Below are 108,269 nucleotides of genomic sequence, written 5' to 3'. Positions count from 1 at the left end.
AGTCTTGCGTAGCCACGTTTTAGTGTGAGCAAGCACTGGGGAAAGTGAAAGGCCTCCAGCTGCTTGTAATAAATTTTCAACATGTCCTTTGCCAACAAGCATGTAGAGTACAAAACAAGTGTGCGCACGTCCTGCCTCCACATGGAGCTTCGGCTCATTGTGTTTGATGCTATGGCACTCGAGTCGACAAGTGGCAAAGAAGCACTGTGATAAACAGTGATGAATAAGTTTTGAGGGGGAACAGTGGTGTGTGTGTGTGTGTGTGTGTGTGTGTGTGTGTGTGTGTGTGGTGTACTAGGTTCTCATTCCACTGTTAGACTGTGTCGCAGCTGCCTCTGAGGGAGCTTGAGGGGTGTCTCTGACAAGACGAGTCATGGCGCATTGCACATGTTCAACTGTTTCCTACAGCAGCTTTAAACTCGTCTTTCAGACAGCGTGCTTTAAAACAATTATTTACTCACCTAAAGTAATGCTGATGGCGATGACGTCAAGTTCTCATTGTCCAGCCGAAAGTGTGTCAGTCTGTACAAGACATAGTTATTGAATTCGAGTGAGATTCAATGAGATTTAATTTGAAGATTATCTAAGCTATTTTCTTCATCTGAGCGTACAGTAAAAGTTAAAAAACAAACAAAAAAAACCTCGATTTTGCATCTTTAATATTTCATATGTGTATAGATGACACACCTGTGTATGGCAACAGAAGGTCAGGGAGTGTAGCCCTGGCCAAGACATCAAGTAAGCACAGATCTGTGCCAAGCTGCAGCTCCTAGGCAGCTAATCTTATTAAAAGGGGGTCAGGGCCAGAGCAGACCACCCTTAAATAGAAACAGGTTAAATGCAGTACCAATATGAACACCCTATAGCACCGACGACGTGCACGCACACTTAAAGCAGTGAGTTTATAGAACAAATGAAACTACTTCTTTCCTGGCCAGGCGGGTAAATCTAGATTGAGGTGAGTCACGGTGTATTTTCTGTTTCATTTCAGTTACTGTACATTCCCAAGGAGTTTATTTATGTATCTTTTGAATGAAAACAAATGTCTAGTATTGATCCATAAACTTAAACTTAACTTAAACAAAATGATTAACCCAAACTCAAACCAGATTAACCTTAAAGCTGCAGTAAGTAACTTGTATAAAAGTATTTTTTTGTCATATTTGCTAAAACTGTCCCTATGGCTAGACAGCAGTACATGAAACATGTAATCTGTGAAAAAAACCCACAAAGGAGAAACAGCCCATACCGCCGCTGCCAACAACAGCATAAACAGCTAAGACAACAAATAACCATAAAGCTAATATGGTGATTGTTACAGTAATACTCCGCAGCGCGTACAGTATGTTAGTGACTGTGATGTATTGGCTGGGCAGAATTAGCTTGTTTCCGATGTTAAGGCTAACGTTACTGGTTGTCAGGGCAGCCGCGTAGACACCGCAGGGAGGAGGGGCTTGGAGGCGGGGCATGAGTGCAGCGGAGAGGGAGGGGGAGTGACCTGAACTTGTGTTTTTTTCAGGCTGTCTGCTCTCAAAGTAATTTAACACAACCTTAACACATGGAACACTGACCTGAGCCACGACCAAAGACAGGTGCCAAGCCAAAGTCACGCTATGAATGCTACAATTTGTGGTTGTTACAAAAACAAGCAATGCTGGATTTTGTGAGGTACATTTAAACCAGTAAAGCTTTTAAAGGGGGAACATGAAAACAACTCCCCTTGTGCCTGCATCAACTCTCCATGCTTTTATAGCAAATGAGGATTTTCCCTTGATTCACTCCTCCTCACAAATGAGACAATTTGTTTTGATTTTACAACATTTCCAAGTTTGAAATTTAGATTTTCAACACATCCATGTTGTGTTTTCAGGTCAGCGGTGCAGACCCTCAACTGAAGCACCTCCGTTCAGTCAAGAGGTGCACTGGGGTTTTGTAGTCTTTCATATGTCATTCGGTGAATCTGTTCTCAGCTGTAACATGACAAAACACAAGCCCAAATGTCATCACTAATATCTTCGTGAATAAAGATGAGGATGAAGTACATACATCTACGTCTAGGCTACATTCACAGATCCACATGAGGTCATGAGAATACAGCTCTCATAACCAAATCACAGCAGCACAGTGTGAGTGGTGCTTAATTAGAAATAAGATAACATTTCATGGAATGATCTGTTTTCCCTTGCTAAAAACATTACTGCACTGTAACGTGGTAATGCTGCTGACAAGACACTGATCTATCTTAAAGGGAAGCTTTGCTGAGAGCCACCTGCTTCTTGTCTACCTTTACTTAACCTTTTAATGCACTGCGCTTATGCTGGGACACATTGTTTGGGTTTAGGCCTCTTGGATACAGAGATAAGGGACATATTCCAACCTGCAACAACATTCATGCAATTGATACAATAAATTGATTGTGAATTGAAGATAAAAACAACTATTAAGTTGAAGAGTAATATCACATTTGATTCCCACTCCAAATATTATCGTTGTGTCTACAAGCTGCATTTGGTAATGGAGGGCAGATCTTAAGTTACTTTCTTATATCAATTTGCCAGTTCATGTTAGAACTAAATGGCTTGGTTTACAGTATGATGATTTCTGTGCCTTTCTAACTGAAACTGCTAAAAAATTAAATACCCCATCTTTGAAGTTATTCTTTTTGTGACGTTCAGACAACAGCTATGCTGGTCAAAGGTTAATGAGGACTAATCTGTGTGAGTGGACGAAAGATTAACTCATTTCCCCGTAATGACAGGTTAAAAGTTTAAAAGGTAAACTACCTGAATGTTCCGATTATTGTGCCTAACGACTTTGTGTGCATCAGTGAAATTATCCTTTAAAGTAGCATAGCAGTAGAACAAAAGCATTGGGTTGAAAATAAGCAAATTTAGAAAACTTACTGAACATCCATCAAGGTTGCACTTCAGCTATAGTGTAGCCTGATCTCTCTGGATGTGGCTTATATGTGCATCTGGATTTGGCAGGGAGTTGCTTGTACCTATAGAAAACATTATAGTTTATCCAGTGTAAACCCGTTTACCCTTATATCTGCTTGTCCTCTCTGCTACTTGACAATAAAATTAGATTATTTGTTTTGGGTGATAAAAACACATATACCTATATGTGATTAATATCCTTAACCGACATTTTAAAATTGTTCAACATAAACATGAAAGCGGATAAAAGTTTCAAGTCTTTTAAAAGTAAATAAAGCTCCTGTTACTAACTGGCTCATACAAAATCGTGATGAACCAGACTGTATAAGATGTGACAGAGTCGTCATTTCAGCTCAAGCTGGTCACATGGCCAGCCTCCCAGCATTTTACCCTCCCTTTCCATCATCTCCCTGTCATCCCCCTGCTGCTCACCATCCCCCTTTCCCCCTGTAAGCTGACACAGCGCCTTTAAACATTAGCCGCTTTCTTGCTAATAGGATCTCAGGGGCTTAAATTGTCATCTGATAAAACTAAGGAGCTTGATAGCTATGCTGCACCCTCTTAACCAATTTGTACTCAATTAGGATAATGGGGAAACAAGCAAAGAGGGACAGCTTTAATATATTAATGTGATAAAATGATTATCAATTTCCCTCGCCTACAACTAGGGTGGTATTAGAAGCATCTTGCAAGTGTCATAGTAAATATTAGCAATTGATGAAGGGGGCCAAACAGTAAAGGTCATCAGAAGTATTTAAGTTAGATTTAAGAATGTGGTAAATATTATCTGTCGACAGTGCCACATAGTCCAAATACAAACCTAACAGAATGCCTTTTGCCTTATCAAGTATCGGTAATAAATAAAATAAATGATGCATGTGTATCATTTCAGGGCACCTGTACACATTATACATGCTGGCACCCTAAAATGCGTCATTGGAACTAATCTAGTCCCTGATTTAGTCCCTAGTATGGATTCATCTGCAAAAACCCTTGATCCTGCATTTCCCACAATGCAACTAGATGACATCTTATTCTTACACCCCACCTGCCCACATTTATACTCAGTGCATACTGTTGTATATTTTTAGGGGATCTAAATTTCTTGGCAACATCTTAACGTACTGAATGACTCTTCTTCTCACTTGCATCACTAATTATGAGACTAATTATCATCCGGTAAGTCCATTGACTGTCTTATGGTATCAGCTTACTAAGGCAATTAATGCTCCTTTCAATGCTTGGTAGAATATTTTGAAATCCTGATGCAATATATTTGATATGAGAGAAACCAACAGAACACCAAACCCACCAGTCATTTAAAAACTGCAAACATATGATAATGCCATATTAATAAATGAATGAATGAATTAATGAAGATAATAAGCTGTTTTTGCATGCTCTTTTGCTCTCCTCCATATATTGAAAGGAAATGGCCTACAAAACACCTCACAAGCCTGACTCTTTATTATCGCCATATGGCAGCAACCTCATGGCAAATCCCTGCCACAGGGGCATCTTTAAGTTCTTTATTTCATTATTCCAGTGACAAAGCTTGTCACTCACAAGCAAAAGTAATGGGCTTTGTAGTCTCTGCTTTCCTGGAAAACAACCCTGACAACCAAGAAAAAGTGTTCAGCCAAAGTCACTTAACTCAAATCCATTCTGTTCATCGAAAGCAATGCAGCCCAGTGTTGACAGATGGCTTTAAACATGTTGGCATCTAAAGTTCCTCAGCAGCTTAGGCATGTGCCAGTCGTTTAGACCAGTGTCAAGTTATCACTGACTCCTAAGTGATGGACTCCTAAGTCCATGGATGGAAGCCCCTCGCTATGGTCTTTCATATGTGTCAAAAGGTAAAGCACTGACCACCCTATCGTGAGGAATTCTTGTACTATACAGAACTTTCGCCAACTACTAGTACATGCAGTACCGTTAGGTATTGGTAGATTGCACTTTCATAGATTTTTTTTCATTGTGGTCATTTCCAAGAACAATGCATTGTTGTAAAAGCAAAGCTACAATGTGCAGCAGAGTATACAAGGGAATACTTGTGAAAATATGGTGCCCTCTTCCTTCAAAGCAGGCTGGGACAACAATGTAATAATTCTTAAACCTTTGACTTGCAAACCGACGACCGAAAACATATTTGTCTGAATACAGGCAGACCACCCCAAAAAGGGTGGGGTGTTTAACAGATATGAACAAATTTAATAAAAAAAAGTACATATGCTCTTGAAGTGAACTGGTTAATGCTGGGGATTCAACTCAGTGTGAAAATCTGCCTAATATTTGATTGTGTCAACAACATACTGTGATAAAGAGTACTTCCCACACCCCTTTTGTTGGCTTCTTTGTTCGGTGCGCAAAGAACTCCTAAATATAGCTTCAGATAGGAGGAGTGAGGTCAGAGGAAATCTCTAGTGAAGTCTTTAGGCTCATTAAGGATGGGATTGATCTCTGCAACACCTACTGTAGCTGCCACAGCTTTGGTTGAGCCAGCTGGCAAAGGAGAAACATGCAGGCTGCAGGATAAAACACTCCCAATGCCCCCAACCCAATTCTACTGTGAACTATCAGAGGGTGAGCAACGACAACTATTTGTGCAACAGGCTTTATTTGCCATGTATTTATTTGAGACGTGGAAACAACACGATTGTATGTCAGTATCAACAGAAACCAAAGGGGTGATAAGGACCAGGTTGAGTCTTGTCATGTTTTAATTAATTGGGTTAAATAGAGGACAGTCCCTTTGCTTCTCTGGACATGTACTTTACTTTTGCTTTATTGGCTTCTTGGTCATTCTGGCATAAATATGAAAAATGTAGCATAAGACATTGTATTATTATTATTATTATTATTATTATTATTATTATTATTATTAAGTGTAAGTACTTGTGCACTATTTCCAGTACAGTCTAATATAATTAAACAAAATGTCTTAAAAATGGGTAATAATAGGGTTGGAAACTAATACAACATTGCTTTTTTCCACCCACAAAAGAATGTAATGTAATAAAATCTACTTTTTACAAGTGATTTACTCTTGTTCTTATTAATTATCAATTAATTCATCATTAATGCCAGCTCTTCCAAAAGCAATGCTGTGCATTAAGATTTAAGTGCCTACTCAAATGATTGTTTTTTGAATGCACGTCTTTACAGTGTGCAGCCATTCAAGTTAGAAGCCCATCTCTGTGTCGTTTCTCCCTTACATTGTCTATAATGAAGGGATTAGTGAAAACTCTCGGTACGAGCCATTATCTTTCAGACAATAGATTTTTTGAAAGAAAGTTTTGTCGAGGCTTCATTAGCAATGGCCTCCCTCTGTGGTCTGAATGCAGGACACATTTGGAGCAATTACTTGACCAGAAAACAACTGTCAGTCATTCTTAAAGGGGAAGCATTCCAATTAATAAACCTCCTAAACCCTTTGGTTTTACTACCATTCCCCCACAAGCTTTGTTGTCTCGTGTGGTTAAGGAGAGTTTTGTCAGGAGAGAAAGACATTACATTTGCTTGCTGCACAGGACTCCGACAGCTCCTTTGCTCACTTGTGTGCAGGGGATTTCAAGGACTTAACTGGGAGTAACAAGTGCCTACAGCAAATATTGTTAGTGTCATTCGCCTACTTATGGACTACAGAGACAACATGTGCTTAGCATAGCCTTCGGTAGGAACCTGAAGGAAGGTAAGATTACTTTATGTAGTTCCTTACTGTGCATTCAGTCAACTATGGCATTTACTTATGTACGATATGGGTTTCAATAATGCTCTTTTGTATTCAAGTAAGAGATGAAAATATTGTCCTAGAGCAGTTTGCTGTTTGGTGCCTCTCAAGAAGTTTAGACGTTTGCAGATTTTAAACCAAATAAAATAGCATGCCTGTGTAAAATGGTTTGGTTTAAATGGTAAAAGTTTAAAATTAAAAGTAAAACACTTTTTAATACTACTAACTAAACATATTTGCTGATCCAAAATGAGCAACGATTCTTCACTGATATACTTCTGAATTCTTCATACTTTTATTTTTTCTCTTTATCTGGGTTTTTCTGCAGAAAAATGGCACATGTGTATTAAACAACACACAGCTTTTTTTTCATTATTATCCATCAGAATGGAAATCACAGCATAACTTGAAGTGAAGGTTAACTTTCTGTTGTAAAAAAAGGGGTTTTCACACTCACAATTAAAAGTAACTTATCTTAATAATCAAAACAAGGGAAGCTGCTTTCTAATGGATATCATATTGACATGTCTAATTTCCACTACAACTCTTGCTTCTAAAAACAGTCTATAAAGAACATTTGCAAAGCCATTAAATTACTTATTAAATGTAAGAGCACTGCTTACTGTATTTGTTATGTCTATTTCTTCACTCTCATTCCTTTGCAGACAAAGATGTGAGTTTGCTCTACTTTTCTGTAAACAATACGTTCAGCCTCACTGAAGCGGTCCTTGAAGGATACGGCCCTCACGCATCTCAAGCCATTGCATGTGAAGCAGAACAACACATCTGCCTTATCTGACTGGGTAGCATTTTCCTTCATTTTGCAAACAAGAGATAAAGTGTCTCCAAAGGCTCGGATGCATTTGTCAATGGATACTCTGGGAATAGTGGACGATAGTTGCCTGGATAACTATGACATGGCAAAAGGTGCTGGGTCAAGCGGCGGAGGCAGGGTCCATAGTATTGATGTCATACTGGGATTCACTAAAGACCAGGACCCTTTACTCCATTCCGTAGATGATGACAGCCAAAAAACAAACGTAGAACACCCACAGCACCCTGAGAAGCAGGTCCCCTCGGACCCCTATGGGCACCTTCCAGACTTGGGTGACAGCTCGCAACAATCTTCCTACCATGGTGAGTCTTTCAAGAAAAGGCACGATTTTCAGTCACAAAACCTCTGATACATGTCTTCAGGATGATAATGAGTTCATGGGATTTTGTCTTTAACTATGCAACAAGTGGAATTAGAGCTGTACTAAGTCTGTCAGTCTTGTATGTCCGGTTTAAAACGCAATACTCCCACACAGTTTTCCCCAGTGCATTTGACCAATGCCTTGCCATAAATAAGTTCAAGGTCAACTTTTAGCAACCCTTCCCATGTTGAGGAGCACAGTACTACATTTAAGTGCATTTATATTGTGCACTTCTTTCTAAACACAAAACTCATCCCTGTCTTTTCTCAAAAATGCAATTTTATGCATCTGAAATCTCACATTTGTAGAACAACAACAGAGAGACAAAGGCCAACCAAAGAAAGATGGAATAATAACCGACAGCAAATCGTTCATAATGTTAGCTTTGTTCATGAGTGACTACTTAAATTACCATGCAGACTCTGGGTATTATGATTAAATCTATATGAAGCTTTAAGTAAAATAATTAAAGCATTTTTTTATTCAGGCTGCACCTTTACTGTGTATCAAATAAATGTCTTTGTCTTACACTGAATAACGGTTACATTCCATTCAGGTGTTTCGGTGCCAGGTCCCTGGTATTGTGCATGCAGGCTTAATGGCACATCTAAATGGAGGAGAGCCAAAATTAATGTAATTAGTTACTGTAACCTGTGCTCTTCTCGCTATGTCTATTGTGAAAAAGGTCCATTCAGCTTGGCTTGTTTGATGTTGAGAAAATTCAAAATAGTGTTTGGTGAATTAGAACATTCACACAGCAGTGCTTTGTAAGTATGGACTTAGTGATGGGTCTGGGGTTGGAAATAAGAGGTTAAGAAGGCAGTAAAATTAGCCTGTTGCCAGCCATTACTATGTACTGCAAATCAGGTGAACTTAATACAGAATGCAGCTCGATAGAAAGTTCAGCTTTTGTTCACTTTGTTTAAAAACTACTTCTATGCTAAAAATCCTATTAAATCCTGTAACAGACATGACATGAAATGTTAGGAACCTACCCACCTGCTGTATACTTCAGTTAACTAATCCAATGCTATTAGTTATGGACATAATCAAGATGTTTTGGTATTCTAAAAATGAACTAAAAATGTGGCCTGCTGTTACTTGGTCAACATAAAAGATTTCATATGTGTCCTGTGGACACCTGCAAATTGCAGATTTTTAATAACCAAGAGACACAACAATTCTCTGTATATGTAGAGTGTAAGAAAGCTTGAGTGAACATAGCCTGCCACCGTTTAGTTGTTTCAAGATTTTGCAAGACATTTATGTGAGCCCTGAGGGATTTCTTTTTAAAGATCTGCTACATTTGGACTTCAGTTAAGATATTAAGCTAACTTTTACCACTTTACCTATCACTGCATGACATGACTGATATGGCAGACTACACACCTCTATGAGGGTGCTTTATGCCAGTAACTTGTACAGATATAATTGTATGCCAAAGCCACAGAGTGACTCCTATGCCAAAACAGTGAATTCTGGTCAATCATTAAGCTTTCCTTGTGAAACAAAAAGGTATCAAGAGGTTCATGTTTAATCTAGACTTCACCATATTATGAACAATGATAGCACAGTTTAGATGGGATGGTTGCACAGTATTGTGCAAGTTCACACTAGTTCACATTGGTAGTTCACCATTTTGAATTCATTTCGCAGTCCCAAAAATGAACTGGTTCACATTAATTTCTTGTTTTTAATGTGCTGCAAAGGCTGCAGATCTCCTATAATGCAGTGTAGTACAAGCCTGTCCACTTGTTGCTGGGAAATGAAGGTAACCATTCCTTTATAAAATGCAAAGTTTATATATTGCAGCTGTTGGCTCATGGTCTTACCCTTTATTAATGATTTCTTGTTATTATCGTACACTCACAGATATTTCCAAAGACAATGAGACATTCATTCTGCAAATTTTTTTGCTTTGGAATCTGTACTGATTTGTTCATAAAATTCCTTCAAATCTTCATAGCTGAGTCTAGTTGTATTAGCCATGCTGGGTGCCATAAAACAAAGTGCGTGAGTGTTGCTAACTCTCGCGGGAGTTAACAGGGCTCATGTTCACGTTTGCTAATTGCAAACATATACATTCAGTTCACCGTTTCTTTTTGCATGTTCATGCACGACATTGAACACTGTGTTCAAAGTGTTCCCTCCTTCAGCAAAAATAAAGGACTGGTAGGAACCTTTTATGTATGCTTTAAATCAACCATGCTTTAATTTCATATTCTACCTTAAACACAAAGCTTTTCCTGCTTGGCATCATTACATCATTAAACCAATGATCTCTTGACCATATTGCCTTAAACGATTTAGTATGATTAACAAGCTTTGGTGCATCATACACATGGCTCACTTGCTCTACTGTACATCCATGTAATCTGGACTATGACTGTTAACTCGTCTTGAGCAGAGGCCAACTAAAGACCCTTGTTATTACAGGAGGTGGGGACTTGCAGGTTTAAATGGTAGCATCTGTTACTATGGGATTACTGCAAGGGAAGAATTCAGTGAAAGACGTGATGTCATTCGGACTTGCCAAACCCCTGGTGTTTAAATGCCCTCAACTCTGTGTAGGGCAGCAGTCATTAAGCTGTTTTATCATGAGGAGAAAAATTAAGATTTCACTTTTTGATCAAATGTTCAATCAATCAGTAACATCCTTTTGTCTTAAAGGTGGACAAAAAACAACAAATACTTATTAGGTCAAATATAATGATTTGTTATTTATTTCAAATAAATAAATAAAAAGGTAGTAAGGAAAGTTTAATTACAAGATAGAGACAGAAGAAAAATAAGGTATTTTTCTAGGTTCTATTGTTGTGAGGGGCTCCAGAGTGAAATAAATAAGAGACCCAATTTTTCGTGAATCGCTGCTCTGAGACATACTATACCTACTATCTTAAACCTTTGAGATGAAAAAGATTCACTGATATGTCATGTTCATGCTCTTGATTTTGAAGCTGTAGGTGGGACAAAACTGTGCACAAAAATGTGCTTTGCTTTTGCAGTTTTAAATGTACTGTGGTCCAACCTCTCCAAGATCCTCAATTGCTCTAAGCTCCACCTTCCTCTGTCCTTATGTCCTAGCCTTTACTCAGCTAAGTAAGATTTGTCAAGATGGTCACATTGCCAAAATTTAATAACTGCTTACCGCCTTGATACCAGTTGCACACCAGTTGGCTGTTAGATTCATTCTGATAGATGTTAATGGATATACGTTTTCTTCAATCTTACACATCTTATTATGTATCCTGTCCTTCATTTTAGAATCTGACCTTTCCTCAGGTGACAAGTGTGATGAAGAAATGAGCAACCTACACAAGGAACTGGATGTTGCTGAGGGATCTCCAGAGACCATGAAAGAGGAAGAGCACTCTAAAAAGAAACACAGAAGAAACCGGACTACCTTCACTACCTATCAGCTTCATGAGCTAGAGCGAGCCTTTGAGAAGTCTCACTACCCGGATGTCTACAGCCGTGAGGAGTTGGCAATGAAGGTTAACTTGCCTGAGGTTCGCGTTCAGGTAAGGAGTATGTCATATCCTTATGGCGTAACATTGGTAACACAGCCTGTGTACTGAAAAGAGAACTGCAGCTTCAATTTATTACTAATCATTTTATACTTTTGCCATAGGCCAAATTCGGTGTGAAAAGCTGAGCAATTTTTACTTTAAGATGCACAACTAATTCATTTTTTCATCATCAAATGTTCTCATTCCCTTTGTACCCACCAGCAAATACAATTAAAGTTAAACTGAGAACAACTCTCATAAAATCACTGTTCCAATCTACAAATGTCTTTTTATTTCAGCAATGTATTAAGGCTGAAATTTTATTTAAATGAAAACGCCAAAATAAATGTAAAAGTTTACGACTTCTGCACCACCCACTGGTATCATCAATGCTATTGTCTCTCAGTGCCTTGCTGTACCATCTCATCTTCATATCTCATTGTTCAGGTGTGGTTCCAGAACAGAAGAGCCAAGTGGAGACGTCAAGAAAAGATGGACACTAGCACGATGAAGCTCCATGATTCTCCCATGCTATCCTTCAATCGTCCCCCGATGACTCCTAGCGTGGGGCCAGTGGCCAACCCAATGCCCCTTGATCCCTGGCTGACCTCGCCCATCTCCAGTGCCACGCCCATGCATACCATCCCAGGGTTCATGGGTTCACCGCAGGGCCTGCAGCCTACCTATCCAAGCCACAGCTTCCTCAACACCCCACCTGGCATGGTACAAGGCATGCAGCCGATGGGTCCTCCTCCCTACCAGTGCCCACCGAGCTTTAACGATAAATACCCAATGGAGGACGACAGGAGTTCCAGCATCGCAGCACTCAGGATGAAGGCCAAAGAGCACATTCAGTCAATGGATAAAACCTGGCAGCACATGTGATCTGATGAGGCACTGTGGACAGATTTCTGAACTGCTCCCGTGAATGTTTACAAACTGCTTTTCCACTGTCTGTTTCATGTACCATTGGAGAAGGTACATGACACCAAAGGAGTCATAAGCAACTCTGACAATGAACTTCTTGTGATTTTTTAAAAAATTCATTTTAAAAATGTAATTAATTTTCAACTAACCTTTTGTAGCCTCACATATCTGGGGGTGGGGGGGTGGGGGGGGCATTTACATTGGTTTAGCTCAAAGGGGTTGGGAATAGAAAATCTTCAACATGAATGTTTCACAACTAATTTTGAGTATTTTTGACAGACCTGACAAACTGCAGTAGTATATGCAAAGCTAAGTAGAGCCATGTGGTCAGTAGCAGCAATGTTTTTGTATTTGAACATCTTACTTGATGAGAAATTTCAACAATTTGTACAAGTTTGCTGTCTTAATTAAGGGCTCTCTGTTTTTGTGCAAATGCGATATTTTCATTTAAAAAAAGAAAAAAGTAATACTGACCCTAACTCTGTCCACATGTACCTGTGTGTAAGATTTTCCTGTTCCCTTTAAGTGAAAATATCTTCATGACAATTAATGAACACTGTGTTGTGCTTTGAGGGCATTTGCTGGTATCCAGATCCTCAGAACTAGACAGTTTTAGCATAAATTTGGTTTGTTCACTGAGTTTTTCTCCTTGTATGTCTGTTTGTTTGGGTTGTCTCTTTCTATTGTAAATCTATGATTTTTTCTGACAAATGCCATCCAGCATTTTCTTGAATATTTGCAGTTGCTTTAAAAGTGGCTACAAATGAGCATTTTAAAACTTCTCACACTTAGATTCAAGCTTGATTAGGTTTATAGGCGATATGTGTGTTTTCATTTAAAACATTCAGCTGGCCTTTTGGAGAGCAATGAGTCATGATGGGGGATGTTATCGGAAGTCACAGAGCGTAATCTGGCTCAGAGGCTAATTTAAACAGACAAGCATACCTCTTAACACCTAATTACTGCTTTTAAAGCGATTAACCCCGGATTCTCAGCCATAGACAGAATGCCCTCAGATGCCACAGAAAAACCCTTTTCAAGACCTGATTAACTTCTCCCTCCCCTTAAACTTAACCATTTATATCATTTCTGATTTATAGTTTTGGCACAACATTCCAATGTTGTTTTTTTTATTCTGCATCTTAATTTTCATCCTTATTGTTAAAGGATGCACCTCATTCCATTGGTGACAAAATATTCACTTAAGTCAGGTAGATTTAGAGTGAGAAAGTTAATGGATGCTGGCAGCCTCTCTTACCTCTTGGATGTAGCACAGGTTGACGTGGCTGTGGAGTCACAACTAGAAGGAAATGACGTTGCACTGACGTTCGTAAGAGATATAAGGTCATGGTGACATTGTTTGTGTGTTTTATACAGTGTGTATTTGGTGCGTGTGCTGGGCTAGCAAAGTAAACTGTCTTTCTAGATCTTGAAAGGAAAAAAAAACATTTAATTTATTGGAATCAAGGGAACAGGAACAATGTATTTTACCTATGATTTCACTATCTTTCAAAAATAAAGTTATCAATGTGTTATAAATATCTGCCTAAAGATGACAGTACTGAGGCAGTGCTTTGAGGAAACTTTTGTGGCAGTGGAAGGCCTCTGTGGACACCATAATGAAGTGTAAGATAAACATTATCTGTATATCATGGCCTTTAGAAATGGCAGCATTAATACTGTCAGTTTTAAAAGTTTTTCTGTTTATTTTGTTACAAGTCCTGATGACAACAGTGGACTAAAAAGCCAAAGAAATAAAAAAGAACACGTCTTATTGCTAGAAGACACATTTATAAATGTGTGAGGATACATTAATTTCTAGTCCTGTCAAGTTTTTAGAATGTGACTTTGATTTTCCATGTGCAAAACACACAATAAAGTTACAGTAGCAGCACTGTAGAGGCACAGTGATTGTGGATCTTGTTTTTCTCTCTACACATGCATTAGTGAGCTACCAACATGACTTAGTGCCGTTAATGAGCGCTGGTGTACAATAGGCCATGTAAGCTGTGACAGACGAGCTGGCCTGATGGAGGCCTGTTGTGTTCTTCCAGGCCTGTGGACCTTTGCCAGGCCGTTAGGCAGATGAAGCTCCACTCCATCAGACCCAACCAGGGGTGTCAGGCGGCCCCGCCTGCTAGGCTGCAGAGGGCTCAAAGGGCTCAAGCTCTAATTGCCCTCCAGTAGCCTGTGTGACTTAGCTGCTCCAATTTATTTTTGGATGGAGGTTTGTACAGACGTCTATTTTGCATCTGAGTACTTTGTAACAATGTATTAATAGGCAGACAACCTAAACTCAATACCCACCATCTTTTGTGACACAGTGAACTGCTTTTTTATGTTGACATCAATCAGATGCTTCTGTCAAGTGTTTCACAGCTTCTATCTACAGTAAACTAGATTTGGAGGTTGGGGTTGGAAACTGCAAGACACTGAAACAGCAGTTTTATGAAAGGTGTTGAAGCTTCAGTATATTACAAAATGCACAACGCAATGCTGTGTAAAGATTCTCTAAGGAGAAGAGGTGAAAATGAAAAACTCTCCCTGTGTGCGGGGTTACATTTATTATATGTGATTTGATAACACTGCATCAGGGAGAAAAACTGCTGGGAAAATAGTACTATTATAATGCACATGCTGTCACAAAGTCTTAAATGAGGTAGTGCTTTACAGGGTCTCTGATGAAGACTCTGGGCAGCATTGCATCAGCAAAAGACTGATGATGAGTTGAGTTACATTTAAAATAGGATTAAAAAACTGCCTCAGCTTTGATCATGTTTAATGGACTGCTACTGCTCAAACCTTTATGGAAGTGATTAGCCAGTGGATAGGGAAATTTACTCCCTACCTATACATATAAAATCTTTAAGACTCATCAATAAGATTACTAGTCTTTTAGCCTCAAATATTGCAGAAAAGAGCATAAGACTCCTGGTTTGGTTGACTCTTAGGAACATAACAAAAATGATGTGTATTATTTTTTAACAAATACTACGTAGGGTTCTTCTACCTCTGCACTATAAAAATAACTGCCCATAATAGGAAATAACACCTAGTAAAGTTTTTTCTTCAACTACCCTGCTATAACCCCTACCCTTAAGTTTTACAGGGAGAGCAATTGCTAAATATTCATACCATTTATATGCCTCACAAGTTCAACATAATAAATCAGTGGAAAGGATGTAAATGAAAAGGTTTTGACTGTCCTGTATTTAGTGATAAGCCCCATTCACACACCTATGTCAAAAATACTTAATGCAGCAACACCCAGAATTTGCTAGACGCACTCAGAACTAGTAATTAATTACACACATTATTATGTTATTTTGCTTGGCCATGCGTGACCCTCAGTGAGGCCCAGGCTCTAGTTAACAGGCTGACTAGCGGGACGCGGTCCATGATGGAAATAATAAGGGAAAGGAGCGGAATTAATTGGGTTTGATTAAGAACACTTTTCAAAGGGACACCATTTTCCCCTCTTGACATAATTGGGGATCACTCAGAGGGTGGGGGGGATTTGATGGCTGGCGCCAGTTGCACGTCTTCGACCCAGCATTCACTTTGAGAAAAAGGACATGTCACTCACACAGCACTCGCTCCCTTGCATTACACACATGTGCATAGTATGCACCGGCACACATGTTAATGGCTTAATTTTGCATTCATTGCATTGACCAACTCTCAAAGTGGACTAATGTGCTCTCTCCTCTTGGTTCTGGTCACCAGCCAAGCTGCAGAGTTCTGAATGAGTTGAAGTCAGTCTCAGTTCATTTGCTCAGATTATCAAACAACATATCTCTTTTTGTTTTAGGGCCAGAGAGTAGAACTTCAGATTTGTCCTCATTTAACTTCAAGAAATTACTGCTCATCCATTGATTCATTGCCAAAGACAAGTTAGTAATGGAGTCTATCTGCATAACTATGGAAATTATAGTTGGCTAGTTGATTGCTATCTAGTTTGAGTTTCTTTAAAAAGGGGTTTACAACTTAATTTAACTCACTTGTTGAATTTATATTAAGGCTTAAATTTTTGTATCAAAAAGTCTGATTTGTTCTGTGATGTAATTTTGGTGCAGTACAGCTCAAAGGTTGTCTTAGAAGACTTACCTGCATTTGAGTGTGGGTCCGAGTGGTCTGGTGGATGTCCTTGTCTTGCAAGGTGTTGGGCCTTGAGGCTTTATCTCTAGTCTCCCCCTGTATACAAAATTTAAGCGTCAGCATCAACATCTAATTCATTTTACCGAAAGCATGAAGATCAACCAGGAGACTTCTCTCTGACATTAAACCCAGTGTGACTCACAGGACTGGATAGCAACAGAGACATCTTGTTGAGCAAATTGACAGCTCTGTCCTCAGTAGATGCGATCTGACCCACTGTTTGAAGCTGTCCAGCTGCGTCAGGTCCTGTGAATACAGGACATAAAACATTAATTGTTTGCTGTGGGGTGATGTATGGATAGTTTATCTGATAATAGTGTATCTTAACTTGTGCAGTGGTCCTGGGTCCCTCCCCATTTAAATGTAGAAGCTTCTCTGTGGAGAGTGTGAGCATGAATCACTCTGCCAGTTGCCCTCTTTGATTCATGTCAGTAGCTTTGACTGTCATTCTTTGAGACTTTAGGTTTCTATCACGTGCTTTTTGACAGCCATTTCTGATTCACATTGGCGAGGAAATGTAAACTATGAAAATACAGACTTGAAGTAACGGTATAGTGTTTATTAACTATTATATATAATCTTAACAAAAAAACAAAAAAAAAACAAAACTCAAGACAGAATAACAAGATTTAACAAGAGTATTCAGACATTTCTCCTTAAAGCATTGCAGCTGTGTGATAGCAATCAGACATTTGACATTAAAAGCAATATTACAACTTAATAAGGACATGCAGCTATTTTTTATTTGATGTCGCAGAGCAGGGCAACCCCACGCAAGATCCAGTGGTCTGGCGACTGGATGGTAGGCAACACCACCGCTGTTATGTAATTTAGGTCTGTGCGCCTTGGTTTCTTGTAGATGGGGCAGACATAAAGCTTTGGATCCACGGGGCGAGCGGAGTTGACGGCAAACATGTGGATGACAGGCAAGGGTATGAACAGCACTTTGGGTGAGGATTCGATGAGATGGGTGTTTTTCCTGTCCCAGCCGGCGCCATCCAGGTACAGACCATAAACATAAACTCCCTCCTGTGGAGGAATGGCAACCAGTGACAGACTAAACTTCAATTGTTCACTTGACAATCAAAATGAGAACACAACACTGTTGTACATAGTGAAATGTCAGACCAAGTTTATCATGAATGTGAGTGTAAGCTGAATTCCAGACTGATGTATTGTTATTATTAGTTGGTGTATTGTGTAGTTGGTGTGTTATTTTTAACTCACTGCAGGCGAGGCTGTGATCTCCTCCTTTGCCTGCTTCAGCACTTTGTTGTGCAGGGTGACTGTGTCCAGAGCCCAGCCTTTGTTTGCCCTTGTTACTTCTTGCCTCATAGCTGTTAGGAACCCTGCAAACATTCCCCAGGAGAGATGTTACTGGCATAAATCTGATATCAAACTGATGGTGACTGGAGGTCTTCATTGTAACATATTCCACCGCAACAAACTCAACATTTCTAAATCAATCGGAAATTTTCTTTTGGGATTCATTAATTTTCCTTTAAGCTCAAAATTAGGCTCAAAAGCCTTGGCTGTATTCTATTTAGTGGTGTAAGTATAATTTTGCCATACTCTACAAAATCTCTTACTCACCCTGTGGGTTGAAGAAGCCTGTCATCCAAAAGGTTTTGGGTCTTCCTTCAAACACCCAACTGTGGAACTGTTTGTTTCTCTCAAGAAGCTCTGTGAACCAAAAGCCCAGAGTCGATGACTCCCAGGAGATTTTCCTCCACAGGTTTGGCACACGGGCATCAAAAATATTGTCCAGGGCATCACGGAGGTTCTAGGAGTCAAGAATGTACAAATGAGCACTTTAAACCCGAAAGAAAATCTTATTTTTGCTAGATAAAAATAATCATTTTATTTTCAGGAATAAAAAGATTTTTCAACTTAAAATTCAAAATGAAACATCTCAGTTTACATTCAGTTGTAAAGAAATGTTGGAATTGAGCTAAAAACATTCACTGAAGTTAGTATTTTAAGAAACAAAGAGTAAAGCACTGGTGTTTTGGAGTGAGTAAATGGGATGAATCAGTAATCTGACCTCGCTCATTATGATAGTACCATCAATGGCCAGCTTCAGGTCAGTCAGACTGGTGCGCACCACACTGATGATCCTTTGCATTCGATCCACCTCCTGACGTAGGAAGATGTTCATTGGGTTCAGAGCTCCAATCTTCGACAGCCTGGCTTTGACCTTAACCCGTTAACATTGCAGAGTTTAGATTTCAGCTGATGCAAGAATTGGTGACTAAGAGCCAAATGATCAAGCAAACTGACCTCATGTGGCACATAACCAGGGGGCAGTTTCTCCAACATATCCTCTGCCATGTTGTAAACAATGGACTCACGAGTAACTCCTGACCCCCCTCCACTTTCTTTGGGCTGGATATTTGTGATTGTTTCCAGCACTTCAGCAGATGTGTTGGTCTGATACCTGGTCAATATTGAATCAAAGCATGAATGCTATGACAGCACTAATCTCACACATTATAAGCACAGTATCATTAACAGTTTTGGGATGATGTTTCCTTACGTGATATCAGCATTAGGATGAAGCCCCAGCACTTGGGGTGAATCCACAGTGGGCAAGCTCTGTATGCTTTGCATGTACTCCTCTACTGTCTTGCACACGGGAATTTTGTAATCCGTGTAGAAGCAAAATGATGGGTCAAACATCTTCTTACTGAACCACACCTGCCATGAAAAACACAAATTCTGTATTCTAACAAACAAAATAAAGTTGCTGAGGCGATGTAGAGTATGAACGATCGCAAAAATGGGATTATTACTCGAGCAAAACACTTAAGTAGCCTTTTGTCATAGTCATCTGTAACCCTTCCTCCATATTGCACCTCAGCTAGCATGTATCGCACAGTTACCCATGACACATCCTGTGGGGTAAAAGACAAAATGATAAGTGAGAGAAGACGACAAAGAAATCTTTAAAGTTATACCACTGTTGCTGAATCATCACCTTTCTGGGGCCGCAATCATCCAAGTGTTTCTCAACAAATTCAACACTTGCAGTGAAATCGGCAGAGTTGAACTCATACGGTATATTCCAACCCAATGGTCCAAATTTGCGTCGTTCCTAAAAAAGGAAGCAATTAAACACACGATTACAAATAAAATCAAGCCAATAAAGACCAATTAATACTTTAGAAAAATGCAATCAGTGATTTACTGCTGTGAACAATTGAGCATTCTTTAAAAACACTGATGACTCAATCACAATAGGCTCTCAGTCGGATTTCAGTGACTCTGGAATGGACAGTACCTGCACAGCAGTGTGGAGAAAGGCCACACTGTACAGCATGGGCTTCCACACGGTCAAGTTGCTGACGTCCAACTGGTTCTGTGAAATTCCTGCAAATGTTCGTTTCAAACCAGCACGCACTCCCTGGGGTGGATCATTGGTAAACTTGATAGATGACTGCAGATAAAGAGGTGACAAACAACTGCTCTCATTTTGTACATGTTCTGTATAAACAATAAGTTCACCACAGTATTTGTAGAGGCTCAGTCAGGAAATAAAGACTGTAATACATGATGCCATAAATTCACAACACCTTACATAACAGCTACATGAAGTGTCACCTGTAGGAGTGTGATGGAGAATTGATTGTGTGGTTCTGTGGTGATCCACACCCTGAAAGTATCATGCATGGTGTCTGCAGCTGAGATCATTTCTAGCAACTCATCCATAAACTCCAGGCCTAGGTGGCAATTTTGCAGAAGAACCCAGCCTCCCTATACATACAGGTCACAGATAAGGTGACACGGTCAGTCATCACTTTAAAAAGTGCCCATCCATACATTAAACTACTTTATTAACTTAGAATACACACCTGTGCCATTGATGTCTGAACAAGCTTCCTCGCATGCACCTCTTGCCCTTGTCCCATGGATATAGCTCTGCATTCTGCAAGACACAACAATGAGATCATAACATATGGCATCTGTACGAATCTTCAAGGTTAAGATGAGAAGCTTAAGTTTTAATAGCGCCGTCAAACTCACCAAGTTGAAGTTTCTTAGCAAGTGCTTCAATTTGGTCGGTGGGATCTGAGCCCATTGAAAGGAAGCAAATTAGAGGGGTGCGAGGGTCACTCTCCTCCCATGTGCTGTGAAGGTTCAAGATGACCGGCTCAGCAAATCTCATGCCCATGGATTCTCCAACATACTTTCTGGCCTGAGACAGGGTACGGTCAGGGCACCAAGACCTGTGAAAGAATTAGCTTGTAAGAATACTGTTTTCATAAACATAGTGTGTATTTGAAAACATACTGCTAGCAGCATATACTGTAAGCAACATGACTGGCAGCGGGATCCAACCTTATTAGCAAAAGTTTATGGAAGACATCGAGAGAGTCGTATCCATCTGGGATGACAGCATCCTCTGGGGCATCGAGATTGAGCCACGCTTTCCAGGGTTTCCCATTTTGAGCCACCTTCAACATATATTATACATATATTGTACTTACAGGGTTCACTGTACCTATTAATTGGAATTACAAGTCTTACTATTTTATGTATTTTGTTTGTTTTTTGGTTCAACCTTTTGTAGACATGACCTGTCATTCATATCTGAAGAAAGGCCTGTACCCAAAACAGCACATGGTGGTATACTAATAAAGTTTCTTGGCAGCATTATTCAGTGCGCAGACTCTATGTTTTCATTGTACACGTTCAAAATGCGTCAATAGCGACAATTAAGGTCACATATGGCATGGAACTTAAGCTCACCTGTGTTATGATGTTAGTGAACTGTAGCAATTTGCTGAGTTCCACCAGGTTTAGCCACACCATATCCAGGATCCAACTGAATGGTTTTGAGGGGCAGGTTTTCAGGTCAAGAGCTGCACCACCTGTTTGTATATTCAAAGATGTTATCATTTTATATGATACCATAAAGAGGTGCATTAAAATTTTACAGCACTGAAGATGATCTTACCTTTAATAAGAATCTGAAATTTGTTATGCTCTATTTTCTTTTTCTGTAAATCAATCTTGAGGGCCAGCAAGAGTGTGAAGATGAACTTGTGGTTTTCATACAGGCCCCTCACTGTGTATCTGAACACCTCATACGTCAAATATTCAATGATGTTTGAAATTCGCTTCTGAGTTTTAGAGGACTTCTCAGACCTGCAAAAGCATATTCATGATAAGAACAGAGACAGAAACAGAATGCAAAAGGTGTCTCAATATGATAAAATGACAAAGTAAAGGTGAAGATTGCTATGACACAAAGTTGTTGGTTGTTAGACTAAGCCATGGCTGGCTTAATTTATTTAAATTTCTAACACAGTGTGGAATATAAGGCCCATAGTACAACAGCTGTTACAGTCACGTTTCATTCCTCAAAACAAACGTCAAGATTGCTCAAACACACGTCTTAAACCAGATTTGATGAAACCATACCTTGCCAGTGACTGGTCAAAGACTTTGAGGAACTGACCCAGCGAGGTTTGGTACATGACATTGACCATGCTCATCTCTGTGATGAGGAAGTAAAGGGTGCTGCCTCGGGAGGCAACAGGACGATATTCTGCTTGAGCTTCATTGATCATCAACTCTGCGTCTGCGGCAATAGTAAGCTTTGCACTAACTTCAGCAGCAGTTTGCTTAGTTGTACTAAGAATGCCGATCATGGAGTCATCATCCACCAAGGAGCCTTTAATCACACAAACAGAGACAGGTTTTGATTTTTAGAAACATACAAATACATTACAGGCATGGCATTAACCTACTCCAGTTACTGCTGTACCTTTTGTGCTGCTGAGTTTGTACAGTAAGTTGTCTTCCAACTCCTGCATCTTTCTCTTATTGGCAGTTACATCCTCAATTAGCCTCAATCTTTCTGCCTCGAGTTCCTATTAAAATAATGGAAATAATTCTCACAGTTTATCATTGCAGGTAAAATTCACATGGTCCAAGTCAAGATCAATATTGCATGCTCAATACTGTAATAACAAGGTGATATAAGAGAAAATATTGATTCAGCCTGTATAACACAACAGACTTGTTTGGAGGCTGCCTTGTGATGCCTCTAAAACACTCAGTTTTCTCCAATTAGTATTGTATTATTTACAGCTAAAAATATATCCATGTGAGGAAAACTTCTTTTGTTCAACCTGGAAAAAAATAGACACTTACATGTTTCTCTTTAAGGATGACGCGACCGAGGAGCTGGTTCTCCAAGCCCTTCATGTTTACAGTGAAATCGATGATGGATGTCTTGGCACTGACTTCGGGGGTGTATGCTGGATTAGGCAGTTTGGTGGTTATATAGAGCTGGAAGCCATCCATCACATTTACCTCTTTGTCTCCCACTTTAACCTACACAAGACAAATCCAAGAATTCAAGAGAGGACACATTTTACAGTTGCATTGTTGATTTGAAGTGGCTATTACGTCTGATTACCTTGAAACTGGTCCCAGATTTAATGAAGTTTTTCTCAAGAACATTGTCAAGGGCAGGGTCCAGCTCCTCACATACATCTTCAATGAGCAGTGGACGTCCCAAGGACAGACAGTCTTCCAAATGAGTGCGAAAGAACTTGTGGTTGAGCGATGTCACCTGAAAGAGGGACTGAAGATTATTCCATACCAAACAATGAAATGGAATGAAAATTGCACAACTCCATTGCATTTTATTGAGTACTTGAAGTCCGTTGGTCTGTTCTTTTTCTTTAATCCAAGCCTTTCCCTGAGTCTGGGGATCAATGAGGAGGGGGTATCTTGTTGCTTTTGTGACGATGATTCCATTTTGCACGGACAAGTCATCTCCTGGGAGTCCTTGAAGGTTCCACTCACTTATCTTAAACATAAACGCGAGTGTGAATGCGTTTCATCACATGAACGGATTTTTGTGTGGCTAATAGTGAGGTACAATTAAAATCATTTTTTTCTTACAGTGGGAGGGTCCACCAGAGCAGAAATGAGGTTGAGGTTTTCTGTAAAAGGGATTTTATGTCTCCTGAGCTCTGCCTCCCAGATGTCCTTCAACAACATATCGCGGAAATTCTGATTGAATGGCCCACAGTAAGACAAGAAGCCAGTCAGCTGGAGCACGTCACCCACAAGTCTGCCAAGAACAGAAGCAGATGACCTCATTTAAACACTTCCAATACAATAAATTGCAAATCTCCCCTGAAAAAGCCAATCCCAATTATAACAATAATAAACATCCCCTAAATTTTGTTTGTCCCTTGCAAATGTTATTTTTCAACGGTAAATTCAGTTCTCTTTGTAACGTACCTGTTGATCTGCGATTTGAATTCTTTGCTTTGCTCTGTCCAGCGAACTTTCTCTCCACTAAGTCCATCAATAAGTGCAGATGCAGCCTGCATTTTATTCTTACACATCTCAGCATCATTGAACAAATCCTGAAAAATATGATATTTGAAGTTCCACAATTTCAATTTCCATCTTAAAGTAAATGACATTATGAATGTTGAACCACACCTGTTTCTCTTTCTTAGCAGCATTCGCTTTGGCCTCGACTTTGTCATACTCTGCTTGCTTGCTGGCCAGTTGAGCCTCAGCCTTTTCTAGCTCATTATTAGCCACACTGAGTCGTCTTTCCTGAACGGCCAGGTTAGCCTAGACACAGACAAATGACACTGAAGTTCACAAAACTACAGGGGACACAGTAGACAGTGAAATGGATATGAACACCCTAAAATAGCCTTAAAATACAACATTTTGAACCCAGTATTAAAGTACAACTGTCAACTATGCCAGATGCACGTTGCAAAATACAATAGCTGCCATGATGAAGGCAAACTTTACCTTGAGCGGCAGCACTTCCTTGTTGATGCTATAGAATGTGGCCATTGCCCGGGTCCATGCAAGCAGACCAGCTACATTGCCACACACTTTCTTGGCATTTGCCATTGTGTAATCCTCCATGTCAAAGTATGGCTGCAGCAGTTCTACTGCTTCCTCATTTATTTTGTCATTTGGGAACTGCTGGAGGGAGGTCAAAAAACCCGTGCCACTAATAAGCTAAAGGGTAGACAGAACATTTGACAAAAGGGAGCCATTAGCAACTTCACAATGTTGATTAACACTACTGACACTGGAACTTACAAACAGACAACAGCCATACCTCTCCATATGGGCTCTTAGAAAGTGCTCATAATATGCTGGCTGTGAGTACTTGGAACAATAATTCCAACAACTGAAATTGAAGAAAAATGATTTCAGTTACCTTCAGTGCTTCTCCCCATGATGGCTTAAGACAATGCCGTTCTGGATCAATAGAGACACGGTCCACCTTCTTTTGGAATAAAAGCAGACAGCAGTCCATAATCCTCATTATCAAATGTGGAGGCTTGGCCAATTTTCTGACAGTGGCAATGTCTGCAGGCTTGATAGTCTGTAAAACATTTAAGAATATCATGTAATGCACTTTAAACAGCATGGTGTAACTATACAAGTGAGTTCAAATCATACAAAGCTCACATCTAGTGCAGCTTCAGCCTCTTCTAAAGCTGGCCTGGCTGCCTCCAGCTTCTTCTCTGCGATAGCCTTCTCTGTCTCAATTCCCTCCACAATTTTCGCAGCTTTATCTTTCACAACCTGGACCTCATTCTTTATGATGTTAGCAGCTTCAGCGCTGACTGTCACCTCCGCCACCACCTATATGAATGGAATAAGGGCTTCTGATCTGAGAAAAGTTACACTAACTCTCCATCCATCATCTATACATACTTGTGCACGCCTGGGAAGGACTGGGGCCTGTATTATTCACCTTTTCAGCTTTGAGAGACGCGATTTCCAGCTCTTTTTCTTTGACCTCAAGATCTTTGGATAATTGAGCAACAGATGTACTAGCCTCCTTCAGTTTGGCCAACCCTGAAAATGAGTAACACCTTTTAAAATCCTTTCCCTTGCTAAGGTGTCCACACATATCATCTTTGGTAGCACATCAAAGCCGTGCTGCTGAACTTCCTTACCAACATTCATGCGCTCTGCTAGTGTGTTGATATAGTTGTACTTTTCGGTGTAGAGTGTTTTGTAGCCATTGATAAATGAGAGGTAGGATTTAGGGGTGACATGAGTCCTTCTACGGAACCTGAAAGTTCATGTAAAATATGTTTCTGGTCAACAGTTTGAGAATATCAGGATATAAAGAACTGTAATTTAAGAGTGTGAACACAGATGACTTTTTGTTATACCTTTCGAAGTAGCTTTCACAGATAGTGGATACTTTGTCGTGATATATACCCATGGTGGTCACAACAGAGGCCTTCACATCAGCAGAGCAAACCACAGGAAACTCTGACAAGAAATAGTTGGACACAGCCACCAGAGCCTCGCTGGGCCAAGGTGTGAACCAGTCCATTGTGCAGCCAGAAATTAACCCTGGAAATTTCAGAGATCTGGAACGAAACTTCTGCCCCACCTGTCAAGGAGACACACAATGTAATTCTAATGAGAATATTCATTGATGCAGGGGTGCATGGACAATATAATAGTGTATTTAGACCAAATGCGAAACAATTTTTTTTGTGCAGTGCAATTACAGACAAAAGTCAATGCAAAGGTGATGTGAAAGAGGCAAATAATGCGACACAAATATGCAAAATTTGCATAATTCCCATATTTGTGCAAGTTGAATATATTAAACTGAGTAAAATTTGCACATTGTGGGCCTTTGTCAAGTGTTCTTTGGGGAGGACAGGGCGAAGTGGAGGGACAGAGGTGCGGTACACAGACAGACAGCTGCTGCAATGTGGAGCTCTGGAGGAGGATGCTGAAGGCAGAACTGCAGCTTCTGGAGGAATAAATGCTCGAAGTCAGACTGGATTCTGCTGTGATCCGGAGGCGTTTACCAGCGGTAGGAGAGCTCAGACTCTATTTTTAAACCTTTGGGATTAAATATGGACTCATCTTCACTCTGACTTTACAACCCGTCTGCAGCAGCGATGTGCCAGCCTCCACTGTCAGGAGTTTGTAATTAACCTTTCTGAATAACTCATTGAAGGGGAAATGTACTGTTCTTCATGAGCATACAGAGAGGGGAAAAGAGGGACTGAAGGGAAACAGAGAAAAAGGTCTCAGGTGAGTGCTGACTTCAGAGGCTGAACTGAACACACACGCACATACTGGGTCAGTGCCTGCCAGTGCTTGTGGCCAACAACCACAAATGATTCTGCAAAATTTGCTTCGCATTTGGTCTGAACACACTGTAACAGTTTAAACCTGTCATGCATGAAAGAGAACAAATACAGGCCATTAAAGAATGAAAATACAGTAGGTGACCACGTACACACACACATAAAGATGCAGAGAAATACAAAGGAAACAAAGTATCCGAGTACTATTGGGTCATCACTTTTGGTTAATGAATATACAAAGTTTTAACTTACTGGCGAGAAACAAAGAACCACATGCAGATTCTTTCTGGCCCGGGATATGAAGTAGTCATAAAGATTGTCAAAAGTTGGTGGAACACGAGGAAACTCCTTCTTCATCACAGAGATCAAGTTCTGGGAGATCTCTTGCATCTCATCTTTGGCAAAAAGGTTGGAGACCTGCACACAGTCAATTCACATCAGTAAAAGCTTTTGTCTGTCCTCTTTGTTTCTATAATATAGGAATGATACACTGCTTCAGTGGAAATAAATTGGAAAGTTCTGAACTACACTGTCTAAATGCAGGTTTGGTTGACCATGGATTGGGGCTTCAAAGACATCAATTGTTTTACTTTTGAAGTGAAGTCCTTACCTCTCCAGAAGAAAGAACATTGTTGAGGTACTCAAGGAAGGCTTCATCTTTAATTTCATTATCCGTAAAGATGAAGGTGATGCCTTTTCCCTCAGCCCCAGCCGTTTTATATAACAGTTTCAGGTCATCCATGAAATTACTTACGTTGTATGTTCTGATGGGAAAACAAAGATAACAGGCAAAGAAACAAACGCTGAGTATATCCTGTATGTTGTCCTGTAATTATGAATGCAGTGAAACAATGACAGGAACAAATGCACAAAGTGGGACAACTTGATCTGAAATACCACCAGGACATGGGTTCATGAGACACTTATTCCATTACTTTTCAACAGATCTGTTTTTAAAGTTGTGCGTCTTTGAAAATGTTTTGTTTCTAATCAAAATGACCTTGCTGTGAACAATGAATGAATGAATTTTACAGTTAATCATGATTACATTCAAACATTTAAGAACCTCACTGCTAGCCTTTCTGCAAACCTTTCACAACAAAATACAAAACCGCAGAGACTTTAGCAAGATTTCACTGTATTTACACACTGTATTTATTTGTCTTGTTAAAGCAATACCACCCTCGTCCACGTTGCCTCACTAACGCTGAGAGCAGTTTTATGTTTTCCTGTTTGTTTTTACCTTGTCAGTGTGATCTGGAAGATACTGTATCCAGCCATGTATGATGCCAGACGAGTCAAGCTCTGTTTCCCTGATCCTCCGACTCCCACAAGCAGGGCATTGCCGTTGTCAGTTCGAATGATTCGTGAGATCTATAGGAAGGCAAATCTCAAATAAATAAGACTTATTTACAGCTTGCTCTACAGGATACTGATCAGTCTGATCGGCTTTTAGTCTGACCTTGACAAGATGAGTCATGGCATCCGTGAAGAAAACCAGATCTAGGTTGCAACCTCTTATGACCTCATTGTGCTGGGCCTGATACATCATTAACTTTTCTGATAAGAACTCGAAATTTGGCACCTGGAAGAATGTTAGTGTGCTCAGATGAAGGGGACAGTTTTCTGCATTTACAGTGCAAATATCTTACACTTCTATAAATATCGAGTTCATACCAGTTCATAAATTTTGGGGGCATCAAAACAAGCATCATCATCTTCTTCTCCAGTGGGCTCAGGGGCATCTCGCAGGAAGTCCGCAAAGTATGGGTCAGGATGAAGTTCTGGGACAAGGCTGGGGTCAACATGTTCTTGAATCACACGACATACAGCCTTCTCAAACCACTCTCTGTCCTCAGAACAAATAAACCTAAAACCAAACAACATTTCAGTTTACCTTTTTGACATTTTTGTTGCACTTAAAAGGGGATTTTCTGTATGTAAGCACTGTACCTGTCAGCAATCACCCTTGTACATTCACTCTTGAAAAGAGCCAAGAGAGTGGGGATATCATTACACTCCTCAGCCTTAATGTTTAACATTCCTTGCCAGATCCTGGACAAGTCTCTCAAATTGAAGATGTAGTGGAACTTGGATGGTGTCGGAAGCATTTTTGCCTTCAATGTGAAATTATCAAATCAGGTCATGTCCTCATTAACAAATTTATCCTTGTAATCAATTTCACATCATCTTTCAAATGATTACCTTTGTCCACTGCCATAAAATCCTCCCAGTAGACACAAGACATTTCGCCATATCTGAAATCTCAGGCTTAAAGTTCCTGCATGTATGGAAATATCCAAAGCCGATTATACCTACAGAAAGAAAGAAAACAATAACTGAAGTGTTTCATACAAAATCAAGTCAACAAAAAATAAATCATTTTAGAGACAGCTACCAAAGATCTTATCAATGGAGGTGTTGGATGGCAGAGTACAGTTGAAAACAGTAAACTGTCTCTTCAGTCTTTGTGGGATGTCGTTTCTTCCACCACCAGGGTGAATCATGGCAGCCAGCATCTGCACATCCACAACAGTGGTGAAGTCTCCTGGTTTGTCCAGATTGTACATGCCACTCATTTCCATCAGCTGGCGTACTATCTCATTGGTGATCTGGTCAGACAGTCATATACAGTTGCTATTAAGACATACACACACACACACACACACACACACACACACACACGCACACACACACATATATATATGTGTGTGTGTGTGTGTGTGAACTGCTATATAAACACCTGATCTCCCCATTCATTAACAACAGGCATGTTGATATCATCAATGAAAATTGTCATCCTGCGTCCCCCGGGGGGTCCATAGGTGCTGCCAATTCTTTTCTCAATGTAGCTTTCCACTGCTCGCTGTAATGAAAAAAAAAAAAGGTTTTGACAAACAAAAAACGATTCAGAACTGCATAAGGCCATGCAAAAACACATAGTGAATATTGTACCTGAAACATCAGTGGTTGTGTTGCAGATGAGAAGTTCAGGGACTTGGACAGGTGTGTTTCAGGATCAAATTTTTTTGTGTAGCTTTTTATCATCACTGTCTTAGCTGTCCCTTGTTCACCAATGAGCAGCACAGCCTGTACAAACACAATATTTTTCTTTCACAGACATATCTTGAAGCAAAAAAAGCAACTATGTTTTACAATGAAATATATGTTATCCTAGAAAGGAGACAAGACCACCTTGCGCTGTTTGGCAATAGTCTCCAACAGGAAAGAGGTTCTTGTGTTATCCACATTTGGCACAAGGATGGAGGCATAGTCTGGCACATGGTCAGTTGGATAGACATACTCCCCCACATGGTTATTCCAATGACACCATTCACCTGAAAAGTCGGCATACATACTTTAGTCATATGTACATTATGCCCACAATAAAACAGGCCTTCAAACACTCCCTTAAAAACCGAATAAAATGACAGAGGTATAGAGGTGGTGTTGAATGTATAAAATTACTGTACCGCCTGGGTTGACCATGTACTCAAACATAGTCTCTCCTGGCTGTGTTTGAGGCACATCAAGGCTGCTGTCATGAGCTCTAATATAAGCCTCCAGTTTGTCCCGATCCTCCAGCTCCAAAAGGGCTCCCAGACTCCACATCAGGCTGAAGACAAAGAGGCGTTCATGGTGTTTGTTACCAGCCGAGGCCCCTGTCTCCTTGGCTGGGATAAGACCCTCCAGCAGATTGACAGACTGAGGATGAATCATATTGTGATAGTTCAGTGTTTCATGAAACAATCATCTAATTCAGAGCCAACATCTAATTCCCGAATCTGGATACATACCTGCATTACATAGTTGCACTCCAAAAGCTCCATTTTGGGTTTTAGGTTCTGCTTCATATATAAGTAAGCGTCCTCAAATACCTTGTCATATAAACTTAGAAAGCTCTCTGCCTCTTGTGCATTGCGTTTGTGAGCCCATCCCTACAACACAAAACACATGTTCCACTGAGGCACTTCATTGTAAAAGAAGCATTATTTCTTTTCTGCAAACACTCTCTCCCTTGATGATTTAAACAAAACAACTGTACCTGGATTAAGGGTCTCCAGCTGAGAGCTGAGGAGCTCATGAAGACCATACCCACCCGAGACACAGTTGCAGGGGAGGCATTATCCATGTTGTGCACTTCAAACACCAGCTTGCAGGACGGAGACATGGTGATGCGGTCACCATTAGCCAGGGTCAGCGTTTTGTTATCATCTAGCACAGAGTTGAGGTTCTCAATCCATATGGCGTCCACAGGGCCATCCAGCACGATCCATATGAATTCCCCTGAAGTTTACATTTTAAAGCCATCACCACTCTCTTGCACATTTTCAGTTATGCTTTGTTCTGTTCAAGGACAGCCCACTTTTTACAGGTGGTGATATCCCTAACCTTTCTAGGTGTCAACCAATCATACGCAGATTTAGTATATATATTTTTAAACTACAACAAGCTCCATATTGTTCTGTCGTTCAAATTCAATAATGTGTTTTGGTTAGTGCAAGAACATTTCCATAAAGGCAATGTGCTATATAAAGTGAGGAATATTAGTTTAAATGTGCACTGAATTTTGTGTTACAAACCTTTCTTGGCTTTAAGTGTCCTCCTCCACAGAGTGGAAAAGATCCCATCGGTCCAATCATTGGTGGCTGCATCAAGACGACCGAACATCTGTGGTGCAGTGATTGCTTTGGGGTTCATGCGCAGCTCCCTGTGTGGGGATCCACATTCAGTCAGAGCTCGCATGAGAATCTTGATGACTGTGGTCTTCCCAGCTCCACTTGGGCCCAAAGTCATCAGGCCATGACGCACTTGCGAAGCCTCATAAAGCTGTGAACAGTAACATATTAGTATGGTATGGTCCAAACAATAACTTTATAAGACACAAATCACAAAAGGAGCTTAGCACACAGATGAAGAGGCTCTGGCGTACCTGAACCAGCTTGAGGTTCCATGGAGGGTGGTTGACAATGCCAGCAAGCTCAACTTGATGGCCAACAGCAGCTTGAAGTTCAACATATGTGCTCCCATCCAGCTGGATACCAGGGAATAGGTCATTGATCAGACTAAGGAAGAGGGGCTCATCCTCATCCACCTGAAACATACAGACAGTTTCACCCACAAAGTATCTGCTGACACAGTACAATATCTCCAAAATGTATTATATTATCCCTGATGGTCAACACTGAGTTCCTGTCATACGAGTTTCGAAAGATTCATGTCACGCAGCACTCTCATGACGATGCTGGACTCTGTGTCATTGGGCCGTGCTCTTTTACTGGCACCCAGAGTTCTTAACACGGACAGGATGTTCCTCAGGCCAAAGTCATAGTGGACCTGACAAATGGCAGAGGTTGAGTGTAAGTAGGCCAATCATTCAAAGTAATGACTAAGCACTGGACGTAAAATCCTCACCTGCTTTGTAAGTTGTTCTTCACACAGCTTATAAAGGACAAAGAATTTCTGGGCTAACATGACATTCTCATTGAATCCACAACTGGCTAGTTTGACTCTCATGATGATCTGCCAAAGACAACAGTGGAGAGGTGACATCTGTTCAGACTAGAACAAAAGGAAAATTATTACTTCTCAGCAAAAGCAGCCTTAACCCACCTGCCTGTCTGGTACCATCATAGACACTGTCCTGAATTGCACTTTTAAGTTTTCAGGAAGTTCTTGGCGACCTGCATATCCCGGATTCTAAACATAGAATGATGACATATTACCTAGTGCATAGCTATGTTTTCTACCTAGTTTTAAGGTGTTCATTATGAGATTTCTGTGCACTTGTCTATCCTACCATTGTGATAAATAGGCCAAACTCTGGATTCAGATCCACACAGTCTCCGTCAGTAAAGATGAAAGTGCTTTTGTGTTTCTTGCGTGCCATCAGAACAATATAGATCTGCTGAGCAGCAACAGAAAGCACTGGAAGGTCGATTCTGTTGAACTCATCAAAGCAGCCCCAGGATCCTGACTGCGCCAGACCTGAAAAAAACAAACAAACAAACAAAAAAAACATTAGAACAATCTTGAGATAACTGATATTGTACATCACACTGCTGAATTAATTGTTTCATTGCCTGGGATACCTTTGTATATCCTGCCAAGTCCTCTGAAGTCCATCTGGTCTGAGCAGTTGAAGACGACTACATACTTGCCAAGGCAGCGACCCATGTCTTTCGTAGTTTCAGTCTTCCCAGTGCCAGCTGGCCCTGCGGGTGCTCCTCCCATGCTCATGCCTAAAGCCTGGGACAGTGTGATGTAACACCTGTGGATAAGAAGTAGTTCTCCAATTCAATTTAGGAATTAATGACTGTATTAAAAGTTCCTTCAGCTATTATATAACCAAATCAAATTTGTCTTTTCTTGCCTGTCTGTCAGAGGGGTGATTACCAAACGGTCAGTGCAGCCGAGGAACTCATTTTGATAAATGAAGTCGACGTTAGTGATGGACACAATGACCTTATCCAAGTCATCCTTGAAGAAAAATCTGCTCTGCTTCAGCCACTCAAAGTCACTGACAGATTTAATGCGCTTTTTTACCTGAGGACAGATTAGGATGTCAACCTGAATGTATTGCGTACATGACAGAAACAGCCAGTCAACAATAAAAAAGAATCCATGACAGAAGTAAGACTTCTCAGAGAACCTACTAGGTCATTAAATATATCACTCTGGTGCACATGAATTGTGACAAGCGTCTCATATTTGACTCTGTCAAATTTGCTCAGGTCATGGGTGGTTTGTTTAATGAGTATGCTGAGCAGATTTAGGAATTTCTGTTTGGTAAAAGGCATGATCTCCCTGTCATCTTCAGCATAGCGAAGTGCCTCTTCTGCATCTCTTGTCCAAAGCATCTGGATCCCAAGCAAGCCCACCTAAAAAATTAAGAGCAAAGCCATGCATTAAAAGTTGCATCTCATGAAGTGAATAACCTAAATGTAAGATGCAAGTATCAGCTAATATACATTAGTTGCGGTGCCATTCTGCACTAAGAAACAACTAAAGCACCACTAATGTTAATGAAGGTTAACATCTGTTGCTAGCTTTCTGATTTGTTGGATTCTCATAAACATAATTATACACTATCCAAGCCTAGTACACCTGATATGACCCGATATCTCAGAGGTATTACGGTGCTACTAAGCATGACAACTGTCAACCTATTAAACATTTTTACTGACAGCCACACTGTTGTCTTCTGACCTGTGCTTGAAACTTGTTGAGGAAAGACAGAAGGTCAAAGTCTTCATCGTTGATCTCTAGATCTGAAGCTTTGATAACAGAGTGTAATGAAGCCTGCTGTTGTAACAATAGCTCCCCGAGCCAGAGCTCCACTGGTCCCTGTGCCATGACAGGTCTGTCCAGCTAAAACCACAAGCACAAATTAACTATACTATACGATACTTGTGATTAGTGCAGGAAAGCAACAAAGTGCATTTACTCAAGTACAATCTTAAAGAACTTTTTCACAAACAAAACACGACACGCCTGCAGGCCAGCAGCAACGAAATGCTTTACATCAAGAGAAACAGTTCCAAACATTGCAGTTACGATCTGCAGATGCAACTGACATTACATACCGGTAGTTTCTCTCCCTCCTGTGAAATGACAGCCAAAATCTTGTCATACTCTGTTGCATGAAACTCCACTTCATTAACATTGTCAAACACTCCAAGCAGATGTGACTGAAAAATAATTGCACCTGTAATTAGTTTGACTGCATTTATTTACCAAACAAGTTCAGGACATCAACACTACTAAATCACATTACTACTAAAACAATTTACAGTTTATCAGCTTAAATTTTTTTATACAGAAAATCAAGGATCTAACCTGAATTGTGTGGGAATCACTGGCTTGTCCGAGGATTTCCAAGAGTGCAGGATCAGACACAAAGAAGAACCGTGGGAACAGGAGCCTCTTTTTCTCAAGGTACCTGTTGAGTTAGATCACATCATCTTCACTTCATCTGCATCAACTGCAGCAGGAAAGCATTTACAAAGCATGAAGAGTAACCAAAATTATATGAAGAAAAAATAAATCAAAAGCAATTACATGATGACAATGCTTGAATGGAAAACACTGAAGCAAAAATGAATGATATAAAATTACAAAGAAACATTAAATACAACTGATTTGAAAAAAACAACTTTGCAGTGAGGATGTTCCAAAGTAATCATACTTCTATGTGACTTTTGAAAAGTGTGACAGCAGCAATATGCAGGAAAACTAGGGCCACTGATATTAAAACACAGTCACACAATGACATGACACTAGATAGGAAAGTGTTTAGAAAAAGGTATTTAGCCTTACAGATTTCCAGCAAAAAGTAATAAACTTTAAAAACTTTAAAAGCTTTACCCTGCCAGAGATTTCTGGCAGAAATCCAGCTGATTCTGAAGATCTGGTAGAAGCTGTCCGAGTATTGGATCACCCACACAGCACTCCACTACATTTGGGACTTTTTGGGCTCGCTGCATGATCGTAATCCAGGTCTTGTCAATGTTCTGAAAACGATTTGCCTCCTACATTGGGAAAAATTTGGTAATTTTGCATTTTACTAAGGAGGAGCTCAACATTGTAACTTACAGAATGTAAAGATATAACGCATGAACTATACCTGTGGCAGGTCTTTGGCTATGTCACCCCCAACAAACACAGCCTCCAGATAGATCCACAGGTTTTGCACAATAATCCACTGTTCAATGACATCAGATGACGTTGAAAGCTTGGAGACCCAATCCTGTATCTCTGCTTTGTAGTGGGCACTGTACCTGTAAAAGGCAGACAGGGACTCAAGTTCCTCAAGACACACTAAGGATACCTGTCTGAAAGGATACCTTGTTTAAATGGAGCCAAAACTATCTGCATCAATACCATATTTTCCTCTTGGAATAATTAGTTATCATCACATCAGTCTACACATCAGCAGTATTTCCCTTTCTTTTGATTAAATGTTTCATTTGTTATTAATTACATGTCAGTGTTTTCTCTGTTGTACCTGTTGCTCATTAGTGACCCCAGCACCATCAAACTATCCTCCAGGATGGTGAGGATCTCTGCTGTCTCTACCCCTTTCAGCATCAGTTCTCCTCTGTCCTTGAATGTCATCAAGCTCAGAATCTGCCCAGACCACACTTCTTTCACTTGCAACAACTTGGCTTCAATATCCTTCTCCTTCACAGCTGATATGCAGATGTCCTACAGTACAAATGCAACAAAAAATAGCCAAGCTTAAGTGGGTGAGTGAAATAGTAAGACAAAATATTGTGGCAAGAAATTAGTGTGGTTGTGACCACAGTGTCCAAACTGTCACCAAACCTCAACATCGTCCTTGTACTTCAACAGGGGTGCTTCCATGATGTTCTGCAAGGTAAAGGTATTGGACTCCACCTCAAACTGGTGCCCGGTCAGGTCTGTGATCCGGTCCCAGTGTCTCCTCATCATTGATTTGTTTGCCATCATCTCAAGCAGAGGGCATGACTCACTGAAATCATCAATAGTCGTTTTCAGGTCTAGGAATGCTTGCCAGTCCTTCAGTCCTTTGGGTAGCTTTCGGCACCTAGAAAAAAGGATAATCATTGACGTCTATGCAATTATAACAGTTGTACTTTTTGTTTTAATTACTTACATTTGACAACTTTCACTTTTTACAGCAATTATAGAGATAATTTTGTATTATGTTTGGTAAAGTTTTCATATTGATACATGCCTACCTAAAAGCTCAATCAAAATAAAAAAAATCACCTTGCACAGTAAATTGTTTCTGTAATTTGGGGAGAATTAACAATACTTGAATTACCTGTTCTGAAATTCCATAAGTTCTGCACTGATCTTCTCAATATCCACATCCGTCCACAGAATGCCATAGTACCCGCTAATCTTACTCATCACTGCATTATACAGGCCATAGAGTTTCTGTAGCAGGTCAAGCTCTTTTCTGGGGTATTCATAGGAAATCAAAGATCTATTAGTTTGAATATATTCTACCAAACCATAAAGATTAACACCATAACTAAGTATTGATAGGATTTCAATGATCTGGTTATGAAGGGTAAACTTTTGAGGAGTAGTAACACACTTTTTCTTCCGTAGACAGTCATATTCTGTGACTGGCAAGCCAAGAAGCTGCTCTCCAGAGGTATATGTGTTGAAATTTCTCCACAGTTCTTCAAATCTAACCTGAGTAAAATATCAAATAGAATCTAATCTCAGAAAAGCAAGATGCTGATGTATTTTTGTATTTAATTTTGCAGGAAAAACAACCAGTTTAAACAGATGACAGATATGGCATAGTTTTATGTCAATTCAAAGTGTTACCTGACAGATCTGGAGCCTGCGGCTGGCTTCCTGGGGAGCTATTCCATCAACCATGGGGCCTTCCTAAAAAGCAAAATTGTACATGAGCCATTTAATACATCAATTGAAATTTATTGATTGATTGATTGAAAAGTGATGAGACAGAGATTTACATATTACTTACTGAATCATATTGTTCCATAAAAGTGCTAACATCATTTTGGAAAATGGCAACACACTCCAGAAGGTTTTGTTTGAACTTGGGCTGCATACGAATGAGCTCTTCCTGCACTGACCTCTGGAAAGGTCAAGAATCAAAATCCAAGATCACAGTTGAGTCACAGGAGAACGCTTTATAAAATCCCAAAGCAAAAAAGCATAAATGTAATGATGATACTAACAGCTTTAGACTGAAGCTCTGCGAAGCGATGCCGCAGCTTGTGCACCCCCTCTGCTTCCCCTTTGCTCTCCTCCGCTTCATATTTAATCAAAATTTCACAGGCTTCCTGTACAATATAACACCATGATAAGATCATTATTTGACAGCTACATAAATCAAGCTGCAGGGATAACTTAAGAAGGAAAATGAATGTAGGAATTGAAATAGACAATGAAAAACATTTCTGAACAAGCTATGATAAACTGCAAATATTATGAGCATACAAACTGTTGATGGAGATGGAAATCATAATCATTGCAAAGTCTCCAATAACTTTCACTGATAATGCCCCATAGATCATGCAAAGTCAGCAATTTACTCAGTCCATCGTGTATTTCTTATCTTCCACAATGCCAAACTCCAACTGCTCTCATCACTAATAGCACAAATTATTGCGCTATTCATACCTCAATGGATATCAATGTCATATCAGTCTGTATTTCAGCATCCCGAAGCTTAGACAGGGCCCCCATGGCACGACGCACATCTTCCAGATTAGCCACAGGAAGAGATAGCTGTGTGAGGTATTTCTTAGTATGTATGCTGGTGTCGATCATTTTCTTCTTGTTCTCCGCCCTCAGGTATTTGCATAGGAGTTTCTTCCAGGCCTTGGTCTCAATTTTCAAGAACTTCTTTAACTGCTCTGTGTACAAGACATACGATTCTCAACCCTCACCATTTAAAAAAAACCTTTTAAAAAACATTTAAAGCACATTATGGCTACCTTACCTGTTGAGAATTCAATTGACCCCAAAACAATGATGGGTTTGATGTCATCAATTTCTTGTTCAACCGAGTCGTAATGCTGGATTTCCGAGTTGATATGGATCAAGGAAGGATTGCTGTCCATGAATTCCTTTAAAAAGATAATCATAATATTATCATAAGGAAAAAAACATTTCTATCTAAAATTACAAACAAGAGCATGTCATGTTTGCAGGAAAACAAACCTTGACTTTGAGGCTCCTGTCCTCATCCCAGATCACTCTGAAAGGACTGAACAGTTTTAGAATATCAGTCACTTGTCCTCTCTGGGAGCTGATGGCTGATTTCAGAATGCACACAAGCTTTTTGATGTCATCGTGTTCGACAACTATGTGATGGAAATTCTCTTTTTCTCCACCTATGAGATCATCACAAACACACAAAATCAGAAAAATCAGATGTTCTTCATTAAGTTTACACATTAAATTAGGAGGAACTTTTTCAAGTGTTGTACATATTGTTAGAAGACTGATTTTATTATATGCTGGACCGTCAGATTAAAAAAAAAAGATTAAATAATATTTTCTATTTTCTATTCTTATTTTCTTTTGACTTTCTTAAAACAAGGACATCAGCAAATGAACAACTTAACCCACTAAAATTGACTTCATATACTGCCTTTCAGCTTTTTTCATCCATGTGCATGCTGACAATGGCTTACCTGTGTTCTTTGTGGCATCATGACTGTACTGCTGCTGCCATGCAACACCCTTGCTAACTGCCAACACCAAGTCGATCAGTCGATTTATGGCCAGTTGGATTTCATCTACAGTGGGAATGATCACCTGATGACAACAAATATCAGACAGATGCATCATTTCTGCTTAACAAGATTTGCAAGGAATTCAAGGCCCCCCCCGCCCCAAGATGTAAAGCGTGAACTGGAACCGGCCCCCAATGAATAGTCTGAAACTCACCACATTGGGTTTAGCCAGCTGGACTTCAGATCTTATTAGCAAGACCATCGTAGACTTCTGGTAAGTATTGAAATTCCCACTTATTGACGTCGATCTGCAAGAGATCATATCATTCCTCTTAAATACTGGCCTTTTTTTTCACATGCTGACAAACACAGACGTACTTACTGAGTGCCACAAATTCTCCGTTTCAGGGTGTCCAGAGAGAGTTTGGTTGTTCTGAACAGTGCATCAAATACCTTTGCACTGAAGTATTCATAAAGCTTCTTAAACTCCTGAAATGAAGATTTTTATTTTAGGCATTAACACATTTGTTGATATATTGTGCAAACGTTTGGTGTTGGTTAGCAAACATACCCTTTCAAATTTGATTAAATTATCTCTATCTGGATGGTCTAAATTAAGTCCCTCATCCTCATTAGGGGTCCTCTGGCTCTCTCTTGAGAATGTTACACTCCTCTGTCCTAAAATGTTCAAAGGGTAAAATAAAAAGTTAGGCACACATGCATATATTCAAATTTGGGATGCTGTATGACTGTTATTTAAATACATCTATATTATTTCCACTTGCACGCAACACTTAAAACTGTGACTTAAGAGCACCTGAAACAGGTTCCTGAACAGCCGTCTTGGTGCCTTTTGACTGATAAATGGCGCTGAACACATTATTCAGCTCCCTCAGTGCTGCTTTAACACGGGTGCATTTGTTGTCCAGTGTTTTTGTGTGCTCCTTAGACTGATTCTGAAAAAAAAAAAAAAGGATACAAAAGTACATTGTTATTATAAAAATATAATTTAGAGTCACTTCAAGGATTAAGGATTAATTTAATGCAAGAACATTAACAATTCAGTCTTCCTTGATGTAAAATAGTAAAAAAACAAAAAAAAAAAACATGCTTTGGTTTGGAAGATGAAAAGAAGAAGGTGATCACCTCACTGTGGTCAATCAGGTGTTGGAGTGAAGACACATGAGCTGGGAGCTCAATCAGCACAGTCTCTGAGATATCCTTAAGGACATCATCAATCTGTATCTTTAAGATATACTGCACCTGACAAAAAGAAATACGGTAACTAGTAACATTGCCCTTGAGCAAAAGTATTTTTAGGAATCCCTGAAGGGTTTAAGTGTGGCTGCAATGCTAATAGACATTTATTACAATGCAGATTCACAACCATTCGCCAAAGGTTAATTAATAATCCCTCTGAACAAGAAATTAAAACATATTGAATGAAATGATTTTTAATCCTTTTCATAATTATAACTGTTACTACAAACGTAAATTACTGTATTTTATAGCGATATCCATATCTGAAAAGGAAAGACAGCTAACATTTGGCTCAGTGCTCTTATTCAGTACCATACCTTTTTGACAAGATGTTTGAGCTCAAACAAAGCAGTGTCAGCACGATGGAAGAACTCGTCCAGGAGGAAGGATGACCAGGTGAGCAGCACTGACCCATGGCGAAGCACAGATTCCACCTTGCAATTTACCAAAAACATGATAGCAAAAGATTAGCAAGTGTGGAAGCACTGAAGAACTCTGAAATAGTAACTAAGACACAAAAGCCATAAAAATATCAAATGTGACAAAACCGCACATATTCACACTGCCTGTAGCAAGCTTCACATTTGCAGGCTTATACATTACTCACAGAAGGCACACGTGGTTTCTTTTCTAGCCAAGCAAGTAAGATGAACACTTCAACTGTTTCTGTGAACATGACAACTTCTAAATGTACTGTACAAACAAACTGCTTACATTTTTTATTTCTGAAGCCATCAAGCTGGCGAAGTCCACAGGTATGTTCTCACAAGTGGATTCATAATCTGCCAAAATGGTCTATAAAAGGAAGGAATACAAGATTTTACATTAAGGTAACCCATCCATCTGTGAAAAAATGTATTATTTACCTGTAGTCTGTGGTGATTGGCATTTATTTTCTTTTCCATCTTGACCAGACGCAAAGCCTGGCTTGGAACCTCCAGACCCATCTTCAACAAGCACTTAGCCTCAGAAATGACCTCAGTTACTTTAGGATCAAAGTTGACAAGGAATTTTCCAGTTGTTGGGTGACGAACTAGCAGTGTAACATTCAAGACTGTTGTGAAACAGAATAAGAAGAAAGCATCTGAATCGCATATTAACAGAATCCCATGATACAACCTAAAAAGGGGCATTGTGTGCAAACTAGGACATCGAAATATTCAGTCAAAGCCAGAAAACCAACCATAATCTAGTTCTGACACTTCATCCATCCATGCTCTGTGGTAAACACATTCAAACTTTACTAAAGCTGCTGCAGTTTGATTGTACAACTGAATCACTTCCTGTGCCCCAGGGCTGCACAGGATGTCAGAGTTTTTCTGTTGATGACAACAGATACAGTCAATGTTAAAAGATTTAAGCACAATAATGAAATAGTTGAAGTTGTTTTAGTGGGAGAAAGTTCAGCTTACTTGTATGTACAATATGGGTTCCTCTATCTTTTTGTAAAGGTGTCTAGCCCAGCCAATCCTTCCAGCCACAGGAGGCGTGTTTCTGGCTAATGGGGGGTCGTCTCTCTGTTTGTTATAGAGCTGTGAAAAAAAATTAAACAAGGAGAACCGTTCATTTCATCAAAACGTCAAATTTCATATTTGACAATACATGTTGAATTGATTCTCTGTATCTACTCAAGCACGAAAATGGAATACCTTCTTCACAAACTCTACTTCTGAGGCATAATGCTGTAGAATACGACCCAAGATGCTGTCAATTTCTGAGTCAAGACAAGGAATGTTCAGCCTCTGAAAACTGCAAATAAAAAATTAAGGAGACCTGTGACTTTTCTGATTAAAATGCCAAATCATTCAGTTTCAAAATTACAGTGCATTCTGAAGATTATACTACTATATTTATTATCCTGACCGTTGTAATAGGCTTAGAGCTTGCTGGGATGAGATTATGTTTGAGAAGTGTGAAATCATGAATGCCTGCAGCTGGCTCTGTAAATAAGGATAGCCAAAATTATGATATGACCATGTACACTGGAAACAATCCTGAAGACATCAGAGAGATGGAGAGAGCAGGACAATAAACAATGCACACAGTACCTCAATGTGGTAGATCTGAAGCATAAACTTAGAAAAATCCTTGTCAAATTCAAGTGGCTTTGGAGCCAACAGATCATACTGACTCCTTTTCAGATTCATGGATATTGTGTGAAACTGTCTGGCCAGAATCTGAATGCCCTCAATATTTGATCTTCCAAGAGATTCAAACGTCTTGAACAGTGCAATTATTTGTAAAATCTACAAAAGAGAAGAGCTTATTGTTACATGGTAAGGCCTTGTGGAAATAATGTAATTCAAACTTAAAAAGTCAGCATGGACTGCACCTTCTCCAGCTGCTTGCAGAAGCACTCAAACTTGCAAAAAATCTGCATCTCTGAGACCTCAAAGGACCTCTTTCCAGGTATTCCCATTGTTTGTGTCTTTGTTTTCTGGAAGCAAGACTGATATTCCTGGTACAAGCAGATACAGTGCTGCCAAAGACAAAACATGAATTTAAGCAGTTACACAGTGATGCCAGCATGTGTTATATTCAAAGCTCATCAATGATACCACAGATGTTATTCTTACAGGTAGGTGTCATCATTACCTGCATTTTCCTGATGACATCCTCAGGATCTTGGTCCCATATTAGACGTTTGCCATTGTCAGTAATGTATGATCTGCATGCTGTAACCATCTGATTTGTGACCTGGAATTTTTTCGGGAAAGCAATTAGAGTTTGATTAAGCAAACTAGATCCTTGGATTTTTTTAAACACAGCTTTATCTCAGACGGAATACAATACACTTACTTTGATGAACAGTGCAGATATCTTTTCATTTGTATTGTAGTACAGTGAGACAGTGTAAATCATATGAATGGCGTTGAGGATGTTCTGCACACTTTTCATCATGGTGACCTGAAATCACATTCATATATATCAATATTATCTACAATATTCAGTGTCTATGGAAATTATTGGTGTCTCTTAATCTTCCAATGGACAAATATGGAGCAAAGTCTCCTTAATACACGTTACACTTAACGTTCTGTCAGACAAAACTTGGCATGAAACATATATAAAACAAAACAAACAAGGATGAAACAATAGTCGCAATAATTGTAATAATGATAAACATAATGCAATAACTTTAGATGTGTGTAATTACTGAGTATTTTAATGGAAATCTGTTAAATATGGCCTGTGTGTTTATATGCATGATTGTGTATACAATAATAGATTATTTTTTGAAAATTAATTAATAGGTAATAATATAATAGTATATAGTATAGTATATAGTTTGTACATGCTATTTTGAAATGTCAGTTATTGTACAACATAAGATGGGGATCTTGGCTTGGCTTGCAAGTTATCTATTTCACAGTTCAAATATGTATGTGTGTGTGTGTGTGTGTGTGTGTGTGTGTGTGTATTTGGATATATGTAAGAGAGATATTGAAATGTGTGTTTAGTGATCCTGGTCAGGTCGGCATTGTGGCTGCTGTGTCTTCAATTATAAACCAATATCCACTAGAGGTCACTGTAATCAAGATTTAACCTACACCTGCTGCAGACACGAGCCGCATTTCAGATGGTTCACTTTAGATTTAGAGTTTTAGATTGCTTTATGTAATTATTTCACATTGTAATTAACCCTTTCTGTAGAATGTAAAAAACACTATAAATGATTCATACATATAATTAGAGTTATATTAGTTATAGTTATTAGTTATATATAATTTAGATCCTTAAAAAAAGCTTAGGGCATTCTTTTTTGAATACTTTCAAAATGCTATTTTTGCAGACATTTTGTGCTACATTTTGCTGCATGTATAAAATTATGTAATAGAGACATTCTCATTCAGTACTAACAAATACAACCTTTTTCTTAGACATGACTAGGTAAAACACCAATTTATTGTCAATTTATACATACCGGGTCACAGCTGTAAAGAGGCTGACAGACTTTCTCCAGTGTGTTCAAGAATTTTACATTGTCTTTTGCCTCATTGGCGCGATCTGTGATCCTGGCATCCAACTCCCGCCACATCTACATCAGTACAAGGTTGAAAAGGTTCAATTTTGATTCTTCAAAACTGAAATGTAGAATTTTTCAAGTCAAGCATTCGCACCTTCATAATCTTGGAAAGGCTGATATGGAGCACCATTACCACAGCTTTACACTCTGGTCCTTTAATGTGATTGATGATAGAGTTGAACCTGAAAGACATTTTTTTCCAGTGTTCTAACTCACTCAGTGGCCCTGCAGAATCAACCTCTCTCCTCAGTTGATCACTTTCTATCAGGACCTGATGATTATGAATAGAGAGGAAGGTCACAATTTCCTTCTATAGAGCAGCAATTCATTCAACTAATCTATAATAAGACTCAGGAAGATTCAGACTGTATCTGAATGACACTGTATTGTTTGAGTGTTGGTTCTCGGATCTTTGATTTTTTCTGTACACATAAAGGTGACCCCCTATTAGCATCATAACAACCAATATAAAATCTTAATTTTACCAACCTGCTCGATTTGCTTGTACCATTGCAGAAGAATTTCTTCTAGCTGATGCACCATGTCAAAGTTGGCAGCCGCAACTTTCATATCTTCAAGGGAGGCCAATTTAGAGAGGTCAACATCTGTGACTGTATTCAGATGAACAACACTCTCAGTGCTCATTTGGATGTCTGGGGTACAAACAAGAAAGACAAAGCGCAAGATCATCATAACTACTTTAAGAATCAGTATTAGCAGGTAATGCAACAAATGATCATTTTAAAGCAATCAAGTATGATTTGCCAAACAAAATGGTGACGAAATGCTACAGCGAGAATTCCCCCTAAATGCCAAAACTTTACAGACTCAACAATTATGCAGCTGACATCTTCATGAAAAAATATGACTTACCATCTAAGGAGTCAAGACAACGCTTTATGGTGTACTTGAACTTCTTTTTAATTTTTTCTCCGTGTCTAGACTTATCCAAGACACCCCAGTTTTGTGCTGCGTCAAGAGATGGTAGCAGAAAGTTGAACGCATTACTTATTCCTTTCAGGAGGCCATCTCTGGCATCGACCATTGAAAAGAGGATTTCCTACAAAGTACAAAATAAGATCATCCATCAAACTCCAAAGACATAAAACAAAAACTAGCTTAGTGTGAGTTATGTGGTCATCAGCAGTGAACATCTTCTTTGGTAACGCAACATGTGTTTTCAATGACAGGAGCTGCTACGTTTTTCCAGTGAATACATGGAATGCAGATTAGTTGACTGGTTGAAAGTGTTCCAAGTAAAACATTGAAATTTTGATCCCAATATTTCCAAGATCTGAAAAATCTGTACAATCTCAATCAATCAATGATCTATGAATCTCTCTGTGAAGTTCCATATCTACAATAAATCTTCTACAGAAAAATGCACCTAGCACACAGTAAGAGAATTACAGTTACAGAAACGTACCACTTTACTTATACAAAACTGTCTTACCTCATGGATGTTTTCTGAAGTCACAGGAACGTCCACTCTAGTCCGTGTGAAAGAGCAGCAAATGCCTGTAAGGCATGTCTCAGACAAATTGGCTAAAAACAGCCTCAATATTTTCCCCCCTTTGGTAGTCTCTGGATATGAGCGTCCACACTCTGAAATTAAATCCAAATGACTTTTGAACAGATGAAAATTTAGGAAACACCTGTAAAACTAGTTAGAGCATTCACCTGTATACTGACTAATACAATCCATTGAGTTCAGTGAACTTTGGAAAGACTTTAAAAATGGAACCTTCCTATCACATACAGCAACCAGAAAGACCCATGGGTTATCTGTTAAAGTCATGTGCTGTTTAAAACTAATGCTACATAACATTTAAAACTGGAAGGACAGCCTATGACAAATAAATGTGGCATGCTGCCTTTAAGTTTGATAGTTCAAAAATGTAGTCTTTCTAGATCTATACCTACCTTTTCCTGGGGCTTCAGACTCTTGATATACAAAGGAAATGGTTTTACAACCTCCTTTGGCGAAGAAATCATCAAAAGCAGCCAGCTATTCAGCATAAAAACAACGACACACATTAGCATGTAGATAGTAACATAGGCATGACAGACCAAAAACAGTGTTCCTGTCATCTTGAAAAGAAACATTTCTGAAAAATAAAATGTCTCCCCAAACTCATGACTGCTGAGAGCCTCAACGATAATATACAGCTGTGGTTCCCAGCCTGGGGTCCGAGCCCCCCACTGGGGGGCGCCAGAGGTTACAGGGGTGCACACAATTTTGCCTGCACTTAGGTTGTGAGGTTACCAAAATTATATTTGCGCCCATTAAATTTATAAAATCCCAATAACACACCCAATTGGACAATCAAAACATATGTTTGGTCCACATTTAAATACATTAAGCTATTTATTACATCTGACCTTTTACTTGTGCAAATAAAAGTTTGTAATTAATCACTTCAACATCAGCAACAGTGTACATTTTTACCTACATCAAACTATGTATAAAACTGGGAAATTTCACACTTCTGCATTTCCAGTGGTACTGTAGTAACAACATGACACAGTGGAAAACAGAAATAAGCACCAATATGATGTGTTAATGTGTCTTGGTAATTTTTGAAACATCACAATCCTTTGCCATATGCGATAAAAAATAATATTAAAAAGTGATGTTGAGCATTTTATCCTGAAACTGTTTTTTTTTTTTTTTTCTTGAATGCCATCAAACTTGTATTTTGTTGGAACTGGTAGGGGCTTGTGTGCAATGATGCTCAGAGTTTGCATGTGGACGGTAAAATGAGAAGGTACAACTGCCACATATTTTTGCCAGATGCAAAAAGCATTTACTTGCATCAATGCCAAGTCTTGGCTCTCTCATTCCTTTTGTTCCAGGTCTCTGAACAAAAACAAATTGCGGCCACATGGAAGACCAAACTGTTCAAAATCACTGGGATGATGAATTATCTCTAACTCTAATACAATATTATGTGCATTCATTGTGAAAATCCATGGGAAACACTCACAGATGAAGAATCTAAAATAAATTCCTCTGCTGCAGTTGGGTCCAAGGACAACCTGTCAGCAAGAATGTCAATCATGTACTTGTGTGCAGGGGTGAGGAGCTTCTTTCGCTCTTCTCTTGTCTGCTTGTATTTGGCCTGAGGAAGACAATGGTTGGGAATAGTAGTAATTTTACTTGCACACACTGAAAACAATGTACCATTCTTGCCTAACTTAAACGGACTTGTTTGTTTGTATCTTGTAAGCCTTTGCGTAAAGGTTTTAAATCCATTTACCTGACATCCATGCTTGTTTGCCTTTGTGTCATGTGCATCCATTCTGAAGAGCTCATGCAAAATCGCTTCCTTTGCTGTTGAAAAACTCAGTTCTTCTGCACATTCTCTCTAGATTTAACCAATAAACAAAATTAGCTGGAGCCTCAAGTGATATTTTTCCCTGCGGTTTAGTAAATTTACTAATGTGTATTTATACATATAGCAGCTTTGATGAAGCAGCCCCAAAGCGGTGGTTATATCAGTCAGCTGATATATGAGCACACCAGGGTGACTTAACGTTATTGGCTGGCTAACGTTCAACGTCTACGTTGAAAAGGCAGTGTTGCAAACATAGTCTCAGCTAACTTAAAATTAAATAAAAGTAAAAGCTACATACTAAGCATTAACTGTTTAATTAATGTCTGCTTAATTACTTCCAGTTATAGGGTTAAGCTAACTATTTGATTAAGTTAGCCTAATGCCAGCACTAACATGGTGATAACTGAAGTAACATAACCGTTAGCAAACCAAGTCATACAGTTTGGGATTAACTAATATAATACTGTTCACCTCACTTTACTGGCACATATTTTCTGCCCATTCTAAAACTCACCTGATAAAATAATGGATGCCTGCGGGCCACATTTTGTTTGTGTTGTTTCAATTTTCAAAGTAGACAAGACTTGTAGATCTATTTTTGCTTTTTGACTGCCGACAATGAAGTTCTCATCGAAGTCTAACCGTTATCGGCCCTGTAACCGCTTCCTATTACGCTGACCATTCACAGATGCCACGCGCTCTAGCTGTTGGGAGAGATGACGTGGTTAAATTAAGTTTCAATATCAACGTTCATAACGTTAAATTTGCTTATGGCCTTTTCCTCAGGTTTGGGGGGGGGGGGGGTTGTCAAAGGGTTATACTTCCTCAGGTACAGTTTACTTTGTAGTCTTGTACATCTTTGTTTTAATTACCTTACTGCCATCCTTACAGCAAACCAGACTACTGAAGACAGTAGTAGTGATGACAGTCGAGTCCTGTTAAGGTCACCATTTTATTTTCTATACCTTATCTTTGGTACCCTCTATTGGACTGTTGACAGAATGGCAAAAAATGAATATAACGACCGCTGATCCTGGACCAGGCTTTGGAGACGACATATGTTTCGTGGTCTACTATTATTGGTCCAGACACACCATCTTGTTGTCCAATGGCAGGCAGACATCTGTTCACCGGAGCGACTCTAAAATAGTCTCCTCTCTTCCTTCTCCACAAGGTATTCGCTCGTCAGCAAGGACATTGTTAGCAGGGCTAAACAGAGCTGAGATGGGGAAAATGCAAGTCTTGGGTGTAGTTGCAGTAATATTAGCATTGTACTGCGTACATGCAAATGTCTACTTTCGTGAGGAGTTTCTGGACGGTGGTAAGTTTGTCTTAACGTTAGGAATTTCTAATAGTCGTGCAGGAGGTTAATTCATTGCATGTTAGCTTGACTGTTAGCCATCGTTTGGTTATAATTATCGTGAGTTTCTTTAGAGCGGCTCTTCTCTTAGTGAAACATTTTTTTCAGTTGGTGATTTTTGTGAAAAATAACGTCATCTCCCTTCTTGGTTTCTTAATTTCAACTGTTGTTAGCTAGCTAACGTTAGCAAGGCCCCAGATCTAGCAAACGTAACACCCATACCACTGATACCTAAGTTGCTTGTAATGGCCCAAGTTGCAGTATAAATGTGTAATGTTAGCAAACCAAACGAATTTCGTCGTTCTGACCTTTCAAAGACTAACGCCAATAGGTGCACAGTTGGGTAGTATGGTTTTTCAGGAAGTAGCTTGATGTATCCGAAAGAGTTTAAACATCAGCAAACTTGCTTGTTTTTTTGTTTTTTTTTTCAGATGAGTGGAGAAGTCGCTGGACAAACTCCAAACACAAATCTGACTACGGAGAGTGGAAGCTAACAGCTGGCAATTTCTATGGAGATGCTGAGAAAGACAAAGGTAACGTAAACGTTTGCTCTCCAAGCATTATAAAACAAGAATTACTGTAAGTTGATTGAAAATAACGATTCATTCGTGGTGATCGTGCCATATTAGTTATGGTTAAAAGGCACAGTTAAAATGTGTTCAGTGGATCTTTTGTGACCAAGTCAAATAAAGAGTCACAAGTTACAATCTGATTCTGTAGCTTGAATATTTACTGAGGTAAACAATCAAGACTGCTTCTTTCCTGGTCTTGGTGTCTGTGTTTTACAGTACAGTTCCCACTCTTGTCAGCCAGAAACTGTATATTGCTTGTCTTGCTTAAGAGTTTTCTTCCACTTGCTTTTTCAGGTTTGCAAACAAGCCAGGATGCTCGTTTCTATGCTACCTCTGCCCGTTTTGAGCCTTTCAGCAATGAGGGAAAGCCTTTGGTCATTCAGTTTACAGTCAAACATGAGCAAAAGATTGACTGTGGCGGTGGCTATGTGAAGGTCTTCCCCTCTGACTTGGATCAGACTGATATGCATGGAGAATCCTCATACTACATCATGTTTGGTAAGTGATGATGTTCATGATAAATGAACAATTAGAACTGATTAGACTGAGAAGATTTGTACATCTAGTAATTTCATTTATTTCACCCAGGCCCTGATATCTGTGGCTACAGCACCAAGAAAGTCCATGTCATCTTTAATTACAAGGGCAAGAATCACCTCATCAAGAAAGAGATTAAGTGCAAGGTAGTTCTGGCATTTTAAATCTGGGAAAAAAATATACATTTTTCTTATAATATCCAAACATGCACTATCTCTGCACCAGTGACTTCATCCGAAAACTTTGTTTCTTCTAGGATGACGAACTGACCCACCTGTACACGCTGATCCTGAATCCAGATCAGACCTATGAAGTGAAGATCGACAATGAGAAGGTAGAGTCTGGTAGTCTGGAGGATGACTGGGACTTCTTGCCTCCGAAGAAAATTAAGGACCCCGAAGCTAAGAAGCCAGAAGACTGGGATGATCGCGCCAAGATTGATGATGCTGATGACACCAAGCCTGAGGTGAATAAGCTTTCAAATATAATTAATTAATGAAGTTAATCAACCTCAGCCAGCTTAAAATGTATCTTTGTTCTGCATTGTGCTGGCAGAAAGTTCTCTTATGTCCGTGGCAAAGCTGACAAGAGGACAGTTGTTTTCCATTTATTCTCTCCCACATTTCCACAGCAGTCCTGGGCTTTAAAGAGCCTAAATTGACATTCACAATTCTTTTAATTCAACTTCCATCTTATAATAATTTGTTCTTCTTTAGGACTGGGACAAACCTGAAAACATTCCAGACCCTGATGCTAAAAAGCCCGAAGACTGGGACGAGGATATGGATGGAGAGTGGGAGCCACCTATGATCCCCAACCCAGAGTACAAGGTAGGCTAATGCCAGATAGTCATGATCTCCTCTGCCTGAGAAATGCTCAGAATTCACTCTGCAAATGCCTTTGCAGCCTGATACATCCTTTCCTGTTTACAGGGAGAATGGAAACCCAAACAGATCGACAATCCCAACTACAAGGGATCCTGGGTGCATCCTGAGATTGACAATCCTGAATACAGTCCTGATTCGACCATCTACAAGTTTGACAAAATTAGTGTTTTAGGTCTTGATCTTTGGCAGGTGAGAGACAAGATCATTTTTGGATAATAACTGTATTATTTTATAATAACTAGAACTAGTGTCTCACATTTAATACTGTTTATCTCAGGTGAAATCTGGCACCATCTTTGACAACTTCTTGATCACAGACGATGTGAAGGAAGCAGAGGACATTGCGAAAGAAACATGGGGTGTGACAAAGGTATGTTGCTGCTGATATTCTATTCAAGATGCATTGTGTCATTTGTACAACACACCAAAGTGTTGCCAATGAAATGTGAAGAGATTAATTAATAATCTAAACTTTCACCACAGGAACCAGAGAAGAAAATGAAACAGGAGCAAGATGACCTGAAACGAAAAGAAGAGGAGGAGAAGAGCAAAGAGCAAGACACTGAAGCTGATGACGATGATGTCGATGATGATGAGGATGAAGATGGAGATGAAGAAATGGATGATGATGAAGAACCAAAGGAAGACCAAGATGAGACACTTTCAGAAATGGATGACGAGGAAGTAAAGCAGAAAGATGAGCTTTGAGGAGGCGTGGCCAGAGATTTTATCTGCCCCGCCTCTAGAAACTCTGTCCTTTATTTCCCAGGGGTAATTGTGGCTGCTGTGCATCCTTTCCCTGAGATTTGGACACAACCCAACTTGGGGGGGCAAATGTAGTGGAGTGTGGCAAGTGGATGTTAATGGGTTTAGTTTCCCTTTTATTTTGGTCATGATATTACCCTTTTGCCCCTGAACTGCTGGATTGATTCTAAGGTTTTCCACCTACAAAGTCCATTCCTCATTTTGTAATAACAGGCAATAAGGAGGCACTGACATCTACTGTTTTCTTGATTTTCTTGACCTGGTTATTTGCAGATTCCCTTGCACAGGTTGCAGTTTACCAGAAGCTGTAGTAAATATGACAAATTGAGATTTGCAGAGAACAATTATCCCTGAAGGAAAATTTCTCTCTGCCTGGTGAAACGTAAAATGCACATAACTCAACGTACAATGCATAAACTGTAAGACTTCACAAATCGCAGAATGCAGACAGCAATCAAAACTTCAATGTAGTGTAACTTATTTTGGTTATGTCTGTGGCACTGACTTCTTATTTTCCTTTCCACTCTCTTTAAGGCATAATTGAATGAATTGTTTAGACGGAAATTAATCTTCATCAAAGTACACAATGAAATAGTTTGTCTGCATTGAAATGGTATGAATTCAACGTGTCTTCATGGTGATGTGATGGGACCTGCATTATGTCCTGAGAGTCTGGAGAAACAGATGGTGATCCCCTGGTGTGACTCTTGACACACTTATTTTTATTGGACAGAATGTTGTTGATACCAAAGTTTTTATTAAAAGATTATAACCTTGTTGCCTGTCATATCTTCTTCTGTATGTACAGTTTGTGTCTGACTTCACACCCACTCTTTACTTACATGTTTTGCAGTAGTGGATAGAATGGAAAACAAATACTTCGTAGGACAGTTTTGCTGCTGGCTTAAGTTACTACTGTACTCCAGGTTTGCTGCATGCCAATTTGCTAGTGGTAATTTGATTAAACACAACTTTGTGAAGATGCACAATATAAGTAGTAAGTAAAATATTAGCAGAAAAAAACAAGTATTAAAATAAGATTTTGGCACATGGACCAAATCGCTCCTTTAGGGCTCCTGAGAGTCTGTGGCCCCTGGGCAGTTGATCCTAAAAGGTATTCCACCTTGTTTCTTGAGGAAGAATTGGTGATAATTTATGGGATGAAGCTGGTGTGAATGCACAACTTTGAGCAAAATGTATCAGTGTACAAAGAAAAAGAAAATAGTGACATCATCGAACACAACAGTGAACTGGGAGGCAGGGCATTCTTGGAAGGGGGTGAGTAACTGGGCACCATAACAAAAGAGTACCTTGAAATCAAGGTACCACCTGTGCTTGGCCTCGTGGTGTGTTTTTTTTTCCATCAGGGCTGCGACCATGAATTATCCAGTTACAGCTCGGGATTGGAACAACCTTTTATCTCTAATCCCCCCCGTGTCAGTCATTGCTTGGTTCACATTTTGGCAGGACAGATGTGCCCCTGATGCGTGACCCAGACGGAAACACTAACAGGAACCACGGCGCGCGCTCTGTCGCCGCTCGCGCCCGCTCAGTTAAGGGGCGTGTGCGCACTCCCGAGACACCAGGAAATATGGCGGCGCTCATGACTCTCGGTCAGGTAACAACTCTTAATAGCTTAAGATAAGCAGAAAATGTTCCTGCTAATCATTGTCAAGTGAAAGTGACAGTCGTTGTATGGTCTCACTACATCACTATTGTACAAGCTTGGTGAATGTTGGCCAGTGGAACCGTATTAGCAGCCTTTCGTTGTCAACGAAGTTAACATGGTTAGCTAGATTAATTAGGGATATCAAAGTTATTGTACGTTTTTATGAAAGAAAGGATGTACTCTTGTAAAAGAAGTAACGTTAGTAACTTTAGCAGCGAGGAACGTACTAATGAAAAAATACGTGGTTAACTAGTAGCTAAAACTGATTATAAACAAACCTTTATTTAGCTAACGTTAGCGATCAAACACAGCTGTGTTTATCTGCTTTTACCCCCAACGGACGGCAGGATGCTAACGTTACGGCTATTTCAAGCTTTCTTATAACAACTTAACTAACTTGGCGTATGTCCTCGCTGACACTCTCTCATTTGTAACTTAGCTGGTGTTGTATTTCTCTGTCTGCAGTTATCAAGTGGAATCCCAGCCTATGAGAGCTATTACAGACAGGTAAAGTCGGGGTTACTTGTGTGATTTCATTTAGCTGAATATGACCTGTCACTGAAAATCAGTGAATGAACGCAATTGTGTGCGCTGTATCCACTCGGTGTTTAGTTGTTGATTCTTTGCAGCTGGATCCGGGAAACACAGGCAAAATATCAGCTGTAGATGCGGCTCAGTTCCTAAAGAAGTCAGGGCTGTCAGACAGTACACTGGGGAAGGTGGGTCACAAGCTCACATACATGTACACACAGAAACACACTCCTACATCTGGCCAGTAGCATCTAAACTGTTTTCTGTTTGTCGTCTTTTTTTTTCTAGATTTGGGATTTGGCAGATTCAGAAAGAAAAGGCTATTTGGATAAGCGGGTAACATGGAATTTCTCTGTAAGATCTGCCGTGGGTGGTGATGCTGATGTGTGCATAAAACACCGGATTTGCATTGTTTTGTTCCTCTTTCTTAGGGTTTCTTCATAGCTTTGAAACTGGTGGCCTCAGCACAGGGTGGAAATGATATCAGCCTTAACAACCTCAGTCAAATCGTAGCTGCACCCAAATTTGTGAGTGATGAAATGACTCTCCCGGCAATTGCAATTCTGATCATTGATAGGGAAAAGCTACTTCTGTAGCTCAAATGAGATGTAAACGGACATCATATGCATTCCTAACTGTCTTTTCCCCATGTTCATACAGATGTTATTGTACTTAGCTTGTTAGGATCTTAACATTACTTTGTTTTTTTTTACAGAGAGACACTAGCAGTCCATTATTAAATGTTTCACCAGCAGGACCTGACTCACAGTGGGCAATTAGGGTGAGCTGATACCATTTGTCTAGAATTTTGTTGAGGATATGAGAAAATCAAACTTGTCACCTCAACTTGAATTTTTTTCTTCCCCAGCTGGATGAAAAAGGGAAGTTTGAGGGCATTTTTGAGAGTCTGTCCCCTGTCAACGGTCTCCTTTCTGGTGATAAGGTCCGGCCAATTTTGATCAACTCCAAGCTACCTCTGGATGTGTTAGGAAAGGTGATGTTACATGTTATGGTGATGTAACCCATAATACTGTTACACATTCTTCCTGACATTGCAGTGTCAACAATTCAAAGCAACTAAATTTGGTCCATTTTGGCATTTCTTTCACATCACTGTAGATTTGGGACCTAAGTGACGTTGACAAAGATGGACACTTGGACAAAGATGAATTCACAGTGGTAAGCTGCTGAAGCTGTTTGTTTACTTAGAGGTAACAGTGAGTAAATCTGGGAAGCTAATAGCTGATTTTTAAAATCATGAGAAAAAAAGGGAAAAAATATATTTTAATATCAATATTAGACCAAGAAATTGTCTAATATCCCTTTTTCTAGGCCATGCATCTGGTGTATCGTGCCATGGAGAAGGAGCCGGTCCCAGCTACCTTACCCACTTCCCTCATCCCCCCTTCTAAACGGAAGAAGTTTGCAGGGGCTCTGCCAGGTGCTGTGGCTGTACTGCCTGCTCTGTCCGGCCTTTCGGCTGGCCCCGCTCCTCTCAAGGAGTCCCTGCGAAGCACTCCTCCTCTGGCCAGCACTAATCTCCTCAGCAACAATACTGTCAACCTCTCTCCAAAACACTCCTTTAAATCCAGCTCACAGGTATGTTGCCACACTTGTGTTTCCCTTGAAGTGTTAATGTAGGCGTCGTGACTGCCACACTGCACTGAAAGGTTCACAAAAGATGAAGTGCTAAATATTTCGCTGGGGGATATGGTTAGTACTAATATGACAATGTATACATCCCAAAGTAGAAACTGCATGAAATACCACACATAATAGTAATAATAATGATAATAATAATAATAATAATAATAATAATAATAATAATGCAAGTACAGAACTACAATTTACTTTTCTGCATACATCAAACAACTCTACATGAGCTTCAGGAGCTTTTAATTACAATTTGCTCAGAATGATTCATTCAGACAACAGAATTGTGTGAAATTCTAACATGATATGATCGTACTTTCACATGTGCATTAACATGTCACTCTCTGACTTGCTAGGCAAGTAGTGTAAGGTGATTAACATTCACTCCTCTTTGAAAAGAAGATACATTTTGTTTTCTTTACTACTCCCGAAGCAAGTGACACAAGGGCAGAGCCTGACATTATGAAGAAACCAGCATTTCTTGTATTGATTGTTTTCTGTTGCTAATGGGCAGACTTGTTTTGCCACATTGTTGTGGCCATTGTGCGCAGCCCTGTGTGTTTATCTCTGCCTCGTTATAGCTGAAGGGATTTTTCAACCGTGACTTTTGGAGAAACAGGTTTCCTTGAAAGGGAAAGAGAAGCAAGACTGCACACACATACCATGATCACCTGACATGGCTGACGTGTCTGTATTGACACGTGGTTTCCTCTTTTGCCTGTTTTGCCACTTCTCATTCCCATTTTTTTGTCTTTCGTTAACTGCCATTTTAATTGGCATTTCCTCTGGTTTCTATTTTCTGCAGCCCTTTTTAAACAGAGATCCCACAATACTGTTACAAAGCAGACCCATCACCACACACAAAGCTTTGCTTTTTTACAAACCAAACCTCTGGCATAATTCTTCCCCATGTTAGAGAGCATGCCTGTTTTCAGGAAGCAAAAGAGGCATGACGTGTAACACAGCTGCACCGGCAGCTCCACTATTTCACACAGATGTTGATTCGGCACTGTTACTACCTCTGCTTCTAGCTTAACGGTGGAGCAGCAATGCCCCCCTGTTCTGTGTTTGTTATATTTTATAAAGAACAGCGAGGTGGAATGACAGAGCAGCATTCATGCCTTCAACAGGCTGTATAAATGGGGCTTGTGTATCTTACCCAAGGCAAAAAGTTAGACTGTCCACACCAGATTTCTCAGCAGATTTCTTGTGTAAAACACTGTTGCTTACATTAGCTCATTTAGTTGGAGTAGCTTGAATTTAGACTGTCAGTTTTTCTTGTGTGTGTCATAATCACGCCACTGTGCTGTTTGCAGTAATGGCTGACAAAGAAACCAGTGCATTCTTATCTAGGGTTGGACTCTTAGCTGTGTTTGGCAAGACTTGTTGGTATATATAGTAAATATTTTCCTTATCAGTCACCAAGTGGAATTCATTTTTACTTTTAACCAGTAATACATAAATACAACCCGTTAATTAAGAAAAACAAACAACAATTGTTCCCCTTTCCTGGTATCAGATGTTGTCTCCCTCAAAAAATCACATAAATGTTGCCTTTTGTTCATTCCAGCCAGCGGTGAACTGGGTAGTACCGGTGGCCGACAGGGAGAGATATGATGAGCTCTTCAAGAAAACAGACACCGACAATGACGGCCTCGTGAATGGAACTGAGGTCATAGAGATCTTCATGCTGTCCAGCCTCTCACAGACCGTGCTGGCACAGATATGGTGAGACCACTGCTCAGTTCGGATCATGTTTATTTGCAGGCGTTTTCCTTGTTCATTTTACAACACACTTTTCACATATCAAGAGTATTAGTGGATTTACCAGTTAGACCAGTTTTTATATGCATTTTGTTTTCATTCTCAAGAAAAAAATAACCTCCAGTAGTACCAATCTACTAGAGCTTTTCATCACACCAGGGTCCCTGAACAAGGCCTGATAATCCACATGCACAACTAGCCTAATTAAATTTAACTCTCTTGCTCCATCTGGTGGAAAGTTTAAGTTATGACATGTTCTCCAGAATATGGACGCAATGACAGCTGACCTGTCAGAGGAAACTGTTAAGAATACAGTATCGTAAGTCTAGAGTGAAGCCTCTCCTCCTGTCTGCAGGGGACTCGCCGACACTAAGCAGACGGGCAAACTGACCCGGGAGCAGTTCTCTCTGGCCATGCATCTGATCCAGCAGAAGACCAGTAAAGGCATAGACCCTCCCTCCTCTCTAACCCCAGACATGATCCCCCCATCCGAAAGGACTGCACCTTCAGCGGCGGGCCCTGTGAGTCCAACCACTGCTTGATCTTGCAGTAGCCCTGTTTACTGAAATTCTTCCATTCTTCCAAAGCCAAGTTTTTCACTTGCACCTGTGCCTTCAGACACTGTTTTCCTGCTACCGTATGCATTTTAAATGCAATGTTCTGCTTTTGGCTTTTCCTTGCCAGACTGTTTTTTTATGCTTTGCTTTCTTTGGGCTCTCTTCTATCCTGTCTAACAGAGCTATGCGGGGTTTCTATCAGCTGTGAGACCTGAACTTGCTGCAGTAGCTAATATGCGCAGAGTGAGTAGTTTAGGTTTTTGTCACAAGGTGGCGCTTTTGTTCTGTCATATTTTCTGTCTCAGTCAGAAGCACTAGGTGAAAATGGCAGCATTTTCTTTGAATTATGTATTAGTTTCCCATTTATTTCTCCAGCAAAGTTTAACACAGAATTTCTCAGATCTTGTTTACTCTTTGCAACATATTTGTCCTTACTTGAATGTTCCCCAAATTTGTGTTTTCTAAACCTCAGCTGTGCTAAAGGCAAACAACGCCACCTGCTGCTGCTTCATCGTCATTAGTCTCTCACAGCAACCAATGTCAAGTAATGGCCAGCTTATGGTTTAGGTCCTTAATAATGTTTGTAATTCTAGTAAAACAAGTATAAGCATAGTATGATTTGGCCAACCAATGACTGAAGAGGCCTTCTGTCTTTTAAAGAAACACCGTGATGTGTTTAAGTCAAACATGTGATTTCAAAGGCAGGCTTCAGCTTTTTCAGTGGAGATAAAGTCATTTTTGAATTAAACTCTTAAATCTTTTTGCATCCCGCATCCCGCAAATGATCAATGGGCACATGAACAAACATTTTGGACGAACTGGACAAGCTGCCTAAAGTGTCTAGGTTTGAATTTGACTGCAGGCACCACTAATGAATAACTCTAGCTGAGCCTTCCACATCAAAGAAAGTCTGGTCTTTTGTGTGTATTATGGACAGATTGATGTCATGAATAGAGTGAAATAAATTAGCTTTCTAAAAGTATAGTACAAATACATACCCCTGTAAGTTTCGTAGGCATTATCATTAATGGCTCGATTACACAGCTCCCTTTTTTGAAGGTTGAACATGAAAGTAAAAAAGTGAGGGGGTGTAGCATACGTCTGACCAGTGCTTAGAGCGCTTGTTAAAAGAGGGGATTATTCTGGGATACGGTGATTTTTCTATGAAGACTCCCTGAATTGTCATAAGGCTTTGGATGTTGAATGCTGATGTAGAAGGCAGGTTTGTCTGGTGTGAAATTCTTTTGTCCTCTCTCATCTGTATGCGTTTCTCCTCATCCATGTATTGTCTGGATCCCTTGCTCCCTCCCTGGCTGTGCGAGGTGTTTGTGTTTCCTTCCTGTGTCTTTTGTTTTGCTAGACACATCAGCAGGGAGCTCCTCTCTCCCCCTGCGCACCATTCATGTCCCCTCTGCTCTCGCCCTCCTTTTTGTCCCTCTTGCCCCTCTTTTTTGCATCCACCTCATCCCTGACCTACCTGCCCTTATCGCTCTTGTCACCTCCAACTTCTGTCGCTCTCACTTCCACATTCCATCCTACTTTCTTTACCTCCTCTCCTCTCCTCACTCGTCCGTCTCTGCCTCTCGCCTCAGGACAGCACCAGCTCCACGGGGTCGGTCGAGCTGACAGGCATCAAAGAACTGGATGACCTCAGCCAGGAAATAGCTCAGCTGCAGAGGTGAGCCCCGGCGCTCTGAGTGGCAGGAGGATAGCTTTGTTTCTCTTCCTCTGAGGAAGAAAAAATGAGGGAAGGTTGCGTTGAAGTGATGTTCGGGATCAAACCTCTTTTAAGCACTTTATTTAACTGGATGCTCTTATTTGATTTTTGCTTACAGTGGAGCCTTGCTTTAGGCCAGTCATGACAGTCAAATCTCAGATTATCGCAATTGTCATGCTAATACCTGAACTAGGTTATGTTACATTCCTTGAAAGTTTCAGTTGGAGTGATTGTTACACACTCACCAGACCTTGAGTACCTAGAGACATTATTTCAATATTTTAGTCATAACATCTAGCGGCATATTGGCACACAGGTCATGGAAAGCATACTCATCACATGGTTGCAACAGATACCCCATCATTGCTGTGTACATCATGCCAAAAACTGCATCAAAAGACAACTTTGAGCCATTATTTTGCCTCAAGTGTACCGCATCAGGATACTTTATATCCTGTCAAGTAAAATGATCATCGAGTGGAGAGGTAGTGTAGTGTGATTTCAGTCTGTTTTTGTTAAGTATGTTTAAAAAAAATGTCATTTGACACAGTTTTGTCTTTTTAAGCTCCGTGTTTTGCCACGTAGACTTTGTCAGGAAGTAAGAGCACCGTTTGTTTACTTACCTCGCTCGTCTCCCGTGTTGTTCACCGGTAGAGAGAAATTCATCCTGGAGCAGGAGATCAGGGAGAAAGAGGAAGGCATCAGGCATCAGAACAGTGAAGTTCAGGTAAGGCCGAGCCAGAATGAGTCATCTGTGAAATACTGAAATATCAGGGAAGTTCAGGGGTTCAGATAAATGTTTGTGTATGACTGGAGAACAGCCTAAAAATACAGCGAATATTCAAATGTATAAACCTGTAAAGTATTTTTTTAATGCATATTCACTAGTCTCTTGCAAAGTGGAGGTAAACCGGCCTGTTGAGGTAATTGCTGAATGAAGATAACACTCTTTATTCAAACACCTGTGTGCACATGTGTGTGCATGTGTGCGTTTGACTCCCAGGACATGCAGAACGGCTTGGACAGGGAGAGCAGCAGCCTGCAGGACCTGGAGTCGCAGAAGCAGGTCGCACAGGAACGTCTGGAGGAGATGGACCAGCAGCGCTCCAAGCTGGAGGGCATGCTCAATGACGTGAAGCAGAAGTGCCAGGAGGAGTCCCAGATGGTTAGAGAGGACTTCTAAAAACAACATGCATATATTAAAACAGGAAATGCTTTCGTCTTTTCTGTTGTGCTCCTGTCAGACATGTCAGTACACATGCAGTTGTTATCTTGTCGCGGTGCCATCCTTTTGTGCAAAGCGGGTAGTGCTTTCGTATTTTTGGAGTGCGATGCCAGATACCAATCAGATGTCAATCAAACAGGGAGGTCAGCTGAGGTTAAGGTGTGTTTAAAGGAAAATGCTGCACAATGTTACTTTTAAATACTGTAGGGCTTTACTTTTTTTACTTTTGGGGGGGTAATTAAAGCATTGAAGTGCTGATCCTTTTGAGGCTAGAGTATAGTTTTTAAAGTAAATAAAATGAGGGCCGCCATCTTTTTCTTGCATCTTCTTGAGAGCAAAACAAAAATATGTTTCTGCTTTGATCTGTCCTAATAAGAAGGCTACATCTGAGCTATTTAACAGTTTTTTTTCTGCTTTCACCCTCCAGATCTCGTCCCTGCAGAGCCAGATCCGCTCTCAGGAGACCGACCTGCGGAGCCAGGAGGACGAACTGAGCCGCACCAAGGCGGAGCTGAGCCGGCTGCAGGAGGAGGAGGCCCAGCTGGAGCAGAGCCTGCTCACCGGTCGCGTCCAGCTGGACAGCATCGTTAAGTCGCTGAAAACCACTCAGGAAGAGCTCAACCAGGTCAGTGCAGACGGAGCAACTGCAGGTTACGTTAGGATGTTCTGCCATTTTTGGCCTGTAACCTCTCTGATCAGCTCAGTGTTGTTTGGCAGAGAGATTGCTTGTGAAGTTAGAAGGATTTTTGAGTTGCTACACATTAAGCTGTGGATGTCCAACCATAACACCGACTTCCCTGTGGAGGTGGAACGGTTTGGATGTTTATGTACCATCTGTGGAATTTGAACTTTTCTCGTTTTGTGTTGCTGACGATGGATTTTCTAGCGCCTCAATCTCACTTTTGGAAAAGTTAGTTTTACTCTTACTTCCAATTCCACGACCTTTGTGCCGACATAAAGAGCATGCTCTGAATCACACAGGTTTCGTATCATAGTGGTTTAGGGTTTTTTTTTTTTTTTTTGATGAGTTTAACCACCAACCACCACTTAAATAATCAGCGATGGTAAATTCATGACAGATTGGAACTCTGCAAAATAAATCACTATTCAGGTGTGAGCTGTACTTTTGATCTGAAAATACTTTTGTGCCGTCTTGAAATCATAGTGGCCTGGTGGGAGATTGAACCAGATCTTGATTAAACAGTCTTTAATGTGTTTTTTTTTTTTTAGGCTCGCAGTAAGCTGTCGCTGATCCAGGACAACCAGAAGGAGGTGACCAAGACCATTGAGCAGTACAACAGCGCTCTGAGCGACATCAACGGGGGAAACTTGAGCAACCTGCCGGACTTAAACGAAGGGTTTGCTGAGAAGGAGAACGGAGGTTTCAGAAGTGCGGTGAGGAGCTCACGAATATATCCTCTTTTCCACCACAAGAATTTAGTCCAGAACCCAGAAGCTTTATTCGCCCTTTCTCTTAATGAATCCTGGTTCAGATTTTGATTCCTGCCCCCTAAAAAACAAGATCTCTCACCTCCTCCGTATTTGCCTGTTTCATGGTTATTCAGATGCCTCAGGGGAATCCAAATATGTTCATGAAACCTTTGTTGTTCCACAGTTTCATTGCTCCAAAGGTTTTTGGTTTCAGTATTTCCTGGATATTTTGGTGGAGAAGAACCTTATGCTGTATGTATGACGACTTCTGTTTCTGGATTCGTTCACCAGGATGAGTCTTTCAAGTCAAAGATAGCCATGTTCAACAACAGCAGTGCTAAGGAGCCTCTAGCAGACCCTTTCCAGACAGAGGACCCCTTCAAGCCCGACCCCTTCAATGGTCTGAACACCTTCTTGTATCTTTTTATTTACTCTCTCAGGGTTTGTGCAAAGTCTTGAAAGTCTGGAAAATGATTCATTTTAACTGATTCAAGGTCAGGAATATGCTTGAATTTGTTTTACTCCCTGAAAAATGCAGCATTGTCTCTGGTGTCCTCATGTAAACCAAAAATCTTTTAATGTTTGAAATGAAACAATACCGCCATCGTATTTGTTTGTTGTCTCCTGGCGTCTCACACCAGACACAGAGTGGAGCGGAGCTAGATTTACTGACATGGGCCCGGAGTGAACAGGGGATGTTTTTCCATTCTGCTCTTGTTCTGTTTTTCCCGCTCTGCCCGGCCTCATAAGAGCGACCATCTGCTCTCAGAATGCACATGTTCTCCTATCGTGAAATTGTGCGTTCAGCCACATTGAAGGCAGCTAGTTAATTACTGTACCTCATCAGCTACGAGAGATCAGGTGGACTTTGGTATTGCTTTAGCAACAGGATGTCATTGTAATAACAACTGGCTGGCTGATAAAAACTGTAAATTGTGGAGTTTTAATGAAATGGAAATAGTTCTTGTATGTTCCAGTTTGGTGGAATTGATGCTATGGAAAGAGAAAATCTAAGAAAGCTCTAATTATTTTTTTTTTTTTTTAAAGTCCATACCCAGCCATGCCAGTCGCTCCCTTCTCACTGTCTTGACCTTTTTCTAGATCCATTTGGAGGAGATCCTTTCAAAGAAAGTGATCCCTTCAAGGGCACCTCATCTGAAGACTTTTTTAAGAGAACGGACAAGGCAGACCTGTTTGGATCCTCAGACCCCTTCGGTAGAAAACCCACGCCCCCAGCCAAGGTATAGACCACCTGTCCGCTCTACCACTCAAATAATGCTGATCATGGTTCTCTTGTCAAACGTTCAAAATGACAGTCACCAGTGCTGATAGAAACATGCTCTGACCTGTCTTTGCTGTTGTAGATAACTGGAAAAGCAAACAAGAACTACAAAGAGAGATTTCTAGCGGTTATGCCGACATGGTCGTGGTGTGTGTTTGTATTTGAAGATCATTTGAAAAGCTCACTTTATGTACTTGTGCTGTGTTTCTTTCTTTTTCTCAGCCAAGTGCCTTTAGCAGTGACCGTTTCACATCAAACAGCCCAAAACCAAAGGATTCAGGTACGTGGCTGCTCCAAAAAGAAGCCAATGCCTTGTCAAACATAAAGAAAATCGATTGTGATAACTTGCTAATCCTTTTGAAAACAGTACAAAACCAATAAAAAGTTCTTTATAATGACTAATAAAGAGCCAATATGCTACTAATATGCATGCTAATAAGCAGCTAGTTAATGGTTGAAGTGTGTTGCCCTTTTCAGTCACTTTGAAAGGTGCAGCTTGTATATTCTATCTTTTTGCAGTCACTGTAGTCTGGAAGGTAAGCTGTGATGCCACTGCAGTGGAACGTGCTGTACGTTGACTACGTGTAGCTTTGGTAGATAAATACACAAATGCATAGTCATCCCTGCACCAAATTCGTGCAGATTTTCCAGCCAGATTTCCCAGAATATGACTCCTATTAAGTAAATGTGAAAGAAGGTTCTGGTTGTGAAACGCGTCTCAAAGAGTCATTCTTTGCCATTCTGGGTGACGTGTTACATTTAGATTTTATTTTTGGGGGCATCAGGGGCAAACAATTTTTTACTCGCTGTGGCTTCAATTTTTCCTGTGGTTTAGGGCTATTTTTAGCCGAGTACCTACGCATTTAACTTTTGGCCAACTAAAAATACTCCCCCTACCCTGGAAAAACAGGAGGCCTGCAGGAGCCAAACATAACAGAAACTCTGTGACTGCTGGTCCTGCTCTAGTAGAATACACTGCCACTCCTTTAACCACTTCTCTGCTGCCTCTGTCCTGTCTTTATATCTGCCGCCATTGAACTGTTCTGCCTCATTCGGTACGGAAGTTGTTTTAAGTTAGTGGCTGCCTCTGGTCGATGCTCTGCCGTGCTACACACCTTCAGAGGAACACAGAGGCAACTGTAGGCCTGAGCTGAGTTACTGTGCGTAAAAGAAAACACTGCGTACGACACATGAATGGGGTCTCTTGTGGTTGCACTCTTACAACAAACATATTCTATTACAATGTTTTGTTTTTTCACTGTAACCATCTGCAGTTTGCTGTTTTTTTCATTAAGCGGCATACCACTGAGCTTCAAAACAACCCGGGCACAGTTCTGGTTAACAGTACGCCAACTGACGCCTCTAATTAGCTGATCAGATGCATACGTCAGGTTAAACAAAACCTCCGCTTTCCAGGTTTTTTTTTTTTTTTGCAAAATGTCATGGAAAGTTAAACGGTCATGCCACATACCCCTCTCTGAAAATAGCACGCAGGCCTTTTCAGAATAAGCAAGATGCAGAGATGATTTTGAATGTGTGGTTTTGGGGCTGAACTTCTTTATAGTTTCTGGCTCTTTCCATAAACGTATTCAAATGTTCCAAATGCATTTCAATGCGCTCCTGTCACAGATGTGTTCGGGACAGCGGACCCCTTTGGAAGCAACTCTTTTGGAAGCAAAGGAGGTGGATTTGCTGATTTTAGTCAGATGTCAAAGGTACGCTCTGGAGACTGTTGGAGTTATGAAGCAGTTGCACCATAAAGCATCATTTTCCACTTAAGCTGTAGAAAGCTGTGTTGTTATTTTTACTCGCATCATGAGTGATTTCTTAGTTTTCTGCCAATTTATCACATTTATGAAAACAATCCCTCTGGTTTGAGGCCAGAGGCTTTAGGTTTTGGCTGACATTTCTGTTGGAGTCATCATTTTGTGTGATAGTTGAAATTGTTTTTTTTTTTTTGTCTTCTCCCTTGTGTGTGAACAGAAGTCGGACAACCCAGTACTCCCATCAAAGAAAAATGTGCCGAACCGGCCCGCACCTCCCTATGGTAAGCCCTGATTTTATGTGTGCGCAGGTGTGTGTGTGTGTGTGTGTGTGTGTGTGTGTGTGTGTGTGTGTGTGGTGTGTGTGTGTGTGTGTGTGTGTGTGTGTGTGTGTGTGTGTGTGTGTGTGTGTGTGTGTGTGTGTGTTTGTTATTCCTTCATGGTTCAGTGAATTTCATGATGCGCATGTAATGTTGGTGCAAACCAGTTGAAATCAGCACTGTTTATCATTCCACTGTTGTCAGTACTTCATTAGAAGAACGTTTGCTCTTTGTCATATTGAATGGTTTGCAGCTTGTCACAGAAATGGAACGGCAGCTACATTTTGTAGTCATTGTAACTGACTGTTGTCCTGCCAAAAAGGCTTTTTTGTGCCCTGATGGTATGCGGAAAAAAGCTACTTCCCTCTTGAGCTGTGAGGGTGCAGAGAAAGTAATTTCTCCATTTGAAGTTGTAAACAGGAAAGCCGTTGGCTGAGGTATAGCAGCACTTTGGGTTTACAGTAATGTGCCCTTGTTATTGTCATTAACACACTCATTTATTTTTGTCTCCATCAGCTGAAATACAAAGTGCAGTGTTGAATTAAACTTGTGAATATGTTGATTGGATTGAGAGCTCCTTTTCTATGCCCTCAGCGTGCATTTAATCTCATTTTCATCTTGTGTGTGCGTGCGTGCGTGCGTGCGTGCGTTCACACAGTCACTCACTACCCACGGGCCATGCCCAGCACGTGCCCTTCCGCTGTGACCTTGCACTTATTCTTTTAGCAGAAGCCACAGCGTGAGAAAGCTGGTGTTCCCCTTTGCTTTGCCACACAGAGAAAGGGGTAGAGATGAGTAGCCGCAGTTACCCAGCGAGCTGGTTCCCAACATGTGCCTCATATGAGATGGGGAAGTGAGAAGCCCACTCTCAAAGCCACGGGCTGCTCTGAATATCTGCATCACAGGGACAAGTGCACAACAGTTTTGGTACAGTTAGGCGTTATTTAGTCGCCTACGTTTGCTCGAAGCCCTTCAATTCGCAGATGCAGCCAAAGTGGCAGTGGTGCGCAGAGCCTGAGAGGTTAATAATTACGGCCTCATTATAATACCATCAAAATAAGAAATGTGTTCAAAGCTTGCTGTAGACAAGGGCGTTTCCCTCGTTTACAATTGCGCGTTGGAAAAAAAGCCACGCTTTGCTTGTTAAGCTTCAATGCATCAGTGAGCTTTACTCAAAAAATGTGGTTAACACCTTTTTTGAATCAATATCGCTTTCCCCTGGGTGACTACTCTGTAAACCATCAGCCTTAAGCTGTTGGCTTCCTGTGAAAATTTAGCAACACGGTGTTACACATCAGCCTTTAAAGTGTGAGCGAACTTTCCCAAGGGGCTGCCAGTTGTAATTGTTTGAAGTGGAGGCGCTAAAGTGTGTTGTCTTACGTGGATTTTGGTATTTATCTAAATGTCTTCCTTCTCCAGTAGGTGCGCTCAGTTTGACTGCTTCAGAGCCCATCCAGGGCGCTTGCTCCACAGCAGACAGTAAAGGCTCTTTTGTTTCGACACACTCGAGTAAAACATCCAAAGAGTGCCCTGTGGGTTTTGCAGATTTTGGCTCTGTGAGTGTAGTCTACTTACAGTTTTCTGTTGGGTTCGGTTTCTTTGTCTGCATGAGCTGCTGATCTCATGATCTCACTCTTGAGATTGTGGAGCTGAAGGCTCGGAGGCGTCAGTCCTCTGTCACTGGACCTCATTCTGTTCACTTTGCCTCACGCAGCGACTCCAGCAAGCGATCACAGGGCCGCCATGCTTACTGGCTGTTGACTAACACCTGACCTGACCTGAGAGCTTTTTTAAGGACTTGGTGTGGAAGGAAATTAAATGTTTACATGCCTGACTTAAACACTCCCCATACATGCGTCTGCTTTGTCGTTTGTCACCTCCGTCCACCTGGTTAAAGGGGCTTTTGCATGCTTACTGTTGTCTCTGGCCTCAGCCTTTGACAGGAAGTCAGGATTTACTCACTTTTAGTCAGCGAGGCAGTGAACTTGCCTGGTCAGGTAGCTCTCGAGGAGCATTTTTTTCAACTCTTGAAGTACAAGCTGAAGGCTTATTTGCTGTCAAAGCATGAAATGCCTCGAAGCAGAGCACAACAGAGTAAATCTGCTTCTTTGTCCTCCGTCTTCCGCTGCTTTGCCATCATGTATAGGCGAACGGCTGAGCGTGCTCGCAAGTGGAGAAACGATGCATGGCAGCTTTTTGTGTCTGGTTTGTATCGTTTGACATGACATGAATTTATTTTAACCCTCATGCCAGCATGACAGTTGTGAAAGGGATTTGTGTTTTTTCTTTTTTTATATCGAACTCTGTATTGTAAATTTTGTTTTTCTGCCAGGATCTGAATATGCCAAGGTAAGACTGTTTAAGGGTGTGGTGGTCAATCCTTTGCATGTGAAAATCCTGTCTGCACTGCATAATCTGAGTACGGTGATTCATGAGCACGATTATTGTCAATAAATATCCCCAGTCACATTGATCCAAGCACTCGATGTTTACTGGAAATATGTGACTAGTAATTTATGGCAGTAGTACATCACTGTGAATTGAGTAGAGAGCTTTTTTTTTTAAGCTTTTAGTGTTGCTTTCTTGGCTTTTTTTGTTTTTGTGACGTCCAAGTGAAATCTAAACCGCTCTTTGCATTTGTTTTTCCTCAATTTACTGCTATATATAAAATCAGTTCGGTTACGTTTGATGCAGTTTTTGACATTCTGCCTAATTAGAAACATTTGATTTTTTTCGATTTGCATCCACCGTTAGTTTCGCGTCCTGCTTTCGCCCGATGACTTTGCCGTTTCAGCCTGCATCTCTGCGCTTTTGTCCGCATCTAATGTTTGTTTCTCTGCTCCAGTTTGGAAATGAGAGCCAGCAGCTGGAGTGGGCCAAGCGGGAGAGCGAGCGTGAGGAGCAGGAGAGGCTGAGGAGGCTGCGGCTCCAGGAGCAGCAGGATCTGGAGCTGGCCATCGCTCTCAGCAGGGCCGACATGCCGAGCTCCTGACCAGGCATGACCCGCCGCGGCTCCGTCCTCCTCCTTCTGCCATACAGTCCTCCGTCCGCAGGATCATGACAACAGCACCAACACTGGCCCGACATGACTAGCAGCCCCTGTTACCAATTTGTGTAAGAGACCAGTGATTCTCCAGCCATGACTGGACTCATGTCAAATGACTCCACATTTAGCAACCAGTTAAGGTTCATTGCTCCTAAACTACATGGTCACTATAATCAGGGACAATACGGAGCCACTTGATTTAAGCCTGGCTTCATCCTGCAAGAACATAGCGATTTAACGCAACCCGAACTAGTAGGGTACTTGACTGCAACCTGTATCTAGCTCCATATCTTCCAATGGCTAATCATCGTGACTTATCCAAAAGCCTCCTGTTTCAAGAAAGAAAATAACCTTTTACGAATATTTTACTGTTTTATTTATATGCAAAAGCATCTGTGGTGTATGAAGTACGTGTAAAATGCACTGTATAAACAGTTTTATGTAACTTTTACTTACTCGGAAAAAAAACTCCTTTTCAGAGTCAATCCATATGCGCCGACTCCTCCGTCGGCCTGTGATTGGTAGTCCCATTTCAGATGTTTTGTTTTAAAAGAAAGAAACTCCGTCATGTACTGTAAATATTTTTAGATGACGGTTTTATGTACAAGCCACGAAAGAGCAGAGCCCATCTTCGAGATACCGGTCTGTCTTAAAGGACTGATCAGATCATCGGTGACATGATTTAGATTTTTATGTCAAATGCTACAGATGTTTCTTGCCATTTCTGCCTGAATATGGACCATTTATGGCCTTAAAGTACATGGATTGAAGAAATCTTTCAATATAATCTTCAACAGGGATACACTTCAAAATGCAAAAATATGATGTTTTGGGAATCCCTCTTAAGAATTTTCGTCCTAACTGAGTTTGGTTAAGTATGATTCAACCCCAAATCCTCGGTCACCTCTTGTATTTCCAGTAATTAAGATGCTAGTGATAATCATCGAGGTCTTCCTTCCTTCTAACCAGAGATCAGTCCACCTGGAGTGCTGTTGCACCATCCGTCTGATGTTAGCAGCTTGTGTGTGTCAGATGGTTTATCATGGGTTGCCTTATTGTAACGCCCAAACAACTTGCACTCCCATACAACTAAAAGCCTCTATAAAATGGAAATAGTGTAAACCTACATTGTTTATACTGGTGCTGTTACACTTAGCTTTGTCCTTTTTACTTCTTCACACGACCACTGATGCGCATGTGACATCTGCTTCCAAGGTTTTGCTTTTCTCTCAACACTCATCAACCATTGCATCTTTTTTTTTTTTTTTTTCCCCCAGTGGATTTTTTTTTTCTGTTCATTAATGTCTTATGATCCAGCTGGTGGACATTTGTTCAACTGCCTTTACATATTGCATCCTTGTAATTATCGAACACTAATCAGGTTTATTTGGCACATAATGTATGCACTGTATATTCCAGAGCTTACTGGACATGTACAGAGTAACAGCGCCTTATTTATCAACATATCAGCATTGTAACATATGATATTGCACAGTATGTATGTGATTATAGAAAGAAAGTTCAAAACTGTAATAACTTTTGATTGAATAAAAGTGATTTTTAACATTCCTGCAGCAAGGTAAGTCTTGTCTTTTAAATAAGTTCCAACTGTCACTGCAGCCAGGAAGAAGTGAGCCAGCTACTTGTCACAGCAGGTCATTAATAGTTTGATTCTAAAATAAATGTACCAGAAATGAATATAGAAATAATATATTGTTAATTGCCTCGAGGAACAGTAGGTCAGCATTGCATCTATTATGATGGAGGGACTTTGGCTACCTTTATTCTTAGGTCTTAATCTCATACTGTAAAAAAAAAATACAGTGCAGAGTCAAACTAAGGTGAATTCAAGCGGTATTGTTTATATCTTGTAGTTCTGCATCGATATTGGAACAAAAAACATGAAATGAGAGTGATACATTTGCATCGACCACTGCAGATATTTTTTACCTAGTGTCTACTTCCTCTTTTTTAGATATGGCGAATTCTAGTCAAGTGTGCATCAACATATCTACGTGTACATGTTATTGTTAAGGGTGAATTTAATAATAACTGGAACTGTGGCACCACTTTGGCGAGAGGCGCGGTTTTATCAAGTTATTCTGAAAGTTTTAAATGGTCATAATGCAACAAGTATTGTACCAATCACTAACCACCTATCTGAGGAAAAACGTTCGACAGTTATCTAGTCTTTGAGATGCCATCTGGCTTTGATGCACCAGCCAGTGCAGCCTTTGATGGGGGAGAGACAAATGCTCACTGACACCATGCAGACATGATATGCACGGACTCAGATACTTTGAAACTATAGTGCAGAGGGACTGTGTGTAATTGTAGTATTAAGGCTCTTTGATGTCCTACTATAATTTCTACCCATCAGAAAGGGAGTCTAAGGGCTCCCTGATGAGGGTTTGCTGTGCCCCTCTGTCCAGACGGCTCCCAGCTCACTCTGTAATTATGGAAATGGAGTGTTTGTATTTATAGGCTAAGCCCACAAGCGGCTGCCCTTCTCTGTCTTGCAGCTGCAAAACATCACAGTGGAAATAAAGTGCCCATGTTTTAAATTAAAGTGGGCACACAATGGCAACATGTATAACCTATTTAGTGTAACTGAGCTGATGGTCTGCAGGTCTGCTGCACCTACGCGGACTGGTTGGGAACCTAGTATGAAACCTGTTGACGAGTGGGCGGATGTGGTTGATTAAACAAAATCTGTGAACAATATGTACCTAGAATGACTAAGCCTGCATGGAGAGTAAGGAGTTCACACGTCAAATATCCAATTTCATTGTTTTTAATATTTACAATAAATACATTTTACAGTATAAAATCCATGTACATATTTATATAAATTTAAGTGAAAAATAATGCACAGGACGTCAAGCCCTGAGAGTGAACAGAGGGGCTGGACCCAAGAGTTTCACACAAGAGGAGACAACATCAACTCCAAATAGTAGGAAGCAATACAATAAAACAGTTCAGGCCATTCAGACTTTGAGGCAGTTTAAATAAAACATTGTCTTTGCACATGTTAGGCAACTGTATGTGCATCTCACTCCTGTCAATAAGATCATGTACTGTTGTGTGGCCATGTCGTTCGGTCATGAAGAGTTTTACAGTAGCACAGTGATAGAAAGGCACTTTGTGTCAAACACAGCATTCCAGTTCTGTCAAAGAAGAGTAGTATATACAGGGCCAGCCCCTTCTTGGTCTGCCTGCTCTAAAGCAAACAAAGCTTTTCTAAAGCCTTCAGAGAACCAAAGTAGTACCAGCTACATTATTAGAAAATAATAACACTAACATTTTGTAATCCAATATTATATATATAAAAAAAGACTTTGGTCATGTGGAGAACAACTTAAATAAAAAATACATCAGTTGAATCACAATAAAAATAACACAACCCATCCCTCCCCTCCCGTGGACCCCAAGTCCCTTTGTGGGCTCCTTCACATGTGTCTCTTCATGTGAAGTGCCAGGTGGTCAGACCTGGAGAAGGCGCGTTCACACAGGTGGCACTGGAAAGGCCTGTGTCCTGTGTGTTTGCGGAAATGACGGGTCAGCTCATCGGAACGGGCAAACTTCCATCCACAGCCTTCCCAGCTGCAGTGGTACGGCTTCTCACCTGCGAGGACAGAGAAATGGGAGATCGTTAGCTTGCGCTGCAAGGGGAAACGTGGTTTCGAGATGCGCAAACTTGTGCGCAATTACGCACGCAAATAGTCTTATGTATCATGGATTAGGGTACAAACTTACCAGTGTGAGTTCGGAGATGTGCCTTCAGGTGGGAGCTCTTGGTGTACGTTTTTCCGCAGCCAGCGAAGTTGCAGGTGTGCGTGGCTGTGCGCTTGCGCGGCCATGTTCGCCGTCCTCTCTTTGGTTTGGACTCCAGCAGCTCCAGGGGAGATGAGGGCGGCGTGAGCATCACCCTCTGCGCGCCTGGCTGCAGGCTGAGACCTTCATCGTACATGCCAAAGGCAGTATGCGGAGCGTGGTAGGGCATCTGCATCTGGGGAACCTGAGGGTGGTGCGGGAAAGCCGCCGGTGTGTGATACTTCTGTGAGAAGTTCATGGGCTGGCACAGCTGTGCCTGGCAGTCCGAAGCTCCCTGGTCATCGGGGCTGAGAGGCGGGGTCATGTTGCTGGCTGCCCGCGGGGAGATGGCCACTCGGGGCTGCTCGAAGGACATCATGCACGAAACGTTCCCTTCTTGCTTGATTTTGCTGCAGCTTTGGGGCACCATGCCCAAAACGGGACCGTAACCGTCCATGGGCTCCACTTTGATTTCCTGACGAGGAAAAAGCACGGTGTTGACATGAAATCTCCCCTGTACGCCGGGGTTGCGCGTAATGCCATAGTTGTTGGTTCCCTCGGCGCGGAGCAGCTCTGTCATGAGGCTGGCGCCGTACGGGGGCGGCGGGGAGCGGTGGTCGTCTGCTGGGAAGGATGGCACCGAGTCTCCCGTCGTGTACATGCCGTGGTCAACTGTGCCCACAAATTCCGCTGCGCTTTCTGAGCCAGTCGTGTTGGCGAGAATAAAATCCAGATCCAAATAGTTACTCAGATCCTCGTCGTCCTTTTTGATGTTACTGTCCAGGTTGTGTACCATTTCAAGCATGGAGCAGCTGGTGGAGACTAGTTTGTCCGTTTCTCCTTTCCACCTCTGAAAGAATGAACAGATGTGATAAGTATGATTGTAATGTAAAACGAAATGTCGAGAGATTGCAGATGATAACCGACTGCGCGAGTAATTCGGGAATACCGAGTTTTATTTTCTTAAAATGACGAAAAAAGTCACTTTTTCTTTTTTTCATACAGCAAACAAATTAGTTCCAGCAGTTTTCTAAGATTCAGGATTGCCATCGCGATGAAAACAGGTGAAACAAAAAGACACAAGTCACACATCTCCACAGATTTTAAAACAAAGCGCAGGAAAAGTTTTTAACTTACGTTTTCCCAGGTTTTCTCTCTTTGGTTTGAGAATGTCGAAAATGACGGTAGCATCACTCCGGATAAGGCCATCGTTTGGTGAATAACAGCTATCTCTTGTCAAAGTCGCGTTGTGCAGAGCGGCAGCCGCACCAGAATCTGTGCGCCTATTTCACTGTCGCCTCTCCACAGCTGAGCTCCGAAGACATGAACAAGTTTAAAAGTGGTAGGAGGTCCTCCGAACCTTATAACTCGCTAACCCGAGTGCGCCTGGCCAATTGTGAGAGCTCAGGAAACAACGTAAAGTTTGGTAAATTTAGCTCTTTATAAAGCGGCGCCTGCAGGCAGCGGGACTCAGTTCGCTGTATGACAGCAGAGGGTGCGCAGAGGAGCCTATAAAGTGCAGGACCTCCCCCACTGACTGACGCAAATACTCAACAGGCCAGCCCACCTGAGCTGGAGTTGGAAAAAAGTTGCTGGCAAATTACAAACACACGGGCAATATAGCAACCATTGATACTTACGTAATATGCTGAAAAGAACAAGCCTAATGACAGAAAGAGCTGGGGGCCAAGCCGCAACAGCAACTTAATATAAAGGCTGTCAGTACCACAGTTAATCATCACAACACAAAAGGAGATATGGCTTTTTTGATGAACAGTAATAAAAATATAATTAGATTGAAAGTAGTGGGATAAAACTCTGGAGGAAAAGACGTAGAAGTATGAAATGGCGCAGAGGAGATTATGGCACATAAATCTAATAGAACTGGACGCAAAAAGCAAAATTTATATGCTGGCTTTTTTTTTTTGTTAATTTCCAAGTGATTGCATCATTTAAGTCCTCAGAATGAATTTATGTCTGTTTTCTTTGTTTTCTCTCCATCACAATGACAAAAACTCCCTTCAGACTTCTTGTTGTCCACTAAAGTGTCTTTAAAGGTTTCGTGTATTAAAAATGTGTGTTTAAAATAATGCAGTGAACTGTCTCTGCCGTGTATGTGCCTCCACCTGCTCGGCGCGTCTCGCTCTCGGCTCATTATCATTAATGGAAGATGGTTTTGTTCTCGCGCAGCAGGCTTGTCCAAACAGGCGCCAGAGTCGTCTGAGACGGTCTTCGCGGCTTTTCAACGCTCTAACCTCTCGTGATGTAAACATGATTTCAGGTAACGTTCCATTCAGGTGTAAATGGCGGACGAGGGGGCTGCGGTGTCGATTGGAGTGACATTTGCATCACAACTCTGTCCTGCTTGTTGGCGTTTCTGTTGAGGGATCTGGTTTCTGACGTGAAGACGGTCAGACTGCGTTCCCAGCAGGACTCCTCTGCCATCAGAGGTCATTAGGCCAACTGTAACTGCACTTTGTGTCACTTTTAAACCCTTAAATAAATGTAAACAGATTTAATTTCTTGGTCTCACTCAGCTCAACTTGGATTGTTTCATCACTATAAGCAATAAAACTACTAATTAATGCGCAAAATCTCAAACACGTTTCGCTTTGATCTCAGTTTCATTAAATCTCACAATCATCTGTATTCAAGTACTCAGGTTCTTAACTTGAGTGAAAGTAGAAATACCACAGTAAAAATACTGAAAAGTAAAAGTACTCATTATGCATTCAGAATGGTTCTATCAGCGTTATACTTTTGTACTTTGTAATATTAGATTTATTTGGCTGATGTATTTACCTGTAAGCACCCATTTTTCTGCTTGTGGAGCTACTTTTTACTATGTTATATACTGTCACGCTATAAAGTGGAATAAAATGGAGGCGCTCAAGTAGTTTTGTTACTTTCCACCGCTGATCAATACACACTATCCATCATTTAATCCGAAACTCCACAGAGGGTTAACGCTCCCGCTCTGCGACAGGTACAGTTTTAACGGTAGGTTAAAAAGCACTCAGTGTGCTGAGCAAACACAGAACAACTGAGCTCAGATGCACATGACAGACATCACCTCTCATCAAGCTGTCATGACCACCACCACCACCACCAGTACACTCTGTCAGTGTAGCTGTTAAGTTTCCACATCCTGATCCCTGATCTGTGCTGTGTGCTCGGTCGAAAGTGCGTCACACGGCAGGAGTCCAGCAAGGCCGGAGAGGAAGTGTGTTTTTAATGGCAGCGGAGCGGCTGGCCTGATGTCTGAACCCCTGACCGTTGACTCTGACCCCAGTTCTGTGCAGAACTGCTCTGCTACCAGTGAGAGTGCTCTCACTTCCTCTGTTACTCAGCTACCTTTAATGCTTTGTAATGCTCCAGAGTTTCAATTTGAGGAACTTCTTCCAATGTTGCTGACCTTTTGGAATGTGCCGTCATATCTCATTATTAACTTGCAAAGAAGCAATTTTGTTTTACTTCAATAGTCTTTTGTAGCATTTTCAGGTTGGAGGTTCTCACCTGTTGAATCTCAGCAGCTGTCTGATTACCATGCCTCAATATGTAAAAACAGGCTATTCTGACTGAGTACAACATGCTTGTGCTATTTAACATTGAACTTTTCAAGACCTCACTGATTTGAGTTAGAACTCTTTTTGTTCCGCTGTCTTAAAGGAGGAGTTCAGCATTTTTTGGAAATACTGTTATTTGCTTTCTTGCTGAGAGTTAGATGAGAAGATTGATATCACGTTTGTATCCGTGTGTTCGGTATGAAGCTACGGCCAGGAGACCGTTTGCTTAGATTAGAATAAAGATCGGAAACAAGGAAACAGCTAGTCTGTCCAAAGGTAACAAATTCTGAATGCCAGCATGTCTAAAGCTCACTGATTAACGTGTTTCATAAGTTCAATTTGTTCCTGTAACGTCTGGATGTTACCTAAATAAATCCACCTCACCAAGCTTAAATGCTGACAGACCAAACATTGTTCGTGCTGACCAAAACTCGCACCACAATGGAAGTTTGTCATATTTTCTGCCTAGCTGGTTTATCCATTGTTTGCTCACACTTAGCTAAATGTCACGATGCAACCGGACCTGGTTAACAGGAGATTTGCGACAGAACTGTATAAAGACCTCACTAGACAACTCTGCACCTGGCGGATTTAAATGTCAGCCAGACAGAACAGGAAAAAATTGCACTAGAGTAGCCTGAAATCATGTGAGACTGCACACAGCGTGGTCTGCTCTGTGTTGTGCAGCACCGGGATGAGAAAGAAGAAAAAGAAAGCTGGAGCTGGCAAGTGTGGTGTTTCCCTGGAGGGAGTGCTCACAAATTCTCATGACGTTTAAGAGACAGGTTTGTATTTCATCCTGATCCGTCACTTCCTGTGGAGAAGTGTACGTACCCGACGCTAGAATTTCATTTGGGCACACTGAGGCGAGTGTCCGGGACCTCACATACGATGGGTGGAACGCTCCTTTGACTGCAGCAGCCCACACGAAAACATTCCTCAGTGGAGGTTCCAGTTAAAGAGATTTGGAAGAAGTTCATAAAGAAGCGGCACTCAATTAACTCCTGTAAGGAAATTCTTCGTTTGCTTGCCCCCCCTCCACAGAGAGGTCAGAGGTCAGAAATAACACAAACACCTCGCAGGAGCTTGCAGGGTTTCAGTGTCGTCCTTGGATTCTTGACCCTGTGCCCTTTCGTCATAGCAGCCATATGAAGTGGAGCAAAAGCGTCACCGCTATTCAATTAGAGGGAGCAAAATTATGTTTTTACTGTTAATGTCTCAGAGCCCCTCCCTCATCCCAAACAACAGCAGAGTAGAATAGTCCGCAACCTACTAACATTTTAGGCTGCATTGTTTTTATAGATATGAAACAGCCCCTCTTCTAATAATCTTTTCCTATCCTGATCCACTGAATGACATGCATTCTTGGTCTTTATAACGTCCTCTAACTAACCTAAACTAGTGTCGGTGGCTGCTTCTCGACTTGATCCAAGAGTTAGCTGGTGTAGAAATGCAGGAAACTTGATTTAAGTTCTTTTCTGAGGGAGGGCCCCTGACCTCTGCTGCCAATTATATATCTTTTAAAACAGAACAGGTGCCCGCGCCTGCATGCGAGCTGCACATCTGACTTTCCCTGCAGAAGAGGAACCGCTGAAATGCACGAACCAAGTGTTGAATGTGGATAAGCAACATTTCCACAGAAGCCTCTGAAAATCTTCTTTTCCCTGAATTGAGATTTACACAATAGTGTTACCATTGGGCAACCCGTGTGTCATTTCACAATTGTAAAGCTTGTCCTATTGATGCGGCTGACTTATCTGAGAGGTTAAGTTACCAAGTTATCAACACGTTGTCAAGTTGTTAACGAGTCATGAAGCCGTTGACATGTACTTGCACCAGTGACTGTGTGACAGTGACTCTCACTCTTTAAAATAGTCTGTTTTCTCAGTGCACTTGTTCTTGCAAAAACTTTCGAGCGGACGACTTTAACAGCAGGAATTTTAAGCATTCCGCTTCTGTTTTTACCCATGATCATTTTGAGATTTTCTTTTTTTATGATTTGTGATTTATGTTCAGGAAATCAGAAAAAAAGATACAGCCTATTTACAGACAGAACTTCCCAATTCCACCCAAACACAGAAACCAAAGGGCTCAGCCAAAATGCAAAGTGGTTTCCTTAGAAATAAAGCAAAAAAGAAAAGCGAGATATAATGCTGAGAAAAGGTCCAAAAGCATAATTCCTACATGAAAATCAGTGAGCTTTCACCTCATCCCCCATCCAAGCATTTCTAAAAGATATATCCTCCCATAATTTAATCTTTGGCCCCAAAAAACAGCACAAAGGGTGTGTTACATGGCTCATCATATGCATGTGTGTCTCATATTCTCCATGATGAAACCTCATGTTGTCATCTGCAAGTTGTTATTGGGCTGTTCAAGTCAGTGACATGAACACAAACACGCACTATGTCTGGGTCAGGTCTGTAAGTGTTCCGTCACTGTGGTGAGGATTTGGACACATCAGCTCTGCCTCATGTGGCACACGCTGCTAACTTCCATGGAAAAACAGCGTGTAAGTGTGAGAGGTAACGCCGGGCCTGCACGGGACGTCCTGACTGAGCGAGCCTCAGTGAGAGTTTGAGAGTGAGTGGGATCCTGCTCCGGGCTTATATAGCCCAGTTATTTTTAACCACCCGCCCCTTGCTTATTACAGAGTTTCCCCCCGGACCACTCAGGAAGCACGTTTGGCTCCTTTTCCTGCTCACACGCGGCCAGATTCAAACAGAATCACAGAATGATAGCATTCAGGCTCTCCAACCCCCCCGCTGGAAAAAGAAGGGGGAAAGAGGACGAGGAGGGGGAGAAATGTTTAACAGTAAAGGTTGGCACGCGCCGACGGCATGACATTCAAAGAGCTGGCTCTAGTCCTGCTCCAATTTCAGAAAACCTCAAACGTTTGTGAAAAAAAACTTCACAGGGACAGGGCATACAGTCCTGAACACACATTTGCGCCTGCTGGGAGCATTCACTGAGGTTTCTGTAGTGAATTAGCATGACTAAAGATCAGTTGAGTTTCACTGTTAAAGATAACTGTCACCAAACAGAGCTGCTGGTGAGCTACAGTATATACAGGACTTAATTACACTGCACTCATTTGAATAATGCGTTGCGTGACACTGCCTGGCTGCTTACATTGTTAAGACGTCAAAATAAACTAGTTGATACTTGAGAGGCCAATTAAGCTCCTTACAGTTTCTACCACTGAGACGAACATAGCTGTAATATTTCAGGTATTTTTAGTTTGCCATTGTCTGTAATGTTTGTTTTTTTTATGGTGAATAATCTGATTTAAATCAGCGACTGTAGCCTGAATGTTAGAAACACACAGTTAAAGATCACCACAAGCTACAAAATGACCATAAAGTTGCATCAACACCTGTCCAGATTAGTTTGTAACCTTCATGAAAACAAGAATTGTGGCAGGGCTGCATTAGTTTGAGCAAGGCGGACTAATAAACTAGCCACTGAGTGTACGTCCAGTATATTGCAGAAAACTTACAGACAAAAGTGTTAAAAATACCGGAGAACACAAACCTCTCCTCTGTATCCATGGGGAACAGTTTTTAAGACAAAAAGCTGAATTTTGTTTGTGAGTCTATCCAGGTAATAAACCTGTTAATTGTCTCTACGCACATTACTGAGGTGAGACTTGAACAAAAGGCACATAACGGGCCCCTGCTGTGCTCCACAGCACCTCTGCATTAAAACAGCCAGCGTCTGGCTTCCACAGAACCCAAACATGTGTCTCGACAACCAGCGCAGCTTTCAGCAAGTGTTATGGAAACCCACCTTTTAAAAATATGCAGCCCACTCCGGCTAACATGGCAGGAATAATGGCTACATGTGGATATAATTGAGCCAGTAGAGCACCGGGGGGATGGGTCCCGATTTATTAGCTGTTAACACCAGGAATCATACCGGTCCCACTCGTCATACCACACGCACATGGCTTCACTGGCTGTGAAAATGTTGTTTTTTTTCTCTCCAAAGTGCTAAGAAAGGTGCTTTTAATTTGATAAATGAGAATGGGCAGACTCTCAGTGGGCCTTGAAGTGGGCCACTCTGAAAAGACTGGAACATTTTCAGACCGGCCTTTGGACACATGACAATTCAAAGTGAGGGCCAGGCTCAGTGCCGCTGGCTGAAAGCAAATTCTGTGCTTCTTCTTCACCTTAAACGAATACTTCGCTCTCATTTTCTGTCTTAGCAAGAGTTAGAGAGAAAGATCAATACCACACTGGTGTTTGTAAGCTAAAAATGATGTTACAGCCCGGAAACTATTAGCTTAGCATAATGTCAAACTGCTTCTTTAAAGTCCTTGTATTGACTGTGCTAAGTCACTGACTGAATCTGACGGGTCTATATAAACAGCATCTTGCCTTTTCTGCTCTGTTTGCGCTGGTTTCTGACCCATCTGCTGTCAGCAGGTTAACTCAACTGTTTCACCGTCAGTACGACGACACTGTACAAAGTCGTCTCTCCCGCTGAAAGCTCGGGGAGGCGTGTGTTTTTTTTCCTCTGTGTGGTACGACAGCCTCAGACCTGTGCACATTTGAACATGCCGACCTAAACTGTGCCAGCTGTTCAAATAGCATAACCCCGGCCTCGACACAGGTTCCCCATTGAAGCCACGCTCCGCTTGATGGAGTGATCCAGCCTGCAGTGCACTTTATAGTGTACACACCTCAAAATGGCGACATTTGTAAAAAGCCTAATAAAAACATTCCTCCAGCAAGGAATGCACCAGGTATTTCCTCTCCTACACCTGGTTACGATTCCTTCAGTGCGCTCGTCTGTTTTCACAGACCCACGCTCTTTCAGGGAGTGGATATTGATCCTGTACTCGTGAATGGAGTTGTGTTTTTCTAAATGGATGACATTGAAAACACAGGTCCCTTAAAGGGCCGGAGCTTGACGCCATTTAAGGCCAAACTGTTGAAAGTTTATTGGTGAGTTGTTTGGGAAATGTGTGAGTATGGCTTGCAATGTGATGGTGAAAGGAGTGTAACTGCTCAGTGAGTAGAAGTCATCACGTATGAAATCAAGTGGGAGTCAGCTGAAGAGTCGAGCACAGGGGTCAAGAGGTCGGGATGTCTCAGCGAGAAGAACCACTGAATGTGACAAAGCTACAGCAGGACTACGTGACTAAACGTGCATGAGGAAACAACGTGTTATCGCTCCCAGTTCGTCAAATACAGCCGATGATTTTTTGCCATGCCGCTCAGCGTCTCATACAAAAACAGGCTCCCTTTAGTATCTGTATGAGACGCCTGTCAGAAAGCCTTTCTAATACTTGGCAAACAATGTGAAATGGTTGGACTTTGTATCTTTAGGCACCAAAACAACTTGGTTAGGTTTAGTTAAAGATCACAGCTTGGGTTAAAATAGATGTGTTGTAAGTTAAGTACGTTATGTAAGTTAACTTAGCTAAAATAAGTCAGCGCTGGCTTTTGGTTTCAAACGGGACATGAGTGTGAAATGAGTGAAACTTCTGCGTTTCACACATCCATCCACCCCAGCTTCCTCCCTATGCACACTTTTTTGCAACATTACTTTGACCTGGGTGTCTACAATGTGGGTTTACATTGGAGTTAGTTAAAGTTAAAGTCTCATACAGATGCTAAAGGGAACCTTGTGAGTCTGTTTGAGATGCTAAGAAGCTTCACTGGGAAGGTGAATGGTATGGAGGAGAGTTTTCAGGTTCAGGGGCTCAGATGGGTCATAAGATATTTCAAAGACTCGTGCTGATCTTCACTATTTTCTGATTTTAAACAGTTTACACATCCTGAGGGGTACTTCTCAGCCTGTAACAGCAGCTGTATAACGTCTGTGGTGGCTCTGCAGAGAGAGTTTTCCAAAGTTTTAAAAAGTAACCCTGGTGATGTCATCAGGGCTATCTCGGCTTGACACTTTAAATTTTTCGTTAACCGATTCACTTCACAATCTGGAAGCGTGGGGTTTGAAAGACGAGTGCGCATCTGATGAAAGGCACAAATAAAAGTCAAAATAAGAAACTGATGTTAACTGTATCATCAGCTGATAGATTGAAAGTTGTCAAAAACGTTATAAAGTTAAGGCCAGAAACACTGAATACAAAATGCATTTCAAAGTCAGTGATATATTTGTACAGCCTCTCTCTGAAGTTAGAGCGCAATTACTTTCCCAATTATCCAATGTGACTGCAGAATAATTAGAGAAACTCAAATCCACACAGATAAAGTGTGTTCTCCTCCATGTCTCAGGGCTGGGGGGGCTTCACGAGTTTGCCTGCGAGCGGTCGAGTCAATAACTCATCAGGCTGTAGCAGCGTGGGGGTCAGACAGGTTCCTCTGCACATTACAGATGTTATCTCAAAGGAGCACGGGGACATTAACCCCGAGTCAAACTGCCATAAAACACCCCTGTTTTTCAAGCAGTTGAGGGATGAGAGAGACGCTGGTGACAGACTCAGTATCACGTTTTTTTGGCTTACACAGTGTAATATGGAAACTGTATTGTCACTTTGACAGAAAGATTCATATTTAATTTTAACCACAATGTGAGTTTCACATTGAGAAAAATGCTGATGATTAGATGATTTGTGGGCGTAACGTGATAATTCAATGTCTTTTCAACTTTGGACAGTTAGAACAGTTAAAGGGAGTGTTCAGGTGCTGAGGGTGTATCTTCAACTGAGTAATTTAGATTTTTGGGCTTGGTTGCGGAACGGCAGAGTAGATAACAACCTGTGGTTGACAAACAAAACGAGATCCGGTGTGTACCGGCCATTTGGCACGCGCAGCATTCAGATTTTGATGTGTCCCTCTTTCACTCTTAGCCTGCTGACAGGAATTGGTGTTTGTAGTGTGGTTTTGTCAGCTAACCAGGTGGGTCCACGATGCAAAGAGTGAATCCACACCAATGCAAAATATTCAGTTCATCATGTGTGAAGTGTGCTACCTCAACGGAGAGAGTGGTTTGCTGAGCCGCATGTCGGTTTCCTCTCCAACTTTCAGCAGTTTCTTTTGTGGCTATGTGCAATCCATTGATGTAAACTGATTTCAAATCTGTACAATGTCGTTTACAGTTGGAAGATTTTCATCTACTTTAAATATAGCGCTGTTTTACTACTGCTGCAGAACTGAAAATGCCCACACAGTACTCAACATAAAGTCAAAGATAGCTTCAAAAACTCCCCCAAGCAGCAAGCTGAGTCAAATTACTGCTAAAGCCACACACCTAATTGATTTATTTACTACACCTGGCTTCAATAAACGGCACCAAAATGCAGGTTACTGGTCTATTTAACACTTCAACTAAGCTATAATTAACCCGCTGTAATGGCTCAGGGGCCTCACCCAACTGGTTAACTTCAAACTCCCCCTTCTCCCCGCTGCTCTTTAATAACCTGTATCTCCTGTATCATCTGTGCCTCTTCACTCACTTCCTGAATGGGGCCCACCGTTGATCAGTCTGTAATTTATGGGCTTTTTTGTGGGCTGAAAATAGACGGGGGCTGGTTCTTATCAAATGCTGAGGAGTGAAGACTAAACTAATAGCATAGTTGAAATCTAAGAAGATGACACCATCTGACATCTGAATGATAATGATTACAGAACAATATAATTACCATGCATGCCCAATTTAGTCTTCATTGCATATTTCTCTAATATGTCAAGGCAGGGTCAGGTCTTAGTGTGAATGGCAGATGTTCTTACTACAGGGAAGGACTATTGACGTAACTGCTGCATGACTGAGGCTCTTATTCATCAACCAACTGTTCGCAAAATATGTGATCATCCTTTACTGTTACAGTGAAAACTGTAACTCACTGCATACACACACACACACACACACACACACACACACACACACACACACACACACACACACACACACACACACACACACACTCCCACTGCTTAGCAACAACATGCGCTCTGACAGAGCGGGGAAAGCCGACACAGAGCAACTCTTCCTCCTCAACAGCCGAACCTGTGACCATGTCTCACAGGCTTCTTTCAGGGTCAAAGATCAAAGTGGCTGCTTCTCTGAGGCGTCCCTTGACTCCTTGGCCTCTGGAGAGCTTGAGGTCTCCACCCTCTTAACCTTGACAGACCACCTAAAACTCACCTGAGCTCTCCCTTAAGCACTTATCAGGCCTATCTCGTTTTCAGCTCAGCTCAACTGTCAGAACCTGTTCTCGTAGCGGCTCATCACAAGACCTGTTGCCCGTGTTGTCCTTCGAGCCACTGCCATTAACCGCTCAGATAATGACTCTTGGCTCGATTAATTCCGTTCTTGTTTTTGTTCCCATCTAAGCCCTCGCAATCGTCAGCATGCCCGGGCACTTCTCTGCAGCAGGACAGGTCATGTACTTCAACCTGCGGCAGGCCGAGGGGATAAACACACTTGATCCATAAATGCATGCACGCTCATTTGGAAGGGGCGCCTCACAGCTATGGGTGACATTCCCTTAATGCAGCTGCTCTGTTTAACCTGAGGCACAGACACGGTGCAGGAGAATAAGCCTTTGCTAATCTACCTGTTTGGCATATTATGCAATTCAGACATTCTTTTGTTAAAGGGATAGAGATGCTCTTTGTGAGCGAGTGCAACTTTCTAATGACGAGGGGCTGCTTTTTTGAGGAACTGCATTCCAGCACAAATAAATAATGTTCTAGTCTGAACATGCAGCTCTTATGCAAATAAATCAAATTAAAATTGAATTTGAGAAGGTGGTGGAACTCAGGCTCTCAGTTCTGCTTTAGAGTTTTAAAGCAGTCAGATATTGCAGGTTGTCAGTGTATTTTGAGTGTCAGAATGACAGAGGTGTACTCTGGTTTAATGCAGCTGGTAACCACTTCCTGTTTTTTGAACAGTGAATCTTCTCACAGTTTGGCCATAATTTCCTGAAGTGTGTTTCGTGTGTGTGTGAGCGCAGGCGTTTGTGTGTTGTGGGTTAACGCAAGCTGAGGTGGCTTGAATGTTTGCAATGAACAATCACAGTTCCTCTCTATTCAGTGCGGTGCATCGTTATGGACTGCTATCTTTGTAAAGTTCGCGGTGCAAAATGCACGAACAACATTTGCATTTCTGTGTGTTATTTTGTTTGTGTGTGGGTGTGGGTGTGCATGTGCAGATATGCAAATCTGTGTGCAGCACAGTTCATGTGTGAGTGTGGTGGTTGTGTTTTTGGAGGAATGGTGTAATGGAACAAAACAAGCCTTTTTTTTTCTCTCTGAGTGGCATGTGTTTTTTTGTCTTTAACGCCATCAGGAAGCTGGTGCATCATCCACCACTTTGGCATCATGCTGTAACCCTCCTGCTCAGCTGAACAGAAACGACTGAGAACTGCCTTCACATTGTCTCCAGATCTCTGCATCTCTCTTTTGTGCTTTGTGATCGGCTTAACGGCGCGGACCTCACACAGGCTCATGGCAGAGATACCACATTCTTTGCCTGCGCTGAGGCCCATGTTGAATGTTGTCTTTCACATCAGCGATTAACACGAACACATGTACGCCAGTTGTGTGTTTAACGTATGTGGCTCTGAGTGAGCCAAGGGGACTGCCGGGTCCTAATTTGTTTTCGCAGACTCTGAGGCCGACCGTGCTAAGATTTATACTCATCTGGCATTTTTCGCCCTCGCCCCATTGCGTTGCACAAGCCTGACTGATAGGCTGGAAATACAGAGAGAAGTACTCACAGCTTGTTCTGCTCTCCGCATTTGATTCTCAGATGGGGGATTCACAAGATATCATGTTTTAAATCTCTCTCTCAAGGTCTTACATTTGGTTTTAACTCACTATTAAGCAGTTATCACTAATCAGGTTGGTAGTTGTTTACGTCACACACAAAAAGGACCTAACAAAGGAGAAAAGAGAAAACAGCTAATGTAGCAACCGCATCACATAGGTAGCCACACACACCACAAGTTAGAGAAGTGGGCCTGACTTGTGGGGGAAGAGGTTCCCCACTGGTGTTACACGCAGAGATAAACAGCACTTTTTGCTGAAAATAGATCCTCTTCATCTCTACTTGACCTAGAATTTGTACACCCACACTGAAGGTTTTCCATCCAACCCTGTTGTTACCTGCTACCGAACAACTGAGGGGAAATCTGAAACATTTAGCGGCTGGAAGCTCCTCCGTGTAGACCATAACCCAGAGCAGCCCCCCAGGAACCAGAGGGTCCTTCGCCAAAAAAAAAAAAAGAAAAAGAAAAAAAAGATGTTCTCCTTCATCCTGAAATATCCTCATCAGAGAATAAAATGGGCTTATAATGGAAATGTATGGCAGGGTGTGGCATGTTATGAGAATCCCACAAATTATGGGCTGGTGGGGAATTGTTCTAATCCAGCAAGCCAATGCTGCGGAAACAGAGCTGCCATTTTGGAGAAAGGGAAGGAGCCAGTTATTTCCTGAGTCCAGACCGAGACCTAATGGATCATGGGGAAGATGTGTGGGCCTGCTGGGGTTTTGGGGGGGATGGGAGGGGGCAGGGGACCCCACACTTTTGAGGGTTTGGGGGTTTTGCATCTGCAAGTATATGAAAATACCTGTCAGTGAGATTGGAAGACAGACTCAAACAGTGTGGAGGTTATAATCAGGGTCACTTTTAATCCAAATATGGCTCAGATTCAAGTCTTCTTTCTTTTTTTTTTCTTTTTTTCCCAGCAGGAAAATGTAAGGAAGAGCAATCAAAGATAGCCTCTGATGTATACGTTTCAGCAATTTAAGATTTCAGCTGTTTGCTCCTTCCTTGGCAATATTTTTTGATAATAGTTCATTGCACTTGCTCAGCTGAAGCTTTCATCAGATGTTCAGACGCAGGCACGTCCTGGATCATGTTGTGTTTCTGTGGCGCGCTGCTTTTCTTGGAATGTGCGCCGGCTCTTTGATTGTTCTGTTTCCTGTGATTTCAGAGGCCCTTTGTCTCTGCGTGGTAACTCACTAATCAGGGAACTCCGTCATAGCTCCCCGTCGCGAGGCCGCGCTCCCCTAATGTCACCCTCTGTGTAATGATATTTTTGGCTCTGCTCTCATGCCTCTCACAGTCCACTGAAGCAAAAAAGAAAAAAAAAAAATGTCAAAGTTGGCAAGAACAATCACCTTTAGGAATGTGCAGACTAAAAATGAGACTGTGGCATCAGTGGGAGCTGAGGGGGTGACTGCTCCGTCATGAGGCAGAGCTCCAAAAGTGAAAAAGTAACAGTAAATCCCTCTCAACGGGACCTTCCTCTCACCTTCACATGGCTGTTCGCTCCTGTTTGATTTATGATTTGATATATTACAGGCTACTGGATACATGGATCATTTCTCTCTGTTCGTAAAATGTGCTAGGAGGAACACATTTGCCAAGACTGGAGAATCATAACTGTTTTTTTTTGCACTCTGGGTTTCCCCCATCTTCTTTTGCTTAGACTGTGGTTTCATGATGTGTTATGGGCTCCATGAAACAACAATGAAACCAGATGTGCTTAGTAATGCGTCTATGTACAGTCTTAACAACTTTGCAGAAGTTGAACCGAGAGCACACCATGTAGCTAGTGTGAGAACTTTGTGCCGTCTAAGCTTTCTGGAAGGCCCTCGCTTCCTTTTTATACCTCCTCTTAAAATAAGCCCCCTCCCATTGGCTGAGAGCAGTCCGGTCATTGAATCACATCAGGCCAATTAGAGAGTAACACTTCCTTTACCGTGAAAGATGTTTCCTGTTGATAGTAAACGTGTGACCCGCTGAGGAACAGAAACGGGTGGGGGGGGGGCTTATTGAAACACTGCCCATGTTTCCCTGACCTTTGTGGCCTTCGCGGCGGAAAAACTGATGCTGTCGTTGTGTGTGTTGATTGTGTGTATGTGTTTGTGGGTGTACAGCAGCGGTGGAAAGTAAAGAAGCACATGCATGCGAGCATGCTTTTCAGGTGCTTGCACATTACCTGAGTATTTCCATGAAAACTTACGGAAATACTTGAAAAGAAAAACAAGAGGTAGACAGAGCAGCTCAGACCTTTCCTCCTTCTCCATACAACTGGCCTATCATGGCGGATGGGAATGTTGGATGGTAGGTTTCCGAAAGTTTCCAGAAATGGTCGGACACTGCCCCCCACCTAAAGTTACTGGCGCTATTCGACTGTCCGTCTGATTTAGCCTTCAGCTGTTCCACCAAACAAAGACTTCCCCTCTCAGCTGCTCAATTGTTTTTTTTAAATAACTGTTTGAGGCTCAAAGCGGTAAAACCATCAAACATTTCACAAAAGTGAAAATATTAGAGAAAAGCACTAAAAGAAATACATATCTGTGCTGCAGTATTTGTTTTTTTATTCTTTCTGACCACATTAATCATCTCACGGCCCCTCAGATGTACACTGAGACCCTTTGGAGGGGCCCAAGCCCGAGGTTGGGAACCACCGAACCAAACAGTTGCTAACACATTGATGCATCAGGATTAGCAACAGCACAAAATGTAACAATGTATGAGTCAGAGGAGGCATTTTTCTGCAGAGCAAGTACTTTTACTGCTAATACTATGTAGTTTTACTTGATTGCAGAACTTTTACTTGTAACTGTTTTTGCAAGTTTTGTACTTTTACTGGATCTGACTCTTCCATCACTGGTGTGCACTGACACACAGGCCTGGTGAGAGAGCTGACACACACACACACACACACACACACACACACACACACACACACAGTACTATGAATCTGAGTGAATTCTGCCATGTCATGTCTTCTCACTGTACCCGGCCAGGGCGGCACATCCTGCCACTTCCCGTGCCGACCTGGAGATGTGAAGTGGTTTACTGCCTGTGGGAATGACGGCTTCGCTCTGATCAACTCGGGCAGATCGCATTCCAAGGCTGCATTTAGAGCAGCAAACAGATCTCATGTTTAACTCTGTGTGGCGTACATGTTTTCGCAGCCGTGTAAACAAACAGTCTTTTTCTCTCCATTTTGATGTCCGTGAGAAAATCGGACGCGCAGCACATTAAAAAATCCTGGACGTCTGACTCCTCGTGGTGTCTCTCCAAAGTTTAGGAGAAGATTTCATGTGTGATGACCTCTGACAGGGTTTCAGTGACCGGTCTCGCCTCCTCACGCCCACCTGTTTCTGTGGCCTGCGCAGACTCACGCTTGTTTACCTCTAATGGGACTCTGCTGTGGAGTGAAAACCGAGGGGCCCGATGGTTGTGGCCACAGGTCGGAGGAATGTCTACCGTCTGGACGGGAAAATGTAATCAGCTGAGATCAGCGAATTAGAGGCCGGTTTCTCTTTCTCCGTTCACGCTCTCAGTTTCCCCCCATGTGCTTCTCATGCATGCAGCCGCTCTCACTTTTTCTCACTCGGCCTCTCCTGAGTCGTACATGCACCCACACACTCATGCGCGCTCTTTCAGATGAAGAAAAATGACACCTTTTCTTTCAGCTATTTCCTCTGTTTTTACATACTTGGGCCTGGGGTACAAGAGGCAACCTTGTGTTTTCATGTGACAAAACACACAGAGGTCTGTGTGGATTTGAGAGAGGTGAATAGCCTAATTCATCATTCGGGGTTAGGCCTGTCTAAGCCTCATCTGGGAATATCTCTATCTACACTTAAAAAGTGGGACTGTTGGCGCTGTCTCTTGAGCTTAAAGAAACTACAACTCAGTCTTGTCCTCTGCTTGACTGATGACTTCTCTGGAGAATCCAAATTCCACAGTAAAATGTGGTTTTACCTAAAAGCTGTAAGCCTGCGTTTCTCCTCAAAAGTCCCCCTGTTTGTCAGAGGAAACAGCATTTTGCTTAATCCTTTGGAGTTCTGGGCTGCGCTCACAAAAAGCAAACATCGGTGTCGGAAGAAGTATCCAGAACTTTACTTAGATAGACCTACGGCCATGCAAAGACACTGCATATTAATTTGACAAACACATGTCATTCTGCGTTATCATCTTGTTAGATGCGTCTTGTTGGGGTGGGGCTGTTATAGACAGATATATATATAATATATGTGCGGTTTTTCATTTTGAACTCAATAAAATTTACTGGGCTGTAGAAAAAACAGACAGCAGTAAAAGAGCTGTATGTACATTATGTTATGAGCGGGCATAGCAGCACTCCAAAGGCACACTTACAGCAAAGCTTACCAAACAGAGAAAACTGAGGTCTGCTTTTTTGTGTTTCTGTCAGTTCAATGCACCTAGTTCACTCAGAGAAAGAGCACCTGTCTTGTATTAAAGGCACAAAGTCATTCAGCCATGTCAGCAAAGTGTCTGCGTAGACGTTCTGCAGATTTTCTAACATGTCAAACTCAAGTTTTGATCAATTTTAAGGCATCTTATTTATCGATATCTGTCCTGTGTATTTGCAGTCTGTTACTGCCTCTACCCATAGTGCTTTTCATTGTTACTGGAGGACAGACAAAGCGATGCATGCGTGAGGTGGACATGACTTGTAAAACAGTTGATGCAGGCACACATTTAATGCTATCTTAAAGACAATATTTGCTCATTAGTTCAGCGCTGATAACACTGTTGAATCTCTTCTTTTCTATTGTTTCTTACAGAGCATTTGTTCAAGGTGTGTTTGCTGCCCCAAGTGGTTGATGGGACCTGCACTGTGTTCGACTGTGCCACTGTGTACTGCACTATATTCACTATCTACCAACTTCTTAAAGTGTCCAACTTAAACAAAGCTTAAACAAATCTCGCTCGGTGTAGAGTAAAAGGCTTAAGTGAGTTGGAGCAGTGAGTAGGCAGATACTTTGGACAGAGTCATGTACTGTATTATTAAAGCACTCTTGCTGTTGCCACCAGTGACCAGAGGTGTCGCCAAATCCACCAAGACTTAAATCTTGAGGGTTATAATATTAAAGGTCCAGACTGAAATTTAATATTCGTAACTGTGTTTTCGTCAGTGTATAATCAGATGAAAATTAGAATTGTTGCGCTTTCATGACCTTATAATGAGACCTTCATATCTACAGAGCATGTATTTAGTTATTTTCCAGCCCTGCCAAACGTGCACGCCTGTCGTCAGTCCACTCGTGTCACACTGTTTATATTAAGTCTCACCAGAAGCATTATCTCTGATAATTAAGCCTCCACAGTGGACGTTAAGGGTAACAGGTCAACCACAGGCACGCACAGGGCTGCGCTGTACGTCCTCCGCTGCCCGTCACGTACACTCACTCTCACACATTCTCACTCGCTCTCACACACATGTTGATAACCACACTTGTAATGTGAACCTTACTGCTGAGGAGAGCAGGCCTATAATTACAGAGCAATGGTGGGAAAGCCATAATCACAAAGACTCAAATAGAAATCTGAATCAACAGATGATTCCAGATTGACTCGTTCCCTCTGTTTACACAAGGCCGTTTTGATTTACGCTCGGAACTGGAAAACCTATTGTCCCTTGCACAAATGTTAACATTTCTCTGATTGAGCCTTTAAGCAGCCTGCAAGCGGTGATATGTAATTGTGCTTTTGTGTTTTTGCTTTCACTCAGGAGCCACATCAAAGGTGTTTTTCGTATCCTGCCCGTCGATGGAGAGGGCTGATTCTGATCATAAAAAACATGTAGACTTCAGTCAGTGGCCAACTGTGAATCGCGCTCCTGTGTTCACCTGCTTTCAACAGATGCTCCAGTGTGTTTCTGTCACACACACCAACACTGCACTTCCACTGTTACGGGCCAGCTGGCGGAAACCGTTAAATGAGCAGAAACTACGACACCTCCGTGGTATGAAAATGAGATGTGATGCACATTTTCTTTCCACATAGGTGTATGTTATTTTAACTGGAGGTTTGGTCACCTGTTTATAGGCTTGTTGATCATGCACGAGCTGCACTGGCCTGTGTGATGAATAGCTGGCAGGCTATTCTCTATTATTTGGACCATTTTGCCTTTTAACAACGCCTTCTGAAATAAACCTCTCAATATGTCCGACATAGATACTGTGTATGACTCTTTGCAGCATTTTCGAGGAATGTGACATATTTCTTTTGGGGGTCAGTCTGAGTTCAGAATGGCCGGTCATCTATCTGTCTGCCTGTCTGTGTCTATACAAGAGCAAGTCTTCCTCTGTTTTTTGCATCAAAACTCCGCTGTTTGTTACTGTAGCTTTAAAAAACTACTGTTTAAAACACTGTCGTTGCTCAATGGCAATTGCCTAAGACACCCCATTCCTGGGAAATGAATGCGTGCCCTTGTTCCAAATTTAGTTTTTGCCCGCCACCATGGGCTGCTATTTGGTCTGCCATTTCTCAGGGTTGTGGGCTTCTTTAATGAGCACTTTGATCCCACTCAGGTCTGGCGCTGGTGTTTATGCGACCCTGGAGAAAAAAAAAAAAGAAAAGAAAAGAAAAAAACATATCCCATTCTCTGCTAGAGACCTCTGAGCCGTGGTGCCCAGCGCAGCGGCCGCATCGGGACCCCGGGGACCTCGTCTTCGTCCTCAGACGCTGAGTGACCGCAGAAAGTTCGTGGCTGCACTTTCAAGTCACAGCAGGGTGGATTGTCTGTGGAAAATGCAACAGCAGATGACAAATGTACAGCAGACGAGGGTTACAAGGGACACAGAAAATGAAACATTTCCAGGCAACCTGTCAGATTCCTTTGAGATATGAGCTCTCGTTGCAGATGTCAGTGGCAGCAGGTTTTTTTTAGGGTCATTTGTAGTATAACATGTGCTCTTGATTAAGATTTCTCTTTATCAGTCTCGTAAATTTCATAACTAAACTATAACAGCTTCTTGGCTTTGCACACTGGATACTTTATTTCCAGCACGGCTTTGACATGGAGCAGCTGTGTTGTTAGCGTCAAGGCTCAAGTGCTTTTTAACTTGCTGCATCTGTACGCTGTCACCATAACCTGCGGAAACTTAACACTTCAAAACATCCCAAGTTTCACATGCAAGTTATTCAGAGCAGAATCTCAAATATTGGATTTGCTCGAAGTAGAAATCAGATCATCATTTAAAGGAAAGGTTAGTTTAGCTTAGCATAAAGACTTGAAACACGGGGAAACAGCCTGGCTCTGTCCGAAGCTGCTAATATGACTGAAATCCACGGTTAGCGATAGAAATCTGAGACGACCCTGCTGCCCACACACACACGCAGATGAAAAAGACAACACGATAAGCATCACACACCAATCAGAGAGTAATTTAACAGGCATTACTCATAGGATCTTCACTCGGTTTAACCATTACTGTACCAGAAAGACTTTGACTGCTCTACATTCACTCGTTCATCTTCGTTGGCGTCACGGTGTTTTGATGTGAGAACTGTTTCGGGAGCATTAGGGCGTGAGACTGAAGTGTGTCACACGCCAGCAGCGTGAGAGTTGGCAGCCCTGGTTAAAATGGTAACTTGTGGTTTTACAGTGGCTTACGTGCAAAACAGCTTTTTGGGAGCAGTACTTCCGCGAGTCAGTGCTCGAGCTCACAGTGACGACGAGATGGCGAGAGGTTCCGGTGCCAGGCTGTTCCAGATAGAGTTACAGCACCACTGGTACATTTCTGTGTTAATAAGGTGCTCGCATACATATTTTCTGTTCTTTCTGCTGTGTGGGAAGACATTTGCATTTAGCCGGTCACATGCATTCATGTGCCAATCGAAAAGTCCGCCTGTGGTCATTCTGTGATCCAGTTCAACTTTCAGTTGCTGTTTCCCTGAGGATGAAGTCAAGTTTCTTCACTTCTCTCTCATCACTTGCAGCCACATGAGCAAGACTAACCAAGTGGGCATGAAACAGGGTTCATGGAAAGGACAATGTACGACAGGTTTATTAGGTAGCTGCTGTTTTTGCAGGTTTTGACTTAATCACGGTTCACGCATCGGCCAGAGCACACTGATGCTAACAGCAAACACAGCTGAGATGAAGGACCAGAATCATCCAGTTTTCTTTTCTTTTCTTTTCTTTTCTTTTCTTTTCTTTTCTTTTCTTTTCTTTTCTTTTCTTTTCTTTTCTTTTCTTTTCTTTTTATCATGCATGCTTTTAGTAATAGTTATTGCACTATTATCAGATAAATTCAGTGCACTGGCCAAATGCTCAATTAGTTTCAGGTGGAGTGAGTCCAGAAAGACTTCAGCTGCTTTTGAATATAAAAAAAACGTGATCACAAAAACACTTCAGGCACTCCTGATGAAGATAATGATTTTAAAAGTGTTTACCTCACAGGGTCTTTATCGGGGCAGAAATTAGTCAGTGCGAGCATTTACAGGAGGAATATAGTAATATTGGTCTTTATTTGTGAATGTAGATAAGATTATGCTCTATGCTACATTGCTTTTCTCGTTTTACATCATTTGATTCAGGGACATTGTTCAAACAAGTTGAGAATTTACTCTGAAGGCAAATGAAATCACCTCACACCACTAACAGATAATTGTTCTGATTGAAAATCAGAGTTTCCATAAACTCATTTTGACGTACGACATTATCCTAAAAGACTTGGACAGCTGATCAGGTGCTCTGTGAGTTGCTTCCCTGAAGGCATCAGCAGGAAGTGCCACATTCCACCAAATGAACTGCCAGCTGTTTGGGCACACATAGTACAACAAAGAGCTTCAACCAGGAGTACTGAATGTTCTAGAGCCATTCGTGGCTTGGCACAGAGTCTCAGGTCATGTCAGGTTGAAGGAGCACCCTGCACCAAACAACCAACCAACCCAGCCGTACGGCGACCATACAATTACCTCAGCTGGTAGGAGCCACATGTCACAACTGAATATGCTCTAGTTCCTGGAAAAAAAGTTCCTGAAAATCTAAATAAATACAACATGATGTATTGCATCAACTTGATGTTGGTTGCTTTGTTCTCTGTGAAATATTAATCTTTAAATCCTGTTTGAAAAGGAAGACAGGACAGGATATGCAAAGCCTGCATAACCGCCATGGTGACAGGTGTGTGTGTGTATGTGTGTGTGTTTGCTTTTGGAAACTCGACCTGAAACTATGAGTCAAAAACAAAACAAACAGCCCAAAAAAAAATCATATACATTCACGTTAACAAGCGCTATTTTAACACGCTGTACTTTTGTCATATATATATGCACAAACCAGTCTGTCTAAAACGGTGAAGACAGACTTGGACGGCGTGATGGGAACTGTTTAGAGCCAAAGGCAGGAAGACAGCTTGCATGTTGACTCAATGACTCACAGCAAGGTTTTTGCTGTTTGCACTGGGCTGTTAATCACAAGAGTATATGGCCATGTGAGCGGGTGGAGGAGCAGGATCCTGCTGCAGATAGACTCAAATGGACCAATCCTGACACACGGCAGAGCAAGACAGCAGAATAAAAGAGACGGTGAAATGAAACCAAAACGCATGCATTCACGTGCGTGCACACTCACAGTTGGGTGTAGAGGATGGTTTGGTGTGCGAGAAATCAGAGGATTTATCCAGGTGTAATTGGCTGTCAGGCTGGATGTGGCCCTTCGCCTGGACTTGCCTGCTGTGTGCCCATCCACGTGTTGTGGATGCCCATGTGTCAGTGGTTATGAGTCACGCCAGACAACTTTGTTTGCCAAAGCTACCATGACTCATTGCATACTTGCTGGATGGGACCTGGACTGTCGATCTTTTCTCATGCCTTAAGTACGGTGTGTGTTTGACTTGAGCTTTTGTCAGGTATTCCTATCTGCGTTTTTTGCATACTAATGTGGTCACATCCAGCTCAAAGACAACAGAACACCTCATGCTGACTTTTCTTCTCTTTAAATCTGCATCACGCATGTCACTCAAGACTGCTTTGGTGTGAAGGCTTTATGTTGTGTTGCCAAAGCACATGCATGGGAATGATGTCCTTTCTTTTACCTTTTAAGAATGCTGGAGTTGGGTTTTTCTACATAGCACACGTCTATATAAGTAGACACACAGTGCTTGGCTTTGGAAACATGCGTGGGCGACTGTCAGAGCGATGCCGCGATGCCCGGCCAAGGGTTACAGCCCAGATGGAGACAGCGTTAACCCTCAGTGCTGATAGGGAGGCATTATGGGTGTCTTATCTCCGCCTAGGGCTCCTTGAGTCAGTTACACACCATTCAGCAACGGAATTTTATAGCAACAGAAAAAAATGGCCATAAACATAAAATGACTGACTGATAGCTGCACTCGGCTGAAGGATGCCCTCTAATTAGTGTGTTTTATGAGCCCAGGATCCACAGTGAAAACATGTTCGTGCTGCGCCAGAGAGCAAACACTGCCTGGGAGGTCACAGTGCCTGCAGGAAGTTCTGGAGCGTCCTCAGACCAAGTTCAGGGCATTTCATAGGAAGTCTCATAGTAGACGTTTGGCGCCCACATGATAATAATTGCATGGCTAATTACAGTCTGACTAATGGGACAGTTTCAATGTGCAGTAGCAAAGAAATTATAAGATGCTGTGCATTCCACGGTTATTTGCACTGACTATAACAGCTGATATGTTCTGGAGATATAGAGCCATCACAATGTCAAAAAATGAATAAATTTAATGAATTAGAACGAACACATAGTTTGTTGGAATTAATTTCAATTCAACCCACTTTGACTGTTAATGTTAATCTGCATTCAACAATTGTTAGTGAGAATTAATTTTGCCGACTGAAACTCTCATGGAAAATATTATGGCCTTCTTTCCACAATTAAAACTACATGAAAAGAAACCTCTGAATAAAAACTTATAACAGACTTTTTCAGATTTCATCGATGAAGCAAAGCTTTAAGAATAACTTGACAGATGAGCAAACAGACATGAATTCATTGCTGTTTTAATGCAAAGTCTTATTCCACGACCGGCAATTAACAATTGAAGCAGCAGTTTGAACCACCAATCCCACAGCGGCAGAAAGAGCCGTTTGCCTTGGAAACCTTAATGCCACGTAGGGCCCGCTCTCCACAGCCTGAGCCTCGCCAAGACCCCAGTTCCTCTCGCTGCCACTCTCCTCAAAGACACCACTCTCGGCCCTCAGGGCAGAGTGCCCCGGGCCTCAGAGGCAGCTGCGATGAGAGGAGTGTCCAGACATCCTTTTCAACTGCCTCAGCAACACAAAAGCTTCAGCTGTGAGGGGCAAGACGCAGCCGAGGGCCTGATTTCTCTGGGAGGGGGGGCGCTGTATTATTGGACTTTCACACCAACTGCAAAAGGAAACTGGACATGCTCACCTTCGTGCCAGCAAAAGCCACATGGCACACACCACACACACACACTGCTCTTAAAAGTTATCCCCCAGCATTTGTCACCACGCCTCTTTGCCATTCGTTGACACAAGCACCGTGGCATCAAAAGTCGTGAGCCTGAAGCCCCGCGTGCCATTGAAGGCAAAGGAAATATTCACAACCTATCACGAGTTGGCATGCACAAGTGTCTGCGTTTGTACAACAGCCAATTGGAACGCTCTCTCTTTCAGATGACCTGTGATTGGCCAAAGTGTCGAATCATGGGCTAAATTTTCCAAAGCTGAGAGCAGAGCCATTTCTCCAGGGTCGCTGCTCAGAGCCCCGACATCTCCTGTTTCACCTGCTCCTGCACAGGTGAAGCTGCACAGGCCGACCTCTCTGCAAAGAAAAGCTCTTTAAATGATTGAAATATTTCAGATGCTCCCACGGACAAAAGAAGTAAAAACAAGAGAGTTGAGTGAGAGGCAGGAGAGTTCCCCCTGACCCTCTGGTCAACCAGAAAGTGGGGAGGGTTAATCCCGGTTTACACTGACCTCACTCAGCAGCTCCTCAGCGCTGGAGTGATAAACATGAGTACAAGGAGGATTCTCCTCTCACCTGGTGACAATGCAGCGCCCCGGGCCTGACCCCACAGGTGACGACAGGCTTGACTTGACAACTCTACTGTGGGAGAGAGACAGAGATGGAAAGAGGAGCAGAGAAAGCCGTAAAGATAAGCCCCTTTCAGACACCGCATCCGTGAGATTGCTGAGTTCGTTGCTCTGCAAGGGCTTCTCATCATTCTTGTATGATATTTGGCATTTTGCATTGAGGACGAGGCAATATATGATGTACAAGGTGAAAGATTGTTTAATGCGACAGGTGACCATCATTTGTAAAAGCAGTTTACATGCAGAAGTCTCTCTTTGGAGTCAAACCTGCTTCAAAATGATCTACAGCTCCTCCGTCCTGTGTTTAGTTGGCATCAAATACACCAAAGTATTCACATGTATTCCTATTTTATTCACACTTGAGCCATGTAGACAATGTTATGGAGATGCTAGGAGGTCATGCAGTGAGTATACGGATGAGATGTGAATTTGTCTGCTTCAAAAGTACAACAACCATAAAGATGCTCCAACCAGTTTCTACAGAAAATGTGCTGCACGAGACACCTAAATGTCTGATTTTCACCTCAGCCAAAAGACTTTCAAACACATCTTATCTACGGTTTGTCCCTTTGATTTTGACTGATCTGTGGCGTCTCTTCAAACATTAGTCAACTTGCCTGTTTTACGTTCTTTCTATTGTTGCGTCTCATGTTGCTTCTTGCTAACGCTGGCTCAGCCAAGCAAAAATGATGCCAAAATCCTCAGATGAAAGACTAAGATTTGCCTTTGTCATAGAAGCGCTGACAAATTCCCGATGGCATGTTTGGTACAAGTTCGGATCTGATTTAGTGTCACAAACTTCGATGGTCCAAACTGGAGTGGCAAAAACACTTCAACGTGATGAGGAAAGGAGAGAAGAAGAAAGACAGATGGTGAGAAAGAGATGTTAAGGAATAAAATAAGAGAAAGAAGGAGATTAAGAGCAAGAGCTGGAGAGAAAATCAGATCGAACTTTAACACACTATTCATCCCCCCCCGTTTTCTTCTCCTCTTCACGGAAATTGCCATTTTTTTTCTCGCTCTCCTCTCGCAGCTGATAATATCCCTGCTATCGTTCAAGGTAAATGCAGAGTTCAAAGGATGTCAGAGCTGTTTGCAAAGCACTGGGCGTTCACATTAGCTTTGCAGCCATTTGCTTTTTCATTTTGGACTTATCTTTATTTCTATTGATAAGGTGGAGCTGATTCATCAGTGTCAAGGGGCTGAACTTGATCCCTTAAGTTTTAATGTTTCACGGTGACTAATGTGAAAATGATATTTTATGTACATAGCTGTTGGTCGATAGCGAGGTTTCTATTTCAGACCTGGGTTTGGGTAATGCATATAAATCAACCTTGGACATGTTTTTGTAGGCTGAGTGTAGGTGTGTTTTGTGTTGAACAGGCTTATTAAACTATTACTACATTCCATGTGTGTGTGTTTACCTGTCCGCTCAGGTCTCATCTCTCTCGACCACACCCTTAGTGTGTTTTTATAGTAATACCTATAGGTTCATGGAGCTGAAGTACTTTGAAGCACAGAAGAAGAAATCTTTTCACGTTGCATATTTTTGCTCAATTACCTTTAAGAAATGCTAAGTAGACTCTTTTTTACTATCTATATGTTACAAAAACAGTTTCATTTTTGCCAGTATACAGTTTCAGCTATCACAGCTGGCACATCTGCAAACCTAAATCCATTTAAAAAGATGGACTTAGAGTAAACTTCAACTGAAAAATACCTTTTAATGGGGCAAGTGTCACATAAAATCAGCAGCAGAATTACAGCTTTGCCTCCTGGAGATACTGAATGTCCAACAAAGTGAGAAAACTCCTGCAAACCATTTGAGAGAGTGTTTTTTCCTGCTTTGTTTACATCTTGGGGCAATAAAACCGCAATAAAATGATCTACAGAGGAGCTCGTTGAGCGTGACCTCCCTGTAAAATGCTACCTAAGACTCTGCAAATATTTTAATGAGAACATCATAAATTAAACATGCACTTCTGTTGACAGATAGAGAGAAATAAAAGAGCGTCGACGGCGTCTTGTCTGTCCTTTCAACAAAGTACTTTCTGTGCTGCATCGGTCATTACTTTGTAATTATTTACCATTTACGAGGAGCATCAAGTCTTGCAGGTAAGGCCAGCAGTTCTGGGTTTGATTTTCTCACAGGCAGCCACATAAAATTCCTTACAGTCCACTGACTCCTCGGAGTGCATGTGATTTTCATGTTCGGTTTTATGCAACTCCTGACTCAACCTGTTTGTGGTTGAGTTGGAGGATCCTTTGATTGTTTGTTAGCTTTGCAAAAACGCAGTGTGCTCAGCCTGCCTCTGAAAACCCCTTTATCCCCACTTTTCATCGAATAGACGACTCTCAAAGTGAGAATGCTTTGAGATCAGCGGCTAAAAAAAAGGATTTCTGCAAAACAGTAACGTTGAACTTGTGGGATTCTGCCAAACTTTATTTTCAAATGCAAGAGGAATGTAAGAAATTAGTGGCGGAAGGTTAAACCCCGACTATCAGCAGCAAAACTGCCTCAGTGGGACATGCTTCCACGCACGCACACACCATGCACCTGTGCAGGATTGCGCAGAAAAGAACTGATAGCAGAGTGAAAGAACTTGACATTTGTTTTCCTAATCACCTGTGACACCTCCTTTCTGTTTGTGCAGAGCGAGAAGTATCACAGAGCTCAACAAAGGCCCCATTTACTCACCATCCTTATTTGTCCAAGCGTGTTTCCCTCCAGCTCCCTGAAACCACAAGCTCATTATTTCATCCTCCGTAATGTTAGCTTTTAAATCCACATCAGCACACTCATTTGGTTAGAGATGGTAAATATTTATGTGGCGTGTCACAAAACACACACACATGTGCGCGTGCACACACAACTGGCAAACAGACGCACACTTGCATGCACACTTTTAGCATCCCATTTGTTCAGATTTCCTTTTTTTATTTTCAATTTAAGCTGGAACTGTTTCATTGGTGCTTTTGGCTGGATTCATGAGATCTTATTGGATTATTAAAGGCCTCAGCGTGTTGTTTTGCCTGATTGTTTCCTGTTGTTGCTTAGTTCTTTCTTTTCACATGCAAAGTCATTCCAAATTGACTAATAAATGTGTGTATAGATAGACAGTGAAAGACTGTGACGAAAGCTTTGGCTTTGAAAGCTGATCGCTGAATTCCAAAATAAAACTCGCAGACACTCAGCTGTTATTTCTAAACTTTATTTAGCAGAGAAGAATGAAGCTAAGAAACTAATATCACATGAAGTGTGAGTATAAGAATGCAAGCTTTATGAATATCAGGGAAAAGTCAAAATAGGTTAATTTTGGAAAAATCGGAATGAACTAGGCGCCTTCTTGCAGAGTTCATTGAAGACATTTGCGTTGATAGGTGCCACTTATTTTATCAAATGCAGCATACTGCATGCTGTTACTCCATACTGTATAATTATGGCCAATAAAGATAAGGTAATCCTATATTAATTACACAGCGAGGAAATGTGCACTTAATCTGGATGTAAATATTCTGAAGAGAAAAACCTGCATCATAAAGACAAAAATCCACCCACAGATACTCATGCTGTTAGATATCACCAGCTGCTGAAGTTCGCTGCATTTCCTCAGCTGTTTTGTGCTATATTTACTTGCTGCGCGCACGTTTGACAGCCTGCATCATCCGCTGCTGCTTTAATTTAGCAATGAGCAATTCTGTACTTTAAATAACTTTGTTGTTGTTTTCATATCACCACAGCATTGAGGGGAAGTTTAACAATGTGGTGAGTGCTGTGTTTCAGTCATAAACAAATTATTTGTATATGATTGAAATACAGTAATATACAAAACATTGAAATACGAGGATGCACTGTGCAGCTGTACTATACTGTACTGTCTGTAGAAATACATAACTGAAAGCAATCAGCATTGGTATATAATCAATATTAAAGGACTGGGATGGATTTCGATGAGGTCATCCTTAGTTTTGACTGGAGAAATGTTAATAACAGACACTTCAAACAGAGGCCCTGGCTTGGTTGTGGCCTCCTGACTGGCGGGGCCCCCTGGTCTGTGCCCAGTAATCCACCCATGCCTTCAGCTGTGTTACAGGCTCCCAGCATGCATGGCTGTGGGATGGAGCATTGTCTTGATGTGCACACTGAAAACTTGCTCCAGGTAAAAATCATGTAACTCCCCCCTCAGAAGCCTCCAGGATTGATGTTAAACATGACTGACATATTGTATTGCCTGTCCTAGTTGCTGCTAACATCTGGATGTGATGAGATCACTTGTATGTTTAACCAGACATTTAGAAGAAAAACACTGCCATACAACAACGTGTGCCCTAGAAACTGGAGGTAAAACACGAATAGTTCTTTTAAACACTTAATTAGATTTTAATTGGTAGATTTGAGTTTTTAAATTCATTCATTTCTCCACCCCTCCCCCTCCTTCCACGCTCTGTCTCAGGTTGCCTGCAGTCAGGTATGATGGCCCGAGGCCTCTGCTTAAATCCCCAGCCCAGACGTCTGCACAGCCCTAGTCTGCCTCATCAGGAGACCTGCATTGATTGCTGCTTTAGTCCCCCCTCATTGTTAATGGGAGCCTTGCATTGTGAGGACCCACTTGCATTGTGAGGGGCCTCTTGTAATATTGTCTTGCTGAGTGCTGGAGAATTGGCTGTGTGGGCACCGGGCTGCCAGCGGCTCCTGTGAGGTCTTGTTGACCTGCTGAATGGAGCCACCTGAGAGTCAATCAGGGCACCAAAATACCCCAACAGGACAGAGGAATGTGGGGGAACTGCTGCTGTGTGGTGGATTAACAACAGTCTCAAATAGCAACCACATACAATGGGAATATGTCAGAGGAACTTTAACGGCACACATGAAATATTTAAGAATAACATGAATGAAAACTGCCACAATAACCCGTATGCCTACTTTACTTTAGCATCAATAATGGTGCTATAAGTGGCCTTTCTTTAACTGTAGGGAAAACAGGTAAGATAAACTTCTGTGACCACATACTGTATTCTGTATCATTACAACTAATATTCAATGAAACACACACTAGTGATCACAAGCAAAAGCTGTACTGGAACATACAGAAACAGTAACTCTGCATTCAATCAGCTGCACGTGCAGGATGAGGGACTGTACCATATTTGTTTGGACTCCACGTTGTTGCTGCAGGATGCCGTAATTAAACCTTCATATCAATATCTTCTCTTGCTCCGTGTGGCTCTGTGTTATGATTTCTCTCTTTGCACAGCCATTGTTTCGCTTAACTAATCAAAGACTCAGCTGCTATCAGATGGGCCAGCGTTTTAACGTCTGTCAGCAGGCTGGACCAGCCGAGTGCCTGCTGACAGCCTCTCTCTGAGCACGCAAGATCAGGCCACAAAGACGAGTTTGAGGAGGAAGAGAAGAAAAAGTCACAGTGATATTTACTGTTTACGCTATTGGATCTCCTGATCTCAGTGCTAGGACTGTATTAACACATTAACTACTTATTTAGTTACAGAGGGCTCCACTCTCTCTAAGGCCGGTTAAGAAATAAAAGCTTCCTCAAAGTAATCTGGTATTTTTCAAATATAGCCTGTTACATCTTATGCTCAGCGTGGAGAAGTGTATTCCCAAACGTCAAAAAACAAAAACTTATACAGTATAGAGCAGCGTTCGGAAACTCAACCCTTCATATGCAACCTTATATTGACGGTCATGGAGATAAAGCCGAGGTTACCTCTTCAGAGGAGTCACTGGAGGGATGTGAGCTGGACTCATGTAACTGAAGCTCACAGTGAATCTCGCTGGATAATGACGGTGACTGAGCCTGCCTCCATTGTTCACTTGCATTGTGTTACATGGGAATGAGGACGGCAGGAAGCTTACCTTTTGTTGATCTCTTATATTTTGTATTATCACACCAGTGCAGGACTGGAGCATGCACACACACACACACACACACATGCACACGCACACACACACTAACGCACATGTTTACATTATATGCAACTGAGCTTCACCACTTCAAAGGCCTCAATCTGTGCACAAAGCAAATGGCAGGAGGAGGCAAATTAGAAGGGGAGCACGGGTGCTTCTTCAGAGGGAGAGGAAGCACATCGGAAGGACCTTTAATCTCCCACAACCCTGCCAAATTGAACACCCGGAGGAAATGACATCACATGGCCTGCTGGAGCGATATCACGTTGAAAAATCCAAAATTCATTGCTGTCCCAGATATTGTTGTCCCCTGCACGACAGAGGTCATGTTTCTTGATATTATAAGCTTCTCAATGAGCAGCTTCTTGGAGGTTATCATGTTGCTAATCCAAGCTGACAATGGAAAAAAGAAGTCCGATAATGATACTGAGCGATATTCAAATAAAATATTGTGCAACAAATTCACAACGAGGTTCCATCACTTTTGTCTAAGTGGCATGAAATTTGATATTGATTTTACATAAATACATTTGCTGACCCCTGAGTCTGGCGTGCAAGCATGCATGCGTTAATGTAGTTACCGATTCAGCATCCGCATCCTGTGTGTATGCATAGCCTATGTTTTATTCTGTGTGCACTGCAGTCATGTCTAAAACATTAATCTTTTGCCTTGCGATAACAGTGAGGTTTTCCTTATTGTTTTCTGTTCACCAACATTAGAAGAAAGAGGGCTTAATCCTAAAGCCCTAATGTTCTGCACTACTGACACGCACTCAATTGTCAATCAAACCTCAAAGAGCGAAATAAAAAGGCACACTTGAATCTTAAATTATGGACTGAATGGGATGAAGCACTAGAACAACGTTTGATGTAAATAGCAACTTTTAAAATAAGCCTGTGTTGTTCCAGCAGCTCAGCTTAACTCATCATCTGTTTCTTTGTGACAACCTATAATTGCAGACTTTTTAAGCAGCCCTGGAGATGTGTTGTAGATAAGCTGTCCAGCTTAACACAGTCAAGGCTTCTCAGCGGTTTCCTTTAGGCATGGCGCTCCCGTAGGCTGCAGATTTTAAGCAGAGGTGTCATATTTCAAAGATGCCACATTATTCAAAACACATTAGAGTAAGACGACAGATTCATCTTGTAATTAGCGGCAGAGGGATGATCTGAAAGGAAATTTTCATATTCAAATGACTGTCAGAGTTACTGTTCATTCTGTGTGCATTTTCTAAGCTGAAAGAAATCCACCAGACCATGAAAGGCCGCTGGAAGACAAGTGCTGTGCAAGTGATTAGTGGTCACAGCATTAAGTAAAGGCGAACTCTTTAATTACAGAAAACACCAGTGGAGGTAAATACTTCGTCATCTGATAGCATCTCTGGTAAAGTACCCCTCCTCCCCCCTTCTCCCATCAACACCAAACACTAAGTGCAGGTAACGAAGCTGTAGCCCTGAGGTCCCTCTGTCTCCAGACTAATCAAGAATGACAATAGAAGTAAATCTCATTTGCATTGTCAGAAAAACATTCAGGCAACATGAAACAAAAGTGTTTTTCAGGTAGGAATTTTGATTGAACAAACGCCAGTGATCAGAATTTAGGTTGGATTATTTATTCAGGTAAACCGTGTGGCTGTAGAAACTTCACTGAACATAAACTACTCTGAGTGACTCTCTTCTTCTTCTGGATGTAAAAAAATCCTATAAAACAAGTTCAGATGCAGAAAGTTAAAAGGAAAGTCTATTAAAAAAGCTTTGTGACACTGTATGAGTGTTAGCGTCCTGCAGCTGGAACTCCTCAGGCAGGTCTTTCCGAAGCCAAAAGGCAGGTCACCTTTGGTCTTTAACCTTGAAAGATGAAAAGTCAGGACGTTTCAGCCTAAAGATCTCAGGTTGCATGAAAGAATCAACGGTCCAGAAAGAAAAGCGGTGTCAAATGAAGCAGCAAAGACTCAATACTAATCAATAGAACCTCCCTCATCAAGGTTAAACATGTATCTCAGATGGCTGTTAAATGTTAATGGAACGAGATATCAGTGAAACTTTTGCTGACTTGTCCACTATCAGCATTTTGTTTCCAAACTCCAGGCGGCATTATGCTTTGAGATCTTCAGATATCTGCTTTGGCATTTGGCTTGTGCTGCACACAGAATAAAAAAAAAAAAGCCATATGAAGCTGCTTAATTTCTTCAGAAGAAAGGCCTGGCAAGATAAAATAAGATCTATCTGCACCACTGAAAGGTTGGTAAAAACAGCTCAACAATGGGACTGTTCAGACAATAGGCAGCAAATCATTTAGAAACTCCTTTGTATCACTGGGATATTCTGGATGCCTGTGCATAATTAACCAAGTGAGAAGATATGAAAATGGCAAACTGTAGCGCCGGCAGCTTGATTTTTGAGTATGAGTCACCACGACCGCAACCGTGGGCGTGCCGTTTATTGTCCCCCCATCAAACTCCGTTCACCCGAGATAACAGAACCTGGCCAGGATGAGGAGATCAAGCTTGTTTCTTTCTCCTTTTCGTTTTGTATTTCTTAATAGGTGACTTATGTGACCTGGCTGACAGAATAATATTACTTTGGACTCTATTTCTCATTACTTTGGCACATTAGAAACATAAGCAACAAACCCCTGGATTTTTCCTTTCACCACAATGAATATAAATAATTTCAGAGCAGATAAAAACTCGTCCAGTCAGTCAGCAGTATATGCTAAAATTTATTTTGGTGGAGATAAAATGTAGAAAACATAACTCAAGTCTTCTCCAGAAATTTTCTCTGACAATCGGATACCTACTGTTAGATAAGGTAAACCACTCGAGGAGCTCTACGGATCATTTCTCTGCTGCGTTATAGCTACAGCTCCCCGGCATGGCCTCAATCTTCTCCTGCTGTAGATTAGATTAAGAACTGGCACATCACCAGATTCAATAACTTTTATAGCAAATGTTCTATTTATTCTAAACCCACGATAAGGCCTCGACTTCTGCAAACAGTACGCTTTGGGTGATCGTGCGGCTCGGAAAACAAAAGCGACGTGCAGACGGACTGCAGCCCTGCAAGTCACATGAACTCCACAGGTGAAACATGTGCTAATTACCTAACTCGCTCTCATCATGCCTGATCTAAACTCCAACAATGAGTTGTAAAGCGAGCGGCCCTCAGAAGATGTGATGGACAGCGAGACGTTAGACAGTCAAGTCGCGGCATGAAGCGGCAGCAGTAATTACCCCCTATTCTTTGTCCTGTTTCACATTAAAATTCCTCTTTGATTGACTTATCATGAGTAATGAATAATAGCACGAACCATGTGCAGTCTTGTTCTTTTTGCTATCAGCGATACCATTGAGCAGAATGACTCTTAGACTTTACGAGTTCGATGTACTGTTCATGTTCTTTGAAAATTAAGCACAGAAAGTTCTGCAACAAGCACAATTACAGCTGACGAATTCTCTGAATCACGTTCACCGAGGAGGAGTGGAAATCGCATTTTACCCATTAACAAGTGCACAAAACTCAACCTCTGCTGTCAGGTAAAGTCACAGTGAAGCGGGTTTATAGAGGCGCAAACATTTTCATGTCATCTTATTTCCTCATACATTTATTTTTAAGTTTTACTGCTCTGTTTAATTTGCTGAATTAAAATTCAACTTGATGTTGGTGTTATTCTGTATTCCCACAAAAAGACTTAAACCCAAAATGCTTTGATCTGTCTCACCAACACATCGCAGACATGCAGTTTCACTTGTTTTAAAAAAGGCAAACCGATTTCCTAAAAGAGCTGAGCACTTTAGTTTTAAGCAAATTCTACTCAAATACGAGTAAATGCTGCATTTGTCTGGGACTATTTTCAGCTGCGGATGAATACACATTTGGTGTATGTAGGAATGTAAGTGGCAGTGGCTGCGTTCAATGAAGCAACATGTCACCTCGTGCAACAGTGTGGCTCAAGCTCGATGGCACAGGGGTGTCAGACGCATCGTGTTTTAGCTTCACAGACAACGCCAGTGAGCAGGATGATTTTTCTGTTAGTTTCAGTCTTTTCATCGACATTTTTGACAATAAGGAAAATATAGAACATCACCAGGCTTATCCTCGAAGGAGTTACAGGACAGGAAGAGCCTCGTATTTGTACTTTTAGTCACTGAAAAAAGGGATTGGGTGACTTGTGCATGTTCTGTTGTCATTTCCTTCAAAAATAACAATGACCTTGCCTTCTTTGGTTGTTACAGCGCTGATCAGAACATGTAGAGTATCTGTTAGGAGGGACAACCCAGAATACTCTTATTATACTCACCACACTCATGTCTAAAACATTTGAGAATTACTCATGCAGAGGTTAAGAGCCTATGACTAAGATTTTACTTTCCACAAAGCACAAAATGGCCATGCTGCATTTTATATTTCGGGCTTCGATAGAGTTGTCAACCAATCCCAGTGACTCACAGATTAATTTGCCGGCCTCAGAGACTTCTGGCTTTCAAAACCCACTTTCTGGCCAGTGCTCCATTAAAATAGAAGAAAAATATTCCTTGGCGATAAGCATTTCGAGAAATTGCGATTAAAAAATAAATAAAATGGGATAATAATGGTAGTGCTGTTCCGGGCCATTATTTATTATTTCACGACACAATCAAACACTTAACTATGAGCATTTTCTTCCAACAGCTGGGAGCAA

At 41.4% G+C, this 108,269-nt stretch overlaps 5 protein-coding genes across 9 annotated transcripts; 3 read left to right on the top strand and 2 right to left on the bottom strand.

The window, feature by feature from the left end:
- The first annotated feature begins 6,412 nt into the window (after positions 1-6,412).
- Positions 6,413-12,470, top strand: rx2 (retinal homeobox gene 2). The gene is made up of 4 exons (XM_070974402.1): positions 6,413-6,630; positions 7,335-7,806; positions 11,148-11,386; positions 11,822-12,470. The coding sequence occupies exons 2-4, from the start codon at positions 7,527-7,529 to the stop codon at positions 12,257-12,259; spliced, it is 957 nt and encodes a 318-aa protein (XP_070830503.1). The 5' UTR covers positions 6,413-6,630; positions 7,335-7,526; the 3' UTR covers positions 12,260-12,470.
- A 4,730-nt stretch (positions 12,471-17,200) lies between these two features.
- Positions 17,201-47,390, bottom strand: LOC139338666 (dynein axonemal heavy chain 8-like). Its single transcript, XM_070973887.1, has 92 exons — positions 47,349-47,390; positions 47,076-47,210; positions 46,012-46,096; positions 45,542-45,693; positions 44,962-45,148; positions 44,578-44,741; positions 44,183-44,359; positions 43,987-44,100; positions 42,861-42,968; positions 42,657-42,758; positions 42,394-42,540; positions 42,110-42,307; positions 41,925-42,001; positions 41,711-41,810; positions 41,474-41,593; positions 41,245-41,380; positions 40,928-41,115; positions 40,776-40,856; positions 40,379-40,495; positions 39,948-40,064; positions 39,619-39,757; positions 39,373-39,479; positions 39,184-39,290; positions 39,016-39,109; positions 38,760-38,883; positions 38,284-38,456; positions 38,063-38,189; positions 37,741-37,976; positions 37,296-37,400; positions 37,079-37,192; positions 36,916-36,978; positions 36,677-36,777; positions 36,398-36,535; positions 35,917-36,157; positions 35,597-35,796; positions 35,216-35,369; positions 34,957-35,120; positions 34,429-34,531; positions 34,176-34,280; positions 33,799-33,960; positions 33,246-33,470; positions 32,963-33,135; positions 32,682-32,860; positions 32,390-32,577; positions 32,203-32,289; positions 32,005-32,112; positions 31,792-31,926; positions 31,523-31,684; positions 31,173-31,419; positions 30,635-30,876; positions 30,387-30,527; positions 30,063-30,294; positions 29,785-29,927; positions 29,545-29,679; positions 29,333-29,455; positions 28,988-29,201; positions 28,795-28,904; positions 28,543-28,706; positions 28,267-28,459; positions 28,052-28,174; positions 27,833-27,963; positions 27,200-27,353; positions 26,842-27,006; positions 25,648-25,874; positions 25,426-25,544; positions 25,221-25,324; positions 24,932-25,108; positions 24,678-24,845; positions 24,257-24,472; positions 23,930-24,067; positions 23,723-23,850; positions 23,378-23,549; positions 23,127-23,282; positions 22,887-23,042; positions 22,619-22,801; positions 22,230-22,335; positions 21,884-22,136; positions 21,417-21,607; positions 21,209-21,330; positions 20,798-20,913; positions 20,483-20,685; positions 20,311-20,384; positions 20,060-20,212; positions 19,740-19,895; positions 19,437-19,553; positions 19,252-19,353; positions 18,996-19,156; positions 18,740-18,896; positions 18,504-18,656; positions 18,053-18,242; positions 17,687-17,808; positions 17,201-17,488 (listed from the first exon to the last, which is right to left on the bottom strand). The coding sequence occupies exons 1-92, from the start codon at positions 47,388-47,390 to the stop codon at positions 17,201-17,203; spliced, it is 13,686 nt and encodes a 4,561-aa protein (XP_070829988.1).
- Positions 47,391-48,538: 1,148 nt separating this feature from the next.
- On the top strand, positions 48,539-52,323 carry calr3b (calreticulin 3b). Its single transcript, XM_070974649.1, has 9 exons — positions 48,539-48,747; positions 49,218-49,319; positions 49,653-49,856; positions 49,947-50,041; positions 50,152-50,361; positions 50,612-50,725; positions 50,828-50,971; positions 51,060-51,152; positions 51,266-52,323. Exons 1-9 carry the CDS (start codon positions 48,651-48,653, stop codon positions 51,488-51,490), a joined length of 1,284 nt encoding a protein of 427 aa, XP_070830750.1. The 5' UTR covers positions 48,539-48,650; the 3' UTR covers positions 51,491-52,323.
- A 792-nt stretch (positions 52,324-53,115) lies between these two features.
- Positions 53,116-70,081, top strand: LOC139338641 (epidermal growth factor receptor substrate 15-like 1). 5 transcript variants are annotated; one of them, XM_070973844.1, is made up of 25 exons: positions 53,118-53,165; positions 53,682-53,723; positions 53,846-53,935; positions 54,036-54,083; positions 54,179-54,274; positions 54,463-54,528; positions 54,616-54,741; positions 54,867-54,926; positions 55,080-55,346; positions 56,971-57,128; positions 57,520-57,685; positions 57,902-57,964; positions 59,314-59,399; positions 60,093-60,165; positions 60,442-60,603; positions 61,091-61,288; positions 61,894-62,058; positions 62,386-62,494; positions 63,196-63,335; positions 63,599-63,656; positions 65,006-65,091; positions 65,360-65,423; positions 66,879-67,015; positions 67,792-67,808; positions 68,305-70,072. In XM_070973844.1, the coding sequence occupies exons 1-25, from the start codon at positions 53,139-53,141 to the stop codon at positions 68,372-68,374; spliced, it is 2,574 nt and encodes an 857-aa protein (XP_070829945.1). In that variant the 5' UTR covers positions 53,118-53,138; the 3' UTR covers positions 68,375-70,072. The 5 variants fall into 5 exon arrangements, with proteins under 5 accessions (XP_070829948.1, XP_070829945.1, XP_070829947.1 ...); XM_070973846.1 differs by lacking the exon at positions 57,902-57,964; XM_070973845.1 differs by lacking the exon at positions 66,879-67,015.
- Positions 70,082-71,283: 1,202 nt separating this feature from the next.
- klf2b (Kruppel like factor 2b) lies at positions 71,284-73,805 on the bottom strand. Its single transcript, XM_070975148.1, has 3 exons — positions 73,456-73,805; positions 72,262-73,168; positions 71,284-72,130 (listed from the first exon to the last, which is right to left on the bottom strand). The coding sequence occupies exons 1-3, from the start codon at positions 73,525-73,527 to the stop codon at positions 71,955-71,957; spliced, it is 1,155 nt and encodes a 384-aa protein (XP_070831249.1). The 5' UTR covers positions 73,528-73,805; the 3' UTR covers positions 71,284-71,954.
- Between the last annotated feature and the right edge of the window lie 34,464 nt (positions 73,806-108,269).

This window comes from Chaetodon trifascialis, chromosome 11 (genome assembly GCF_039877785.1).
Source record: "Chaetodon trifascialis isolate fChaTrf1 chromosome 11, fChaTrf1.hap1, whole genome shotgun sequence".
Taxonomy (NCBI): domain Eukaryota; kingdom Metazoa; phylum Chordata; class Actinopteri; order Chaetodontiformes; family Chaetodontidae; genus Chaetodon; species Chaetodon trifascialis.
Note: the sequence above shows the minus strand (reverse complement) of the source record. Positions and strands in the feature narration are given on the sequence as shown.

Coding starts and splice junctions, on each gene's coding strand:
- rx2 (XM_070974402.1), top strand. CDS start 7,527: ATGCATTTGTCAATGGATACTCTGGGAATAGTGGACGATAGTTGCCTG. Junction 7,807..11,147: donor GCAACAATCTTCCTACCATG/GTGAGTCTTTCA, acceptor ACCTTTCCTCAG/GTGACAAGTGTGATGAAGAA. Junction 11,387..11,821: donor TGCCTGAGGTTCGCGTTCAG/GTAAGGAGTATG, acceptor CTCATTGTTCAG/GTGTGGTTCCAGAACAGAAG.
- klf2b (XM_070975148.1), bottom strand. CDS start 73,527: ATGGCCTTATCCGGAGTGATGCTACCGTCATTTTCGACATTCTCAAAC. Junction 73,169..73,455: donor GAGAGAAAACCTGGGAAAAC/GTAAGTTAAAAA, acceptor TCATTCTTTCAG/AGGTGGAAAGGAGAAACGGA. Junction 72,131..72,261: donor ACATCTCCGAACTCACACTG/GTAAGTTTGTAC, acceptor CTGTCCTCGCAG/GTGAGAAGCCGTACCACTGC.
- LOC139338641 (XM_070973844.1), top strand. CDS start 53,139: ATGGCGGCGCTCATGACTCTCGGTCAG. Junction 54,275..54,462: donor TCGTAGCTGCACCCAAATTT/GTGAGTGATGAA, acceptor TTTTTTTTACAG/AGAGACACTAGCAGTCCATT. Junction 54,927..55,079: donor ACAAAGATGAATTCACAGTG/GTAAGCTGCTGA, acceptor CCCTTTTTCTAG/GCCATGCATCTGGTGTATCG.
- calr3b (XM_070974649.1), top strand. CDS start 48,651: ATGGGGAAAATGCAAGTCTTGGGTGTAGTTGCAGTAATATTAGCATTG. Junction 50,726..50,827: donor TCCCCAACCCAGAGTACAAG/GTAGGCTAATGC, acceptor TCCTGTTTACAG/GGAGAATGGAAACCCAAACA. Junction 51,153..51,265: donor AAACATGGGGTGTGACAAAG/GTATGTTGCTGC, acceptor CTTTCACCACAG/GAACCAGAGAAGAAAATGAA.
- LOC139338666 (XM_070973887.1), bottom strand. CDS start 47,390: ATGGATGCACATGACACAAAGGCAAACAAGCATGGATGTCAG. Junction 39,110..39,183: donor CGGAGAATTTGTGGCACTCA/GTAAGTACGTCT, acceptor GATCTCTTGCAG/ATCGACGTCAATAAGTGGGA. Junction 31,420..31,522: donor GGAACCTCAAGCTGGTTCAG/GTACGCCAGAGC, acceptor TACTGTTCACAG/CTTTATGAGGCTTCGCAAGT.